The 142910-nt window shown below is 47.3% G+C and overlaps 2 protein-coding genes and 1 long non-coding RNA gene across 7 annotated transcripts; 1 reads left to right on the top strand and 2 right to left on the bottom strand.

Moving 5' to 3' along the window:
• Nucleotides 1-32269: 32269 nt before the first annotated feature.
• Nucleotides 32270-35248, bottom strand: LOC136001341 (uncharacterized). The gene is made up of 3 exons (XR_010607770.1): nt 35114-35248; nt 34652-34782; nt 32270-32337 (listed from the first exon to the last, which is right to left on the bottom strand). It is a non-coding gene; the product is annotated as an uncharacterized LOC136001341 (long non-coding RNA).
• An 18559-nt stretch (nt 35249-53807) lies between these two features.
• On the bottom strand, nt 53808-65668 carry TXNL1 (thioredoxin like 1). 2 transcript variants are annotated; one of them, XM_065656438.1, is made up of 9 exons: nt 65499-65668; nt 63323-63419; nt 62257-62430; nt 60746-60868; nt 60306-60375; nt 59521-59693; nt 59145-59249; nt 55570-55610; nt 53808-54066 (listed from the first exon to the last, which is right to left on the bottom strand). In XM_065656438.1, exons 1-9 carry the CDS (start codon nt 65594-65596, stop codon nt 54063-54065), a joined length of 885 nt encoding a protein of 294 aa, XP_065512510.1. In that variant the 5' UTR covers nt 65597-65668; the 3' UTR covers nt 53808-54062. The 2 variants fall into 2 exon arrangements, with proteins under 2 accessions (XP_065512510.1, XP_065512511.1); XM_065656439.1 differs by lacking the exon at nt 55570-55610.
• Nucleotides 65669-65855: 187 nt separating this feature from the next.
• Nucleotides 65856-138759, top strand: WDR7 (WD repeat domain 7). Of its 4 annotated transcripts, XM_065656120.1 has the most exons (29): nt 65856-65988; nt 74192-74363; nt 75636-75742; nt 76772-76850; nt 77218-77392; nt 77535-77611; nt 79861-79980; nt 80153-80298; nt 80974-81076; nt 82105-82246; nt 82771-83019; nt 84229-84449; nt 85060-85255; nt 86401-86615; nt 88003-88769; nt 89310-89398; nt 92372-92461; nt 93895-94013; nt 94876-94999; nt 99188-99301; nt 112907-113128; nt 119724-119910; nt 123943-124060; nt 124748-124897; nt 125528-125610; nt 128950-129049; nt 135323-135427; nt 137117-137321; nt 137413-137496. In XM_065656120.1, exons 2-28 carry the CDS (start codon nt 74205-74207, stop codon nt 137318-137320), a joined length of 4461 nt encoding a protein of 1486 aa, XP_065512192.1. In that variant the 5' UTR covers nt 65856-65988; nt 74192-74204; the 3' UTR covers nt 137321; nt 137413-137496. The 4 variants fall into 4 exon arrangements, with proteins under 4 accessions (XP_065512192.1, XP_065512194.1, XP_065512195.1 ...); XM_065656119.1 differs by lacking the exon at nt 65856-65988 and adding an exon at nt 66689-66740 and having other exon boundaries at nt 137117-137504; XM_065656122.1 differs by lacking the exon at nt 92372-92461 and having other exon boundaries at nt 137117-137504.
• Nucleotides 138760-142910: the final 4151 nt, after the last annotated feature.

Raw genomic sequence — 142910 nt, 5'->3', positions numbered from 1 at the left:
CCTACGGGGCCAAACTCCGGTGCCAGAGTAAAAGATTTTTAAAGGCCACTTAGCAAGTCCAGCCTGCTCAAGGTGTTTCGTACTGGACAGCTAGAAATGGAGCCTCCAAACCCACACTGATTTTTGGAAATAAGCCTGGTTTTGTTCACTCCTCATTCAATACTTCCAAGTCAAAAGCTGAGTTATTAAAAGATGAATTGCCTTTTGTCTATAAAGGTGAAGAGCGGTAGCAAAGCTTGAAGACACGCTTTGCTTGAGCTGGCCCAGCGGGACCCAGAGGATTCGGCTCCGAGTTTCCGGGGATAAAAGCACATCTCGCTGCTGCTGGGGCAGCCAGGGACGAGAAGCCACTCTCAGGGCATTGTCCTCGTCACCACCAAGTGCCACTGCGCTGCGGAACGAAAAAAGAAATGTACCTAAACACCGGCTTCTTGCAGAAATCGCTATTGCTCAGTGCCTGCACTCTGCACCGCGCCCCAGCTCGCAGCCTCGGTGTAAACCCACAGCTGCTTCGCGGCGTTTAGCAAAACCACAGCTGATTTAACCCCGCGGTGAACCAGACGTGCCTTTGGCACAGCGTCCGCTGGCCATAAGCCCCGCTCAGCTGATCTTCACCTTCTCATGGTGCTTCTCATCCTCCCCGGCTCAGGCCCGGGGCACTTAAGGTGGTGCTGGCGTTACCTTAGGAGAGCTCAGGGAGTTTTTCTCGTTGGATACGGCAATAGGCTACCAAGTCACATCACCAGCCATAAAAAACGGAGGAGTAAATCTCAGCCAAAATAGTCATCTTTTTTCCTTTTTTAATGCTGTTGACATTCCTAACGAAGGACTGAGAAAGCAAATATTTCCACACTCCTACTGAAGGAAGTTCAAAGCAGACAGTGCGGATTTATTTTTCGGCTTCTCCAGGTGTCCCATTTCACCTCTGGGAGGATGGAGCGTGTTTTTGAGACACACGACGAAGGCTGGGCGGCATTATTTGGACAAGGGAGGTGCAAAACGGGTGCATTTTGAAACCCGAAGGCAGTATGTGCACAACTGAACCTCCAGACGTGTATTCCTTGTGCCTTGTTACGGGCAGGCATGACCCCACTGTCGAGGGGAAACCCTCGGAAGGGAGCCAGAATGCTTGAGAGAGTTGGGAAGAGCAGGGACGTGTAAACCCTTCTTGCCCCCCAGAATCCGTCTGATAATTCCGTTTTGCAGCCTGACAGGGGGCGGGAGCGCCCGCGGCAGCTGGATAGCGAGCGGCAGCGCCGGGTGATTAATAACATATTGCCATCTGTAAACAGAACGGAACGTATAGATGGGCTGCAACGTCTAACAATCGCAAATGACATCTGAGTAATGTTGATTTTGTTTAGATGACAACCTCATTATGGTGCATAATTGCGAAGCAATCTCCCAGTAAACACTGGGTTAAAAACTACTGGAAGATTCTTGTTCTTCTCGTTATTAATTAGCATGTGTCCACTCCGCCAGATCCAGAGCCCAAACTTCATTTGTTATGTTCAGCCAAATGCATGAATAGCTTTTGAGTAATTATTTTCCAACATCATCTAATACCTCTCTGCACATCAATTAAAAATCCTCTTAACAAGGAACTGCATTTTGTTTGAGATCAAATGCCTAGTCCAAAGCTGTATCAATCATGTAGAGCTAATTAGAGGGTCTGCTTTATATCATTTGTTTTACTTTATTATTCTATTATACACTTCCTAATGAAACCAATTGAACAATTTTAAAATCTTTGTTCAATTAATTGAAGGCTTAAAGGCCAGCTACCTAGGCAGGCTTTTTCTGCTTTAAAAAGCATGCATGTAAAGAAAAAAAAAAAATCCCGACATGTTTTATGTCTATTGGTTTTATGTGGCAAACGCCCTACAGCTGTTTTTCAAGGTTTATCACTATTTTTACACTGCTCACAACTAGCTCATGGCTCAGCCGTGATGTTAAGTTACTTCACACAGTGAGTTCTAGTGGACTGAATTTTTCACTACGGAGTCAAAATTACAAGCAATGAAATAACATTAAACACCAACTCTCATGCAAAATACCCACAGCATCTCCATTCTCAAGGCGTAGAAATATTTTTGCCACCAAGCGCTATTTTTACCCCTTCCAGGCTAATTTTAAATAGTCAGAACTGCCTAACTCCCCAAATATTTATGTGAGGACTTATCGTACGTCACAAGGCATATCTTAATTAATGTACAATCAGGGTAGTTAATGCTGGTAAAGTAGAACTAATTTTCTCCAGCTAGCTCATCTAAATGGTCCCCTATGCAGCAAAAGTGAATGCATTTCAACTAAATAAAACTGACAAATCAGCAGATGCTTAGGGGCTTACAGCAAATGGACTGTGTTTCCTTTTTCATATGGGTAAGAAGGGTAAAAATAAGAATAACTTTCACATACTGTCAGATTGCTTTGGAGAAATCAAGCAATATTATAGAAGCATTCGAGCAGAGGCGATTCAGATTTAAACCTCTAGAAATCTGGGTTTCAGAGCTGAATTTCTACTTCTTTTTAATATCAAAAAACTCCTTGCATTCCTTAGGGGCTGGATTTGAAGATCTACACCTCTCCCAAAAGCGCCGTGCCTCTCTCTGCGTTTACACCCAGGCAACTTCCATTTCTTGAGCGGGTGAGGAGCTCAGGTGGATCGTACACCGGACAGGATCTGCCGGGCATGGATCTCTGCCCGGTTTGCACCGCGTCTCCCGGGTCAGCTCCAAACAGCAAAAAGCACCTGAGCAGCGTGAGAAACCCGGAGGGAGGGAGAGGGAGAGGAAAATGAAGAGGAAGAAGAATAGGGAGCGTGATGCTCTGGGATGCTGGGAGAACTGGAAGAGACTGAACCAGAAAGAAATCCCAAAAGGGGCGCCAGAAAATGGCGATGAATAGTTATGGATTCCCCGTGAAAAAAAAGTGAATGTGGGCTCAATATTTTATCGTACAAACAGGTTTTGCTTTGTTAAATCTCTAACGGATGTTATGAAACTGCACCAAAGTGCATCCCGGCTCCATGGGCGCTGCAGCTCTCCCAGGGGGAGCGCCGGTGGGTGCAGCTCCCCAGATGTGGCTGCAGCTCCCCAGATGTGGGTGCAGAGCGCAGATGTGGGTGCAGGTCCCCAGATGTGGGTGCAGAGCCCAGGTGTGGGTGCAGACTGCAGATGTGGGTGCAGCTCCCCAGATGTGGCTGCAGCTCCCCAGATGTGGGTGCAGAGCACAGATGTGGGTGCAGCTCCCCAGATGTGGATGCAGCTCCCCAGATGTGGGTGCAGAGCGCAGATGTGGGTGCAGGTCCCCAGATGTGGGTGCAGAGCCCAGATGTGGGTGCAGGTCCCCAGATGTGGGTGCAGAGCGCAGATGTGGGTGCAGGTCCCCAGATGTGGGTGCAGAGCCCAGATGTGGGTGCAGCCTGCAGATGTGGGTGCAGCCTGCAGATGTGGGTGCATCTCCCCAGATGTGGGTGCAGGTCCCCAGATGTGGGTGCATCTCCCCAGATGTGGGTGCTGCCCGCAGATGTGGCTGCAGCTCCCCAGATGTGTGCGCAGCCCCCAGATGTGTGCGCAGCCCCTTGCCACAGGTGCCCACCAGCCTTGGGATGATCTTTGTTGTCCACTCCCCAGCTGCAAAGGTTTCTGGTGTCGAGACATTCGGGAGCTGATCAGATCCCTGTTTTCTGTTCCTCCACAGCCTGTTTTCTGTTCCTCCTCCTTCGTGAGGGGAAGCGGGGGAAGCATCCTTTTCGGATTATCCGAGCATCCTGTTTGGGAAGTTTTTGCCAGAAAGAGCAGCTACATTTCACATCCAGCTAAGAAACAAAACCAGACGCAAAAAAAAAAAAAAATCAACAGGACTTCTGGGTGTCGAAACAGAACAGTCCTCCCTTGTCTTTGGGGCCTCAGTCATTTCTAAGCTCAAGAAGAGTCACAGAAAAAAATTGCCTGTAATTAGTTTGGTACTAAACCGATGTGAGCTGGAGGAAAAGCAGAAAAAAGCTGTTAAGACTGGTTTGAAATTCCGCACCATTTAATTACCTTCTTCGGGTGACAGAAACAGCCCTTGTGACGGTGTAAATCCCTTTCACACGTTGACTCCAGCCAGAGGCACACGGGTTCACATGCCTCTTAAAGTTCATAGAGATTTGGAGTGGTCATTGGAAAGGAAATCTGGCAAGCCCGTCAGCCGGCTCGCTGTCTCCTGTACCTGGAGGTGTGTGACACCGATTCTGCACCAGCTCTGTGCTTGCAAAATAATTTGTGTCACAAGCAGATTGACAGGAGTGACTTAAACACCTATATTTTCACATTTTTTTTCCCAGGAACCCGGAGTCGTGTTCCTGCCTCTTAAAGCAGGGGTGCGGTTTGAACCTGCGACTTCAATTTCCCAGGTGAGCGCCCTGTGGAGAAAGAAGTGCAGCACCTTTTCGGCTGAGCGTTAGGGGAAGCAATCCTCCCAGTTAATTAACGCGAACTCTGGGCCGAGCAGAGAGATGCAGCTTTTCCTCCCCGGCTGCCCGCGCCTGAGCGGTGCCGACCGCCGCTCCCAGCTCGCCGTTCCGCATGCCCTCATACTTCCACGTATGTTTAAAGCTCGCTGCCAACCAACGTGCCATGCGCCTCTGCGCACAGAAGCGTCCCGGCGATTAAAATCCCAAATGAAGGTTACCGCACGTGTGCGCGTGGTTGTCGGCTGCAAGACTTTACAAGCTCCGATGGCCGAGTTCATGCACGATCTGCGCGATGGGTTTGCAAGCGGCTGTGGCAACAAGGAGCTTGCGGGATCAGTGGGTGGGCGAGGAGGGAGCTGCGACGCCTGCGGACACCGACGTGACGGGAACAACTCCCTGGGGAGGGAATCTGGCCTTGTAAACAGAGCAAATGCAGAACGAGTACACGCAGTGACTTAAAAACGGGAGCCTGAAAAAATAGATGCAGCGTGCCTAAGGACCTGGGCTGAAACTCGCCTTCGTCGTGAGGATTGTTGTTCAGCCTGCAGAACATCTAATTCACATTTACGGTCTCAAAATAGGGCTTAAGTAGGACGTAAGTGTTCGTAACCTCGTGCTGGCTGCAGCACGGGGAGGTTTTCAGCTCAAGCGAACGTGGAATCCTTGCCTTGAGGAGACGAGGTGCTGCCGGCGCCGGGGGGCCGGGTTTGGCCGTGCTCACGTTGTTTTTTATGGACGTCAGCTTGCCGTGTCTTTGCAATTACCACGTACAAAGACGAGGCGACGGTTCCCCCTCCGCCCGTGGTCGTGGTTCACGTGGGCCAAGATCTGCTCCGCGGCCAGAACGCGAGAGAACGGCCATCTGGAAATTAATTTTGAACAAAGTGTAAAGAGAGAATATTTTTGTGATCTAATTCTTTAGGTGACATTATTTAATTTATTTACACAAAGGAAGGAATATGGAGCCAGATGCAAAACAGAACTTGAGAGGCAGAGAGCACATTGTTCTGTTCTTCTGTAAAGAGCCAATTATTCTCCTTTAAGTCCTTTAGTTTCAGGGGCTGACTGAGTAGTTTAAGGGATAAAAGTATTAGCCTTTCATCTGCAGGATTCAAGTGCCAGTCCTCAACGGCAGACCAAAGCAAAATGAAGTGGCTTGTCTTATTTTGCTTCTTAATGCATTATTATATAATGACATTATTAAACATTAGTGAATAGAGAATTAAAATTTGCAGCACTGACGGCCGATTAATTTTTTTAAAAGTAAAAAATTTCACTCATCACCAAAAATATAAATTAAATCTTTTAAGGCAACTTTCAAGGAAAGCACAATGGTTGCTATTTTCTGTAACTATAATGCTCCTTTTTATAATATTGTAATCAGGGTGCATTTACTTTTAGCTACGGAATAAAATACAGTTTTCGGTCTTTGAAATACTGGAAAAAGGGAGCGCGAGGAGAAGGAGAAAGGCTCGCTCCATTAGCAGTGGGAATGAAAGGGTCACGAGCATTTACATCTTACGCCTGTTTCTTTCGGGTTTTTCAGCCAGCACAGGGATTTTCAGGCTGATCAGCTCTTTCCAGAAGTTCGTTGTTTGCTGCTCTCACCTTCCTTGCCACCTTCAGCCTGTGTCTGCAACGCCTCTCACAATATTTACCTTCCCCCTGCAAGCATCGCCTGCCTGATCTTTCAATTTATGCTCATTTGAATCAATTTTTGCTTTAAATCCTTGAACCTGGGGGGAAAATGGGACCTTAAACTTGTAGTGCTTAGGTAAATTCCTCTGATTCCCTGAGGCTGCCATAATCCAGCGAGGAATAAAAGCTGTAGCTGTGCTAAGGCGCATTCATAGAAGCAAACAGCATCTATTTGTGCAGGTCAGCAACAGCAAACGGGTATCGCAGGGTCGGGATTCGGGGGGTACGGGAATGAAGAACGGCTGCACAAACCCACACAGAACCCCAGAAACTTCCCAGCGTGCCAGCAGTTTTCTGTCATGTCCTAATAGGTTCATGTGAGTAATTTTGTTTTCACTAATAAGATACAATGAATAATATAATCACATCAGGAAGTTTTAAAATTCTATTAGGAAAAATGAACATTGGAATGACAGGATAGAAATACGAGGTTAAAAAGAAATGCAGGTAAAAAAGAGATATTTTGGGACCTGATTGTATTAGGTATTCCTGCGGCATTAGTCATGGGAATGGGATTAGCGCCCACGCCAGCGCGTTTGATGCACAGCCTGCAGCTATCGGGGGATGGCGGAGCCCTCCATCATCCGCCGTGCTCGCGCGCTGCGCACGCGGCGCGGCTTCCCGGCTCATCTCTGGCGTCCCCAACCACGTCCTCATCGGCCCGCCGTCCGCGCCGCGCCGGGGTGGCCGCGGCAATGCGTTTTCATCAGGGACGGGGCGCGAGGGCCGCAGCGGGCAGAGCTGCCCCGCGGCAGCACCCGCGGTGACGGTGCCGCGGCGTCCCGCTGTCCCTGCCCCGCTCGGACACCGGCGCAGCACACGGCACCGCTGGGAAACTTCGCTCCAAACCCATTCGTTGCATCAGCAGTTCTTTTGGATTAACCCAATATTCGAAAATTTATGTGTAATCGCTATTAGTAGCTAATGTTTGTGAACATGAGCACATGTTTGACCGGTTTATATTTTATGTTTAAGAACGGGAGAGGAAAACAGGCAGATACATCCGTATACGCATAGCCAGAACAAGCTAATTTGTACGTACGTATGTATACAGTTCATTAAAAAAAATAAGCTAATAAAGTCGCTGACACCTCCTGCAAGCAGAAACATCAGTGCAAATTCTCAATTGCTGAACGAAATCCAGTAAAAGCGGCAAATCAGCCTCTGCCCGATTCCGCGTCTTGCCTGCGAAGCACGTTGTTCCCCGTGGCCGGGCAGGCTGCAGGAATCTGTTCTCATCGAGTGGCAGCGACCCAGACCGCTGCGGGCCTCAGAGCGAGTGTCTGACCACGGCCCTGCGTAGAGCTACAGTGCTCTCAATTCAGTTTAACTCAGCTCATCCCGCGGAAAATCAAGCTCTGTCACATTCAGGTCACTTTAATTCCAAATGTGCGTGTTTCCATAATGGCTTATTTTAACTAACTCATTATAAATTCACACCTTTGACTAATTCCCTTTAACTTTCCCAGCTGACCTGATATAGAAAGTTTGAAAATTGTCAGCAAATACAAAAACCTGCCGCTGCCCCCCCGCCTCAGAACTCTCAGTAATAGATTTCTGAAGCAGTGCCCTTGTTTTTTCCACCACGTTTCTGGTCTGTATTCCTCCCGGGAGAGAACCTCAGGCAGATGATGCGGCGTCAGTGTCGGAGTGCTGACTGCACACAAATATAATGATTTTCATCCATCTCGGGAAGCCTCGAACCAGCCGCAGGAACGTCCTGTCCCAGCTGTCCCTGGGACAGGTAGCACGAGATAATTGCCTGGTCCTCTCCAGATGCTGCCCGGCGGTTGCTAATAGAGATGCATGGGGCTCGTGTCACCCTTTCCCCGCGCGGGGACGATCCGTGAGCACCGAGGCGCGCGGTTTGCACGCTGCGGAGCCGCCGGCTCAGCCCGGGACCTGGCGCGTGCTCCTGCTCCGTCGCCGCACGGGGCCGGTCACTTCCAAATTCCTACAAAAACCGGGCTGTCATTCCAACGTTCTGCTTCACTTCCCAGCCAAGTAGTATTGGGAGCTTTTTCCTTTTTGTTGAACCCCGGTGGCGAGACAACGCGAGTGTAATTTTGTTATTAATTACTATTGCATTACTTGGTTTTATTCTTTAGCATCATCGCATCGAAGCATGCAGTGGGTTGCTTTCCCCATTAGAGGTCAGGAGGCAGAGCGGGGTTTATACGCTGCAAGCAGATCGGCCAGACGGGGGACGCTGTAAAATCAGTCATGTTTTTGTCCGTAACAGGGACATCGGCGCGTTGGCTCCGCCGCGCCGCGTGTGACCCCACGGACACGTCCTGGGCTGCACTGCGAACTTCTCGGCCCCTCGCGTTTCCTCGCCTCCCCCTGCAGGTACTCGGCTCCGTCTCGATCCGCTGAACTGCAGGAACCGAAACGCAACCCGCGTCGTTTGCTGTCCAGCTGCAGTCTGTGGAGATAATACCCTGCTGGCTCACCATCGAGGACAAAACCCTTTGCATGTTTATTTTTATATTACAAAAAAAAAAAAGCTCTCGAACTTTTCAATGCTTATTTAGACTGCAAGTTATTAATGTTTGTATATGACCGTTACTCAGTTAAGATCAATCTCGTGTGTTGATAAAGGGCTCAGTTTCTGGGTTTGTTTCGTTGCTGGGGGTTTCGTTTGGTTGGTTTTTCACCAGTGTTTATTAGAAATGGCAATGTAACCTCCCGAAAGCGAGCAGAGCCAACCCAGAGGAGCCCGCAGGTCTCAGCCTTCAACCCACTAGCAGAACCCGGATTTGCTGTGACTTTGTGCAGCAGAGGATTAATGGAATGAATCACCTTACTTCCCCCTAAGATTTGCCTAGGCATGTGATTTGTGTCTGCTAAGCTGGTATAATGATGAACAATCCCTTTTATTAACGTGGGTAAAAATAGAAACTGCAGCAAGACCTTACGTAAACCAGAAGTAACACGTGCCAACTCCTGCCCAAATCCCCCCGGGAGCTGTTTCGGTCTGCGAGACGTTGGCATCGAACAAACAAGCCGACTGTTTTGAGAAAACAGGAGAACACGGTGTGAAGCCACTCTGGGGCTTTCCTTCCCGTGTGTCCCACAAAATAATGCCATATTAATGCCCGGGCCGCGCGTGGGTGTGGGAGCGCTGCGTGCACGTGGGCACCGGCACACGCGCGCTCGCGTGGGCACGCACGTACGCACGCACACGCGTGCTCCGTAACACGAACGTCACGAGTTCACGCCGCGAGTGAAAGAAAACGTGCACTAGTTCGCGCACATTAACACCACGGAGAACACCCGTCCCTGGTGAAATACTTTTTCGAATGCTTTCTTAGTGACCTAAATTAGCCGCTCACGAGCCGTGACTGACTGAACCAGCTTAGAAAAGGTTCCCTTTAAAAAAAAAATCATATTCGAAAACTCGACAGCTTTTCTTTAAGTCTTGCCTGCTCTTAGTAAGTTTAAAGACCAAATTAGCAATGCAATCATGAGAAAAAGAATCGGAGACTTCTCCAAGCTGTCAAGTGCATGTTGCTGGATGATTAATTGGCAAGGCTCCGGCCAAGCCCTGGGTCCTGCTAAAGGCCATGCCCCTTGACTCGCACCTGCCACTGCACGACTGATTGCGGAAAATGGATGTCTTCGCTCTTTTTTCCTTTTTTTTTTTTTTTTTTGGCTGCAGCTGTTAAACTGCTTTAAGGAAATCTTATTTATCTAGAACAGAAACTCGAACTTCTTCTCTAATCTCAGGAGGATGAAATGAATGTAATTCTCTGTCTCAGACTGACTTAGGGAAGCAATATTTTAGGACCTGTAGGAAAGCTGTAATAACTGGACACGGCTTTGCGTCGCTTGTGTGTGAGCTCGGACGTTTCTTTGCTCTCGCGCCTTCTCGTGGGCTCTGCGAGGGGCTGTGACGGGCGGTGGGGGTCTGCCCGCAGGGGCCGGCGCGGCCGCCCGGCTCCCGCTGCACACCTATTGCCTTTCCAGCTGCAGAACAAGGTAACATCAGGATATCGGGTGTGACGCGCAGTGATTCGCTAACGGGGGGAAGACAGCAAACGGGAGGAGCGAGTCCTCCGAGCTGCCCGAGGAAACGCAAGCGATTCCAAAGGCTTTGTTTGGCCGGTAAGGATTTACAGAAGTGTTTGGGGTGCGTGAGGGCTGTGTTGAGACTCGATGTCCTTAATAACAAAAAGAAACTCCTTTTCCCCGTGCTGCTGCTGGCCGGGATCCCGGGCTGTCTCCCACACACGGCAACTCACCCCTGAAATGCCACGTTACCTCCTTTTCTGCTTCAAGTCTGTCCCCAGATCCTGCCATGAGATGTGTAAAAAATGAGCCAAACAAAAGGGAAGAGACCACATGCAAACAAAGCATCCCAAATAATCCTGCCATTTTAGATGAAACAAAGCCAGCTCCTTCTACACACAGCGAGCCAACAAAGCATTAATTTGCCATCATTATCTCCATACCAACTGCCAGGCGAAAGTGAAGAAAGGGATGGAACCTGCTCGGAAACTCGCAGCCCAAGATCCTACGCGCACGACTGCCAGAGAACGAAGGGGCCGTGCCCTCGGGGGCGGCTGTGCCACCCAAGGGTGCTTGTTGGACTAGCGCAGGTACCAAGTCCAATACGTGCCACGACAGTCCCTGTAAGTGCTGCGGTGAATTTCATAACAGGACGGCTATCAAGCTTTAGGTCTTTTTTTTTTTTTCTCTAACGGGAAAGGTTATTCACCATATTTGAGCCATAATCACTTACGGAGCAATACTTTACCATCCGAAAATACTATTCGAAGAACACGGCGTCAGAATCAAAGCAGGCTTAGGGTGATGGCAGTGAAATAAATATGTACAGTGAGCAGAAAACCACAAGTCACTCTGTTCCCCGGTAATATTTTACTGTGTCAGGGACGCCTGACACGTAGATTGGCACAAGGTTTTAGCAGCTGCAAAGGGCCCCGCTTATAAAACAGGCTTTTTACTTCTAGCAAATGTTTTGTAGTATTTCTCGGTTCCCAGGAGACTCAGATACTTCTTGTTTACCCACTGAAACCTTAGATCCTCCCGGAATACCAGGAGTATGGAAGCGGGGACTTTCGGAACAGTGCCCAATATTGCGAGGCTTGCAGGCATGCTGGGGGAGCTGGCAACCCTTCTGCTCTCGAAACAAAGCCTCGGTGGAGCCCATCTGCAGCTCCTGGGCTGGAGACCCCCGGCGACGCGCAGCGGTGGGGAAACGCAGCAACCGCTCCCCGCTTTGTGCGGCTGACCCGAGGAAAACTCCAAAATGCTTTGCGAAGCCCAAGGAGAAAGGTAGGATCCTTGCATCACCCCACACAGAAATTGTCCCTCATGCTTATTTGCCCTTAGGGGGCATTTTCTTAACAAGTGGGGTTTTTTTCCCTCAGAAAATAGCAACTGAATTGCATAACGTAGATGTGAGCATGTGAATGACTAACAGTATAAGTTGACTCCCTTAGGGTCAAAGCATAAATAACTGTCGCTGGAGCTGAAATAGAGATATTAGCTGGCTTCAGAGGCAGCTCTCCCTTTGCGGACAGAGAGTGAGAAGAAAACACGGTGTAAAGGCTGCATAATGCCTTTGCTCAGGCTGAGCTGTGGGTAGCGTCATTTCTGCACGTATCTCAGAAAGTCCTTCCATTCGGAAGCTGCTTTGAGATCTTTGGGGAGGGGTGCCTCTAGAGACGTGTAACAGCGAAGATAACCCCGTGTTCCGTAAACCGTGCGGAGAGGACCTGTAATTGCTGTTAGTGAAGAGCGCATCCTCTTCCTTCCTCGCTCGCGGAGTTACCTTTCAATCCTGCTCATAACACAGTGCAACAAACAGAGAAACAAATAACGGAGAAGTTAACGTTGGTCCTTTAAAAGTCAATTTCTGTGTGCATTTAACCATAAAAGCAACATCTGCTCTGCTAAATACAGGTGTTTTATATCCTTGTCATTAATTGGAGGGGACATTATGTCATCATACATCAACAGTTAAAGTTGGTTGGAGTGCCACTTCTCTCAGGTGCTATCATTAATCAGATCCCTTTCACGTGGGTGCCCGCACTGCCTCTGTTTGTAGCTGCGTTCTACCCTTGGAATATTTTCCTTCTCTCTCTTTTTCCCCTGGCTTTGAACGGACGGCTGGGAGAGCAGGCACAGGCGGTGGCCGCCGCGGTCCTCGGCCAGGCCAGCCCGCAGCCCCGGCGCGCAGGCGCTCTGTGCATCGCCAGCATCCCGCCAGGGACGCGGCAGCGGCTCGTGGTCCGGGAGCTGCGTGTGTGGAAACCAGCCCGTTAGCAAGCCCTAACCGCCAGAGAATTGTGAGTAAAACAAATTGCGTGTGACATAAAAAAGTAAAGCGTTGAATGGATTTTCTTTCCGAGAATTACGCCAAGTCAAGTACCTTATTAAGTTCAAGAGAATTACATTTTACATGCTTCACCAAGAGACACGTACCCTTTAGAAAATAATAATGAACTGCCTTTTTTTTTGCATTCATTTACATACCTTTGATAAATTACTGTAACCAGATTATGGAGATAAAATAACTAGTCTATTAATTACAATGATTATTATTTAATAGAAAATGGGATTCTGGGCAACGTGTATGGTAAAAGAAAGCTTAGCAATGCATTATATGGATGTGGTATTTTATCTTAAAGAGTAAGATAAGTGTCCAGCTCTTTCTGCAATCTAAAGAATATGTTCATTACCTGTGCAAGATTTATAAGTATAATTGAGTGTAATATTTTAAAACTATTTGCCTTATTTCGTCGGACATGGAGGACAAGGCAGAGCTGGTTCTTTAATTAAACTGTGTAAATTCCTTTGCAAAGTTATCTAACAAAGGTTCCATTTGTAAGGAAATGACTTTTTTATTTAAAAAGTTTGCAAGATGATATTATGATAGCCCTGCTTTAACTTAAGCCAGTCTGTGTATGTGCAGTTGTCTACATGTGTCTTTTCATTTTATGTCAATCTTAGGCAGATCCTATTACATCTAATGCATGTGCGTGTATATATACACATATTAAATCCATATATACATATTTCTATGCGTCTATACACACGTGTAGCTGCAAATACAGGTACGACCATGCAATAAGTGACGAGCGCTGTCAGGCGTGGGCCGGGCACCTGCTGTTCTCTGCACACAGATTTTGTATGCAGTTTCTGAAGGCTTTTTTTGTGGTGGTTGTGGTTTTCACAATGAAAACAGCACCAGCACCCCTCTCTGCCTGTGCCACGCCGCAGGGAGGGATGCTCGCCCGGGTCCCAGCCTGTGTTATCATTTGTTACCCCACCTTTGCTGCCGGGAAGGGCTCAGCCTGATGTCCTTCACACAGTTCTTGCGGTGTGTTTTTAGGCAAAGAATAAAAATCACAGACTCCTCGTGACCGATGCCGCTGCAAAAGCGAGCAAACTCCAGCTAGACCACAAAGGAGCTCTGCATTAGTTCGAGAGCATCCCCATGGGACATTGGGAAGGTGTGAGAAAACAACGGAGTCTAAGGCGTTTTTACAATAGACACTGATAAGAAACATGAATACACTAGTCATCATCAGTTCATTTAATTAAATATATTAAAATCAACTATCCCTTCTATCCTGGAAGGCTCTCCCGCTTGTTGAGGTGAATTAGGGACTTGATCTGCTTCTCACTTACCGTGGAGTAAATGAGGAGCGACTCTCCTGAAGTAAGTACAAAGCCGATTAAAAAGAGATGACAACTCGTGCCAAAAGCTTCTGAGCAGCATCTCTCAACAGTTCACATACACCCTCAGCAGGATACTCTTATTGAAATGGACTTTTCCAAAAGCAGGGTTTTTTCGAGGCAGCCCCGTCAGACAGAGCCTTTACCTGCAGCCTGGGAGGCGATGAAAGATGAATGGTGCCATCTGCGCCGCCCGCGCAGCGGTGGCAGGGGAGCCCGAATGCCAAGTGGAGCAAGAGACGTGTCTGGCAGAGTTACTGGTGCACACACTGATCCTCCCGCCGCGGCCCCCGGGACCCCCGAGCCCCCACAGCTGTGGGGGAGCCACCCTGGACAGACAGACAGACCGCTCCGTCCCTGCTCCCAGGCTGGACGGACAGACCGCTCCGTCCCTGCTCCCAGGCTGGACAGACAGACAGACCGCTCCGTCCCTGCTCCCAGGCTGGACGGACAGACCGCTCCGTCCCTGCTCCAGGGTGGGGGACAGACAGACAGACCGCTCCGTCCCTGCTCCAGGGCGGGGGACAGACAGACAGACCGCTCCGTCCCTGCTCCCAGGCTGGATGGACAGACCGCTCCGTCCCTGCTCCCAGGCTGGACAGACAGACAGACCGCTCCGTCCCTGCTCCAGGGTGGGGGACAGACAGACAGACCGCTCCGTCCCTGCTCCCAGGCTGGATGGACAGACCGCTCCGTCCCTGCTCCCAGGCTGGACGGACAGACTGCTCCGTCCCTGCTCCAGGGTGGGGGACAGACAGACAGACCGCTCCGTCCCTGCTCCCAGGCTGGACAGACAGACAGACCGCTCCGTCCCTGCTCCAGGGTGGGGGACAAGACAGACAGACCGCTCCGTCCCTGCTCCAGGGTGGACAGACAGACAGACCGCTCCGTCCCTGCTCCCAGGCTGGATGGACAGACCGCTCCGTCCCTGCTCCCAGGCTGGACAGACAGACAGACCGCTCCGTCCCTGCTCCAGGGTGGGGGACAGACAGACAGACCGCTCCGTCCCTGCTCCAGGGCGGGGGACAGACAGACAGACCGCTCCGTCCCTGCTCCCAGGCTGGACGGACAGACCGCTCCGTCCCTGCTCCCAGGCTGGACAGACAGACAGACCGCTCCGTCCCTGCTCCAGGGTGGGGGACAGACAGACAGACCGCTCCGTCCCTGCTCCCAGGCTGGACAGATAGACAGACTGCTCCGTCCCTGCTCCCAGGCTGGACAGACAGACAGACTGCTCCGTCCCTGATCCAGGGTGGGGGACAGACAGACAGACCGCTCCATCCCTGCTCCCAGGCTGGACGGACAGACAGACAGACCGCTCCGTCCCTGCTCCCAGGGTGGGGGACAGACGGCTCCATTCCTGCTCCCAGGCTGGACGGACAGACCGCTCCGTCCCCGCGCCCAGGCTGGATGGACAGACCGCTCCGTCCCTGCTCCCAGGCTGGATGGACAGACCGCTCTGTCCCTGCTCCCAGGCTGGACGGACAGACCGCTCCGTCCCCGCGCCCAGGCTGGACGGACAGACAGACCGCTCGATGCTTGCTCGCGGGCACTGAGAGCCACCCTTGGCTTTCCCACTTGCCCTGCCCTGCTCCCGCAGGTCTCTCCCGTCTCGCGCCGCCGGAGCTGTTGCCGCCTCTCCCGGAGACAATCTCGGCTCTCACATCTGCTCGCACTCGCAGCATCCATCATCTGCAGCCTCGCTGCCATAACTTCTTTTGGCACACGTCAGGCCACCGTTTATTTCTCCATTTTATTTTTTTAACAGAACACCCCACATGCTGCGATCAGTGCTGCTGATTTATAAACCCCCACAACCTCTGGGCAGCTATTTCTGTGAGCAGGTCAGGAAGCGATGCTGGTGCCGACCCTCCCTCCCCGCAGCCCAACAGGGGCCGCTTTGCCCAGCCCTGCGCTGAGCTGACAGGCAGTTGTTCTTAGCCTAGCTGTCACATCTGGTTTTATTCACACATCTGGCAAAAGGCAGCCATTATATATATTTTCCAGCTCTCCTAAATGTTCCTGCCTTGCATCCAACCGGAGGAAGGGTGAGGTCAGGCGGGAACATCGCTCTCTGACAGCTCCTCGATGGCTCAGAGCGCGGAGGTGCTGCTCACAGGCATGCTCCTCTCCGGGCTGCTCCTATGCTGAAGAAAATAAATCATAATTGCTGCTAATTAACTCTCTGGCCTCTTTGCCTGTGCTTGCACCCCGCAGTCAGAGCCTGGTGATGGTGAGAGCAACGCAAACCTCTCCATCTGTGGGTGGCACACCGAGCCCCCAGCCCCTGCCCCGAGGGGTGCTCGTGGTCCAGGGGTCCCCTAGTCCCCGTCCCCCCCGTCCCCTAGGTCCCTGTCCCCCAGTCCCCATCCTCCCAGTCCCCGTCCCCCCAGCCCCTGCCCCAGGGGGTGCTCGTGGTCTAGGGGTCCCCCGGTCCCTGTCCCCCAGTCCCCATCCTCCCAGTCCCCGTCCCCCCAGCCCCTGCCCCAGGGGGTGCTCATGGTCCAGGGGTCCCCCGGTCCCTGTCCCCCCGGTCCCCGTCCCCCCAGCCCCTGCCCCAGGGGGTGCTCATGGTGCAGGGGTCCCCCAGTCCCTGTCCCCTCAGCCCCTGCCCCGAGGGGTGCTCGTGGTCCAGGGGTCCCCTGGTCCCTGTCCCCCCGGTCCCCATCCCCTCAGCCCCTGCCCCGAGGGGTGCTCGTGGTCCAGGGGTCCCTCGGTCCCTGTCCCCCAGTCCCCATCCTCCCGGTCCCCGTCCCCCCAGCCCCTGCCCCGAGGGGTGCTCGTGGTCCAGGGGTCCCTCGGTCCCTGTCCCTCGGTCCCCGTCCCCCCGGTCCCCGTCCGCCCGGCTGGCAGCCCTGGCTCTCCCATCACAGCACCAGGGCGGCTCAAGACCGGCAGGTTTGCAGAATAACAACAACCACCTGTCAGGTCTTTGCTCCGAAATTTCACGCCGGAGATTTGTTATATTAAAGGACACTGAAATTACTTATGCCAGGTAACTGATTTATAATTAAATGCTATGTACATTATAAAAATTATTAAAATACTCTGACGGCAATGGGGAAACATAAAGGATAACACCAGACAGCCCCATTCCAGAATTACCTTACTAGCAGAGTTTTGCTTTGAGTTGTCATTAACTGGGATAACGTTTTGTTGTGTGTTCTAAACAGACACAGAAATAATGTAAACAGACCAAATAAGCTATGAGTTAGTTTTCAAAATTATTTCCCCTTTCTTATTCATTCCTACGTATGTGAGGAGGCAGTCATGATAAACTCTAAAGCCATATGATAAACAGCAGAATAGTCTCTAAGCCCTCTAGGATTTAATAAGGATGAATTTAATACATTTTATAGGGTCCTGCAATAATTATCCTGAACCCCTATGATACAACTGACACTCACATGGCTCCCAAGTCTTGGACCTGGCCTAGTTTTCTTGCCACTGAACAAATAAGTGTTTTGCAACCCCAGATATTTCTTCAAGGAATTGCTAACCAGCAAGATGCGACAAGAAATACAAAGTAGTGGTGGTTAATAATAAACCAAACAGTGTGGAAAGAACAGATTGCACTCAATATTACCATTTTCCCCTAGATTTGGGGGGTTTGTGGGAGCATTTTGGGGTTTGTTGGTGTGGGTTTTAGCTGATAGTTCCCAGCGGGGACTATAAACTCATGCGTGGAGCTCTTTTCCTCCGTGTCCGTGCACGCATCGGGATGCTCCATCACAAACCAGTCCTGCTCACCCTGCACAGTGCCTGCCCAGGCACCAGCACGTAGAGTCCCGGAAAGATGCTGCTGAGATCCTGAATAAATGTTGCAGAGAGTTTCTCCTTTGGAAAGATGACACTGGGGCAAGCTCCCTTTGGGAGCTGCTGTTGTTCCATGAGAAGGATGTGGTGCAAAAACAGGCACCAGCCGTCATCCTCTGGCTTTAAAAGTAAATAGGCAGGAAATTCTTTACTGCTGTCTCGGTAGGGAAGAGTCAAAATACAGAGTGAAACTGTTGGGAGAGGAGCACGCCTGTGTGTGTCTGTGCGTTAGTTTATATAACACTTTAACTAACAAGCTATGATCTTCTCCAGAACAGTAGATAAAATGGCAAATGAAATATAGGGCAATAATTCTGACACGAAGGCGAAATTGCTGGTTTTAATATATGCCTCTTTGCAAGCAGATAGGCCATAACATGACAATAATGAAATAAAAATGACCTACACTAAAAAAAAATATATATATAAAATCGGGTCATTACCGACGTGTCAGTTCTTCACAAAATAATTGGTAATGACCTTTGATAAAGAAATCACTTTTGTGACGTTGCTGACAGCGCAGAGCGGCTGGCTGTGGATGGGGGACCCGACGGGAAATGAACCAGAAGCGACGCTACAAAGACACACTGACAAGTTTGTACTGCGGGTCTCTAACTTGTTTCCTCTGCCCTGCGTCTCCGGGCGAGGACACGCTGGGCGCAAAGCGCCGGTGTCCCTCGTGCTGCACGTGTGTGATGAGCAGGAGACGAGGATCCCCCCGCGGGTCCATGGCGGCCCCGGCTGCACCCCGAGCTCAGGGGAAAAGGGGCAGGATTGATGGCGAGGGTCCCACCTCCCGCCGCGATCCCCACCCGAGAGGGTTTCCAAAAGGCGAATGTGTCACCAGGCTTAATAACGGCTGCCCGCCAAATGGGAGTGACGAGATCCGCAGATTTCATGGAACACGGTGGAGCAAAAAAACAACAAAAAAAGTCATAATATCCCAAACTACCAAAGCCGCATTCACAGCCACCGCATCTCCGAGCCCTGTGTGGCAAACCTGGCAACACACCCACTCCCCTTCCCTTCTCCCATCCCCGGCAGAAAGAAGAGATCTTCACACTTTTTCTAATACCAGCTGGTTCGTTTACGTTGCAGAAGTTTCAGGAGACGGCTAGTGACAGCGATATCCCAAACACGGGTTCCGCGCGCCGCGGTCGCCGCTGTGTGCGCGCAGCCCGCACATTCTGACATTTGCATAAAAACGCTCCGAACGGCGCCCGGTTCCACAGCAGCTGCGGCAAACCCGCTCGCGGGGCGCCCGCAAACCAGACCGCTCTGCTCCCTCTCCAACCCGCGATTCGGCTGCGTTGCAAAAGGCCGTGGGTTCTTTTCGAGGAGAAGACAGATAAAATCAGCTCGACAGCCTCCTTCCCTTCAGATGAACGTTTTTTTTTCATTTTTAAGGGACGTGTCACAATATTCCTGCTCTTCCCAGAGAATTCGAACAACCGTGATGCGTGCAGAGGTGGCAACGGGGCCCGCGAGGATCTGATTAAAGCAACTGCAACAATACAGCACGCGACACCAACCACACGAGTGCAAGCCTGCTGAACGGGCGGCTGCGACTGCTTTCTAACTGCCCGGCTCTGATATTTTAGAATAAAATCTTTTACCCGGTGAGAAAGAATGAGGAAGGTTTAGCAGAAAAAAAAAATGCGTTGCTAAAAGAATTGTGGGGAAAATAGCGTCTTTCTTTGCAGGGAGGGAAGGGACGACCTGCCTTTTGCCTTTGGCTGCGGAGGAGTCCGGGAGCCGAGCGAGTCTCCCGGTGTCCGAGCCCCCTCCTGCCAGGCAGGGACGAAAAGGTTCTGGGAGAATCAGCTTTGCAGATGTGGGCTCCCCAGCGGTGCTCAGAGATGCTCCCAGCTCTCCGCTTACGTGCTGTCTACAGGTTAAAGAGAGGGAACGCTTAGCCGTTCCCGCAGGGTTTTTCTCTTAACGACCCGTGTTTCCGAGTTTACAAGCTTCACATTCAGACGCATTCCGGAATGCTGCAGTTTGCATGGAAATATAGAAGCTGGTGCAGTTTGTGAGGCGCTGCAGCTGGAGCGGGTCTGAGCACCGAGTCGGCTCCGTGGAGCGGCAGCTGCAGAAACCAGAGCACAGGGGCCCAGAACGAGGAGCTCACGAGCTCTGATCCTCCACTTTAGCACAGCAGCCTCGTTCCCTGAGACGGCGCAGGGGAGGAAGGCTTGTTCGCGTTTCCTTTTCAAAGCGGGGAAAAAGGAAAAAGAAAAACAGGTGCTTTAAAATTTTCAAGGTGCAAACTAAATTACAAGATGCTCAGGAGTGTGCAATAGCATTTCATTGTTTGAGTTTGGAATAAAAGACAGATAATTAGGAAATTGGGAGTCTATTAATTTTCCAAATTTACTCATGCAAGAAGCACTGAGCTATGGTGATATTTGCTTACCTCGTCATTATGCAAAAATATATTAGCTAATTATTTTGACTAATGCAATTAAGATATGCATATTTAGCATAAACTATACAATAGAAACGTTACAGTCAGCAATTGCCGGGTTGCACTCATGGGCAGCAGAGAGGCAAAAGCCTCCGCACAGTCTCTGATGGTAAACCATAATATTGCTCCTATCCTGCCCGAACTGTTATTATTAGTTCTGTTGCAGTAATTAATTTACTTTACAGCATGACTAGGTGCACAGTTAGCAGCGGTATTAATTTTTGTTACGAGCCACCTGAAGATGCCAACTTTGGGGTGGCAGAGACTTTAATTGCCTAAATCAGTGGCAATGCAGTGACTCTCCGGGCTCTAATTAGGACACTCGCTAATTCCTCCCTTGCCTTTCTATTCTGCAGGAGGACACCCCTGTACCAACAGGGGCTGCACCGCTGTGTCCTGGCCGGGGGGGTGGCGCGTGTCCCCCCGTCTTGTCCTTCGGACACGGGATGGGTCCGTTGTTTCGGAGGACGGGGGGAGCAGGAATCCCTTGGTGGCTGCAGGTCCCCGTCCCTCTCCCAGCTCCGCTGACCTGACGCGCAAGTCCGGGGGTTTTTTGGTACCGGGTTAAGCTTGCGTGGTCCAGATGCGATCAGTGAAATTTGGGAATGAGGCTCACCAGTGCTTCCAGTTAAAGGCAGCCGAACGCCCCCAGTGCTGCAGAAGAGCAGCGCTGGCTGGGACAGAGGCCACGGCTGAGCACAACGCTTCTGTTGAACCATGGAATCATGGAGTAGTTTAGGTTGGAAGGGACCCTCAAAGGTTGTCTTCCAAGCCCCTGAATCTCCAAGGGTTTGGGCTCCTTCGCTGGGCTGCAGCTCCAGCCTTGCTCAGCACTGGCTGTGCTGCCAGCGGAGTCATTTTGGCTAATTTTGCGCTAACCATGTGGACTGTCAAATGGCTCCTGCTGTATTTTGTTGCCCTTTCAAATATTTCTCCAAGAGTAGGCTGTACCATCTGCTGGGCAATCTGCCTGTGCGTGCAGCAGCGCTGCACCTCGTGCAGCCAGCGGGATGTGGCGCCCACCTCCCCACGGCACCACCACCTCCCCACGGCACCACCACGGCCCCACGGCACCACCACGGCCCCACGGCACCGCCACCTCCCCACGGCACCACCACGGCCCCACGGCACCACCACGGCCCCACGGCACCGCCACCTCCCCACGGCACCGCCACCTCCCCATGGCACCATCACCTCCCCATGGCACCACCACGGCCCCACGGCACCGCCACCTCCCCACGGCACCGCCACCTCCCCATGGCACCATCACCTCCCCATGGCACCACCACGGCCCCACGGCACCGCCACCTCCCCACGGCACCGCCACCTCCCCATGGCACCATCACCTCCCCATGGCACCACCACGGCCCCACGGCACCACCACCTCCCTACGGCACCACTACCTCCCCACGGCACCACCACGGCCCCACGGCACCACCACCTCCCCACGGCACCGCCACGGCCCCACGGCACCGCCACCTCCCCATGGCACCATCACCTCCCCATGGCACCATCACCTCCCCATGGCACCGCCACCTCCCCATGGCACCATCACCTCCCCATGGCACCACCATGGCCCCATGGCACCACCACCTCCCCACAGGACCACAACCACCCACGGCACCATCACCTCCCCACGGCACCATCACCTCCCCACGGCACTGCCACCTCCCCATGGCACCGCCACCTCCCCACGGCACCACCACAGCCCCACGGCACCACCACCTCCCCAGGGCACCATCACCTCCCCACGGCACCACCACCTCCCCACGGCACCGCCACCTCCCCATGGAAGTGTCACAGCCCCACGGCACCGCCACCTCCCCACGGCACCACCACGGCCCCATGCGGGATGGGCAGAGCGAGGCTGCCTGGCTGAGCGCTGCTCTCCTGGAACCTCATCATCAAGTTTTAAACCTCTCTCCTTTCCTTTTTACCGATTTATTTTTGCACGTTGCACACTCACCGTTACTGCTGACTCCACACACTTCTCCCTGTTCGCAGCACGCTCTGATAGGAGCTGCCAGACAGGTTAGAGAAGGCGGATTATACACTGCTGACGGTGTATATAAATCCTCACCTATATCCTACAACGGAAAGAACAGGACGGTCTTAGGAAAATCACTCAAATAATTCCTTGTGGATCGGTCTACATTTTGTTATCAAAAGCAAAAGGCTCAAAGATCAGAAGAGGAAACCAATAGTATCAACATTCATCTCAAATATCCGCATCAGCTAGGCGTGCAGGATGACAATGCTAAAATAATCACCTTAACCATAACAGATCCTCTCCCTCTGTGGACACACACACACAACTACATAATGCACATATCTGTAGAAATCACGTATGTAATATCCATAACACACACATACCAGGGAGTTAGAAACCACCAAGGAATAACCAATCTAGCAGGTTAAGATTGAGTCCCTTCGCTGAGCTGTTCTCAGGCCTTCTGCCCCTTTATACCCCACAATTTGTTCTTTATTTCTGAGAGACTCAAATGTATCGCGTCAAATGCATTAGATTTAAGCTTATGTTTATTGCCTGATGATTCTGTAAAAACATCCTGTGGGTCTATTTGTTTCTCTTGCGAGCTCTCAGAGTTTTCAAGCCCATGTTACGTGTGACTATTTATCCTGGGAATATGCATCACTGGGCCAAGCTTTGCTGGCCGGGGTCTCAGGAATAAGGGGACGGACTCGCAGACAGGGCTTCTGCCGCAGCAGTGGGGAACTCAGCTCTGAGTTCCGCCTCCCCAATAATGTGTCTTTATTCCTTATTATTTGACGTGTGCTTAATATGTATGGTCTGAACAGCTTTGGGGGCCAGATTATTTCAGCAATTGCTGGTATGCACATCCCATGAGGTTGTCCCGGAGTCCTGCCACACATCCGACCGGGCGATCTGGAAATGTGCCCTGCCCGTGCTCCTCCAAGAGCTCAGTCCTCCCGGAACCCGCAGCGGGGCTGGCTGGGGACTCACACAATGAGAACGCACGCTAAGGGGAGACTGGACTTTTAAAATCACACTGGCATCCAAAAGCCGTTAATCTTCTTAGGTAATGATGAAAAATGCAGCGGAGATGTTGATGTAACTCACCAAGGGGTAAAAAGGAGCTCTAGCGAATGGATGGCTGGAGTAAAACTTCTGCTGTTCTTCTGTTTAGCCCGTTCTCCACTTAATTACCATTCCCAAATATTTTGTAGAACTCACCCCTGTAAACAGTCTGTTCAGTGCCGAAAAGAGAAAAGCGACACACACCAGCCGGCAGAGAATGCCTGTTCCTTTCCTTCTTTCCATTTAACGAGTTCCAGCAGGAGACGGGGGGAGAAGGGAACCTCGGAGCGGGCACAGGTGGGCTGCGCGGAGCCGCGGCGGCTCGGGGTGCTGCGGGGGGCCCTGGGGTGCTCCGGGGGATCCCGGCGCTGCTCCGGCTCCAGCAGCCGCGGCGGCAGGGTTTGGTGCGTGCCCGAAGCCGCGGCCCCTCGGCAGCCCCGCAGTGCCCCCGCTCCCCGGGCTCACGCACCGCGAGTCCCCCTGACGGACGGGCACCGCAAAGAGAACGTGCTCCACTTTCTGCTCTTGGGGACTTTCTGATCTTGTGCTGCTATAGGTTTATGGTCAGTGAATCAGCACTTGATTCTGAGGGTGCAATTAGCAGATCACGGATGCGGTGTATCAAAGTGAGTCGTTAGAGCCAGAGTCGCCCTCCTCTAATGAAATGCTAGCTTTAGTAGTGTCATTATTAAGATCACCATTTCACTATTACAGTAATAACTGTAGATAATTTCACAATATTATCTTTCACAGAATCATCTTCTCTGCATAAATTAAAAGGTTCAAAACATAATTCACAGGGCAAAACCCTCCCAGGAAACCCGTGGGGAAGATCAGAAACAAGCAGCAGAAGCGCTGACTTGCCTTGGTTACCGCAAAGACATGTGGCTTCACGTGCGCGTCCTTCAGGAGGTGGCAGCTCTGCCTAATTGGCCTGTGGGGACAGAGCGGTTCCACGGAACAATAAATTGTGTGTCTGCGTGACCAGAGGTACAGACAGTCCAGCAGAGCTAAAGCGTGGTTACAAACAAAAGCAACGGTTACATGACATCTTTGGATCTATTTTTAATTAGCTACCAATAAAGCTGTGCAGCAATTATTGGTTGCCCTCGGTCCTTGCCATCCATGACGTGTAGCTATTGCGTAATGTTATTTCTCTTGGTGCCGTCCTTATTCCGTCTCTGCCGAGGATCTCAGACACTGCTTGGGATCTCACGTCAACCACGAGCTGGGGGTGTTCCAGCTTTCCTCAGCACCTGCAGGGCGAAAACATGGCAAAACCCAAAAATGTGTTATGCCTTTGCACATGCACAAAAAAAAAAAAAAATTACAAACTTTGCAAACTTTTCTGCTGGAAGCTGAGCTGCCAGCAGACGTGAGGGATGAGGTGGAGCATTCTGCAGCACCCCAGCTCAGCTCATCCCGGAGCAGGCGTCAAACCACGGCAGACAAAACGAGCCTCAGAAGTACTTATTTCTTCTCCCCGGTCAGAAATCAAGCTCGGATGCCCACCGCATTTGTAGATACCGATAACGGGGTGAAATGCTTCCGATCCCGGTTGCCTGAGGGATTAAGCGGGTGACGTGGTAATGGAGTTCTAATGTGCTTCAACAGCGTCTGCGACCAAAGCGGGGCCAGCTGCACCTTTCCTGTGGGTTTGGGCACAAATCTCTACATTTCCGTTAAATATTTTTTATTGCTTGTGTAAAGAAAACACCTTCCATGTCCTCTGCTCTGTGAAATAGTGCAGGGTGCACAGAGGGGAGCTCAGATTCCCGGTTTCTGGAGTTAAACGCACCTGCAGCCCATGTCCATTCCCCAGCAGCCACTGCCGCACTGGCTAAAGTGGGCTTGAACCTGGAAAAAAGTATTGGAAAGATTTATTAGCACAGAAATCGCGTTCTTGCATGGAACAAGGACTTCTTTTGATACCGAATAATGTTTCCATCTAAAACATGGAAATTTAGAAAGCCTTTCGAAATGCATTAGCATTATCCAAATAATAAGTAAATTGAAATGCTAATGGATGAATGTTACTTCCTGAAAAAACGAGCAGCATACAAGGCTGGATCTCCAGCAAACGTAAAACGGGCTTACTCTTTATACTCCTGCAACTTATTCCCTGTAAAAAGTAACTTCAATGTTCTTGGCCTTCAACCTGCAAAAATATGAGCCTGTGCAACAAGGAACAGCGTGTGAAAACGCATAAGGAGCCGTAGGTGCCACATCCTTTACAGCATAGTCTGTCATAGAAGCGAATAATTATGCTACAGACAGATTTAGCTGCACCCATTTTACAAACAGGAAAACTGGAAAGCAGCTACATCTGCTCGGCAGCTGCGTCAGCCTGAGATAGGCACAGAAATCCCACTTTCCACATTTATTTTTAGCCAGATGAGATGGAATCGATATGGAAAGCCCAGTGAAATAAATGTGAAAAAGAAGCCACGGCTCCGATGGTGAGGAATCTACAGTGTACTGTGCTGAAGATCGCCTCTGTGCAATATGAACGATTACGGGTGGCGGGGGAAAATGTTAAGCACTGGAAAAAAAAAACCCACCCTACAGATGTGCCTCACTGGGAAACTAGAAAGGACGCAGCTTCACGTAATGATTATTTTTATTTAGGAAAACATTATACAAGGGACTCTTTCCAAGGAAAGCAATCTGGGTTGCGTCTGGGCTGAGCACACAATGTCATCCCGCCGCAGAAAAAGCAGAGGCCGTAGGGGGTGCGGGAGCAGGGGCGCCGTGCGCGGGGCGCGTGGGGCGGGCTGAGCCGCGGGGGCGCGCGGGACGGGGCTGCTCCGCGTGGGCACGGCAGGGGCCACCCGGGCTGCAGAGGGGACCTGGGGCGAACGACGGAAGGAGCTGGGCTTGTTTAGTCTGGGGGAGAGGTGGGTGACGGAAGACGTGCAAAAACTCCTGGAGTATGTTCCAGACAAAAGGATTTTTTCTGTTCGTCGCCCGCCCATGCTCGAGTGTTGTTTGCACTGATCTCTGCACACTGTTTGTGAGAAGCCTTGAGATGCTCTGAGATATAGGTTCATATCACTGCCAGCCCAAATTAGAGATACTGAACATTAATTAAATGGCTCTAGTATTCACAAAAGCAGCACTGCATTTACCTGGTTTCTTTTCCCTTTTCTTTATCCCCACCACCGAGCAAGGGAGTTGACAGAGCACATTGAGCTGAGGTTCAGCGTGGCACTGCCTAATCCCTCCTTCTGCACTTCTGAAAAACTGCAGGTGAGCAGAAATTCACTCCGTTTCAGACATCCTGAGAAAGGTTGGACCCCAGGACAGTTGCCCCTTGGGGAGGAAAAAGATTTGTGTCCTTGTTGAGCTGAGCAAGCAGCTGGCGTGCGGGAGGATCGGCGCTGCGAGCGCTGCAGCCGCGCAGGGTCGCGGTGCAGCCGGTACCCAGACAAGGACGAGAAAAACAAATCAAAGCACCTCAGAGAATTCACAAAGGAGGGAGGAGAGCCGTGCACGGCTCCTGGCAAAGCTGGAAAATAACCCGCACCGTCAATAGTCCAGCTGAACATTGACAGAGCCAACGGTGCGACTGGGGCCGGCAAACCGCCCGTCGGGGGAAGCGTCACCTGCCTGGGGACGTGGGGACACTCGGTGACAAATGGAGGAACGAGCAAAATCTGCTGTTTGCTGCAAGCAAAGAGTTCACCTAGCTGAAAGGGGGCGGCGAGGAGAGTTTGGGGTTTGAGAGACTACTTTTCGTTAGGGTTTACATTGCAATTTTGCCTAATTAGTCTCCAATAATTAATGCTGTGAGTGTAACAGAGATTTAATCAGACAAAATGCTGGTAAATAAACCCCATGGAAGCCATACATCTTTTGATAGTAATGATTATGTTCTTTTTTATTATTAAAGATCCCATTAGAAAGAATTTATGATTTTTCCCCTTTGTGAGAGAAATAATAAACATTACGTTGGATGCTCTTATTTTTGGTATCGAGCAACAGAGTATACGTAATTAGCCACAGTTAAAAAGAAATTTTGCCTGAATGGCTTTTGGGGAACATTACATCCAAATTACAAGCCTGTAGATTTTTTCATGTGAAAATGCACTATCAATAAATAACTCAAATACGGTTTCTCTGGAAAAAAGAAAAAAAAAAAAGATCCTGAGGACAGCATGCAGGGAAGGGAAATGAGGACCTGAAAACCCAGCGGAGGAGGACTGTGCCAGTGGCTGATAGGACCAGGAGGGCCCTCCTGATCAGTTTTCTGGGGCGTTTCGTGGTTTTCTGGGCATCGCCCCCGGGCGCTGCGGGGCTCTGCAGCGGGACCCGGCCCCACTCTTGCCTCCTGGACACGCTCCAGGACACCGGCTGCTCCCCCACGGGGCCGCTGCTCGGCTGAACCCACAGCGCCATGGAAAAAGTCACATCGGGGAACTCGCCACGGATAAAAACCAAGGAGTGATCCAAAACTCCTGTCCCGTCAGCACTGGGAAACAGGAAGAAGGAACAACTTCATGATAACGATGACCTCTCTGAGAAGCGTTCCCAGGGTGGGGAGGCGACATTCAGCAGAGGACAAAGCCAGCGGCTCTGGGTCTTTCCCGACGCCACCGAACAAGCACTTGCTGGTGGCGCCGAGCAGGGCAGCGCCTGCACCGCTGCTGGGCTGCGTCTCTGGGGGATGCTGGCATGTTCCCTCGTGCCAAAGAGCATCTGTCTCCTCCTTCCGCAGCATCTCACGTCTGGTACCCGGCCCTGGGTCTGCAGCAAATCGGGCAGAGAAGGAAGAGCCAGGACTGCAAAGTCCTGCCGCCTCCACCCGAGACACAGCTCTGTGCTGTCAATGGTTCCGGCTTTGTCCTGACGAAAATCACGGATTTTCACGGGACAGAAGCCGTCTCGCCCCCGCAGGACCGTGCACGTTCGTGCCTCCGCGGGTGCCGTCTCCGCGGATGCACCTGCAAGGGCGTTCACAAGAGGAACTCATTCTGGGACCGTGCACACGCCAGGAAACTGTTTCAGCAAACATTTAACACAAATTTCAGCCGGCACCCGCACTGAAGCCTTTGCTTGTTGAAAGTCGATAAATTCAAACGGCGCTTGCCTCAAGTGAAAAGATCTGAGTTTTATAGTGTAGCATTCGCTGTGGATCTTTAAAACAATGCATGCACAGCTCACGTTTAATGTATGAATCCATTTTTTAATTTCAAAAACACAGGCACTTTTTAAAGAGACGTGCAGCCATGAATTTGGCAGACTGCTTAATTCCATATACAGTAAGGATGTAGCAGGGAGCCTTTTCCATTTTGAACCAAATGGAATTTGTGATTTGCATGCACCTTTTGAGTCAAAATCAAACATTTGCCCTGGATTGGCCCTAGTTTAATTAAAATGATGAGAATGTGTGATATGCTTTTGGTCTAAGGCAAAAAGGATGCACAGCACTGAAATTTGGAACAAACATAAAAAAAATTGAGAAATGCATGGTTGGAAGTGATAAGAAATGCCAAGACTATGTATTACATGGGATCACGGGATGAAAATAGAAAATATCCTAAAAAAATTCTGGCGTACTGTGAAACTGTTGTCGGAAGGTTTGGATAGGATTACATGCTTTGTGGATAATGTCCCTGTAACTGGCGCTGTCGAGGCTTGTAATCTTCCTGTGCTTTCTGCAGAGCTGATGGGGATGCTCGTCGGGGTGAGCACATCTTCCCCTTCGGTTTGCTGTAAGGGAAGGGGATGGTGACTTTATCTGGTGGGTATCTTAACATCTGCATAGATATATTTCTGCATACATATTCATTTCTTTATGTGGTAGGGGACACTTCTCTCATAAAAGTAAGTTCTAGAAAACAATTGCTCGTTTCCAGTAACTGCCAGAAATTCAGGTAACCAAGAGTTCTCTCTCTGTTATTCCTGTCACTTTTGTCTTTGAGCAGTGGAGGATTCAGGAATTTTGGCTATCAATATTTCAAGAGCTTGGTAAACCGGCTTTTGAAAACCTTTAAGCACGAACTTCCCTTTGGCTTTTCAAACAAACCACAGTGTCCAGAAATGAGAAGACAACCAAAAGCAGGGAAGGGAGCTAATGTTTTCGGGCACATTTTCGTGCAGAGACACAACCTGCCCCGTGGGCCCCGAAAGCCAGCACTGTGAAGATACTGCAACGCTGCTACTGGTTTGAAAGGTCATTTTTGTAACCATCACTGAAATTTAGTGTCAGCTGCACACAGCAATTTCATACGATAAAATTCCCTCTCGCATTGATTTTCTTCTATTATGAAGAAACCCACATTGGGTCTCCATCAGCCCATCCCATTTCCTACAGCACCATGAGAGCTGACTTTAGTTTAATTTGTAAACACTTTGATGTCTGTGGACTTGGCTCTTGTACAGTCCTAAACTACCAGCAGGAGGTAATGGTTTCCAGGACTCAACTTTACTTGATTTCCCACTATTCTTCAGGCTCCCTGATTTGCATTCATCTTAAGGGGGAACGATTCATTTTCAAGCTGAATCTTCTTCTGCTCTGGGGCTTGCTGCTATTCCAGGAGTCACGCAAGGCTCTGCTTTTGCCAACCAACCCCTGCATGTGGTTTGAGAAGAACGGGTGGAAATGTGAAGAGAAGGGGCCAAGCAGCAAGATTCCAGACGATTTGGGGATGGGAGAGAAGGAAGGAGAGAGATGTAAAGTGTAACCGCTGGGCTGGGAACCACCTGGAGAAACCGGTGAGGATTTGTCCCACTGTCGTAGAATCATAGGATCATAGAGAGGAAGGTGTAAGAAAACAATCTTTTTCCCTGTATCTGCAGCAAAGTTTCGAGGAGACCAGTTTTCTCACCTCCCCTGTACCATCCCAGGGTCTCAAGTTGAAACTAAGCTGGTCCATCAGGACAGTTTTTCTGCTGGTTTTGGTGTCCAGGAGCCACTGGGCTGCTACCCCAAAAGCCACATAACTTACTGAGCTTAAATCTGAGCAACAGCTAATGAGGTTAAACCCTGTATGAGGATAAAGGCCAGCTCAGCCCTGACTCTTGTCACATACAGCAAAATACCCAGGAACCAGAGGAGCAAGAGAGATGTTCCTGCCCAAGGGCACCTTCAGCCAGCACAGGAGGGAAACGGGGCAAACCAGCTCTGCCGATGATCGCCTTGGACCCAAAACAGTGAGCGCAGTGCCCCGCATCGGGATCAAGCACCTTTTAGAACTCTTCGTGAGTGTATCCAGAAAAACAGCATTGCCACCATCCTGCCATGCAGGGGGCTCGCAGCTTTTAGGGCTGTCCCCAGTGTCCATCCCTTAAGGAGAGGTTGACCAGGCAGCCGAGGATGCCCAGTGAAAAAGCAGAGTTAATGGAGGTCCAGCTTATTGCCAGGGGTCAGATGGAGAGAGAGATGCAGAAACATCCCATCTTTGGGAAAGACGCCTTCTGCAGCCTCCGGGCTACTGACCTGCCCCGAAGGACGGAGCTCTCTGCACAGAGACAGCCCCAGAACTTAACGGGATTTTAGAAGAGACGTCTCGCTCCCCCTACCTCAGACTGCTTTGGTTTGATGCCCAGAACATCTGGTCACCCTATAGCCTTTTTTTTTTAAATCCCATAGCTACATTTTCTCGGCACATCGCCGACTGCCAACAGATGAGCTGCAACTGCTGGCACCCGGGAGCCAGCGAGACACGAAGACGCGCAACCTGTCCCAGCACCCCAGGAAGATGCACAGCGTGTCCCAGCACCCCGGGAAGATGTGGGGTCAGTGACGGGGGGAGCCCACAGCCCACAGCTGGATCAGTCTGGGGCCTCTGGCACCTGTGGCCACCAGAGCCGCCCTGCCCGCAGTCAGATGGCTCAGCACACACTGTGGTAACCTGACTTTTTCTCTCTCTTGTGTATTCCCCTGCAAATTCATTTAAAATGCTGCTATAATGTCAAAAGAGACCCTTAGGATCATCAGATTTCAGAGGTCTAATTTAAAAAAAAAAAAAAAAAAGCCCAAGGACCACAGCGTATCCAGCCAAGCAAAATGTGTCAGAGCTGAGAATAATGATAAATCAGCTTTCTAGCACAGCCCCAGCACCATTTCTGCCAGCTGCTTCAGGGTGTGAGCACTCAGCGAGGAGCACCGCTGGGGGGGCAGTGGGGCTCCCCCATGGGAGCATCCCCACCCCATGGGAGCATCCTCACCCCATGGGAGCATTGCCACCCCATGGGAGCATCGCCACCACAGCCACCCACAGGAGCATCCCCATCCCATGGGAGCATCACCACCCCACAGGAGCATCCCCACCACAGCCACCCACAGGAGCATCCCCACCCCATGGGAGCATCACCACCCCACAGGAGCATCCCCACCCCATGGGAGCATCACCACCCCACAGGAGCATCGCCACCACAGCCACCCACAGGAGCATCCCCACCCCATGGGAGCATCCCCACCCCATGGGAGCATCCCCACCACAGCCACCCACAGGAGCATCCCCACCCCATGGGAGCATCCCCACCGCATGGGAGCATCGCCACCACAGCCACCCACAGGAGCATCCCCACGCCACGGGAGCATCCCCACCACAGCCACCCCACGGGAGCATCGTCACCACAGTCACCCATGGGAGCATCACACGGGAGCATCCCCACCCTGGCATAGTGCGGAGGAGCCCCTGGGGCAAGAACCAGCCGTGCTGTGTGGGAACAGCAGCCGTGGACCCGTGTCCTGCAAAACACCTGCCCCACTGCCAGCCGAGCGCTGCCCCGACGGCCGCACCTCTTCACCGCTCGCTTGTGCTCTGGGTGGATATCGCACGTGGGTTTGGGAGGGAGGAAAAAAGCCGCCCCACGCAGCAGGAGCCCGTGGGCGGTGGGTGTCCCCGAGTGAGGGGCTTTGAGCCCAGGGTCGCATCCTGGGGGTGCGGGACCAGCCCCCCTGGGGCTCACGTGGAACCAAGTGCCACATCCCCGAGCAGCAACAGGAGATGCACAGCTGAGCACAGCGCTGTTTGGGTTTGCAATACGCTAATATCAGTACAAACCATAACATTTACAAAAGTGTAACAAAATAAGCGTTTTTTTCAAGCCTTACCTCAGTCATGACATAAGTATTTCAAGATGTTCACCAAAGTATTACAAATCACAGTGTGGGCCATCAATCTGTCAATGAATAGCACAAGCTTTGGTATTTTCGAGTGATATTTGAAATCCTAACCCCATAAGAAAATTAAGTCAGGCAATAACATCCTGTTTTCCGCAGAGAGCGTTCAGCTTCCCCAGCAGTGGGAAAAGGCTGCCGGAGCTGTACTCTCATTCCTTAGCAAAGCATGTAATGCAAAGCACTGAGCATTAAGCCCTTCTGTTTTACACTGCACGCTGATTTGGAAGCAAATATTTTTCCAACAACATCACCAAATTGAAAGCATTTTTGCAAATCTGAAACCTTCTCACAATGTTGTTTTGGAAAAAAAAATAAAACCTGACTGAGCAAGCGTGGAGCTGTCAGTGACAGAAGCCACTGCTGACAATCTTGCTGGGAAATGGGAACCTGCCATTGGAGCAGCCCCGTCTGTCTCGTCTCATCCCATCCCACCCATGCCATGCCATCCCATCCCATCCATCCTGTCCCATCCCATCCCGTCCTGTCCCATCCCATCCTGTCCTGTCCGTCCCATCTGCCCTGTCCCGTCTGTCTCATCCCGTCCCGTCTGTCCTGTCCCTTCTGTTCCATCCCATCCAGTCCCGTCCTGTCCACCCTCTCCCGTCCCATCCATCCCATCCCACCCCATCCATCCATCCATCTCTCCCGTCCCGTCCATCCTGGGGGAAGCGGCTGCGCTGCCCCCCGTGCCCCTTCCCTGCCCCGAGTCCCGGGGGCCCCCGGCGCGGCTGTTTTGGGGTGACAGCTGGAGGATGTCCCAGCAGGTGGCACTGCACCACCTGCTCTGTCCTTGGTTGGGAACAGGGGGTGCTCAGCAAGCGCCTCTGCCCGTCCTCCCACCGCAGCGATACCACCCGGTACCGCCCCACAGCTTCAGCAGGCTATTGCACCGAACGGGCACAGAGCATTGCAAACGCCAGCGTGACAACCAGACAAAGCCGTCACAGAGTATAGACTAGAGAAACACAACGGTGGGAGGCAAATCCCGCTGTGACGGCGCGATGCCGAGGTGGGGGTCCAGCGCCTGCATGGGTGATGCCCCAAGCAGCCCAGCAGCATCCTCGGGCACCGCAGCACCCCCAAAACAGGCACCACGCTGCGGGGCCCCCCGGCCGGGACGGGTGGCCAAGGGACCCGGCCCTGGGGAGCTCCGCAATGCTGCCGAGATCAACCAGCATCTCTTTGCTGTTTTCTGGGCGTTAATAAAGCCTACGAGACCGCATCCCCGGCACCGGGAGAGATTGTCTTTGGGCAGACAAAGGGAAGGAGAAGCAGAAGGAAATGCAGACAGCAGCGAGCTCTGCCTCACCAAAGCAGCCAGGCAGACTGCTGCCTTTTTTAGCTGCTTTGTGACTGAAGGAACTTCCAAGAAAAGAAAGAAGGAAAAAAGAGGCCAACGTTTTGACTGAGGTTACCAGTGAGCGAAAATAAAGGGCCAAGGATGATCCTTCAAGGGTTTTGCAAGGCTGGGGGGCAGGGTTTAAACCTAAACCTAGATGAACCACGATAAATAATAAAAATTGATTTAAAAATATATATAAAAGTGTAAAATGGCAGGAACGCAGAGCGAGGTCCCCGAAGCAGCGGGAACGGCGCGAGGCCGAGCCCGTGTCCCCAGCTCCTGCCAGGCGGGGTTTGCGAACACGTGGTGGGACGCGGGGATGGGGACATGGGGACGGAGCCAGGGCTGTCCCGGCGCCTCACCTGGGGCTCCGCTCGCCACGGCGCTCAGGGAGGGGGCACCGGCCCGCCGAGACTGCCACGAAATACATGGCAGATGGTTTAAGAAAAAAGCAATTATCAAAGGGGAAGATTTTGGAACATATCCTTTGAAATAAAAATTTGTTTAGCATTTTTAGCAGCTGAAATAATTTTCGGAACATCTGATGAGAGATTTAAGTGCTTCATTTCCTCCTCTCACTCACCAAGCCATCCGTTTGAAGACTGTCTGTGGCACATCTAGTTCTCTGGTTTATTGCTATTGGTATTTTTCATTGGATAATGGTAGAATTAGAGATCAATGGAAGAGAGGTATGAACCACAATATTCCCGTCTGTTTGAATGTGCGGGTGCTTTTGAAATGCTCCGCGGCTTTGCAGAAGACGGAAGAAACGTATTCTGTGATTCTTTAACTACAACTACATGAAAGTATGTCTTATTACATCTTCCCTTTCTTCCTCACTTTTCTCTGCTCTTCTGTTCTTACTTGACATAAAAAAAAAAAAAAAGGAATTAGCCAATTAGCCATCTACCTTCTCCGTTATCCCAGGGAAGTGCTGCCAGATCACTGGAAAAATGAATAAGATCACGTACCTGAAGGTGAGAAAGTGCCCTTCTATCAGAGGCTGCAGACAGCTGCCCAGCGATGCGGTGCCACTTCTCTTTGGGCTCTAGGATGTGATCTTCATTTAAAGGCGAGAGAAGAACAACTGTCCCTTCGTTACCTAAACATTAAGGACAGATCACAGTTAAAAAATGGCAATTTCTTTCTAGCTTGAGTGTGTTAATTTTCAGTTTCCAGCTTCCCAGCCCTTTTCCACGCAGAGCCCCCCGGCGCTGCCTCCTGACCACCCCAACTTAACGGGAATTCACATTAAATTCACCGGCGCTGCTGGCAGCTGCCACGCAAGATGATCGATGGCTGGAGATCAGTGCAATTAGCATTTTTGTGTCCAGAAGATGCTTCTGAAGAAAAGTGAGAATTTGATCCTGGTGCTGGCTAGTTTTGAAGGACTAAGGTAGACAGAAATGGGAGTTTCTGTGTGCTGCACTCACCCAGTGCTGATTTTCACCATTCCCTGAAACTTGGGACTGATTGCTGACGTGTCCAGATGTTTGAAAACTGCTCCAAAATATTCCAGCCTGCACAAGGAATTTTGGTCGTAAAGAGTGAGCTGAAGAGCGGTGTAGGCTCAAATATTACATTTTCCATCAGAGCAGACCCTGAGCCATGAAGAGGTGTCCCAGGCGCAGGCAGGGGTCAACTGCTCTGTTAGAACTTCTGGACTATTGATTATGACGACTATTAGTTGGAGTGCAATTAATATTCATCATGAAATATTCATTAATAAAAAACATGCAGCAATAGTCGGCACTTTTCCCTGAATTCAGATTGAGTCTCTGTGTGAACAGCAGGGTAACCTCCGCCTTGGGATCTCCGGGAAACCTCCGCGGAGGCTTCGCGTTCAATGGGATGAGTCTCGGCAAAGAGGATAACAAGGCCCTGAACGAGATTAACCAAGTTCGCTTCTTCTGGGGCGAATTTGGAGGAGAAACGCGCTCTAATCTCCCTCCGAAGGGGAGATGCGAGGCCTGTAAGTCTGTTACGCCGCGTTGGTTCGGGCTCAGCCGTGAACTTCCCTCCAGCCCTGCAGCTCCATCACGCGCGGTGCCCAGGAAATCACCACCTGAAAAAGGGGTGAGTAAAGGTACAAAACCAACACATTGAACCACCGCTCCATCCCTGGCACGCAGCGCTCGGACATGGTCAGCCGCAAATCCTCCTCTTTCTACGGGAAAAAGAAGGATTGCTAACCTTCCAGCTAAACACAACTAATAAGAGACTCAGAATATCCGTTTTGAATTTTCAGTGCAGTTATATCCAGGTCGAAGAAATTTTTTAAAAATTATTATTTTTGCAGCACAGAGCTGAGTCGAAAAAAATCTCAAACATCAACGGGTAGATCTAAGTACCGTGGAAATTAAAGCACAATGCAAGTGGATCACGAACTCTCAGCTCTTTGTTTTTTTCCAGAAGCACTCTGTGGATCCGGAGGGCTCGGCGAGCCGGTGCGCAGCGTCCCCCAGGGCTGCCTTTGGGGTGCTGCCGGCTGCTGACCCCGCGGGGGGAATCGCCCCGAGAGCTCCTGGCTGCCACTACAGCACATGCGATCGGAATGAGAAAAAACATGAGAAAAACAGTTTTCCTGCGCTGCTGCCGCGTCCCCGGGCGGGTGCAGGTCAGGATGCGGGGGAGCCCGCAGGAAGCCGCTTCCCGATGCCGGGGAAACGTGTGAGAGCGATGAAGCAAGTGCTTTCAGGGGAAAAGGGAGGAAACGCCGCGCCGGAGTCCCAAGGATGATTTTGCAAGAGCTGAAACGCAGCCACGGGGCTCTGGGGCTGCGGGATGCTTGTGGTTCTCCTGCTCGTTTTCCCGGGTGGACGCGGCGCGGGGCGTTGTGAGGGGCGGGGGTCAGGACCGGGATAAACAGGCACATCACAGGAAGGGTGCTGCTGCAAAATTAAAATCCTTTTTTCCGCCCCCGATTTCAGTTAGCTGGGGCGGCACGGAGCGGCCAGCGCAGCAGCCGTGGGTAAGGGACTCGCCAGATGTTGCCCCCAGCGCAGAGCAGAGCCGGGGCCGCACGGCGCTGTCTGTGCCCACCCGCACCCAGGGATCCACCCCGGGGCTGGCACCAGCATCCCTGCCAAAAACCTCATAGAGTCTCGGGGCACCTTCCCAGCGCTGGGACTGCTTTGTTTCGGTCTGCCTAGGACTCTGATGTAGGCAAATCTGTGGTTTCCTAGGGCTGAGATAAAGTAAAATAAACATGATTTAATCAAGGAGACTCAGTCATGAAAGAGGAGTGCGAAGCGGGGTGGTGTTTGGGAGTACACTAAATCTTTATGGATTTTGCTGTGCAGCTACAGGGGGATCAAAACACACAGAGATGTGAATCACTCCAGGGGCACGAGGTTCTCATTTAAAGTTTTCATGCCTGTCGTCTTCCCCTTTTAATTTTTTTTTTCCTGTAATAAAGACTGGAGTGACTGTCTTCATCTACTTCAATCATAGATTTTTCTGATTAGACCCCCAAGGAAAATGAAAAATGCATTGGGCATCTAAGTGTGACTCGTGTTTCCCTAACCAGCGCGCTGCAGATGCGTGTGCTCGGCAGAAACCCTGTAAGAAACCGGGGCGCTCTGGAAACGCCTCTGCCATCTGCCCGGGAGGGTGCCCACCCTTTACAGGGCCTTCCCGGGAAGTTTTGAGGTTCAGAACTTGGCTAATTTTAACCTGACGTTGCCGGCGAGCATCGAGGTGTAGCCGAGGCTCCTTTTCTTCCATCCACCAGTGAACACCACCCAGAGCAGCGTCCCCATGCCCGTGCCCGGCTGCAGGGCATGCAGCGGGTGGCACCTCCTACGTCAGCTTTTCAGGTCTTTTTTAGCCCTTATTACTGACTTCTGCATAATTTCCCTCACTTATTTCTTACCTGTAGCTATCCGGGAGCTATCAGTTTCTCATCCTGGCAACGTAAATGCTGAAGCCTTCGCCCTGGAGCACGGTCCAGGTCGCTGCCGACACAGGGCAGCGCCTCAGAATCACAGAGGCTGCTCAAGCCTCTGTCCTGCTGGAAACGTTTCCAGGCTCGGACTCAATATGGCAGTAAAATATTCAATATAGAACAGTACATATATATATATTCTTTTTGTAAGTAATGCAGTGTAGGTGACACCGACCAGGTACACACCTCTGACTCAAGCAGCGAGGGCTATTAACTGTCTTGTTTTGCGAAGATTTGCTGATTTCTGATATTTTACTTGTCCGCCACACTCAGAGCTTCGAATTAAAATCGAAATAAAAGAGTCTATGAAGAAAATTCATTGAGTTGAGCCAATATCAGCAATTCGGGATAAGTGAGTCCAAGGAGATGAAGCATGTTTAATGTAATTACACATCCACTTCTTGTGATGTACGAGCACACGAAGCATTACTAATCCCCAAACAGATACCTGCAGGGAGGACGATCAGGAACAGCTGTTTGGACAACAAGAAATGAACCACACGAGCTCCTGGTTGTGCCGCCTCTCGGCAGAGCCGCGCGGGAGTCGCAGCTCGTCCGGTGAGCGCGAGATTCACAAGGAATTAAACGGTGCTCTGTACAAAAGTACGTTAGTTTCTTATATAAATTGCACTGCCAACTCATTTATTATTGTAATAACCTTCAGCATTCCCGTTACCGGAGAGGACCTCTCCCGAAGTGAAAGATGACTGCCACGACCCGGCGCGGCGAGCTCGCCGTCACCCTCGCTTTGGCTCCCAACCTCAGACGGCACCGAAGACGACATAAAGCCTTACGTCCAAAGGGTGCTATTGACTGCAAACCAAGGCGTTGTGCGGGTTTACCGTGTGTTTGGGAATTAACAAATAAGAGCGATAATAACGCAAACAGCATCTCTCCTCTTGGCTTACTCCAGAAACCCCCTCCCTGGTGGCTGCGGGGACGGCCAGGCTGCCAGCACCCCCGCTTACACGGACCCCTTTCATTACGGGAACCTACGCGCTCTTTGCCACCACATTACAGTACTTTAACGACCTATACTTTATTTACACCTAGCTTCCAAGTTTATTACACTTAATCCCAAGCACTCTCTCAGCGAGCAGGCTGACTCTGTGATTTGGGGGCACACATGCAGCAGCGCTTGCTCCCCCGTCGCTGCCCGCGCACGCTGCAAGCCGTGGATATAGGTCAGGGAACCATCAGACCGGATAGAAATCAGAATTGAGATTGGTTTTCACGACAGATCTGATCAGTTCAGATAAACCCAAAATCTAGCCACATTTGTATAAACAACTCAGACGTAATTATTTTTAAACTATTGGCCAACGTACACGATGCCATGTGTGTCCTGCTTTCAGGAATTAATGTCTTTTACTCATAAGCCACCTACTGCTGTTTACTTTATTAATGACATTCTGGTCATCTCTCCTGAGGGCAGTAAATGAAAGCTGAATTTGGCTCACTGTCTTCATTTCAATGATTTAGTCTATCAGGCGCTGACTTTTTACAAAGCTGCACTAAACGCGGACAAATATAAAGAGAATTATTGTTTGCTGCTCACGAGCAATCACGTGGCAATAGCCCTGTTTTGCTGCAGAAATGAAGAGGATTTTCCATTGTTCCTTCCCAAAGCAGGGCTGGTGTTCTGCGTGTCTGGTGGCTCTTAGTCACAACCTCCGGTAACCGCCGCGGAGCAGCACTCACCCCACACATTGCACAACACCCAGAACACCCATCGAGACGGCTCGGGAGCCTGGATAGTTTCCCTATGAGCAAAAATGAACGAGTCCTCCTGAAAGAAAACATCTTGACATCAGCTAAACAGGTCACTGCTATCCTAGACGTGATATTACATCGCTTAAATTATACATTTTCTTTGCTCCTTTAGATGTTCGATAACGTGGGGACCACCCAAGTTAATTCAATGCAAATGCAGTTTAACGGATTCCTTGTGTACGTCTTCGAAACGTCCCCAGCTTTTTGCAATCTAAAGAGGAACAGGATTTTATGCTGGCTCGAGACTTTCAAGACAGGGTTGCAACGTGCAGTAAAAACGCGGGTGGGATCCTCTCCGGGCAGCGGTTTGCGCCCACCCCGACGTGCCGCTGCCCGGAGATCCCATCAGATCCACGGCCGAGCAGCCTCTGCCAAACGACAGCTACGGTCCACTTTACACAACCAACTCGACTCACCAGACCAAACGTTCCAGCTCAAATAACGATGCCCATTAAAGAAATGACAACTCCGCCTTTGTAATGTGTAGTGTGCAAAGAAAAGGCATTTGTAGGATGGAAAACTAATTGGTTTAGGAATCAAATTTGAAAAATGCAACATCTTCATACAGCAGTGGGAGTGCAAACACTCCTATTTTAATGAGCTTCCTCTAAAGGAGGCTAATGTGTAATATTTCTCTGTATGAGTTTGCATTAGAAATCTGCTGAGATGGGAATACTCATTACCTGCTGCTATCTGAGCTTTGCACAAAAACATTGGCTTCTCCCGAGTAACCTGACGTGATTATCAACGGCTTGGGGAAGGCATTGTGCAATCGAGGCCTGGAACAACCATCGTGATCTGCAGGTGCACGCTGAAATTCTTGCAAAGATGCAATGATTTCTTAGAAACCGTGCACGCTGAATGTTAAACGGATCTGGGAAACTCTCAGTCCTGATGGCTCAGATCAGCCCCATCTTCTCCACTTGCTTCCTAACGAGCCTCATTTATACTGCTGCAAATACATTTTTCTGGTTATTTCTCTGCAATTCTGCAGTGTGTGCACAGGCTCGTGATCCCCCGTCCGCGGGGTTTCCATGGGGCAGCTGAGACCCAGCTGAGAAACCATCGAGCAAGTTCTGTGCCTAATAGTTCTTTCCAAGCTGATGAATTTTGGAATGCCCTTTCTGAAGGCTGACTTTTGAACAGCAAAATGCACTCACCGGTGCATGCAAATACAACAGTTTCAGACTGAGGACGTCAGCACAGAGTCCTGCTGTAACTGAGACTTCTGTTACATACAGAAAACACTGTACAACAGGAACCTTGAGTATTTCCGCTGGCCACTTAAATGGGAATTTACTGATGAATATTGAAACAATAAACATGAGCTCCTGCTATTCTGAATCCGTGGACCAAAACAGTCTGAAATGAGATGCTTTGCATATATTTATACTCCTTGCTATTTAAGATTAAAATCCCTTCCATAATGATCGTATATGTTTTCCCAAATAAAATTAAAGAACTTTTTCCTCACCTTATCTTCAAAAGCTGTAGCCAGAACTGTTAATGAATATGCTACTATGCTTATTAGAGCTGTTGTTTGTTTGCGTTTAGCTAAAATAAATTTGAAGAAAGGCTTGCCAGATGCTTTTTTAAAAACAGTGGTAGAAAAAAAAACCACTTGAGCATGGGTGTTTTGGAAAGAATTCTGTTTGCATGCCTTCATTTATTTTCGTTTCCAGCTTGCTTTTACAAATGCTGCAAACTGCAAAGCGACCTGACTTTGCCGGGGCTCGCTCTCCAACGAGCCGTGCAGCCTGGGTGCGGAATGCTCGGCTTTCCGTGTCCCCCGAGAGCTGGCGACAGAGCAGAGACAGCGTCGGCATGAGGAAGAATTGAGCTTTTGCACAGCAGAGCCTGCTCCTCACCTGGCTGCGGAGCTGGGAAGCGCTTCTCCAGCAGCCGTGCTGCCAACCCGCAACGACGGCTTGGAAACGACAAGAAACCCTGGGAAATGCTGGCGGGCGAGGGGTGTGATGCCCGGCTGCCAGACCAGTCACCCACCGTCAGTCACGCCTGGCAACCGGGGGCGCCTGCTTGTGCTCCCGGGGCCGGCCCCGGTGCGTGCGCAGCGGTGTGCCAACCCGCCCGCAAACCTGAGCCTGCCGGGCTGGACGTCGGAGTGATTTCTGAGCCGAGAGCTGGGCAGACCCGGGACAGGCTGCCTGGAGAGGGGGCCGATGCCCCCAGCCTGCCCCTGTTTGAGAGGCATTTGGACAACACCCTTAACAACATCCTTTGACTTCTGGTCAGCCCTGAAGTGGTGGGTCAGTCGGACTAGATGATTGCTGTAGGTCCCTTCCAGCTGAAAACGTTCTACTCCGTTCCTTTCTATTCCATTCTGTCCCACGCCATTCCATCCTACCCTATCCCTATTGGCAGCCGTGGCCACAAAAGGCAAGGGAGCGTCGCCAGATGTTTTGGGAAGAGGTGACGGCAGCTGTGATGCCGGCACCGCCGTGTGTTTCAGAGGCTGCTGCTGCTTCCTCTCGTCCCCCGGCCGGGAGACGGGGACGCAGCAGAGCGGGGGCTCCACCGCCCGCCCGCGGTGCCGTCCCCGGGGCGAGCAGCAGCCGGCAGCTGCCGCGGAAAGGTCAGGAGCAGCACCCGACCTGCGCCAGCAGATGCCGGTGGGTCTCTGCGGTGGGACCTACGCGTCCCCGCGGCGATGCCGAGGGGGAACCGAGTGTCAGCTTTCCCGGGCAGACGGGACAACTGGCCTTTTCCTGAGGGGTGTCAGCAAAAGAGATGGGAAACAACAGAGACAGGACAGCCCTGAGCGAGGGCGGCAGTCGATTACGATACTGCCTACAAGATTTATCGAACTGCTAGGTCAGCACATAAATATTTAGAAGAAGAGACTAAATTGAGTTATTATTTGATAGAGAGGGTCATTCTTGGTGCAGGGCAAGCAGCACCATGTGGCAGTTCAGCCGCGTGGGGCAGGACCTGCAAACGTGGGGACTCCCACAGGAAGGCAGCTTTGCAAATGAAAAATATTCAATTTAACAGGAAATAAGAGCTCCAGATCCTGCTGCCAGCCACGACTGCGCAGCCTCACTGAACGCACTGGGGTTGCAAGGGCTAAGGCAGAGCAGAATTTGGCCAGTGGCTGAAACAGATAAGCCATATGTCTGCACACTCCTGAATGTGGAACACAAATAATTACGTGATATTCCTGCTGATAACAAACCAGAAATTACGCATTTTCCACAGTAGTCATGTTTTCAATAAGACAGGTTGCAAGAAAACAGATATTAGGGTGAAGTTCTTGTTTCATGAGGCAAAGGCAAACGAATGGCCATTGCAGCATTCCTTGGCTCTAAGTGCTGCTGCCGGTGGCTGTGGCCGGCCCCGCCGGCTCCCCGGGGGTGGGTGGGCTCCGCAGAGTGCCAGGCTGTGGCGGGGGCACCCAGAGCCCGCACCCAGCCCCTGCGCCCGTCGCTGCACGTCGGCTGTGCACGCAAGGGCCAGGGCATCCTCCGCGCCACGCCGCGCACCGCGGCTCTTTGTGCAGGGCGAGCCGCGCGCCAGCCAGCAGCCGCTCCACGTGTTTACGTTCCTTCTGCTTAATATTGCTGTAATCTTCTCTGGCATCATACGCGAGTAATTTTTCTCCTCCCACTTCACACTTTTGATAAGCCTTCTGGTCCCGCAGCAGATGCATTGTGAATCTTCTCCTTCTAAGTATCTTGCATATGTTTCATTAAAAGTGTTTGTTTCTTTGATCAGCTTGAAGTTCTGATGTGAAAAAAGCCCAACTTTAGGGACTTTGCTTGGCAGCGCCCGGCCCCGAGATCGGTAGCGGTGTATCAGTACAGCAGTCGCTCCGGGTCCCAATGTCACTCATTTACTCTTTGCCAATGGATTTTCCTGCCCCTCTGCCGATGGCTACAACGTGCACTGGCACCCAAAGATAGAAAACGGGCTTTTTATCCGCCACACTGTGCGGTGGCACAGGAAAGAACACGGTGGGAGGTGTCTCTGGGAGCAGCAGCCGTCGGGCCGTGCTTCCCCGCCGTTGCTTAGCGATGGGAGCCGGGCAGGCTGGCACCTCCCGCAGCGGGGACCGCGCACCCCGGCACACGGACAGGGCGGCCGGAGGGGACAGGGCAGGGGTGGGACACCCCGAGCCCCGGGGAGGGACTGCACGGCCCCCGGGGTAAACTGAGGCACTGACAGCACCTGCCATGGGCGCTGTTACCCACACGGGCGGCACGCGGGGGCTGCGGTGCCAGGGACACCCTCTGTCCCCACGCGGGGGCACGGAAATTCACCGCCCCGGTTTCCAACCACACAGGCTTCACCTCCACTCCCCAGCAGGAACCGGGAGTAATAATTGCAATAACAACCGCAACAACAACAATAATAATATTTCCTTGTCTGCTGGCACCTCACTAGCCTAACAAGTGTGGCACGTGCAGGTGCCACAGCTACACCGCTATCAGCCCTAATGTCACGACTTGCCACCTGCCCCACGCAATTTATTTATTGCCATTTGCGTTACCATCCCCTTCACATGGTGCAGACATTAGTCATTTCCAAGATAAACTCACTGCAAAAATCGGTTCTTCCAATTATTGCTAAAAAAGGCGCAATGTAAAGGTAGAAAAGGATGAGCGTGCTTTTCCTGCCTCGCTGGCAGACACCGATATCTCCCCACACTTTCAGCCAGGAGACAAAACGCTTCTGCAAACCTCCCCCCGGGAGCCAGAGGATCCCACGGGTTTCTGCACGGGTACCACCCAGCCGATGCACAGGGAAAACATCCCCATAACGCCCCGGCCCGTGCCGTGGGGAATCCTGCCGAGCCCCGGCGCTCCAGGACCTCACCCCGCTCCACGGCGCAGCAAAGCCCCTGCCCGCGCTAACGGCACCTGCACGTCCGCTTATCCAGCCACTCTCAACACACCTGCCGCTCATCACATACCTAAGCCTGTACTTCTATTCCTGTTGGAAAACATATTTAGTCACAATTCCTACAAACGCGTGGGTGTTGAAAATACCATAGTACCCTGCAAGCCCTAACACACGCGGTACTTTAACTTCCCCCGAATCACGTAAGAGCAGCCGGGGTTATCTACTGCCGCATCCCTTCACCAAAAGAGACCTCGCCCGTTTCGGTGGGTGCTGCGCTGAGCCAGGACCCGCGGCAGCTCTCGGTCTGCGCCCGCCGCGGGCAGCGCGACCACCGGCCCGCCTCCCCCGGGCTCCCGGCCGGCCAGGGGGCAGCTCGCCCTGGCCCGTCCATCGCGCCGCGCTGGCACGGGGAACAGACACCACGGCTGCAGGACCGTCGGGGTGTGACGGGTGCGCGGCTCCAAACTGGTTTCCAGCTGCACCGTGGGCAGGATGGGCAGGGGCTCCGCACCTCCCGCAGGCTCTCCCAGCCAGACGCAGACACGACTCCGGTGGGACACACCGCTGGTCCCGGCTCTGACGCCGCCTCCGGAGCCCGCGCTGCCCCGCGGGGCACCGAGCATGTTCTGCCCCCAGCCGTGTCCCCGCTGCGCCCGTCCCGCAGCTCCGGCAGGTCTGCCCTGTCCCTCGAAACGACCGTTTTCTGATTAGATTGGCTCAGTATTAAAAAAAAAAACAACATGGATACTTACCTCACTTAAAATATTAAGACCCAATGCAATGCTCAAGCTTAAATTTAATTAACCGCAACTATTTGCACAAGTCAACCAACCTATTCCCATCCCTAAATCTGTGACCAAACCCTCCAAAGCGGCGAGGCCCCCATGTGTGCAGCACTTTGCTGGTGTTCAGTGGCCCCTCTCCCTGCACCCGGCGGGTTTCGGGGCGAAAACTCTCCCGTCGCTGTGCCATCTGCACCCAGGAGCGGGCGGTAAACCGGCCGAGGAACGGGCAGGACAGCGCGGTCTGTCACACACCCACTGGCCCAGATAGAGTCCTCCCTGCCAGGGAAAGTCATCGTGCCCCCAACCGTTCCGAAGTTTCGCATTCCATTTTTCTGATGTCTTTCATAAAAAATGATATTTCCTTACCCATCGCAGCAGATATTTTCCCCGGCAGGTATGCTGTCAAACACGTTGCATTCACAACATGACACAAAATCTAAAAATCACAGAGAGACTAATTACTGGAGGAAAATTACACCAAAAGACCAATTTCCCAGTGATGGAGATGACAGCCTGGCCCCCAGCCGCTTCGGGCAGCTCGCCCGCAAGATGCTGCCACCCCCCGCAGCCCCCACGGCTGCGCTGCACCCCGGCACCGTCCCCCCGTGTCCCGGCACCGTCCCCCCATCCCAGCCCCTCACATAGAGTTTTTTCCTTTTCCTCGCATTTTGCCCCCCCGGCCCCAGAGCTGGGGCGCAGAGCGGTGACCCCAGCTCTGCAAACCAGGAGCTCGATGGCCGAGCAAAGCACGAGGATTCAGACGCCCCGGGGGAGACGGGTCCAGCACAGCCTGCATCTAAATCTAAAAATGCTTCAAATTAAAACCTGCCACGCCTCCTTTCTCCCCGCTTCCCATATTTCTTATGAAAAAGTAATATTAACTCTTACGTAGAAACACAATTAATGCTGAAATAGTTACAAATACAGTCAAATAATCCTTCAACTGCAAGACTTTATACAAAAACACCACAGAGATCATTTATAAGAAAGCTGAGGTATGGCTGATGAATGAGTTCATCTTCACCTAGATGATGTATAATAAATGTAATGTATATCATTTATATCTATATAGTTGTAATTTAGTTGGAATCGGAAAATAACGCAACATGAATTCATATGAGGAACAATTTTGTACAGGAAAATTAAAATGGTAGAGCATATTGTTTTATATGAAATATTGAGCTGTGCAATCGTATTTGTTATATGCTTTAAGCAGACTTCAGTAGGGAAAACATATTTGTTCCCTTTGGAGCTTCTTTATAAGTGTATAAAAGCTTTAATTTCATACGGCCATAAACGGGTGGAATTTCACAAAAATACCATCAACATTTTTCTCCCTTTTTCCATCAACATTAAAAAGTGATAAACAGAGGTTCGGCAAGGCACACCAGCTCCAACTTTCTTTCGCATTAAGTTACTCAGAGAGCTACTCTCACTTGTTAATAAAAATTATTAAAAAGTAACCGCAACCCCTGCAAAGAGACAAAGCAAAACCCCCATGAGCAGCCCGAGCGCTGGGAGTTCAGCGGTCACGGAACAAGCACGGACTAGAGGTCAGAGCCCTCGGGGCGCAGCTGGCGAAACGCGCTGCAAGAGAGGGATCTTCCCCGTCTCCCCCAGTTTGGAGCCGGGATCTTCCCCATCTCCCCCAGTTTGGAGCCGGGATCTTCCCCGTCTCCCCCAGTTTGGAGCCGGGATCTTCCCCGCTGCCCTAAGGAACACCATGGGTGTTTGAGCGACCAGCTATGGGAACAACCGAGTCCTGAGGATGGCTTTTGAAAAGCTGGCGCTCAGAGATGCAACAGAACTAGCCCTGCGCAGAGGTACAAAGTCAATACGCAATTCTTGTGTAAAATACGCAGGCTTACTTTCCAGGAATGATGCACGGCCTGAAAATGACGTCTCGATTTCTCCCCATCCTGGAATAGGCTGGAGATGTCTCACTCTTCCAGCTCTCCAGGGCCAGAGCTGCTTTTTCCAGCACTGAAATCCAGAGCCAGGAGGACTTGACAGAGAAAAAAAAAAATTCTTAGATCAAATAAATTTTTATGCAACCTGCACGTCTGCATGCAGTGCATACAGCTGATCCAAAACACGTGCGTGTGCACATAATGCATATAAGAAAGAGGAACTCAAAAAATAATAGTTGCATATTAAAAAAAGACCATTCTTAACAGCGATGAGGTGTGAGAGGCTGCAGCAACGCTGAGCTCAGAAGTGCCCTGACCAAGGTCTAACTCCTCAGAAACATGGGCTAATCAAATTCATGCTTTACATCTCCAAACAGATCTTGCCAGCTCTCAAAATAGACCACAAATTAATCCCACAATTATGAGTCCCCTCTTTTCTTTGATTTAGCACCAACCCCTTCAGGAAAAAATTTCCCCAGGTTAAAGCACTTCAGAAAATATTCCACATATGTGCTCACACATAATTATTCCGTCCTCCCTCCAGTCCCTCGCTCATCCGCCCCGTTCTCCTCACCTCGCCAGGTTTCCGCTGCATCGTCTACTCCTCTTGCTATCTGCCACGTGTAAGAAGTTTCTTCTTGTTCCTTCTCTAGTTGCCACTGCCCACAATTCTGCAAGGAGAGAACACAATCCTTATCATATTGTGATGGTGTAAAGACAATATAACCATGAGTTATTTCCACATGCCCTGTGTAAGTGACATAGTACAATAATAGTCATAATTGTAATATCCTCCAAAGAACAATATTTCTGTTTTGAATAGAGGATGAAAAATTCCCATTAAGAAGTTCTGGAGTGTGCATCAGTTAAACACATAATTATGAGATGGCCTTAAAGGCAAACAACATAAGCAGTGACTTCGCTAAGAAGTCTCCCGTTGGTGTTATCATGTCAAATATAAAATGCTGCCAGTCTAAAGAATAAATCTATCTTAAAGAAAAACGTTGAAAGGCTTGTGCTGAAGACACGACTTCTTCCGAACAAGCAGACCGGTCATTTTTATTTCCTTCCTCCGCAGGAGGGGTTGAGGCAGGCCGGGACACAGCCCCCGAGATGGAGCCGTTCTCCCCCATCCGCAGACGCAGGGCAGGGAACCAGAGACCACGACAGTCACACGTGGGACACTCCACCTCTCCACGAATCCTTCCAGGGCAAGATTGGGTGTTGTACTGAACCAGCAAAACCCAAATACTGAAAATATTTGTGTCACAGAAACTCCCAAATATTTCAGTTTGAGAATATCAACATGACTTTACAGAAATACCCATTATATGTTATTTTAGACAGTAGAAAATGCAGTCTTAAAATCAATTGGAAAGGTAATTTTCCGTGTTGTCTGTGAATCCTTTCGAAATTCTTCCACTGAAAATTTTATGAAAAGTGCAATGTTCCTCTGAACCATTTCAGTTTCATCAAAAGTATATTTTCCAATGAAAAATTGTTCAAATTATTTCTTTTCCACTAGGTTTAACTGCTGCGATTTGCTGGAAAAAGCTCTGGGAATTTCTTGGGGATAATTGTTTTAACCATTCAGCCTCACGGCTCATTATCACAAGTTTTTTATCTAGAGGAAGATCTCTGCTCACATGAAGAGTCACTGAGAACTCTTGGTGCTTTGTGCCTTTGAAAAATCAAACTGTTGGACTGAATTCCTGAACATAGCTTTTTCCCCACCTCTGCCTCCTGTACTGGAAGGAAAATTACGCTAAATGGCATCAGTTGGTAATTTATTGTCCGTGCACGATATCAGAAGTGCTGGTTGAATATCCAAAGTATGACACCAGAAATGGCATCTCTGCTCCGTTCCCCGGCAGCAAGGGACTCGTGCACCCCGACACGTTTGCAGCCTCTCGCCCAGCGAGACGTGGCCTCCGCAGAGCGGCATCGCTGCGCGGCACCGCGGGCGCTGCAGCGCGGGCAGGGCATCGCCAGCACGGCCCTGCCAAAAACACTGCAGAAAGCCTGCTCCTTCAGCTGGGAGATTCACAAGATAGAAGCAGTCACCTGTCTTATTTTTTTTAGGGAAAACTGATGCTTTCAGCTTTTTCAAACCAGCAGCTTTTAAAGACATATTTAATTATAAAACTTTTTTTTTTTCCTAAAAGAAAAAGTCAAAATCCAAATTAAGTGCTGCAGGGTTCACAGAGGAACATTTTGATAGTTTTAAGCTCTTCTCCCTACAGTTTGTTGATTCCCAGGAAATCTGGGCAGGTTTTGCCCTGCTTTGTGCTCACAGCACCGCTGGCACCTGGAAACTGCAGCAGGACCCGGAGCGCGTTCCCTGCCCGGGTTTCACAGAAATTCACGGCTCGGCCCTGCGAAGAGCCCCGCTGTCCCCGTGTCCCCCCGAGCACCCAAAGGCCATGATGCTGCCACGGGCACAGACGTTCCCATGCTGCGTGATTGCACATGGATGCGGAGAACTCCATGACGTGCTGGATTAGGGCTTTTCAAATAACGGTGAAAAACGACAGCACCTGCACGTGCTAATTTCCCTCAAGATGCGGTAGATTAATTTTAGGAAATGAACGTCCAGAATAGCAAACATCAGCCATTTGTGTGACCAGCGCCCTGTGAGCTCTCGCAGTTCCACGTTTGGAACGCAGGGAGCGGCTCGGGTCTGGGGGACACAGGGGGGGAGCCCAAAGCTGCCCCTCGGACTGGGTAAAACTTGGGTCTAGTGGAGCCAAACTGAGCATCTATCCAGGACACCCACAGTTCGGGGCTTGGCAGTAGTATAATATTATTCCTCTGTATTAGTGCACTCCAGTTGCACACCGTGCTGCTCACACCAAAGGGGAAGGATCCGTTAACATGTTTGCTGAGCCCTGTGAACAACCCACGGCTGAGGACAGAGTTCTTGGGGCTAAACGGGACCTGACCCGAGCTTTTCGGCCACGTTACCGATTCCCACCCCAGATACAGCCAACGGGGACGGTACACTATGAATTCACTTTCCTTTCAACACACTGCGGAGAACCGAAGGTGATTCTTATTGCCTAGACAAATTTGATGTTGAACATCATAATTTTTCAATTGAGGCAACTTTTGTGGCACTAGTTGTGCACACATTCGCCTTCACATAAATATATGTACACACACCCCCGCGGTGCTCACATCCAGTGCAAATAATATCCGTAAGTTAATCAGGTACTGATTAAGCAGCAGTCAGATCTCATTGATAAGTGGGTATCGGTGAGAAGAGGGGTACCTGATGGGGACAGAAGCGATGGCTCCTGACGTCACCCCCGTTTCCACTCGAGCAGCGGCTGCAAACACGCGGCAGGACGCACCTGCTGAACGTCAGGGCAAGTTTCTTAAGCTGTCCTAGTGCACACTGCAGGAAGGATTAATTGCGATGCCTCCTGCTGGATTAAAACTCAGGCCTCTACTAAATTAAATACAGCCAAATCCCTCTGCTACTAAACTCGGGTTGTTTTTCTCTGGCCTTTTACATCCTGCAGCACTCTGAAAATCAATGACAAAAGATGGAAAAACCATTTTGGCAAATACCTGGCAGACCACCAATGACAGATTGTGGCAGAAGAACACAAGAGCCGTATTTCCAGCAAGAGACGCCTCCGTGCAAGCAGCGGCCCCGGGCTGCAGCCCTGGACGGCGCTTCGCACCAGCTCATCGCAGCCCCGCAGCATCGCCCACCTGCACGCAACAGGTTTGGGGCTTTTTTTTTAATTTTTAAAGCGTTCACATCCAGCCACAGGAGGTGGTGGGGAAAGGAAACAACAAACTACTGCAAAGCACGACACAAGAAAAAACGAATTGTACAGTAAGTTTTACACTTGCAAGGTTTGGGAACATACACGATTCAGATTACGTATTTTAAGGTAACCCAGTTAACCAAACTTAAATTAATCGCCTAAACCTTTGCAACACTGTGCTTGGGTTTTTTTTCGCCATGTGGCTAACTTGTATCCTTAACCATCAACTGATTCATTTGTTCTTCTCCTCTGCTGACTCCTGTTGCTCAGACCTCCGGCAGCACAGGGCTGCAAGGTCTCAGCAACACCCTCAGACCCGCCCAGCAGCCCCGGAACGAGGCAGGAAACACCCGACCTGCCCACGCCACGCGTCCCCCTCCACGCCAGCCCCGCGATGTGACCCCCACGCAGGACACGCGCCCGCCCGGGCGCCGCCGAGCGCTGCAGCAATTGGGGATTTTTTTTGTCTGTTCGGAACAAAACCAGCCGGTACCGCCGGTACCCCCCGCACCCGCGACACTCACACGCGTGTCCCGCCGTCACCGGCCCCGCCCCCTGCGGAGGCCACGCCCCTGGACACGCCCCCTGCGGAGACCACGCCCCCGCGCCGCGCGCGCTCTGCCGGGCCGGCAGCGCCACCTGCTGGCCCCGAACTGAATAACCCGCTTCTGCGGATTATTTCCAATAAGAAAAATAAAACCAGCCATTCTAAAAAAGCTGCAGCCACTCAAACGTAGAAGAACCACTACCCGCCCAGTCTGAAGACTGTCAAAAATAACCAAGAGGCAGGAGTACAGTTAATGCCAGTCAACACAGCTGTGTAAAAAACACCACCTTATCACACAAGCTAATTTACATGCAAGTTTTTAGCAACATTCCATACTCAGGAAGGTAATTCAGGTATTTATTGCTTCTGTCCTGCTCAGCTTTCTGATAAGAACTGCCATTCTGACATCAAACATGCCAAGTACTTGTAAGAACCAGTGCAGACGCAGCGCTGTATTTGCTCTCTGGCAGTTCTTAGCACAAGTGCAGCAGGTCTCTGCCAACACCAGTTCAATAATCTCAGCACACAAGTAGCACAACTGCTCTTTATCTACCAGCTGAACTGGGGTGTTTGCTGTAAAACACACATGCACCCACAGATCATCAGCAACTTTTCAGCACTTCACTGGAAGCCCAACGGACAAAGCTTTGCTGGACACAGAGCCGGGGGGACATGGGGACAAAGCTGCTCTCCGAGCTGGGCAGAGCTCGCTGACACACCCAACGCAGAAATCATCCTGCACACACACATGCCGCTTACCTCAGCAAGAGTCCTGAGCAATCCCACCGTTTATTTCACCCTCCTATCCCAAGGGAACGCCAGCCCCAGGATGTACAGAAGGCTCTGAAGGGAGCGGGGAATGATTGAGCCCAAGGACAGGGAACTGCACTCGCCTGGAGCCCAGGCTGCTGAGAAACATCAGTTCCACAACCTCAGCATCACCTGAGCACGGCAGCTTTGCGAGTCCCTCTCTTCAGACTCCGGTTCCGTTACCAAACGGACCAAATCCTCAGCGTGACTTTCCCCACGAGACCAAACCCCAAAGCGCAGCAGCGCTCGTGCCACAGAACCCAGCACCACCAGGTACCACCAGCACATCGCAGCTCCAGCTTGGGGAGCCCCAGCTGCTTGTGCACAGCTCTGTCCCATGTGCCATTCAGCAAAACATCTGACAGTCACCTCTAAACATTTATTCGCATCTCTGTACATCGTTATGGAAGGTATGCATCATGCAACCAAAGAAACCACAGCAGAGTCTCAGAAACAATAGAAACTTGACTGATCCTTTACAAAGATGAGAATCACCAGGTTATCAAACCTCTCAGATATAAATATTATGAGGTAAGCAATACTTAAGATGAGGCACTTAAACAATAACCCAAGAGGTAATTAGTATACAAAATTATAAACAGAACAGTTATTCATATTGTCCTCCATTCTATTTAAAAATTATTCTGTATATACAGTGTGTTCCATGCCTTACGCCCCACGAAGGAAGCAGGAAAGATGCGGAGTGCCCATCGCTGCCTTCCACCACAGACAGGTACAGACGAGGATCCCGGGACGCAGGAACAGGAAAGCGCCGTTCACAAAGACTCCTTTTCTAGACAGCCCCCAGTTTTCCGTTTGGAGAAAATATCTGCGCTAACAGAGAGATATTACTTGGTATTAACATACAAATCTGCCAAGCCAGAACAGAACCACCCCACTGTGTTCAAGGAAGGAATGCCAATTAGGACAGGATTTAAGCCTTAGTGGGATTTATGGTAATTAGAAATGTAACAAATTTAACTTTACAAAGAAATTAATTATGCCAATTAAAACACTTAGCAAGTTTTACTGGGAATTTATACAATATTATATGTATACGGTGCTGATCAATGCCCGATTTATTAACATTATTTAGGGCATGCTTCCAAGAACATTTACCAAAGCAGTATAGGAATTCTAATTAAGATGTTTAATATTCGCAAGAAACATTTCCTTATCAAGATCCAGAGAAAAGAAAATAACCCAATAAAAAAAAAAAAGCATTTCTGTTAAGGTGCGGTGCACAAACATCTAAAGCCCCATAGCTGCACAGCTTGCTTGAGTCTGCCCGACAAACAAGGTCGATATTTTCTAATAATATTAAAAAACCAAACACTTTCACAAGACTCAAGAATTCTCGGTGCTGAACAGCTTGTGACCAACCTGTGAGTTCAGGAGAAGTGATTCAAAATGTGCCTCCTCCTCCAGCACCCTTTGAGGTGGGGAAGGAAATGGAAATTTCCAGAGCAGGTGAAGTTTTCCCTGCCTGAGAAGCGTCTGTTTGTGAGAACAACGATCCCAAGCTCACGTGGTCTTACAGCAAAGCAGACGGGATTTTCATATGGCCTCTGAAGGCCACGTTTTACTTACGTTCCACATTTTAAACTCTCTGAACAAATGCAAGCTGCATTATGTCTTCTGTTTCTAAAGACAAGCCAGTCGAGCTCTGAGGTTTAAACAGAACAAAGGAAGAGCCACAGTTACTAGAGTAACAAAATTGAACTTGGCAAAAGTAATGCATTTTATTTACAAATACATGTATGAGGATTACAACAGAAACACGCTAGGGAAACTCTGTCTCAACAAAAGCAATGATTTATTGGTAATGGCATTAAATGAAACAGACTGACAGTCTCTGGTTATGGTCAAGCAATTATCCAGGAGCTGTAGATAAAAGTGGAGATCTCTGATTGCGATAAGGCCTTCCTTCCAGTGTCTTCTGCGTCCTAGTGGCTCTCTCCCTTTTTGCCAACTACCTGATAAGAGAAAAACACAGAAATACTGCTTAACTGAAAAAAGTCCTGCCAAGTATTTTTCAAGGCAAGTCTTGAAAGAAGCAAGTGCAACTGAATTTTCAAGGAAGTGAATGCATTTAAGCATGCGTTACTGTAGCACTTGCAGAAGCTGTGGGTCCCTCTAAAAGGTTAAGAGGGATGCAAGACAAACAAGAAACTTTATGTTTAGCCCTCATATGGACAGCAAAGCATCGGTCTCATCTGGAGACGAGTTAGGAGACAGGAACTGCAACAGAACAGACCATGCTTAAAAATGTTATACACCAAGCATCCAACCTTAATACACTGTATAAAATATTACAGTGGGAAGAGAACCACTGGGTGCTCAAACAGAAGTTAGCAAGGATGCCGAGGGAAAGGAGCAATGTACCTCACTGAGAACACTCCCCTGATAACGGGGTTCAAACCTATCAAGAAATCCTGAGGTCACCTGATTTGCAGCTATTCCTTGTCAGAACAGCGTTCCTCCCCAAGCCCCGAGCTGCTGCGGGTTTAGGTGAGTGGGGGCACTGCCCAGGGCAGCCGGGTGAGACAGCACGGCTGCTGAGAGCACCACAGCATTGAGCCGTTTGTCTGAAAAGACTCAGACAGAATTCTAGTGCTCTTGCAGACCCTTGGAAGAAAAGATCCATTTATAAGCTGAAACAAAATAAAAATAAAGTCTTAAAGTTTAAGACTTCGAAGTGCAGGAGGGACCTTGGGCAAGACACCAATTCCCAGGTACTTTCCGTCTCACTAGAGCAGCACTTGTGGCTCTGACTGGTGCTGTCAGAACGCACAGGAACACAGATTTGAAGATTACACTAATGGAGCAAAGAATTTCCCTTTAGTGCTCGTAATAACACTGAAAACAAAGGGATAAAACCTTCCCTGTATTCTAACCAATTGACTCCTATAGCGAATGTGTTCAGTATTAATCACCTCTGCAGCTAAGTGACAATAAACCACACAAGACTCACACAGTCAGTAGTGATATCAGAAAACCAAACCGTTCTTCCTCATCTTCTCATCCTTCCCCTCACTGCTTTTCTCAAACTTCACCAAATTTTTCACTACGCAGCTGCTTTCGGTCAGCTGAGTTACCACTGTCACACAGTAACTGAGATCTAATCATGACAAGTACTTTTAAAGACTATTTCACCTACAAGGAACCCTTGACCGGGAGGATTTACCAAGCTGTAAATTCAAGCTAATGCTTAAGGTCAGGAAAATTCCAAACCGACAATGTGAGGAAAGAAGAATAAAAATTGGAAGCCCAAACACTTGCATTAAGATCCAATTAATGAAGTTAAAAAAAAATACAGTTAAACTTGTCAAGAAGCAATATTTATTTGTTGTGTGTTTCCAAAGCACCAAACTGTGTTCACACACAGATTAAGCCAAAAAAAAAAAAAAAAAAGAAAAACCACAGTTAAAAGATTAGGTGTTAGCAAGTGTGGAACATCAATGAAAATATTGCTGTACCAGTCTGAGGCAGAAAGGGACAACTGGCCCATGTGTATTATCTGTGAAAATCAATCACATCACTATGGATATTCTGTCATCATAGCTCAAAGAAACCCATTTTCTGACCATCCCACCCCAGCTTCCCAAAAGCAAACGGGACATTTAGACAGAAACCAAGCAGTTGTCACTGTTCCTCTCTCAGCAGACCCATGTTCCTCTGTTCACAGAAACCACGGCCGTCCGGTGTGTCCTACGCGGCCGCCCCAGCCGCCGTGCCCACGCCAAGGCTGGCGGGTTTGGAGCAGGCTGTTCTCCAACCCAAGCACCAGTCCAGAGCCTGACCGCGACAAAAACACAGCCAACCCCAAGCTTCGATACCCAGAGCAGCACTGGAAACACTCCATGACCGAACCTTCTGGAGCAGACGTGGTGGTGTTTAAAATATAAAGAAAGAGCTTGAGCAACTAAGATTGGTGGGATGCTGCTGGAGAGCCCTACCCAGGCCACACGTGTACAAACACTCACCAGCTATTTTTTCAAGTACTGTATGGTTTGCCTTTAAACGTCAAGTTCAAGATAACAGTGGGAAGGAATTTGGTAAGACTGAGAGGTAAAGAGAAGTGTTTAAGGTAAGATTTGGAGCGGGGAGCAGAGGGGAAAGATGAGTTGAGGAGTGAGAAGGCTTTTCCTGATGGCAGGAGGTGCGGAGAAGGAGGCTATCGCATCAGTGCTGGGGTTGTGGAAAGGGTGAGAGAGACGCTAGATGAGCAGAGGGAGCGAGGGAGCACTGCAAGACCACTTCAATCTTAGTATTACTGTTTAATTTCTTCTGCCTTTTTAGTTCTTTAGAAATGGGAAGTTAAGCTGAAAAACAAACAAACAAAATGTTACAAGGAAAAAAAGCAGCAGCATGTAGTGCAAATAAGCAGTTCTGAGTAGAAAGCAAGCCTTCCTTCAGGAGGGGACAAAAAACCATCCCACAACCTGCTGGTGTTCATCTGTGCGCCAGCCTCAAAACTGAGCAGCTGTGGATTTGATTCATTCATCCCAGAAATAAACAAGAACTACATGGGACATCGATGGTTGCAGGCCTTTCCACACACAAAAGCATGGCTCGAGCTCACCACAAGAGTCACAGGAACATAACACTAACTTACTGATCAAGAGTAACACAGCCCCAGAACCTTGACACTGTGAGCTGCCTGCCCAAAGCCCTGAGACCCAGCAGCAAAAGCACATCTCCAACACCAGCTACTACAACCCCAACAGTCTCTACTGGAGGAGTTCGCACGACCAGTTATGCCGTAAGTCAGAGCCTGTGTGGCCAAGAAACAGCAGCACGAACTCTTCTAGTGTTAAAGATATTTTTAAAAACAAACATGCCTTTAAATCAGGCATTTCAGAATATATTAAATATGTATAAGAAGGGAACATTCCTCCTAGCCCTCTGCTGTAGAGGGGCTGTTCACTGAAACAGGGCAAAACCTGGTCTCTCCCCACCCCTGCCTGTGCTCCACTCCCTACACTGCAGGCCGTTCTAAGCAGGAATTCTCTCCTTGGTGTCCCCCTTTTCCACCACTCCAAAGACTTCCCTCCTCCCCAGAGGATAAAAGTTACGTTGTGCAAGAAGCAGGATACACACAACATATTAAAACAAGTTTGAAAGCAGCTTTTGTAACTTTAGTGACTCAACCCAGCACCACCAACTACATGCAAAGAAGTTTTCAGAGTGAGAGCCCTGAATGGCTGGCACAGCCCTGCAGGGACACGACAGAGCCCCCAGCGCTGGAGGGGTCCCAGCTGTGACTGGACTCTGTTTTTTTAATCATATTGCAATACTATTTCTATCGTAATTAGAAGAGAAATATGAACAGTAGAGACAGACCGAGACGAGGGAGTGAGACACATGAAAGCAGTGAGTAGTGTGGGTAACTACTCGAGGAGATGAAAAGAACAATACGGTTTCCCAGTTAATCTACAAACCTAAATATAATTAGTGCCCAACACTATATTAAGGTTTCATAGCTGACAGGATCACTGGAAGAGAGGAAACAGAAGTTAAAATTCCTAAGAGCACTGCAGCTCTGTCAGACTACACATCCCATTTGTTATGATGAAATATTTCAGCAGCCTAATATTAAAGCTACACGTTCAGGAAGCAAACAAGAATTTACATGCAGCATCAACGAGGATCTGAATTGAGACAGGATTAGCCACTTCATAGGTTAATGGCTGGACTCCATGACACTGAAGGCCTTTTCCAAGCCAAATGATTCCGATTCCACAATTCCATAGCCCGGGAAGATCTGTCCCTCTGCTGAGCACCGCTCTGCCCTGCACTTGTTGCAAATAAACTCCCAGTACTTTTGAAAGCAAAACTACTCTGCAGAGCTTACAGAGAACTGAAAGTGAGACAGAGAACAAACCCCAAGTCAGTACCGTCCCGTCCCCCTCACGACACCACCAGGAAGTACTGCAGATGAAGCACGTTAAATGAGTAACTGCACAACTCGTTGCAAAAGAGTTGCATCAAACAAAAAATGTAAGCAGACTGTAAATCAATTAACATATTTCAAGTTCTGGGAGAATTGGAAGCGCTATATTAGGAAGGTCTAAAATTGATATCCAGTTAACTTTAGGACATTAGAACGACTTTTTCAAAGACTTCAAGTGTCATTGAAAAGCAGCAAAACCTGTTAAATGTCTACTTATTAACCTAATTATTACCTGCAAAGATATTAAGTTTTACATGTAGAAGTTAAGATCATGTTTGACGTTAAAAATACCAAGTACATGACAAGTGGGTGAGCGTTAGTGTTTTTAACCTTCTGAAGTTACAAATTCTGTGCTGCTTTCAGTGTTACTGGTCACCTCCACAGGAGTCCGTAGGCATGTGTGACAGCAGTATTTGCCCTTTTAGAAAGGCTACTAAGTTTTAAAGCACTTTACTTTAAAAAGACTTAACTACATTATGAAAAAGTTGTAAGTAGTGTTAAAGTTTCAATCCTTTCGAACCCATTTCACGTTCTCAAAAAAAAAAAATCACCAATTGAGAGTACCTTATTGTTCAGCACTAGTGTGTCTAAAATCATATTGTTACAAGTTGTTTCCTCCATTTCCTCTTTAAAAAGCAGATGTTTAATGTAACAGGCATCTTGTGACCAGATCTCAAGCTTAATGTTGCCCAGAGAATAAAAACCTTCAAAGTAGAAGTCAAGTCAAGCCCAGGGAGCCTGTTTAGTTTGTACATGCAACTGCTTCTCTACTTCCCAAACACCATCAGAGAACAAGTTTCAAAACCAAGGCATAAATCTCACAGCTGTCAAAAAACCCAACATTGTCTATAGCATATACAACTGGGCAGTCCCTCAAGTTTTCACACGTACATTCTTGTCCGTTATTTTGACAAAGCTGATGAACAAAAACTTGTAAGAAAGACCAAAGAACTGTAAGATGAAGCTACACATTTTCTTTTGGATGCCAAAACTACCATAAGTTGTGGAACTGTACTACCAACCAAGCGCATGTGTTCCGTCAACCCATTTTTGAGTAGATTTTAAAACACTCAGAAGTGTTTTGAAGAAAGGACTCACTCGCTTGAAGTCGTTCATATTTGTTGCTTGGACTGGAGTTCCAATAAAGGTGAAGTATGTAATTCTTGTTGTCTCTTCATCACCATGATTGGACTGGACAAACAACTAAAGAAAAACACCCAAACACAAGAGTTAAGGTAAACTGTCCATCCTTGAATTAATACATACAAACATTAGGTGTGCAAGATTTTTGAACTAACCAACGCTTTTTCCAATTATAAAGGTCTCTGTAACCTTTAGGGAAGCTACAGTCCCCTTACTTGAAGCAATGATTATACAGAATGCTAATCTTTTCCTGGTAGTTGGTTAAAAACCCACACGCACAGCTTCCAAAGCCCAGGAAGTTCTCAGCCCTCAGACCAGGAGCGGTACTTACAGTTACACTGTTCACATTCTGGAATTTTACATAGCGCAGCTGGATAATACCGTCTTCTTTGATATCATCTGCTGTCAGCTCCAGGGCTTGAGTCGGCTCACTTCTTTCTGCTTCTTCAAAATCCATAGATCGAGGAAGGTTGATAAAGATTTTTACGTACTTTGGACCTTGCCCTGTGTTAAAATACAGGAGTGGTATTCCAGTGTTTAAATAGATTTTCAAAATGCTGCTTGAGAAGCCCTTGCTCATCACAGTCTCTAGATCCTACTCAAGGAAAGCCTGAGTTTCAACAGCTCCGGTATCTGCCCTGCCAATCCTACAGCACCGCCCTGGACAGTGAAGTACACCCCAAGCTGTACTGCTCACCCATGTGTCACAGAGAATTCCACACAAAAAATCCAATAAAAACTCTAGAAATAATAGTTTTGCTGTCATATGACACCTGAACGTTTTATGTAATTTTATAACATAAACTGACCTACCAGAAAAACAAAGCTATGCCTTTCAGTAGCTCTCACATTAATTCTTAGAGTAAATATAAGTTTCTCTTTGCAGCATACAGAACAACAGTAACTACTTATATTTGTGTTATACAAATACCCACGCAGGAAGTCAGTGAAAAATGAATGATACCATTTGTTACGTAATTCATTTACAATGAACTTAACTGAAGCTACTATGGGATTCTCAGAAGGTTCCAGGGACAGTGTCATTTTTAGAAAATTCAGCTAAACACAGGCAAAGCTTTAGTCTCAAAGATATGATTGAACAGACATTTCACTCACCATTATCTGGCCCCTGAAGTTTCATAGAATAAAGCTTGACAGGTTGACTAAAAGCGACAGTAATAAGCAGCTGTGGAGAAAAGAGTTGCTGTTAAATACTGTCTTCTCCATTCTTAAAACCAAACATAGCACAATAATTAACTAGAAATGAGTTTGAGCTTTGAAATAAAGTACTTACCTCTGCTATATTCCACACGTACACTAGTTTGTCCCTTTAACATATCAGCAAGTGCTACTTGGCTTGGAATTTTTTCCATACATAAAGGGATGTGAAACTGGAAAGGCTACAACCACCTTTGTATACTAATTTCACTTATATCCTACTGTCATCTCCACTCTTTCTTACACTACCATAATTACATAAAGCAGACAAGTTTTTCAAAAAAATGCTTGCAGAACAGACAATCATTGAAAACCTCACTTAAAAATATCTACTGTACCTGCTCATCACAGTCTGATTCCAAGTAGGTAGAGTCTTTACGTAAACAATTATCAAATCCGTGCTCATCACTCTCATTAAGACATTCACAGCCGGCTTTATTGATAAATGGCATTAAATCCATCTGAAAGGAAAGGCAAGAGCATCGCTGAGTGCATGATAAGTGTGCCATCAACTCATCTGGGATTAGTAAGCATCGGAATGAATGAAATTCTTCATTCAACAGATTAAAATAACACGACATACAGAAAATCTCACGGGTTTCTCTCAAAAGATATTACGAACAAAAGCTACGAATGCTGTAGTACTCAGACGTGCCCTGTTCATAACCGAATGACATTTCCCCCCCCCCATTCAAAATCCCCCATCCCTGGGACACACGCTTGCTGTTCTGAGAATAACAACTGGGGCTCAGGGAGGATTTTCAGATGCACTTTAGATAACAAGACCACAGCATTGTTAAGTCACACCACAGCATAGACGAACTGACACCAGGCTGGAGCTGTCATCAACTTCACCAAAAAAACCCAAGACCAAACAGAAATGGGCCTCCCCAAAAATCTACGATATATTGCAGAACCAATTAAAAGATCACCACTACTGTTCCTACTGGCTTTATATGCAAAGCTAGCCTTATGTTACATCTTTCTCAGCACTGTATACCAATTATGAAACCTTCCCCTACTCCTTTCTCCATACACTTTGTTAAAAAACACAAAACAACAGAAAACACAATTCACCACAAACTAGCTTTTTATTGCTCAGCTCTTTACAAAAGAGTCCAACTAAAAGCTTTAACATACACACTCTTTAATGAACGCAGAGTGCTTATCCATGCTCCACACCTCAACCATTTAAAAGGCGGTTTTACTGCAGAGCCAGAATCACCTGTATCCCTTTCCAGATAACCAGAATTTTTTACCTGCAACTGTGGTAAACCAAGTCCAACTGACACACAATGGGCCAGGCTGAAAATCACATATTTCACATGTTAAGGCCTGAAGACAGATTACCAACATCTCGCACCACAATAGTACAAACTCGAGATCAGCGTACAGTCATAGGACAGTCCAAACATTAAAAGCTAAGGGAACAACCAGAGCAACTTTTCAACATTTTTGACAAAGTCTTTTCCCACAGACATTTTTACACTTTAAAAAACATTTTGGGAAGCCAGACTGGGACATCCGAGAAGAGGAAAGAAGCAGAACAGGCAGCTGCAGCCAGAAGTTCATTGTAAAACACGAAATTCATTATTTTAATGACTAACAGCTATGTGTGGAGATTTTTCATAAAACTTTTTACGATTCTGTAACCATACTTACTGAATATGTGCATTTTAATTATTTAATTTTGTCTGAAAAAAGGAAGCCCAGACAAATGATCTTCTTAAAGCCACAGGGAACTTGCAGTTTTGCCTAAAGTAGTATTATTTGACTCACTATGTTTAAAAAGCAAGAGATTTTTTAAACGTTCATGTTATGCAAACAATCAATCTAAAGAGATACATACATATCCTTTTGGAATATCTGTATCTTCATTGTTTCCAGGGTCATTTTCCAGGTGCTGTTTTATTTTTTCTTCTAAACCTACAGCATCTGCTCCTTGGTATTGGTCGATTCGCACTTTGTTTCGGAAAAACAGAAAAGTTGGTGTTGCCGATATATTATTGGTAGCAGCTGTTCCCTGGAATGCAGAAATCGGTTACAAGTGTTACCTAATAGAGTATTACCAACATCAGACAGAAAAAATGAGCTTGCTTACCTAGCTAAGAATGCACGCACCAGATATCAATCAAGCTCCATCACCTCAAACATCGCAGACAATATTTCTTATTTTATAAGGAGCTTCAACTCAGATAACAATTTTAAATTCATTTAATTTCTTCAGATCCTCCCAAATCTTTATGAATTTGGGCATTCTTCGAATGGACTTCCCACTGTCACTGTTATGCACCCATGGTAGTTTTTCCAAAGCTTTCCATAATTTAGTGTCATTTGCAAACATTGTTACCACTTTCATATTCATCTCCATTATAATTTGTAGTAACTCAAGACACTTTCTTTCAACATACCATTGTTGATTTTTGTTAACGACCCTTAAGTCAATCAATAGCTCACCTGCAAGACTGTTGTCTGTTGAAAACAGCTGAGTACCACTTGAGCAGAATCTGCTCCCACTAATCATATCAGTTTATTGCATTCTTCACTTTGCTCAATAATTACACCAATATCTGTTTGGGAAGACTTACTCTTTAATTCATACTGATACTATCGTTTACACTTAGCAGTATTATCTAAATACTACGAGCAGCAGGAACTGCTCAAGTCCAAATGAAGGATGTCACAGTGGTAACTGCGAGAATACTTTTCTAAATCAATGTGGTTTTTGTTCACATCTTGTACATGTCCCCAGTTTGGAGAATTTCACAGTATGGCTATTTGTGATTCACCAAACGTGTCAACAGCCACAGGAGATGACTCTCAGTATACGGGCTGAACACTTTTCCTTCAGTTTCCCATTCACTCCATTGTCTGCTCCTTCCCTTGTAACTGAAAACATGGGTTTGAATACCAACCTGGCACTGATGTACATCTACTTCCAAAAAAGTTGCCTGGGGGTATTTGTTACTCAGCGCATTGAAAGCTGGGGCTATCCTTAAACAGGGGCCACATCTGGGAAAACAAAAAAAAAAAAGCACTTTAAGTTAACTGCAACTTTTCTTGAAAAACATCTGCCCCAAATAGAATTAGCACATTCACGTTCCTACTGATATCCTTGGTACATGGTAAAAATAACCTTCCTACCTGGCTGACAGATGGTGAGCAATCCCGGTGATACAATTAAGAGTGACATTTAGAAACACATCACCAAGCGTTAAGTCCCACTTCCTCAGACAGTTTCAATGTCACATGATTAGCTTCACCTATTAATTAATACTAACTTCATATTTTCCAGCTAATGGGTTTAGCTCCAGCCTCTTCTACCACAAGCCAAAGTCCTGCTAACTGCAGTGACATAAGGGAGGGCAAAGAGTTGCCTGCTTTTCCTGAAACAGCAAAAAAAGCTCTTAGCAGAAAACTAGTACAAGCACTCCACCTACCACCTGTGAGAAAATAATGTCCATGGTAAAATGTCTATGTATGACTTGAAATGTTTAACAGTAATAACGTATCAAATCTTTGCCAGGAATGATAAAATTCTTACTCTGTTAAATCTCACTTACTACAACTGTAACCAGTTAGTATCAGACTTTTATTTGGCCCTGGTAGAACAGACCCAACTTCTGCTGACTTCACTGTGTCAACCTGGCTGAAAATATGTACTTGTTAATTATTATACCTTTGCTGGCACAGATGAAGTGTACAGACACAACCATCCTGCAAAGGACTATTCTCACAACTCGGCTTGTCGTGAAAGAAGCAATTAAAAAACAAAACAGCAAAAAATCCCCGTGGAAACTCCTTCCAATAGCATATAACACAGGCCACATCTAAACCAGAGAGCTCTGGCAATGCCAATGCACCAAGAGGTGCAGCAGCACGGATGAGACCTGCTCCAGCTTTCCTGATACCCCGGGTCTGGATCCGCAGCGGCGCAGCAAGGCTGACTCATAGGGATTTATATCCTGAGCCACCAAGCCATTAATCCAACAGGAACCTAAAACACCGGGTTGTCAGCAGCCAGGACATTTCCTGGGCACACGAGTAGGCAGCACGACGGGGCTCACCAGCACCGCTGCACTGAGGGATGAAAGTCACTGACTCAGAGATAATCCCAAGCCCAGAACTAAGCAGCAGCGACCAGATCTCAGACGTGTATATCGATGCTTTTGTCAGCACCCATTTGGGTGCACAGCTGGCGATTCTTGCAGTCTCTTCTACCGGAATATAACACCTTTCACCAGCTCTTTCAGAACATTAGACCTGAATTCTCTCGAGCTCCATTAGAAATGGAATGGTTCAGCTGTACCTTTAAATAAGGGGTGGAAAGCTAAAGACAAAGAGCACAGGCACTAAAGGTAGCAAGGTGCACTCTGAAGGCCGGGACCCCCCAGCGCTACCACTATTCTCCCCAATTCCGCAGATTACCACGACTAACGGAATTATCAGGCTTCCCTTCGGCCACCAACCCATCCCCGCCACACGCCAGTTGTACTTCACGCCCCTGTCAAGCACGGGCAAAAGAACATCGGTGTGCCCTGGGCAAAAAGGATGAAGAGCTAGGGAGGTCAGGGGAGGCGGAAGCCGTTCTGAGGGGCCAGCAAGCGGGGCCCGGCTGGCGGCAGCGCCCCGGCCTGCGGACGGGCCTCAGGCCGGCGCAGAGCTTGGCGCACCTGCGCAACGGGCCCGGGAAGCCGGTCCAGCTGCAAAACCGCGAACTTAACACCAGAAACAGAAAACATCGTTCTGGCGCTGTGACTAGACTTACACGCTAAGGACAAAGGGTGTCACTAGCGCTAAAAAAACAACAGTTCACAGCTCTCACGCACAGCGGCTGGTCAGTGACAGAAATAATACGGCGTTTTGCCCCCAAATTGCGCGTCCCAACTTTGAAACCTCGCCGAGAAACCGCATAAAAACACCGGACCCCCCCGGCGGCTCCCCGCAGCCCCGGGCCGGGAGCGGCCTCCGGTGCGCCAGGCCCAGCGCCCGCCCCCCGCCGCCGCCGCGGGACCGGGCACAGAGCGGGGCGGCGGCCACCGCGAAGGGACCCGGGAGCCCACACGGAGCCCGCACCCCGGCCTCGCTCACCCCCGCATGGTGAACTTCACCACGGCCAGGCGGGAGCCGGCAGCGCTGAGCTCGGGCTGGAACTCGGTGTCGTTGGCGATCACCTTCACGCCCACCATCCTGGCCGGGCGGCGGTGCCGGCCTCGCTAATGCAGCGTCACGGCGGGAAGCGGCGGCCCGGCATGCACGGCCCGGCATGCACCGCGCGGCGCAGGCGCGCCCGCCCCGCGGGCATCCGGAGGGCGGGGCGGGCCGCCCGGCCGCCGCCATTTTGAGAGCGGGCAGAGAGCGAGGGGGCGGAGCCAGCGCCAGCCCGGGAGCCATTTTAGTCAGGGGCAAGCGCGGCGCGCCGCGCCATCTTGGTGTGGGGCACGTGGCGGCTGAGGGGGGTTCACACGGACAAAAAGCCTGCAGCAAACGCGTTGTTTTTGCTCAAGCAATAAAGTCAGCAACCTACCGCATCTCCTTAGCATGGTCCGCTGACACCGCCCAGAGAGCAAACCCAGCTCAGGTAGGCTGCTGTGCTTTATTTCACGTGAAAGTTGGAAAACACGTAGGGCGGGAATTCCCTCAGAATGTGCGAACTTCAGGGTCGTTCTGATGTTCTCATCAGCTAGTTTCTGTGACACTGTGGGGATGACACTCCTCTTTTGCAGATATAACATGTATCTTTTAGTTTCCTGATACTACAGGTATTTATAAAGCAAAGCGAGCGTGATAACTGGAAAAATTAGGAGCCGTAATTGCTCAGCGGCAGTCAGGGAAAAGTAATGGTAATTAGTGAAATATTTATATTAACAACGTTCCAGATGAACTGAGTAAAACCGGCAATTAACCGCGGCGCTTTCTCTCCCCGTTCTGCAATGTCATTACTGACAACGCACCCGCAGCTCTGCGCAGGCGCAGAACAGCCGTCTCCCTGCCCGGCGCAGCGCCGCTCCCGCCGCGCCGAACCCCTCCGGGAACTGCCGAACCCCTCCGGGAACTGCCGAACCCCTCCGGGAACTGCCGAACCCTTCCGGGAACTGCCGAACCCGAGCTGTTCGCCGCACCCTGGTGCTCCCGCCGCCGCCTCCTCCGGGCTCCGCCGCGCGGTTGCCATGGTGACGCCTCTGCCTGCCGTCAGTCGCGCCGGCCGGGGGCTTTGCGACAGCGGCGGCAGGAGTCGCGGCAGCCGGCGGTGTCAGCTGGTCGCCGCACCGGGCGGGGGCGCGGCAGCGGGCTCCTCCGCACCGGGCCCCTCCGCACCGCCCGGCGGGACAGGTGAGTGCCCGCCGGCTGCCGGCAGCCCGAGCGCAGAGGGTGCCGTCCTTCGTGGGCGGGCGGAGGCCCCCGGTGAGGAGGGACGGCGGCGGGACCGGCGCGTTGTGCGGGGGCCTGGCCGCGGGGCCTGGCCCGGCCTGGCCGCGGGTGACCGGGCCGGTGCCGCTGGCCGAGCAGCGGCGCAGTGCGGGCCCGCAGCCCCGCCAGCAGCCCGGGCCGCCTCCCGGTGCCCGGGACCGGCTCCGTCCCGCGGCCTGTACGGGTCTCGGGCTTCCCGCGGGTTTGAGCCCAGACCGTCCGTGCGTGCCGCAGTGCCCGGGGCCGGTGGGCAGCGGCCCGTCACTAACCTGAGCCCTTTCTCCCTTAGCAGAGGTACTGAAGGGGTGACCCTTCGTACGGGAACAGGACTGTGGAGCGACCCGAATTTCTTTTATTGCCAAATTCTCGTTATGTCAGGGCTTCTCTAATCTGTTTCCTTTTTCTGTGATAGTAGCTGGGGATATGATGTAGAGTTTGCTTGACGACTGCTTTGGATAACCGTCCTTCATGTGATCATGACAGTTTTAAACAGGAAAAACATATGTGGGTTTAATGTGTCATCAAGTTAAGAGCCAGCAAAACCTGCAAATGGCTTTCAAAGGTATCAACTGTAATGAAGGATTTAGAGCCCCAAATTATGATTTCCTCTTCTTTCTTGTTTTGTAACCTTTTTCGTATAGAGGGAATTGTGTTTTTTGGGGAATAACCAATGTTACCTTCATATTGTTAAATCATTTAAAATCAGATGTTTGTAGTTACTTGCTCAGCTGTAGCAAGGGACAAGCAATAATGTGTCATTGGATTGTCCCTGTTGTTACTGCCAGCTGAAAGTTAAGGAAGAACTTGTGTCCTAACTGGTTACTTGTCTGTTTCTGGTTTGGAACACAAGTTTGTGTTTGTTGACTTTCATTTTGATCTTGAGTGCTTTGGGAAGGTTTGGCAGTAATGTTTACAGTCTTTTTATTTAAATTACTATAATACATAACAGCCAGTTCAGGGCAGGGAGCTCTGTGACAAGTACTGGCTCAGGGTGCTGAAACACAGAGGTTCTGTGCTGTAGCACTGCAGGTTGGATGCGGCTGTTACACGTAAATCCATTTAAAGAGATGTAGAGTTGCTGGCTGCACATGTGGAGAAGCTCCTGATTTAGGGGAGAAGCAAAGAAGGCTTCAGGTGATGAGCTTTGAATCAACAAAGAACATGGAGATAGGTGGCACTGGTTTGTTAATCCCTAATCAGCTTAGCGAGAATATTGGGCTGGCTCGTTAGCTGTTGTCACCTGGATTGAAATCACCTGCCCACTTCATGTAAACCTCAGTGTAGCAGAACAGTTCAGACCGAGTGCAAAGCAGCAGGTTAGTTCTCTCCTGCAGAGATGTGTAGTTGTGTTTTAGTGAGTAGGGTTAGCGAGGTCAGTGTGAATATTCCCAGCAGTAACATTAGGGGTGCTGTGTTTGTGGAACTGGGGCCCTGGACAGTCTTTGTGCCTCTTGGGAGTGGGGGGATGCATCAGCTGCCCTGGAGAGCTGTTGGGGTTTAATTTTCTTCTCCCTACCCCATTAATCCCTTTCCTCCATCCCCAAGTGTAAAACAGAAAAAGGTAACTTGTAATTAAATTTAAAATAATCAAATTTTTATAAAATGCATTGGATTATTCAAATGGAAGCCATGATGTAACAGAAATGAGCCTTTACCGTAAATGCATGGTTGTCTTTATGTAAATGGTTTTAGGAGGCGTGTTACAATGCTTAACTAATGTCTTTTTGAATGAGAGATTCCGTATGCGTGAAAAATATTAGGCATAAAAATTGCTGTTCATTTGAAAATACGCAATCCACTTAGGAGGTTTGTCCCAGTGTCATGGATGGCAGCCATCTCTGTACTTACCGGGGGCAAATCTGAATAATAATGTCATTTAAATTCTGCTGAAAATACAGAAAAATGGCATTAACATGTGGTAAACATTGATAGGGAAGGGAATGATTTATTCTTAACCTTTCTGAATTGCTTTGTTTGAACACGAGCACCGTTAGATTTGTTTAAAAGCAGATGTTCATTTGGCAGCGTTTAATGGTTCGTTTTGGAGCTGTTACATACTGAGAGCATATATGATAAAGAAACAGTCAATTCATGGATTTATTTTTTGGCCAGTTCTTCTAGTGTCCACACATATCCTGAGTTGAATTCTTTATATGTGTGTGCTTTAATTGAAGTAAATGTGTTTGGAAAGAGCCCTTCTTGGCTTTTGCTGTGCTCCGTTCAAACAAAGGCCGATGTACCTATCTTTGTACTTTTTCCCCCAAAGGAGGGTTCCTTTCCCCAGCCCTCCCCATGGTGCTGCTGGGTGTCCGTGTGCAGGGCGAGATCACTGCTGGCTTCTTACCCTATGGTAATTCTGTCTGGGTCCTTTTCCGGGCTGTAAAAATCCTTATTCTGGGTGCCAGTTCAGAGTATATAACTTGAGGCTTCCCATCATGACTGAAAGTTGCGGGACAAGCTGAGGAAATTGCCAATAAAATGTTCCTGTTCCACAAGCAGTTTGTGTACAGATGGAGCAAGGCTTGTGGGGTTTGTTTTTCTGGTCCTGCTGTCACTTTGAAAGATAAAAGTATATGCAAAAACCAGACAGACAGGAATGCCAAATGCTTTTTAAAACGCTGGAATTAGTTTGCAGGTGTGAGTCGTGGCAGAAGGTGACAACCCATCTGATAAAGGCTCTGAATCCTGCTGTGGGTGTGTGCAGAATCTTTTTACTTAGCTGTCACGCTGATTTGCTGCCCATTGGATTTCCTTTGTGTGACAGATGAGGCAGAGGACCAGCCGAGTTCCATGGCTGGCACAGAAACAATAGTTACAAAGCTCTCTGGCCGTGAATCTGACTTTTGTCTTTATACCCTGCCTGTCCTACCTGAGTGGCTTGAACAGTGACCCGCTGCTGACTTGACGCTGTCTGTGCCTCTGCCGTGTAACTTCACCAGCAGACTGGGGTTTGAAATTACTGTGTTCTGGTTGTCGTCTGGTTCAGTGAGTTAGCTGTGATTTACCATAGCTTACTAGTCCTGAAAGGGCTCGTTAGTGTTTAGAGGGCTATGGCTTGATAAAGGTGTTTATGTGAGGCTCTGATTCAGTACTCAATATCTTGTACTTGAGAAATCAGTTTAATAGCTTTACTCAAATAGGAATTTATCCCAGATTATGAAATTTGCCTAAATGCCAGCCTTAGTGCAGTTGAGAGTCACTTGGCTATTCTACCAGATTAGCACATTATTCTTAGGTTTTTTGGATCATCTGTTAGTCCAAGGTATCACTTTAAATACAAAGAACATAACTGAGGTGTCTGGCAAAATAGGTGCAGGTATGCCTTTATACAAAAATAAATGTACACATACCCCTGCCTACAAAAACACAAAGTCATTCTTTTATTGTGTGTTTGGGGCAAAGAAACCGGGATTGTGGCACTTGTGGAAATGGTAGAGAAAAATTTGGCAATCTCGGTGAAGACAGAGGGATGTTTAGCACGAAGAACTCAGTTTGACGTCTCCATTTTCCAGTTCCAACTTTCCAGTTCCCTTTTCTGCAAACCCAGTTTTTTCTAGGGAGGTATAAATAACTCAAAGGTGGGGTTTCATTGGTAACGATTGGCTGCCTTTTTGACCGTTTGTCAATGGGACAGTGTCTGTTTGCTACTGTAGTTTGTCATCATTGATGTAAAAAATAAAATATTGATTGTTTACAGACAGTGAGGTTTGGTTTTTGCAGGGGAGGTATTTGGTGTTTGCCGGTGATAGCAAAGGGTTGGTCTTTGTGGACTGAATTCTGCAGCTGTTAAAATGAGCTTGTGGTATTTTCTGAAAATGAAGTTTTTAATGAAGTTGTTGCGGTACCATAATAAAAAACTAGAAGGAAAGAGGTAGTTTTTCTTTTTACTCTCTCTCTCCCAAGGGTTGATATTAAATATTCTAAGAATTCTGCTTCTCTTAGATGCAAGTGTTGAAATGTGAATATCTGTGAGCCTTTAGAAAGTATGTTGCTGTTCATGTTTTCAGTGCTTTCTCTCGTGTTTTTCTGCATGGAAAATATAAAATACATGTATGTGCTAATACTTTAGTATGTTTTAATATCCTGTACGTTCCTTTTGAAAATTCAGTTTAAGTACTGATTTCTAGTGTTGCTGATTTAACTGTTTCTCTAAGCAGTTTGGCAGAGCATTAGGCTGACTGTCCAGGTACAATTTTGTGTCCTGGCAGGGCAGGTTCTGTGTTCGTTGCGAAGTGCAGCCGTGTGCGTGTCCGAACCGCCCGGGTCACCGTAGATACTGAGCTTTGCTCCCTGACCTGGGGCAGGACAGAGGGAAAGGAATGAGAAGAGATGTTTATGTTGCTCATCAGCGTTTTGTTTTATTTCACTACAAAAAACAGGTGGTAAAAGACTTAAATGAGTGCTTTTGTTTGGTTGGTTTGGTGATTTTTTTTGTTGTTGTTTATGATTGCATTTCTTTCTATTACATCTTAACACTTTATTTCTGGTTTTCAGTATATTTTTATGGTTATTTCACTCTAAATCAAGTATTTTTAGATTTGTAGCTCTTGGTAAGGTCACTATATTCTTTAACATTTTTTTAATTATTGTATGGTTCTGTACTGCGGTCATCCAGACAGAACAATTGATCTGCCGTTGCATAATGATGAACGATGAATCATTTCCAGGCGGGTTTTACCCCTGCTCATTCCAGGCTATGCCGCAGTGGGTTAAGTGCTTGATGGCCTTTCTTTTATACTTTTCCATTAAATAACAACTCTGAATAAGTAGTTGTTAATGAAGATAGTCTAATCGGATGCATGAAAAGAGTTGGCATAAAATGGCACTTTGCAGTAAGTGAAATAGCTGGTTTTGTGTTATGGATTTGTGAAGAACCACAGTGCGTCCCCTGCAGTTCAGAGGCCCCGGGAGCTGCTTCATCACTTGCTGTACTTAGTTATTCATTATTCTGCTCCTGCTGCTGTCCCGTCCCCTGTTTTTCCATGTACGTTATGGTGTTGGATTCCCCTGGCTGCACAGGTACTTTGCACTAGGGCTACAGGCAGCGCTTGTCTAAATTAATAAACAACTCCTTTCTTGTACAAATTGCACTGTCACTTTTATATAGATGAAAGACGACATGAATTTACATTGGACTTCGTGTAGTAGAGTAAACTCCAGTGTTTTGCAATAGAAGGTATTTGTGATGCTAAAGCACTTGTTGAAGCGTGGGTGTCCCCGCCGGGGTGACACAAGATGAGAAAAGGTCAAGTTCATGGTTGGTGCCAGCAACATCTGCGGAGCTTCCTCTGTTTGCATCAGATGGGAGTTTGTCACCCAGGGGACACAGCAGCCTGGCTTAGGCTCAGGATCACCTTTATTTTCCTTTGGTCATAATGCGGCATTTTTTTCCCCTCTTCTGTAGTGCTGTAAGATAGGCTTATATATCTCTGAACAAATGCAAATATTGCTGCATCGGTCAAGCAAAAGAAGGATAGGTGTCTATCTGTAGAAAGACAGAACAATATGCATTTAAAAGTATTTCTTTGGTGAATTCTGCTTGTGTTTGTGTTTCTACTCCTTCTCTAAATGAGAAATTCTGTTCTGGTTTGAGCCTGGTAAATTCAGAACATAAACCTCTGCAAGACTGTACGTTGGGCACGTTTATTTATTTCTGTAGCACAACTGTTTCACCCATTCATTTATCACAAATGCTCCAGGCAGTAGCTTTCCAACTCCCAGTTGTGCGGTGGCAGAGCAGAGTGACTGCACAGCTGTTGGAGTGCAGAACAAGAGACCCATGAGAACATGGCAGTTGTTCTGGATGTGTCTTCTGTGCCGGATGCCTACGCATGCCAGTTTTCAGTTGTTTCTGAGAGAGTAATAGGAACTGGAATGGATCTTAGGTATGTCTTGTATAAACTTACCATTGGTACAGTAGAGATATAACTTAAATGTCAGCATTTTTTTAATTAAATGTGGAATACACCTAATACACCGCCCAGCCGCAGAGCGGCTCAGTCCAAGCAAACGCGGACTCAGGGACTGCAGGTTCTCACCGCGTGTAAGCGGTTGGCAACGCGGTGTTGTTATCAAAAACAGCACTTTATTTAGTGCTTAAACCTCCTGCTAACCTGCCCAACTGTTTTTATTACTGCTGCTTGAGTTTCTGTGATGTGTTCCTTCTCTCTGAAGCTGTGAGTCAAACACCTTTGTGTGTTTCACAGTCACCAAGAAAATGTTAGCTTCGTGACAGATAAAAAATTCCACATGTTGTTTATGTCAATATGTTTTAATATATTAAATGTTGGCGTGAAGATAGCGTTGCATGTATTTCTGGTTGGAGAGTGGCCAGAATCCAGGCTGTATGGCAAATGATGCTGATCAAAGCTGCCTTCAGATATTAAATAACCACATGTAGCGGTACCGGAGTTCCTCGGAAGACTTGCGTTGCAGAGGCTGGCTGATCCAGAGTTGCTTTTATGTCAATACAACTTGACTCTTTGGAAAAAAAAATCTTGCCTTCTGTGCTGATTTTAAGGAGGTGGCACTTTGAAAATGTTCACCACCGAGGCCTAGAAACCAGAAATGGAAAGGTTCCAAACTAATGTATATCTTTAAATTAGACTCCTTCTGTTTCTAATGAACTTCTATTTGCGTAGTTAGCCTCTTCAGCAGTGTGTGTGAGGGGGAATGAACTGCAGGAGGATGAATTCGGGAATGGCATTGGCCTTGAAAACGTTTCCCCCCTCTGTTTTCACCTACCGCAGAGCACCAGGTACTCCAGTGTAAATGTGAATTTGAACGAGCTGTGTCAGGGTGACACTGGCGTGACATAACGGTGTTCCGACAAGTGCACAGGCATCTCCAGAAAGCTCCAGAGCTGGTTTTTGAGTCAAGGTTGTTGCATTTGCAATGGGGATGAACTCTACTGTCAGGCATGTAATAGCTGCTGCAGCCTGGGACTTCAGCCATTTCTTACTAACAATTACAAAGAGAGTGATTTTGGGCAGAAGTGCCAGTGCACATAGGGAGATGCGATGTGCTGCCTGTATGTGTAGGGAGATGCCGCTTGGAAAAGCATCTTGTGCAAAATGTGCAGGAAATCAAAATGTGCAGGAAATCAAAATGGTGATGTTGTAATCCTCCCACAGTTGACTGTATTTTTCGAGTGGCTGTTTGAAGGATGTTATTTAATCCATGTCTGGATATGCAGGCGTTCCTGAGGAGTGGTGACTGTCTGCTGTATTTTACGTGAGGAATGGCACGGGTAGTGACTGTGTGTGATGTTTATCAAGTCATCCCAGAGTCTACTGAAGTTTAGTGAGGATTGGGACGTGTTAAGCGCGGGCCCGGCGTCCCTGTGGTGTAACCGGTGCTCATCCGTCCCACAGGCGCGGCGGCGCCATGGCGGGGAACAGCCTGGTGCTGCCCATCGTGCTGTGGGGCCGCCGCGCGCCCACCCACTGCATCTCCTCCCTGCTGCTCATGGACCAGCCGCCCGTCATCGTCACCGGCTGCCACGACGGCCAGATCTGCCTCTGGGACCTCTCGCTGCACCTGGAGGTAAGGCTGGCGTCTCCGTCCTCGTCTGCCTTGGCTTTAAACTGCGGGTGGCTGTTGTGGTTTTTTTCTGCAATATGACGCACTCTGTTCTGGGACTTCTCGCTGCACCTGGAGGTAAGGCTGGCGTCTCCATCCTCCTCGTCTGCCTTGGCTTTAAACTGGTGCGCTGTTATTCTGCGATACCACACGATCCGCTCTGCTGTGCAGCTCTGTCTGCGTCCCGCTCCCTTGTGCTCCCTGCCGTGATACCCACACCGACACTGCTGCCCGCCCTGGAGATGTCACTTCAGAAAGAGACGTTTTTGCTCTTAAACTTCATTGCTGCAGTAATTTAAAGTAATTATTTCTTCTTTTCTGGAGCTGTTCTAAACTAGTTGTAACGTTAAAGTTAAGCTGCTTGATACTGTTTTGTGAAAACAGATTCCCCTGATCAGCAGACTGTACTTGGAGAACTTTTTCAGATTGCTGTTTTATTCAACCTTCTTTCTATTCAACCATGAAGCCTGGAAGAGAAGAAAGGCCAGTAGCAGAGAGAATGGTTGATGATAATCGTTTTACGCCAGCAGCTGCCCTAGAGTTGAAATCTGCAAGCGCCGATTTTGATTGTGATCTTGTAGTTTGCCTTGGTACAAAGACTTTGAACCTCTTGGAACTGAATAGCAAACCAATCCTTTCTTGTCAAATAAATAAATGAAAAGCATGCTTCAGGAAGAGTTTATACTGAATACCTAAAAATCACAGTCTGTGAGTTACCCCCATAAATTGTGTTCATGTCTGGTATATTTAAAAAGAAAGAATATGAGAGTGCAACTGGTTCTTTCTAGAAAGGACAAATAATAAAGGGCAGTTTTCTTTTTTATCTTTAATCTATGCATAGGCTTTATATAAACTTATTTATGAATATATAGGGTTGTGAACTATACTTGATGGGGGGAAACTATTGTTGCAGTAGAACACAATTCTTTCATTCAAGTTGGGCCAAATTCAGCCTATGATTTAAATTACTGATAGCATGAGTTTGCAAAATGCTTTTTTTCCCCACAGATTTACTTTACAGTAATAGGTAGAAACTTTTTTTCATGTACTGCAGCAGCATCCTGTGCAAACTCTTTCAAGATTATATATCTGCTGCTATGCTAAATAAATGTGTGTGTATATATATCAACACATGTATTTATATAGTACCTAAAATGTAAATCTGGACTGTGTATATTCTGGTTAAGTTACAGTGCCTATCTTTTTCTACTTCCCGTTTTATTTCCCTAATTCCAGATTAATCCCAGAGCTCTGTTGTTTGGGCACACCGCCTCAATCACGTGTTTGTCCAAGGCTTCTGCTTTCAGCGACAAGCAGTATATCGTCAGCGCCTCGGAGAGCGGGTGAGTGTCCTGCGGCTTTATTACCGTGCACATCTCTTCAGTAGTGGAAATGGGGGTAGAGGAGAGGTCAGGTTGCTGTATTTGCAGAGGTATTTCTTCCCAGAGCATCAGCCTGCTCTTGAGCGTTGCTTTTCCGTGCATGTATAGAACTTGCTGCTTGGAGAACAGACTTCTCTGCTATGCAAAACAAGCCTATAAAAGGAAAAAAAGTTTGAGTTTGGGTTTTTCTGTTTATTTGCTTTGTTTTTAAAAGGCTGTTTACTGAAGGTCAGACCACCAGGCTAAGGCAAATTTGATCAATTCTGGTTGAGGAAGAAATTTCCTAACCTCTGCCTATATAAATGTACTTGGCCAGGAATATGTCTGTTATGTATCCAGTTAAAATGAAGTTTTTTTTATCTGCAAAAGGTGGGGAACCTTTTAACGTGAGAGTCTAATGTGTCAAAACTTAGAATTTCCACCTCGTGCTGATTTCAGTACTAAGTAATCTTTTCTTTTGGATTTAGAACCAAAATGTGTTTTCACTGTGAAGTTATATATCTGATGTAAAAGGGGGAAAAAGGTGAGAAGCAGCTGACAGAGTCTGTTCTAATTAAATGTTAAGGAAGTTTTACAAGTAACCCTGTAAATGGGGTGAATGGCAGAGGTGACCGTGCTCTGCTCCTGAGCCTGGTCGGGCAGCACCTCCCGACTCGGGGCAGTAGAACTACAGAATGACTTGAAACGCTCGTGAGAGGAGGGAGAAATGCTCGGTTATGTACTTGTGTCTACTTAATATTGATCATTGCTGATGAACCTTGGCATTTCACTTGTTTCCCCTTACCTTTGTGGGGAAGAAGCGGTTGTGTAGGTTCAGATGGAACAGCTGGAAAGTCAAGTTGATTTTGAGTTTCCTTTCCCTAAATACAATTCATATAGTCACTGACAAGTGGTTCAAATAGCAAAGTTTCTCCCAGTGTAAATGATCTGCAAATCCTTGGAAGACTGAAATATTTTCCGTGTAGTTTTAATCTGCCTTCTGTGTTTCAGGGAGATGTGTCTGTGGGACGTGAATGACGGGAGGTGCATAGAGTTCACCAAACTGGCCTGTACCCACACAGGCATACAGGTGAGCGCTTGTGTGTGCTGCAGAGCTCTGTTCCGTACGGCAGTGCAGGGACAACTGCAGATCAGGTACCAAAACAAGGCTGCTCTGTGTCTTTTTAAGCTAAATAGTGACACTATGTGCATACTGAAGTATCTCATGAATAGCATACGCTGTATCATCAGATGCCCCAGAGCTTGAGATACGTGCTGTACTTCAGCATTTGGAAAAATGCATCATAATAAAGGGTAGAAGCTGGCAGGAGAGGAGGAAAGGAGCATGTTTTTGGAGGTGGGAACATGCGGATGATGTTGTTGGGGAAGCGGATTAAAAACCAAGGAATCAATATCTCGTTGAGTATAACTTCTGTATTTTGTTAATATCCGCGTAGTTCTACGAGTTTACAGTTGGGACTCAGCGTGAGGGGAGACTGTTGTGCCACGGGCATTATCCGGAAATTCTGGTTGTGGATGCCACCAGCCTTGAAGTTCTCTACTCTTTATTGTCAAAGATATCTCCCGACTGGATCAGCTCCATGACTATCATTCGATCCAATAGAACACAAGGTAATTATTTTTGTTGCTTCTGTTATGGCTTTGTCTTTGTAAGAGAGACAGTATTTTCCACTTTTCCAAGGACCCGGGGAGGAACTGGAATGTTTCTTCTCGTGTCCTCGTCCTTACCAGCCCAACGTGTGTTTTTCCCCAGAGGACACGGTTGTGGCAGTTTCGGTGACTGGCATCCTCAAAGTGTGGATCATCACCTCAGAAGTTAGTCGCATGCAGGTAAAAGCGTCTGAATTAACGATATTTCTTCTTCTGATAAAAGGAGAACTTTTACTGATGCTGTTTCTTGTTCTTCCAGCTACCTAATGATATTATATTTTTTCCTCTTTGCTATTTGAAAGTCAGCTTCCTTAAATTTGCTTTGCTGGTTCTTCAAGTTACCAACAGAACTCCTAATATTTTTTTCATGTTTGAGAACTTTTTTCAAAATTAAGCATAAGATCATCTCCAGTTTCTACCAATCTATTTTTTTATTTGTACCATGAAATGTTTTGAGTTAATAAACAAATATTCTTGTTAACATAGAAGTATTTTTCTCTTTTCCTACTTTAAAAGTCCTGTTCTTTTGTGAAGTCGTCTTGTGCTACATTTCACAGGAGTTTTGAGTTCCAAAGGGAATTTAGTAACAAAGACTGTTACAGTACTGTTTAACTTTCCAAACTGATAGGGATGCTGTACTGCACACCTAACTTCAGTACAGGCAAAACTTTTATATGCAAGAGCTTGCAGTATAAGAGCTCTTTGGTTGAAAGAGATGATGCTAATAAATACATGTTTACTCTGCATAATAGATAGAAGAAATAAGTCACAGAGTTAAAGCTTGCCCTGTACTGCATAGGAGGTGTCTTTTAATGTGGCGGTGGCATTACAGAAGTGACTCTATCACAATAATCCTTTTGTTCTGCAGCTGTGTTTCTTATGCTCTTAAAGATATCTGTGTATCTGTAGTCTTTTCTTTGAGAAAGATAAAAAGTGATGTGGGGATGCCTGAAGGGCTTGCTGAGCAGAGAATAGAGTTTTTTGGAATATTCCTTATTAGGGCTTATCTACAGTGCTCTGTTATTTGGCAGTTCCTGCCTTCCTGTGCACTAATGAATAAAAGTCTTACAAGAGAGTTGCTGGACGTCTCACAGACCTCTGGCAAGTTAGCTAGTCACAGAAACCTCTTGTAAACGATATACATTACTGTAAATGTTTACTGTGGAAAAATAACCGTATGATATATAAATGAACTATTTTCTTATGAACTTATTTCCAAAACACTTGTAATAATATAAAGCATCACAGTTTGCTTTAGCGTGGAAGGCCAACAGAAAGGATTCCTTGGTTCTGACCCCATCGGGCACAGAAGTGGTATTCACATTTTTTTTGTAGCGTAGTTTCGAACTTGCTGAAAGATGTTTGCTCTCAAAGCCTTTTCTGGAAACCCTGTAGTGCAGCTAGCCGTGTCTTAGCTAACATCACCTTTACCGGTTACGCTGAAAACGCAGCTCTGAGCTGTGGAGAGCGGCTGTTGTGAAACTGAGGAACACAAAGACAGAACTAAACAGGAGCTTATCACAGTTCAGTCTGTTTGGGTTGCGGGGACCCCAGAAAGAAGGAAAGATGAGCTGACTCTGCTTGGTTCCAGGTGACTGTCGGGATGCAAGGTGATCGCTGCTGGTGCCGATGCTAAATAGGCACTGCTAATCCGTCCAGCTGGGGAATTTGTTAGACTTAGATGACAAAGGAGGATGCCACGTGTTCTTGCAGATCTTCTTATGAGGAATAATAGAATAAGAACTGCTACAAGGGTTTGGTTTTTCCTCAGAAGTTGGCCATCTGGTGGCTTACGAAACGGCATAGTCCCTTTTTCATCATGTGGTCTCTGTTATGGCCCTAAGTTCAATTTGAGCAAGAAAAATAATCAGCTGGTATTTCCTTGTGCTCTGATCTCCATCTGCACGTTGGGCTGGCTTTCTGTGCGACTCCGGGTTTCAGGTGCTGGTTGCTGTCTGAGCGCTGGAATGGTTCTGTGCAGGACAGAACGCTTATTCCCCGTCCTGAAGATGAGGAAATAATATTTCAGGAAAATATTATCTTGCTGCAGAGATCTGTAACAGAGCGAGGAGTTGTGATCTGGGTCATCTGAGTCCCTGCTGGTGCCTCGGTTGCCTGGCGAGCCAGCTCTTCCCTGCCTGCCTTGATAAACAAGGTGTTTTTAATGGCACTACACCTTGTACGGAGCCTGCAGCCGGAATCCAGCCTAGCAGAGCTGCTGTTCAGGACATGGTGTACCCATAGAACTGCCAAAATAAAACATGTTTATTCAGTTAGAATTTACAGAAACATTGACAAGCTCATGACTTGAGCAAATTTAAAACCATCAAGAAATGCGTGTTTTGAAGATGAGATTACAGAAGCTAACATACCTCTCTTTAATTTCAGGCTTATAATTCAATGTTGATTTGGTTTGTTGGCTTTTTTAGGATACAACACCAGTATTTGAAGAGGAGTCCAAACCAATCTATTGCCAGAACTGCCAGAGCGTTTCCCTGTGCGCGTTCACGCAGCGCTCGCTGCTCGTAGTGTGCTCCAAGTACTGGCGGGTAAGGCTGAACTTTGCTGCAGAACCTGATTTCGGTACGTGGCCGCTAAGACATCTGGATTGAGAGGCTCCAAGTCCTTTAACGTGACGATATTGACACTGAAATTAGCTGCTCTCTGGGCATTTTGGTGGATAATTGGTTAATGATAGCAGCCTTTTCTGTTTCTTTTCAGGTTTTTGATGCAGGAGATTATTCTCTATTGTGTTCAGTCCCGAGTGAAAACGATCAGACCTGGACTGGTGGCAACTTTGTGTCAGCTGATAAAGTGATTGTATGGACCGAAGATGGACAAAGCTTCATATATAAATTACCAGCCAGGTAGTCAACAATGAAATACTCTGTTTCTTTATTTTCTGGGATAAAGACATGAGCAGCTTTGAAGAAATATTGACTATCTTTGGCTTTTATTTGGTTCCAAAATCCCATGGATGTTGCAGAAACTAGTGTCCCATGAGCGTATTTTCAAGCACATGTCTCCTGAAGGTGCAACGTTGCAGCAGTGCTCAGTAATGTGGATCTCCTCAAGCAGGATTCCTTTGCTGCTTTCTGATATATTTGCTAAGTCTTTTCTGCTTCCTACTGGAGCTGTGATGGGAAGAGATGCACTTTGCTGTTGAACAAATGTCATAAATACAATATAATTTAAATATTTGCATAACCAGGTCCAAATAAGGAAGGAATAAGATTTTGCTATGTGGGGTAGAATGTAAATGCCGGTTGTATTACTGTACCAGAGCACTCTTTCGGCCCATTAAGGGAAGGCACGACCAGCTGAGTTTGTGCATCTAAATGTGAAAAGATAAAATTAATTTGAAGTTAGGTATTGAAGAGGTTAAATAAATGTAGAATGACAAAAGTAAGAAAACTAGACACTGTATTATCAATTGAAAAATGTCATGTTTAAGGGCTTGGGGCTTGGTTTTGTAGTGTAATTTAGTTAGCGATGTACTAATCATACTCCAGTAACACAAGGAATTTTGTTCTTCACCCCAGCTGTCTGCCAGCCAGTGATTCATTTCGCAGAGACGTGGGGAAAGCGGTAGAAAATGTAATTCCGCCTTTATTGTACAGTGTGCTGGACAGAGCAGATAAACAGGTAAAACAAATTTCTTTGGCGTTTCTTTTATGGACTGCATTTCTCTTTCAGAGAGCTGAAACACGCTTACATTGTGACCAGTTATTCTTTTTCAGAGTAGACCTTTAGGATTTCTTCTTTCCCTAGAGAAAGTAGATAGAGGCGATTCCCCCCCTGTTTGGTTTGGTTCTTGTTGGTTTTCAAATAAATGCAGAGATCAGGCTCTGGTCAAGTGAATCTTCAGTTCCCATATCCCGACAGTTTATCATTGATCGGTGCCTGAGAACACAGTTGTGCTGTGCATGGTGATGAGGCAGCAACTGAGCAAGAGCTTTTAGAATCACAACTTGGAATTTGAAAGCTAAAGTCCTGGAAGAGTAAAGAAAATGCAGTTTTGTAAGGCAGAGTCCTCTCTGAGCTATATTTCATTTTTATGTTGTACTGTGACCTGTATCTGCTATAAACTGATATATCTAAGGCTGCTGTATGATATAGCTGGTACTCTTACCTGTACTACTAGGGATAAGTAACAGATTTACAAATGCTGTGATTGCAAGACTACTGTAGGAATCTTTTTTTTTTTTATCCTAAACATTCATTCTGTTGTCAAATTTGGACACTGAAACATATATTGGATTTTTTTCCTTTATGTATGTTAAACCTTTTTTGCTTGGGTTGCAGACCACATTCCTCACTGAGCAGTGTAACTTCAGCTCACCATTGCAGTTAGAATGTTAACAATTTTAGAATATACACACACACATGAAATATTAGAAATATGGATATATTTAGAATAAAACCAAATATACGTAAAAATCTTTGTTTCTCTTCCCTAAACCTGTGACTTCTTTTGTAACTAACCACAGTTTCTTCTGATTCGTATTGTTGTATTTCTTATTTCTGCTGTAAGAAAGATAAAGCGTAAAGTAGGTAGTTTTTGTCCTGCTTTGAAAAGGTACAGTGGATTATGTGGGGAAAGTACATTTTGAGGATAGTACACGGTTTGCATGTGTTCTGAAGTTGTTAATTTACTTTTTTTCTTTTACCAGCTACTAATATGTCCTCCAGTTACTCGATTCTTCCATGGCCATGGGGAGTTCTCCTACAAGCTGTTAATCCAGGGCGACTCTTCGGGCAGACTGTGCATTTGGAGTGTGCCGGAGACTCTGGACCAGCGAGGTAGTGCAAAAGGTACAGCTCGTTAACAGCCTTGTCACCAAGCCTTTTAATGGGCAGCTCTGTTCTTTGTTGTGTTTTGTGGCTGGATCAAGCTCTGCTGCTTTTCCTACAGATCCATGAATCTGAGGGTTTTTTAATTGTTAGCTTCCTGTAAGGGTTATAATAACTTAATGTTTTCCTACATGATCAAAATCTTAATTTGTTCTGAATGTTTTTCAGGTACTAAATTTTAACTGCTTTATTCCAAATACTAGCTGTGGTCATTGCTGTCTGCCTGCAGAACTTCCTCTTGTAGCTTAAATCCTCTACTTTTCCAGCTCTGCCACGTTGTTTCCATGTCACACAGTAAATTAATCTCCAGTATGTACCTTTTACTTTGTTCAAAGTGTTGTGACATGGTGTATTTGACCTTTGAGATCTTCTCAGAAAAGCATTCCTAATTTCTGTTCTTCATATCTTTTATTAGTACTATTTTTTTTAAATTATCCCGTCTCACCCCTTCTTTAATTTTTTTCTTTTTTTTTCTTTTTAAACAGGACTGCCAACAACCACCTCAGTATCCCTCCAGGAAGCTTTTGATAAACTCAGTCCTCGGCCTGCGGGGATTATCGACCAGCTGAGCGTGATCCCGAGCGCGAGCGAGCCGCTGCGGGTGACGGCCAGCGTGTACATTCCTGCACACGGGCGCCTGGTGTGCGGCCGCGAGGACGGCAGCATTGTCATCGTGCCCGCCACGCAGACGGCCATTGTGCAGCTGCTGCAAGGGGAGCACATGCTCAGGAGAGGTGCGTGGGTCCCTTTGGAAAGCACAGCCCGCGCCGGGCGCCGCGTGCACCCCAGTTAGGAACAGCTCACAAAGCGAGAGCATTCGATCACCTTACAGCTAGAAATCATAGAACCATTTTCTTAACATTTCTGATGGTCTGTTGTGTAATGAGAAGCCTAAGGAATAAATGAACTGTGGCCAGTGTGCATCAAATCTGGGCGGGGGCAATCCTGTCCCTGGTGTTCGAGATGGGGCAGCAAAGCCGTGGGGGGACATCTCGTGTCTCTCCCGGAGCTGTTCAGGGCACGGCGGCTGCGCCTGCGGCGGGGAGCTCCAACGGGATTCCTCCTGTGCGCTGGGGAGTGTGCTGGGTGGTACATGGTGGCCTGCTCTTGTGTGTTTTCATCCCAGATAATGTTATTTTCATACTTCTGCGATTGTACTTGTAGAACAAATATTTGGGGTTTGATTTTACAAATGTTGATAAACAGAAATGACATGGAAATATTTTTCTGGAAATATTTTTCTGTAAAAATTCATCTGAGCTTGTCGGTTACATACAAAGCCGTCGGTTGTAGCGTTTCCTTTCTATAACTGATTTACTTTATATAACTTTTTGCCAAGGAAGGCAAAGACCAGATGAGCATTGTGATCCCTTCCAACCTGGTATTCAATGATTCCATTAACTTTATACAAGAATGAGTGTTTGATTTTTATTTTTTTTTCTGAATATGAAGTTAGATTGCCTCAAAGTTGATAGATTTTTCTGCAAATAAGCACTGGTGATTTGTACCCTTGTAAAAATACAGAAGTGCCTCTGTGCTTTCTGTGTAAGGTTTGCTGTGCTCACTAGAAAGTATAGTCACACAGAGGAAAAAAGTTCAATTGCATCGTGCAGTATAGAATACTCAATTCTGGGAATTAATTTACTGGGCCCAAATTTGCTATCTAAGCATCTTCTGTAATAGACAGAAGCTTAGAATGAGAATTATTTAACTAATTTATTTGATCTCAGTGAACAGACTTGCCGTTATTGTTCTCTGTTGACAAAAACTATTTTCCAGTTTAAATTTGATGTGATTACACTATTATACACAACCACCATATGCCTAACAGTCCATGTCCAGAAAAAAACCCCGACTGTTAACTGTTCTGTTGAATTGTATTTTCCTTTCTCTCTCTTCTCTCCTCTTCTCTCCCCACTTTTGCTCCTTACCCAATTTCTCAGGTTGGCCACCTCACCGGACTCTCCGCGGCCATCGAAACAAAATTACATGTTTACTGTATCCTCATCAGGTTTCCTCTCGTTATGATCAAAGGTATTTGATCTCAGGTGGTGTGGATTTCTCAGTCATCATATGGGATATATTTTCTGGCGAGATGAAACATATCTTCTGTGTACATGGTGGAGAAATTACACAGCTGCTAGTCCCACCAGAAAACTGTAGTGTAAGTTTTCCATAATATGTCTGATAACCTGTCTCACGCTTTCCATAACTGGTGCAGCTCCTCAAATCCCTCTTGAGAATGTGAATGTAATGTGAAATACTGAAGATCTAGCACTGACCCAATGTATAACATTTGCAGGCACTTAAGAAGAATTCAGTTGTTCTGTTAATCATGGTTTTGTCCGCATCATGTTTTAGATATGTAAAGGGTTAAAAATAGTGGAAAAACTGGATGTTGAACTGTAGCTAGGCAAGGCAAGGGGGTTAAAGGCACTTCTGTCTTCTGTAACTTGCATGAGTAGGTAGAATTTAGTTCACAAAATAACACTGATTTACTTGGAAACAGTAATTACTCTTTTTTGCCTGACAAAACAGGTTCTAATACCTGTTTGCTCCTTATGATGTGCAAGAGGTTGGATTTGAGAGAATTTCCACAAGTGCAATTCTGTTTCTAGTGAGTTTAGCCATAGACTTATGTACCTGTATTTTATCTATAAATAGGTCATTGATCACCACGCTTGGTCCAGTGAAGAAGAAATTATTATATACAACCTGTCAGCAGTTTGATCAGCAGTATGATTAAGGTTTCTTTTCTTTTTTTTTTTCCTTAGGCAAGAGTCCAGCACTGTATCTGCTCTGTTGCCAGTGATCACTCAGTAGGTCTTCTCAGTTTGCGGGAGAAGAAATGCATCATGCTGGCATCCCGCCACCTTTTCCCCATTCAGGTGATCAAGTGGAGACCTTCTGATGACTACCTGGTGGTGGGATGTTCGGATGGGTCTGTGTACGTCTGGCAAATGGATACTGGTAAGGTTAAGTTCAAAGGCATCGATTAAACAATTTCATATATATATGCGTATTAGGTTATAGTTCTCTCTAAGTTGCATCTGAGAGAAGAGTTAAATTTTTTTTTGTACATTTCTATTTGGAAATTTAGCACTCTGCATTTCCCCAAAATGTGTAGATTATGTAAGCCTTGGTTAAATACAGATTTTAGTATTTGGAATAGCTTGTTTAGTTTTGGACACGTGTAGCTAGCTGTGGCTGTTCCCGCTGCGTGTTCTCCTGGTTATCTGTAGCGAGAGCAGGTAAAACGTTGGCTGCACGTGTGGTGGCCGTGGTTTGTTGGTGCCTGGCCTTCCGTGGCTGCTGTCTCGAGCGCTTGGTGGCAAGTGCAGCACCTCCAATCTGCAAGAGATTCTTCACCTGCAGAGGAAAGAAGGTGTTTGTCTGTTGGGTTTTGCTGTTTGTTTTGGTGCTTTTGTTTTTTCAAGGGACTAATGCTTAGTTTGGAAGAAGCTAAAAATGAGCCTTAACAGAACAGGCAACAAGGTGTTGAATAAAAACAGCTTTGTTGTAGAAAATTTTGTGATATTTGAAAGGGAGAAAGCGAGGGAAAAAATGCATCAAAATATATGCATATGCAATTACCTTATAACTCCTTAACTCACGTAAGAGAGAATAAACCAAAACCAGAAACCTGCAGTAATGTCTGAATATTATTTTCAGCTTACTGTGAAAACTAGATGAGACTTTTTTTTTTAATTGAAGCTCTAGGAAGCAAGGAGGAACCTGAGATCCGTCATGGAAAATTAAATCCACACAGGTAGTTGGTGGGATAAGGAATTCAGAGTGATTGAGAGCAGCCTTCCACTAAAACTGGTGGCCGCTGCAGCCTTCGCTCTGGGCAGGACAGAATCACGCTGTGGGTTTTTTAAACTGGTCTTCATTTTCGTTAATTTGGTTTTTCCTTAAGCACTGTAGCTTAATGGAAGTGTAGGAAAACTCCATCCCTTTAGGAACATTAGTTCTAAAAATAGCTGTTAGCGCAACAGAAACTTTTATGCATTGCATCCTGTGATGTAAATAATTTTTGCCTGTTGTTGTACCTGTGATACTTCGAACATCCTGAATAGTTTGCGCTTAACCTCCTGCTTTCCGCCCCCGCACAGGAGCGCTGGACAGGTGCGTGATGGGGATCACGGCGGTGGAGATCCTGAACGCCTGTGACGAGGCGGTGCCGGCAGCCGTGGACGCGCTGAGCCACCCTGCCGTCAACCTGAAGCAAGCCATGACCCGCCGCAGCCTGGCCGCGCTCAAGAACGTGGCGCACCAGAAGCTGCAGACCCTGGCCACCAACCTGCTTGCCTCCGAGGCCTCCGACAAGGCGAGTTGGCTTTCGGCTTGTCTGGTTTTGGTGCAGCACCTGAAACATTTATTTCCATAAATAATTGCATTAAATATGGGAAGTCTTCATCGTTGTAACTGAAGGGTTCTTATCTGACCAAGCTTTGCCTGGCCTGGCTCAGTCTGAGGAGTTCACTGGCCTTGAAGAAAAACTATCAGCCTTCTTCAATGTCATCGTGCAGTTCCTAACGTAGGCAGTGTTATCCAGAGCTACACAGCAAAAACACATTTCACTTAGTGTTTTCTGTTCCATGCTGTCAGTGGTTGTGATTTTTCTTACTGGAGTCTGATTTTGAAGTTCCTCTTAGCTGTCTACAGCTCTGCTGCGTTCACCATCTTTTTCTGTAGGTTCAGTAAGGACAGAACTTGTGCATCAGATAAACTGACCTCTTTCTAGATGCATAATAATGTATCTTAATGTCAACCAACACAATCACTTCCACCTATCTCTGAACATTGTTCCCTAGTTTATGTTACTGTTCATGATGCCACCTCCCACTTCAGTGGGCGTTCTACTGTGTTTTTTCAGATTCAGTTTATTTCAAATCTGGATTTAGCAGCATTTCATAGAATCTGAGTTATTTGCTCCGTTGTACGTGTTCTGCCAGTCTGTAGTATTGATGAGCAGACAGGGAACCCTATCCATCTGCACGTGATCCGTATTCATCAGAAGCAAATCCCCCTCTTTCATTTTGTTCTGACTTTGAGGAGCGGCGTGAGCATCGATCTGGTTTCCCTCTTCCCCCATGTTGGACATGCGTTATCTGTTCCTGCGCATCTTGCTGAAGGTGGAGCTAGAGCTTGATTTTCTTTTATTTTGGTAATTGTTGCTGTGTGACAGTTTGGAAAAAGTGTTACTGAAATATATGTATAAATGGACATAAATGGAACCAAAGTAACTTAAGTGCTGAAAATTAATTATGGTTTGAGAAATATTTTATAGTTCTGAAGAGCAAATAGAGTACAATATGGCCCGTATCCCAGGCAGAGCTAGTCTAATACAGTGTGCAATCATGAAGGACTGCAGTGTGGAGGGTGTCAGAGCACGCAGGGTAACATTTCCAGCCCCACCGTGCCATTTGTGGCTCCCCGCTCTGTGGACTGGGTGCCCGGGCAGCGGAGCAGCACAGCTCCCATCCCAGGCGCCTCTGGTCACGTCGTTCTTTTTGGCACAGAAATGGCTGATGTGCCTGACATTGTGAAAAGCACTGGAAAGTTCTTCACTGATATTTTATAATGTTTGTCATAACATGTTTTATACTCTTCTAAACTTTGGTTATGCACAGCTTAATTTGTGGATTAACTTTGTGAAGAGCATTAAGAAAGTAATGCAATTGAAATTTCAATTTTTTTCTTTCACTTTCCAGGGGAATTTACCTAAATATTCCCATAACTCCCTGATGGTTCAAGCTATAAAGACCAACCTAACGGACCCAGATATCCACGTGCTGTTCTTTGACGTGGAAGCCCTGATCATCCAGCTGCTGACCGAGGAGGCCTCCAGACCCAACACAGCGCTCACTGCTCCGGAGAGCCTGCAGAAAGCTGCTGGAGCATCCGACAAAGGAGGCTCCTTCCTGACCGGCAAGCGAGCAGCCGTCCTCTTCCAGCAGGTCAAGGAAACCATCAAAGAGAACATAAAAGAGCATCTTCTTGATGATGAAGATGAGGATGAAGAGTCGATAAGACAGAGGAGAGAAGACGGTGACCCAGAATATCGCTCCAGCAAATCTAAACCATTGACTTTATTAGAGTATAACCTGACCATGGATACAGCAAAGCTTTTTATGTCCTGTCTTCATGCGTGGGGCCTCAATTCTGTTCTGGATGAGCTTTGCCTCGATCGCCTCGGGATGCTGAAGCCACACTGCTCAGTGTCCTTCGGGCTCCTGTCCCGGGGAGGCCACATGTCCCTGATGCTCCCGGGCTACAACCAGCCCGTGGCGCAGCCCTCACGTGGGGCCGAGGGGGGACGCAAGATGTCCCTCACGGAGGGGCTGGGCAAGGGGACGTATGGCGTGTCCCGTGCCGTCACCACCCAGCACCTGCTCTCCGTCATCTCGCTGGCCAACACGCTGATGAGCATGACCAACGCCACCTTCATTGGAGACCACATGAAGAAAGGGCCCACCAGGTACTGCAAACGCTCCAACCGGGACAGCTTCCTTTCTGAGCCCATTTCAATACAGCCTTTTCTTTTGTTTAATTTTACTGTGGGGTTTGATGTATTGAATGGCTATGACAACCCAGGGGACCTAGATGGAACTGAGTGTATTTCTCTTCTTAATGTAGTATTTTCTTATGCCAAGGTAACTATATTGCTTCAAATGGAGTTACTTAAGTTACAGTGTCAGTAGAACATGGAGTTGTATTAGCATATGCGCCAGTATGTCTGAGAGGCTATTTTTATTCTCCTTTTTAGTGCTTATTGTTTTCAAAGAGTTTTTATAATGAGGCCAAATTCTAAATAAATCAAAACATACGGATGAACTTTTAATCACCAAAAATAAGCTTACTTAGGAACTGTAAAGATAATATTTTTTTCCCTGTCAAACTGAGTTTTTTATAGGGTTGCTTTTTGAAGTTTGTTTAGTCATAGTATCTCCAGCAAATAATGTGGCTTTTTCTCTTTTTCTCTATCCTCCTCCTTCTATCATGTACCGTTTGTGTTTAGGCCACCTAGGCCAGGCACTCCTGAGATGTCCAGAGCGAAGGCACCTCCTTCCATTTCAAGTCATGCAGCCCAAGGACAAATTAAGCAAGGTAAAAAATCACTTGCTTTGGAACAATTTGATGTCATTTCAGCTCTTAACACTGTAGTTATCACCTTACTATCAAATGATTAAAATATTGCTAGCTTCTATATGGGAAGAAAAAGAATCGTAATATTCTAGGTAAAAATGTTAATGATTAAGGTCTTTTTAGGAATGAATATAAGATGCTGATACTGTCATGAAGTCATTCTCTGACAAATAATTTTTACATATTTTAAGTGCTTCCAAACCTTCTGGTGCTGAGGTGATAGGTAGAGTTTTAAAGTCTGTAACTAAGGGCTGTACACACTAACACAAAAGTGTTCATGCATGTTATAAGCTAAAGCATTAAGGTAAATACATGTAAGTGGTATGTATACGTTTCTCCTCCTTTTTATGAAGGGGGAAGAAATTATTTTAACACGACTCCTGGTGCTGTCATCACATGCAGTAATGCGGGGTGACAGCGGGTGACACTGCAGGATGCTTTAACTGTCTGCGTTGCACCTTTGCTCAGTGCAGCGGCTGAGCAGGAGCTGCAGAACCTCCTGTGGTGTGAGAGGAGTTGTCAGGAGATCAGACCGAGCTTTGGGAAGGAGCTGAGGGGAGATGGTCCCGCTGGGGCTGCGGGACGACGAGCAGGAGGCGCCGTCCTGCTGGTGCTGGGCCGGGGAAAATTGCAATTATATTTTCTTTTTAACTTTTACTTGTTACCTATTAAAACCTTGTCTTTTCAAGCTCTATGAATACAGAGAAACTTGTATTCTGCAAAATGCAATCATTTTACAAATTGCAAGTACTTTGGTCACTCTGGTACTCACCACAATGTGCAATCTTTAAAGATGCATGTTAAAGATACATGTACATTTTTAAATATATGTTTAAACTGTGGAACTGCTGTTGTATTACAGAGCTAGTAAGCACAGCAGGTGACTTATACATCAACCGTGTGATTTGCTTCACTCACGTGCAAAAAAGGGCAAAGTTTATATCTGAGGATTGGGGGTGCTACATGAACAGAGAACCAGCAGGCAGTGACAAAAAGCTTAAAAAAAAAATCAGGACTCTTGTGTCAACATCTGTGGCTGGTTTGGTTTTGTGTGGGTTTTTTTGTTTGTTTCTTTGTTTGTTTTACAGCTATTTACTTTTCCTCCTTGAAAGATAATTATTTGAAAGGTCAGGATTTCTCAGAGATAGTGTCTCTATGGCAAATTCAATGTAAGAAATAACATATTTGTCACAGAGAGGGTCTGTGTTTTATTTTTAAAGATATTGTTCCATTCTGGTTTTTCCTTTCCCAAATGACAACTCTGTAATTTCTCTTTCGCATAGCTTTGCTAATTTGGGGGACAGACATACTTCAGTGACCCAGTAGAAATATATATAACTTCATGAGAGACAGTTGATAAAAATGAAATTCAGTGTGCTGTCAAAAATATATACAAATGCTCTTGTTCCTGATTTGTCCCGTTTGGTACATCCGGTGGCCCGTGGTGCCCACTGTGGGGAAGGTGGGTTCGTTTTGCAGTTGTGCTGCGGGGTCACGGGCTTGCTCGTGTCCCACCTTTACATCCCCTGTGCACCATGGCAGGATCTTGCTACTCATACGTTTCTAGTGCTATTCTTCTTAAAAGTCAATTAGTGAGACAATTAATGCATTTGGGGCCACCCTTGCTGCGGGTCAGTGTGAGCCGTGTGTGTCCCGAATGAGCCCAGCACTGAGCTCTGCGCTGGCCCAGCTGCTGCCACCGCAGCCGTTGTCCCCATTCCTGACCTTGCAGGAGAGCTGAGAACTGCAACAAAACCAGGGGAAAAGAAACTTCAGAGGAAGGCTTCATTTTCGGTACGGAGCGGGTTGTGTTTTTACAAACAGGTTGTTTTCATAAAACAAGCAGCTTTCTGAAATCATGTCCTGAAGCAAGGTTGTGCTGCCCCGAAGGCCATTACCCGCTGTCCCGTGGCCGCACGTGCCATGGGACGCGGTGGGAACAACAGTTGTGATGCAGATGTCCCCCGTGACAAAAGAAGTTCGCTGCATGGAAAGCAAACAGACCATTCCTGAGACAATGCTTCATCGGTTCAGGAGCTCCGGCCCATTGTTGTTCTGCAACGGAATAAAAGAGCGGCATTAATTTGAAGATGCTTGTGCATGACATATGGTAATTTCTCTATAGGAAGGAAGTGACGGATAGTGACCCCTAAATCTCCACGTTGACCTCGGGTTGTAGCATGTGTGTGCCATAAGGTCTGCGCATCTTTTCATGTGATAATATTAAGTCATGAAGCATTAGTGGAAGTATACTGTTTAGAGCTGCTTTTAAATTACATTTGCACCAAGAAATGCTGCAGTCTACGAAATACAGGTCAGGGTTGGTGTTTTGAGCACCGTGCCTGTGGGCTCTCCTGTTTGCTCCTCTGTGCTCCGACACGCTGCGCTCTGCGTGCTTCTGCTTTCAGTTCTTAGTCCTTGCTGTGGTTTAGGTTTAAAATCATTTGGATGGGGACACAAATGAACCTATATTACAACTAGCCATCGGTAATACCTGCTGTAACGTTTTCGAGTGACAGATGGGGCGGCCCAGGTTGCAAAGGGGTTATTTCGGGCGGTTTTAACCACTAGTGCAAATTCCAGATCTGCCTAAAAAAGCATAAGAAGCAGCAGCAAAACTCCTGTTTTAAATTCATGGTCAACTGTGCTGTCAAACCCAATCTAGCTATCTGAAGACACATTTGTAATGGCTTTGTTTCCAGAGATGCGAGTTTCTGTCGGTGTTTCTGTGTTTCTCTGCAGCTGCATGTCCTCCTCTCACTGGCATTGCACTTCTTGTAAAACCTAGAATTTTTTTTTTAAGTTTAATACTATCACAGTTTCCTCCAGCTTTGTTTTTCATTCTTCAGTGATACTAATCTGTTTTTCAGAAGCTGCTCTCCTCACTTTCCTTTTTTTTTTTCTCTCTTTATTTCTTCTTCTTTCCTCTGCAAGTCGCTCCTGCTGTTCCCTCCAGCACTGAAGCTGGGCCCTCTGGTTCTGACACTGCTCCTCCTTTACATACCTGTTTCTTAGTCAATGAAGGTATTCTTTCTTCACTTTTCTATCTATTTGTCTTTTACTTTCAACTAATGTCCCTTATCATTGTTCTGGCTTTAATTTGATGTACGTAGGGTTTTGTTTTGCAAGGAGTTGAGTTTGGAAGCCTTTGCCGCTAGCGCCGGCAGGGTGGGCAGACGCTGTGCCTTGGGCTGGCTGGACATTGGCTTTCGAGGGGTCTGTGGGCTTGGGTTGGGTTTGCTGTTCTCTCTGGACCGGGAGCTCCGGCGGGGTGCGCGGGACAGGAGCTGCCCCGGGCTGTCCCCGTGGACTGTGAAACAAACTCGTTTTCATGCCATCTAAATTCTGGGTTTGGTGCTGATGAAAACTTAGTGTTTATTTCAACCGCTTGGGTCTTCTGTTGGGGATGATTTTTTTTTATTCTAATAAATACTTAACTACATTTTGAAAAATGTCTTTCTGCCCAAAAGATTGGCACAAAAAAAAAAGCCAAACAATCCAACCTCCCTTGTATCCCTGTAGGCAAGCTGCTTTAAATCAGAATTTTTATGCCCTTCCTACTAAGCTGTAAATTCCTGCTTTCATGCATCTCAAGTAGTAGAAACACTGCTCTCTTGACTTGGAAATTCCTCTTTATAATCCATTTTTCTTTAGAGAAAATTGACATAATGATTTCTCGTAGCACCATGAAGAGCTTTATTAGTTAAAATATTTAGATTTTTATGCTCAGTATTGCTGACAATCTAATAATATAGATCTATATGCTCACCTAAAGTATTTCTCTTGTTTCTCAAGTCAGCGTAAAGCAGCATAATACTAAAAGAGTGCTTTTGCATAGCGTACTTTACAAGCGCTTTTGCAAGCTCTGGTGTTTGAGCTTGATACGCTTCTCGTCACTGGTTTGATTGTGTAACGTTGCAGGTTTGTAGCATGAACACGCCTGGAGTAGCAGGGTGAAGGACAGGTTAGATGGGAAGATAGGGATAGACAAGCGTGATTGTACGTATTTGTGTACCTTTAAAACGGGACAGAAAACCCGGTGTGGTAATTCATATGCAAAGTTTTCTGTCATAGAATTATATCACACTTGCATGTAGGACGTTAAATGTCACAATAAGTAACGCTAATTGTGGTTTGAACGGGGCATCTAAATCCTGAGCTCAGAACCACGGCTTAGGCTTTTGAGAAAAAATGGCCATAATAGTTCTAGGGATTTTTTTTTTGTATTTAGTATGTGTGTTGAGTGTGTTCATAAGTCTGCAAGTTTAACACCCGAGCATGTGAACCGGCTCCTGCACCAGTAAAGACGGGGGAGCCCGCGGCAGGATGACCCCGCGGCAGAGGAAACGATTGGGGCGCTCTGCCGCAGAGCTGGTGCGGGTTTTCCCCTCCCCGTTCCTGCCACCCCGCGCTCGCGGCGTTGGCGGCGGCCGTGCTGACGCTGTCCCTTGTCGCAGGCTGGAGCCAGCTGGCCGCCATGCACTGCGTGATGCTGCCCGACCTGCTGGGCCTCGACAAGTTCCGCCCGCCGCTGCTGGAGATGCTGGCGCGCCGCTGGCAGGACCGCTGCCTCGAGGTGACTGCGGGGGCGCGGGGGCTCGCGCTGCGCATGTTTTCCCTTAACCTTAAAAAAAAAAGTCATTATTTTCCAGCACAAGCTCCTGCAGGTTTTATGTCAGATTCAGCAAGTTAATTTTCCAGTTAACCTGTCAAAATGTTGAAAAAGTGATCACATTTAAATACTTTTTTCCCCCCACTTTCTGGACACTGTACGTATTTTCAGAAATTAAATTTAAAACTACAGTGCTTCCATTAAGAATCTTATTAGAATTAAAAAAAACCTTAGCCCCTATTTTTCAAGAGACTGCTGAGTCGCTTTATTTTTTGGAGCATCTATACAGTAGCCAGTAAAATGTTTGTCACCAGGTGTTTGATGAGTGACTGGGGACCGTGGTCTGTGCTGCCCGCTGGCCTGGTCCTCTGCTGGGTGGGGTATATGGTCAGATGGCTTCCCCAGAGGGGACTTGCTCTGAAACTCATTAAAATCTGTGAGCGACTCGAGTCCCGTTCCTGGATATCCTTATGCATCAGGGAAGTGTATTTATATTCCATTTGTCCACAATTTTTTTTTTTTGGTCTTACTATGACCAAATCACTCAGCTTCCTTGCACGTTAAATCTTTTAGACCAAAAATAATGTCTTTATGAATGCGTTTCTATGAACTCAGGTAGAGCAAGTTACTTTGCGGCGTCCCGGGAACCTCCTGTTCTGAGTTATTTAAATTCATGTCCATAGTGGAGAGGGCTGGGAAAAACTGCAGGTCTCCCAAAAGCTTAGTTTGTTTTTCCGTAGCAGTTTTTTCCTCTTGCTGAATGCTCCTGAGAGCACGCTGCTGGCTGGCTGAAAGCTGAGTGTGCGCCGCTCCCGTTGCGTTGCAGGTGAGAGAAGCCGCCCAGGCCTTGCTGCTGGCAGAGCTCAGACGGATCGAGCAGGCGGGGCGCAAAGAAACCATTGACGCGTGGGCTCCTTATTTACCACAGTACATCGACAGTGTTATATCACGTAAGTAATGCTGCGTTAAACCGCAAAATAACTTGGCTACTAGATTTAAAAAAAGAAAATTAAAAAAACCAAGTTGTACGCAAACTAATGAACAGTGCTACAATCTAGGGGGGGAAAAAGTCTAGGCATGTATAGAAAAGTTTCTTGACATTTTCAAAGTTATTTCACGATCATGAAATCACTGAAGTTCACTGATGTTGATTAGGTAAATCAAACACTTGGGTACGTGTTGTTGGGACTGGAGACTCTTGCAAACCGTCCCTGCTGTTGCAGGGCTGGGCTGTAGTTCGGAGTTTTCAGGGAAGAAACCTGCTATGAAAAGGGCTGATAACGTTACAAGGTACTGGTGGTCAAACACTGACGTTCCTTTTCAGATCACGTATAATTAGATTATAGGAATTGTTTTAAAGGATGCTTTGGCACCCCAGGAGTGCAAAAGGCCTCTGCAAGGAGCTGGTGCCGTGTGTGTCCATCAGCATCTGTGCAACACTCGATACAGCTCCTGCCCAGGCTGGTGTTCGCAGCCATCCGTTACCCAGTGCTGAGAGGAGATATTCGTATATTAAATAGCTACTGACCACTAAGCTGTTGTGTTTTTCTCCAAAGTACCTATTTTTGTTTTATTCATTGCTATTAGAGCAGAGGTTGTATGGACTCTAAGAGTGTATTCTTGGAAGATCTGTCAGCATCATGAGATACTCCAGTCAATTATCCAGCTAGAAACTTGCCTTTATAGAATAATGTCCAAAAGCATCTGCCTGATATAACAAAATTCATATTCTCATGAATGAGAACGTTTGTTTCTAAGTCATAGGTGTTCATATTTCTTAAGAACGAGATTCTCTTTCCACCGAAGAATGTAGTTTCTGTTCAGAGAAAGATCTCTATTAAACACCAATTGATTTTTGAGAGATGCGTAATAATCTTATTAAATCTAAATGGAATGTGTAAATTACATGGAACACAGTTATTTAAAGTGATGTTGAGGATTTGTTGGTAAGATGAAGCTCTTGCTAATTACAACCTGTAGCCAGTAGCGTTTGCCTCGTTTGGGGGATGTTGCTGCACGCGTGGATGTGCAGCCTCGCAGTGGATAAGAGGTGCAAGTGTGCTGCGTGTACATGGCAAAGAGCCGTGGTTCATCCTGGCAGATGCTTGTGCCATTTTGGATATTCGGATCATTTCTAATTGATCTTCTGAGGTCAGCTATCCTCAGTTTGTAGAATACAACTAGAGTTGCCCTTTACTCTCAGGAGTAGCTGCTGTGGCAGCTGTTATGATTACTGTTTTTCTCTGGGGTGCCAACGATTGAGCTCGCTGGGTGCGGGGTTGGGGACGTGGCAGCGTTGGTACGGCGTGTGTAAACATGTCCGTGCTGCCCTATAGCCAGCTGGTTGTTCCCAGGAAAGGAGCTTCCTTTTAACATACTTGAAAACAAGTAGCAATTCACAGTAGCTCCAATAACTTGCTGTTTCCGGCACTCCTCATTATTTAAACAATTACTTTCGAAAGTTTTAAAGAAGAACAAGCAGGTTCGTTTTACATGTGCATCAGCTGGAAGCATCGTTTGTTCTGCCCCTTGTGCTTGTGTTGGTGCTCAGCTTAGAGGAATGGCAGGATTTATGTCGCAGCAGTTGAAGGACAAGCCAGAGTATTCTGTATACATTCGCTTCAAGTACACGTACTTTGGCCTTTATGTTAGTCAGTAGCAAATCAAAGCATAGTATTTGTTTTAACACTAAATTAGGATATGCTTCTGTATCAGAACAAGAAAGTTTAAAACGGAGGCAGACAGCACAAGAGAGAACTCAGCTGAGCGTGGCGGAATGAGTGACTTGAATTGGAATGTTCGGTGTTGGGAAAGTGCTGATATCGAAAACCTTTCAAATGGGTCATGACGAGCAAATTGGAGTTAATTTTTTTACATTAACGGTGTTGAAAACTATGTGAATTAAGGTTACAGAGTTTGGTTCTCCTGAATGACAGGGCTGAGGAGGCATTTATTAGTGTTAATTGTCTGTATGAACAGACACAAAGATGCTGACACCCTGAAGAAGAATAATAATTATGATATGAGAAACAAAATAAGGAGCTCCAAATGTGCTGTTGTCAGTAAAGTGTGCATATTAGTTACATTGTAAGATGTATTTTGAAAAGGTTTGGGGAGGAATTGAAGGTGATAAGAATTATTTAGGCTGGCCAAAACGAATGCAATGGACTTCTGAACAGGGTAGTTTTATACCGGAAAAGGAGAAGAAATATCAAAGATAAATATTGCTTTGATTCCTTCATCCTCCACTTCTCTCTGTTTTGCCTCTTGATGTAGGGGCAGAAGTTAATACCAGCATGTTTGCGTGTCCAGCGTATGTTGTTACTCTGCAATAGTTCTCACGTGCATCATGTAGAGTGTTTCTCTTACACATTAACAGGTTTGTTTTAATTAAATGGTAATCAGTAATAGGGGAGCAGAGGTTCTTTTCCCTTTGGTCTCCAGCATACAGGCAGCTCCTGCTTGGACACATTGCCCTGAGCTTCACATCGCCGTGTGCAGGGAGCAATAAATCTCGGGTTTATTTGGGCCCTGCAATCCCAAATTGGTGTGTCAGCCTGTTGACCCCGCATCGTGCGGGAATGGCTGGATAAGTGATGCCGTGAATTAAACCTCGGAGAGATGCTGCAGGTGTTGGTGGTTTTCAGGCTCCCGCAGGGAGGAGAACAGTTAAGCTTCCAAAGCTTCATCTTGTAGCTACCAAGATTATGTCATTCGACTGTAAATATTTGCTCTGGCCTTGTCTGCTCCTCATTTTCACAGCACGCAATTGTTTCTGAAATGCTGCATAGTCCTGGGGCGTTTGCCACGGGGACGTGTTTTCAGGTGGCGTTCAAAAAGGGAAAAATGCTGCTGTCCTTCTCTACCAGCTGAATTTAAAGAGCAAGGACTATCTTCAGCATAAAATGGATTCTGCAAATTAAATTATCTTTTCCAAGGGATTTCTTTGCTGAATATCATGCTTCTATTTAATGTCTTTTACCTTGGTCAGCGTGAATGTTTCCTTAGCACACGGCAGGCGTGGGTTGGGCTGTGTGGTGGGACGTGGCACGCTCGGGGTGCTGGCTCTGGAACGAGGAACAGAGACATTCTGAAATTCAGGACGCTGCTGCAGATAGAAAAATGGCCACTATGGCTTTAATGGAAAGCAAGAGGTTCTCTGGACCCGGCCTTTGTGTGCAGGCTGGGCTGGAGCCGGCAGCGATCGATGGCCGCGGCGTGGGGTGAATTAATGCCGGGCCGGTCCCTGCGGATGTGCCTCGTGCACCCTCCGTGTGCCAGCCATACACACGCACCGCTCTGGCCGCCGTGCTGCCAAAACACTCTTCACTCAGGTAAACGTTCATACCAGATTACCGTTTCTTTTTAAGAGGAAATCTGAAATGCGGCAGCACAGAATTAAAGACATTTAGATAAATATCCTTAAACTGGGTCTCTTTAAACTGCTTCAAGTAGTAATCCATATTATCACTGGAAAGCAAAATAGACATGAAAAGTCTGTCATAACGAATATGCTGGTTTCAGTTTTATGAATGTATTTCTGGTAGGCTTATATTTCTGCTAGAAAGTTTTACTTAAAGCCAGATTAATTGAATAAAACTTAATTAAACTTCCATCAGTTTAAATGGGAGATCTCATTGAATTAAAGGTAGTTTGATTGGACCCCAAAGACTTTGCTGTTTATGTCTGTGGTTGATCATCTTGCTCATGCAAGGTTTGACTTAAAAGAGCAGAAAGGGGTAAGGCAAATAATTCTGTGCTGCAACGTTTCAGTGTATCAAATGATTAATAAGTTTAGCATGCTGCAGTAAATATTAAATTGTAATAATGGTGTAAGTTTCTAATACCAGTGTATCTGGTTGTTAGTGTGTAATATGTGTATCTAATATTTTTAATGCTGTTGGAAGATGTCAGAGAAAGAATAAAACCCAAGAGATATTTACAGTGTGGAAAAGACTTTTAAAGGATAATTTTGTGAGAAGTCTGCATATGGTATGAAGGGAAACAGGAAAACAGTTGCTCTTTGCTTTATCTGTTTTGTGGAGTTAAACTGCATGGTTCAGAATAGCAAAAGATAATTTTTTTTCCTGCTCTAAGGGCGTTGTTTACTGACTGTAGCGGGTGTCTGGTTGTTTCAGCGGGGGTGCCCACGGAGGCCGTGCAGCCCGGCAGCGCCAGCCCGGACACGCTGGGCGCGGAGGCCAAGGCGCAGGAGGAGGAGCACGACCTGGCTGACGATGACATCGCCGCAGGTGAGCGCTGGCACGGGAACACCGGGTTTGGATGGGCTGCGACGACATCGCCGCAGGTGAGCACCGGCATGGGAACACCGGGTTTGGATGGGCCGGGATGACATCGCCGCAGGTGAGCACCGATATGGGAACGTTGGGTTTGGATGGGCTGGGACAACACCGCTGCAGGCAAGCACCAATATGGGAATGTTGGGTTTGGATGGGCCGGGATGACATCGCCGCAGGTGAGCACCGACATGGGAATGTCAGGTTTGGGTGGGCTGGGACGACACTGCTGCAGGCGAGCACCGATGTGGGAATGTCGGGTTTGGATGGGCTGGGACAACATCGCCGCAGGTGAGCACCGACATGGGAACGTCAGGTTTGGGTGGGCTGGGACGACACCACCGCAGGGGAGCACCGATATGGGAATGTCGGATTTGGATGGGCTGGGACAACATCACCGCACGGGAGCGCTGAACATGTCGGTGTGGATGAACATGTGCAGAGGAGAGGGAACGCCTTCTGCCAAATAGTGTGTTTTTCATGAGAAAACGAAATACTGAGGCTGCTTGTGATGAAGCGTGCGCCATGAGAAATGAAGTTATGCAGAAGTAGAAAAGAGCTGTAGACGAAAACTAAATACCTGCTTAACTGTAAGTGCTGTAATATTGTTGCGTTACTTCTGAAGCATTATCTATATTTTAATAAGTGTTTTGAGCTTTTAAGTCTGCCAGCAACCAACAAGTTTAGTGTGTAGTTCTTGGCGAATCGAGACTTTATATGATCCTTTATCTCTTGCGTTCTTTACCTTGGTGGAAGATCTGATGTGAAATGCTGCCATCACTCTGCTTGAACAGAGGTGTTTTCGCCAAGGAAACGCCTCTACTTTGTCACATATAGAATTCAAGTGTATTTAGTTTCTACGATACTCGTACTGTTGCTCTGGTTTATTCTAGACTGGCAGGCAAAGTGAAGAGTTCTGGTCCATCAAGGCGTGTTCTGAAGTGACAAACCATACAAAATAGGCATTTTTAGTTATAAGCACTTATCTTTTGATCTTTTTTTCATGCTTATTTACACAGTGTTATAAGCAAAATATCTATATGCTAAATATCAATATCCTTGGAATTTGAATGACTAGAGTATTTTGGTGTAGCATACTGCAGATTCTAGAGCATGAAAGCTATCTTCTTCTGGACTAGGCTTTGTGTAGCTTTTGGGGAAGTCTGAAAGAAAACTAGTTCTTTCTGCTGATCTGAAGACAGTTTGTACGGCAGTTCTAGATTCAGGTCAAGTCTCTGGATGAAGCTGCCTGAGCCGGAATTGCTGCTGGTAGAATACAAAATAGAAGTTTTGAGACAAATTAAACATAATCCTATTTTAAAAGGATGATGCAGCTTCTTTCTGTAGTGGTCCTACTAAGGGTAATATTTACTGGTTGTCTGCACAGAGTAACGCTGGGGTGCAGTGCTTCAGAGGATGGGTTTCAGGTCAAATGGAGATTCACCAAATGCTTTCATTTATCCAAATATTTCTTTAAACAGATCACTTTCCCATCAGTCCTTTTAGAGATGAAAGCATTTTAGCTTAGCTGGCTGAAGAGCACTGAGGGCTGGAAGATACCTCAGTAATACACCACGGTGCCTCCTCAGCATTGAAAAACACATGTGCAGTGTATCTTCAAATGCACTGAAAATAATGCAAGAGCGGTATTCTCATGGAGTAGCAGTATTTATTGCTGTCCTTAGGGCCTGAAAGGCATCTCCGGGTAACTGAAATAGAGCAAATGTTTTGCTGAAATAATTCACATGTGGAGAACAGCATTTTTTCCTAGCCGGGCATAAAATCTACTGGCTTTAGTGGTCAACATTTTGCGATTCATTGTGATTGGCGTTTCTTTTTCTTTTTTTAATTTTTGTAATTTGTAATCTATTTGTATTTTCAGTGTAATTTTAGGATCCAAGATAGCATCTAAATTTTATTTTAGGGTAGTAAAGCAAGGACACAGCTGAGCACGTAACAGGTGAAGGTGGCAGCACTGCAGCGCGTCGCTATCTCCAACAGATTTATTTACGTACAAAGAAAATGACAGAACAGCACAAATAGACTGGCTTTAAAAGTCCACCGCATTTACTGTGTGGAGGTGGTTTGGAAATGAAGAACTTCAAGAAAGTAATTTTCAGGTTGCAGGAATGTTTGAGCTGTGCAGCGTTACCTTATTAATGGAAATAAACAACGTATCGGAGCACAATATGATATATATATTCTGAGTTTTGTATGAATTGCTCTTGTACCTCATGAACAGAACCTTCTAGCAAGTTGAGAACGATTCTTGGTTGTAACCAATTCGCAGGGTAGCTGCAGATGGGTTTTCTTGCGATTCCTCTTGTATCTCAGTGCACCATCTCTGCTGAGCTGCAGCAGTACCTGCAACGCATTTGCAGACATTTTCAAATTCCAGCATTTTCTCATATTTTGAGCACTTCTTATTTTACCTGCACTGTCTAGACTTTTTGATCCTGGTGGCATCTATTTGAAGTAGTTTTAAATTAGTTCCTAGGTGATATATTATTATTATCCATGTAATTTTTTACTCAAAGGCTTACACTGCAACAGAAAAAAATATTTGAACAAGCTATAAACTGAAAGTTGTGGGCAGTCATCTGTTCAGTCACATACTGTGCTATTTTTGTTGGGCTGCTTTGGAGTAGGTTACACGGAACCCCAGCACCTTCCGCTAACCCTGTCACAGTTTGTGTCCCCAAAGCCCACCAGAGAGAGACCAGAGCAGCTTTTCATTGGTATTTTATCACTTGTCTACCGTATCATGCGCTATTGTGTAAATCACCAGCAAAGGGAGGTTTTATCATCTGAAGCAAACTTCAGCCTTTTCAGATGCTAATTGCAGAAATGGAGAAAATACACACTCAGTCATCTCTGTCACTTGGTCTTTTCTGTTATGATTCAAAGTGGAATGTGAGCTCACAGGCACAGGTTATTTAACATGTAAAAGTTAATTTTTAATGGAGTTTTCGCGTGTACTAACAGGAATTCTGAAGCACATTGAGAAATGTGTCTAATAGATAATTGTATACCAAGATAATTGAGAGGCTAGGTTGCTGCAATTTGTAATTAGCCGTCTACAAGGAAGGACGAAATTATGGGTAAAATGTGGTTTTGTTTGGTGATTGTTTTCAGTGGGTTATGGTGGTGGTGTTTGTTTGGGTGGTGGGGGTTTTTTTTGCTTGGTTTTGTTTTAATTTCCTGTGAACCCAGGGTTTTTCCCCAAGCTGCGGGTATTTGGAAAGCCGCGGGCAGCTGCCACTCTGGCAGCTGTCGCCCCGCGAGGGCCATTGAGCTCAGCTCTCTGGGAGGGGTTCTGGGCCTGACATCTGTCTGAGGGGCATCTGCCAGCACTGGGAGCGTCCCCGGAGCACTGGGCGGACTGGGGGCTGCTGGGGAGCAGAGCGGAGCCGCTGGAGGAGCTGGGCAAGGGCAGCCAAGAGCCTGAGACTTAGCGTTTACGTTGCTTTAGAAATAACTGACACTTCTAGCATGGTCAGAGATTAAAAAAAAAAAAGCAAAGTGCCTTGGGTGAAAAAGCTAGCAAACTTGAACAAAAATTTCAAAACGCTTTACTTAACAAAAGGCAATCTACGTGGGTGTTAAGCTCTGACTCTGCAGCAGTGCGAGCAGCCGTCGTTAACATGTATGCAGCTACAAATGCCTTTGTATTTGAAAACATAACATTTTTCATTTAGTTCTGCATACTTTCCGAGATCTATGTGTATTGGATGATACGCAGCTTAATGCTAAGCTTCGCCTAATGTTCCTCAGTAGTCACCATCTCCCGTGGTCTGTGTAAGGGGGACATCAGTGTGTGCTTTACACATGGGTGCGGAGTGCACAGGGACGTCGGTGTGTGCTTTACACACCGGTGCGGAGTGCACAGGGACGTCGGTGTGTGCTTTACACACCGGTGCGGGGCGCACAGGGACGTCGGTGTGTGCTTTACACACCGGTGCGGGGCGCACAGGGACGTCGGTGTGTGCTTTACACACGGGTGCGGGGCGCACAGGGACGTCGGTGTGTGCTTTACACACCGGTGCGGGGCGCACAGGGACGTCGGTGTGTGCTTTACACACCGGTGCGGGGCGCACAGGGACGTCGGTGTGTGCTTTACACACGGGTGCGGGGCGCACAGGGACGTCGGTGTGTGCTTTACACACCGGTGCGGGGCGCACAGGGACGTCGGTGTGTGCTTTACACACCGGTGCGGGGCGCACAGGGACGTTGGTGTGTGCTTTACACACCGGTGCGGGGCGCACAGGGACGTTGGTGTGTGCTTTACACACCGGTGCGGGGCGCACAGGGACGTCGGTGTGTGCTTTACACATTCTTGTGCGGGGCACACAGGGACGTTGGTGTGTGCTTTACACATTCTTGTGCGGGGCACACAGGGACGTTGGTGTGTGCTTTACACACCGGTGTGGGGCACACAGGGACGTCGGTGTGTGCTTTACACATTCTTGTGCGGGGCACACAGGGACGTTGGTGTGTGCTTTACACACCGGTGCGGGGCGCACAGGGACGTCGGTGTGTGCTTTACACATTCTTGTGCGGTGCACACCCATGTAGGTTGGTGTGTGCTTTACACACTGTTGTAGGGTGCACATGGATGTCGGTGTGTGCTTTACACACCGTTGTAGGGTGCACATGGATGTTGGTGTGTGCTTTACGCACCGATGCAGGGTGCACACCCACGTAGGTCGGCGTGTGCTTTACACGCCGGTGCAGGGTGCACACCCACGTAGGTCGGCTTGTGCTTTACACGGCGGTGCAGGGTGCACACCCACGTAGGTCGGCGTGTGCTTTACACACTGGTGCAGGGTGCACACCCACGTAGGTCGGCGTGTACTTTACACGCCGGTGCAGGGTGCACATGGATGTCGGCGTGTGCTTTACACACTGGTGCAGGGTGCACACCCACGTAGGTCGGCGTGTGCTTTACACACCGATGCAGGGTGCACATGGATGTCGGCGTGTGCTTTACACACTGGTGCAGGGTGCACACCCACGTAGGTCGGCGTGTACTTTACACACCGATGCAGGGTGCACACCCACGTAGGTCGGTGTGTGCTTTACACACTGTTGTGGGGTGCACACCCACGTAGGTCGGCGTGTGCCTTACACACTGTTGTGGGATACAAACCCTCAGGGTCTCTCGCTGAACGCTGCAGTCTGTGGTGGCAGATGTCTGCTTCCAGCGCTGCCCCCTCTCCCTTTGTGCCGCAGCTGCTCTCCAAAGTCCTGTTGACTTGGGAAAAGTGAGTTCTCTTTGTCTTAGAAAACTATTTATACCTTAATTGTGTCCTTCTGCCTGCTCGTCTTCGCTCAGTGATGTTAGGCAGTAACGCTGCAGCGTGATGTTTTCCTGGGCTCTCCACGTGGAGATTACTAATATCTTGTGCTATTTACTATTACACGAAACACTTAATTGATGACCAGTGTATTAGTAAATATAACCTACAAGTTCTTTAATATTTCCTTTAGTGTTGGAAGCAACTTCTGAAATTTGGGAAGGCTTTTTTTGTTTAAGTTTACTGGACGTCTGTAGTTTGAGATCACTGTCTTCTGCTTTATGCGACAAGGAAGCTATTTTCCACCTGTAATCCAGTAACTTCATTGCAGAATATGAATTTACTGCATCGACAGGAGTAATAACAATTGTGAACTGACGGTGTTTATTGCTGAGATATCTAAACGCTGCTGCCCTGAGGTGATAGAAATTCCCCAGGCAGTGAAGCGGTGATGTAAAGCAAAGACCTGAAACCTCTGCCCTTGTTTAATTTACATTTTTAGACTTGCTGGTGAAAAATGACATAGATGTTAAATAAGGTTTAAAACCTCAAGCCGCAATTTAATTTATAATTACATATAGCTTATTAAGAGACCCAAACTGGGCAGACTTTCCTGTGTGGGTACAGAGCATCTCTCAGGACTCGGGGAAGCCACGGGTGCTTTAGGCACTGCAGAAATTGTTGACCAGCCAATTATTTGTGATTAAAAAAACAGCGATACCTTATTGCACTGGAAATGGCTTGTTTCACACTCCAGCTGTAGTTTGGACAGCTGTAACTGTTCAAAAATAAAATATAATGCAAATGTATTGAACTGCATTAAAAGATTGTTGTTCCAATAGCACTACTTATATGCAAAAACTTTAATTTTACCTACTTAGGCAAGAGAGAAGATGATTGAAGTTCATGCACTTAATTCTTTTACCAGTCTGTGCACTTCGATAAATAAATAGATCATCTACGATTCAATAGGCAAATTGCAGCATATAATAGCTATTCAGAGGCAATTAAACTGCCTTTTTCCATGCCGGCATGTGAGCGTGCCCTTTCACAACCTTCAACTTGATTTGTGGCGATCCAAAATTAACTTAAAAGTCTTGTTTGCTGACAGCTTAAAGCTTAATTGACTGAAAGGCAAACAGAGCGTGTTGTGCATTCAGCGCGTGGCCCTTGCCGCAGTGTCCCCGCATCACGGAACCTCCGGGGTCGAGCGTCGCACCTGCCGGCTCGCAGAAAATGGGAATTACGGCTCTTTGGGCCTGCGCTTGGTTAAAATGATCCCCCTGCAAGGTAGAGCCTGCTACAGCTTGAAGAAGATCTGTACGCCTATCAAAGAATATTGGTCTAAAGACTCTCCATGTTGCTAAACAAGCAATGCGTGAATCCTGGGCTGTGTTTCGCAGTGTCAGTGAATTCGTGTCCGTGCTGAGGGGTGCTGGAAGCTTCCCTCTGTCCCTGAACGTCCGCGTGTCCCCGCGGGCAGGTTTGGTGCCTTGGCACCCGAAATACCCCCCAGGGATGGCTGGTACAAACCGCCATAGGAGACGCCTGCGAAGAAATATTCAGCGGGGATTTTCTCTGCTACAGAATGTTCTTGAAGAAGTATTTGATCATTTCAAATAGCATCTTGAAGCAGCAGGAGTGTATTTTAATCTGTCAAAATCGGAAAGATCTTAAAAGCAAAATACCTTATATTGTCAGACACGATACCATAGGTGCCTCAGAAAAATATGATGGCACCTCACGTGTTGTCGCCCGTAAATTCTTGAAGTTTTGTTTGCATGCAGGTCGAATTTTAATATGTAGAAGTTAAAGAACATGGATTCTAATATCGTTCTATTTCTTCTTGATTTCTTGGCAAATCACAGCGATCTAATTTCTTCTGCCTTCCTATTGATTTCCAATAGGAACAACATCTTTTCATAAAGCATCAGAAAAGTTGCCATTAGGTTTCAAAATGGCTATCATGTAAAATAGTTTTACTCTTAACGTTCCTTTCAATAAAATAATAATTGTACGTCAGAATGTGAAGTCCAGATCTGTTCTGGTTTTACTGAAGTCTTACCGATGTCTAGAGAGATCCAAAGCTCAACAATAAATTTCTCTTGTTAACAGCTTATTAAATGCTGTTGAAAATAGTACCTTACATTTGCATTCATCCGGCTTTAGTTTATTAGACACTTCTAGCACGCTTGCTTTTTGACACTTTGAGCACCCCTGAAAAAAGGGATATTTATTGGCGAGAGAAAGCAGGGAAACCTCTCTCCTGTGTTGTTGCTTTACTTGCTTCAGGTATTCGGTAACTGTTAAACGTCTGGAGGTTTTTAGTCCTTACAGACAGTGACTGACACCAGCAGCTTCGGTATCTGCAGTTGTGGAAACGAAATCAGTTTGCTGCTGGTTTCGTCTCGCCTCGTTATAAAGTACTAATTGGCACTCACGTCAATGCTTCCTACTGCAGAAAAGTTGCGGTGAGGCCAGATAGGAATCTGTAGCTGCATGAGAGGAACTAATACGTGTAATCCATGGCTAGGTTTGAGCCGGGCTCTGGGCTGGTGCCGGCGGCCACCGAAGAGCGACGGCTGCTGCTGGTTTAGCGCGGGTCTGGGGCTGAGGACACTTAGCAGTCCGAGCACCACCGGGCCTATTGCTCAGAGCTTCCGACAGGCTGATTTGGTCTCACCTTGAGCAGAACAGCTGGATCGATTTGAGTCGGGCTGGATTTAAACACACCATTGGCTTAAAATAGCACCACCTACACGCAGAAAATCAGCGGCTTAACCCTTCGGGCTGCCGGGAGTCGCTCTGTAGCACTTTGGTTGGAGGCGAACAGGTTCCCGACAGGGTTCGTTAGCCTGAAAATGACTGTTTCTAATTAACAAGTGCGCTGCGGTTTTTCAGCAGTGCGTGTTTCGTAGCATGTGGTGAGGATGATCCGGGGACTTACCTGGGGGTTCCGACCTCCCCGGGCTCGGACCTTTGATTTGAGATAAGGTCTTACAGGAAACCTTTAACGAAGATGAACCTTCTTTTCATTTTCTGTAAATCTTTTTGTGGCTCCAACCATCTATTCTAAAAAGAATATTCTGTGCTTACCTAATAAATGTCATTATTCACCGTGAGAGGTTTCCTAGGTCTCCTGTGTCTGGCCGCTGCTGCAGCCGCGTTCCTGGCATCACACGGGCAATATCTTGTCAAAAAGCAAACCAGCAAATGTCCTGCCTTTAACAGCACACAGCTGTCTGGTTAATAAACTTTGCTGTAAGGTGTCCTATGAAAGATTAGAAAAATAAGCTTCTTTATTTTCAAATACTTTGTTGCGGACACACAAAGAAAATAGCAGGACAGGTATTATCAAAGAAATCAGCTCAGCATGCCAATAGGGAGGAAAAACAAAACAAAGCCCCCAAAAAACAGCTTTTGTTTTTATTCCAGAGCAGTTCTTTTGCTCATCCTTACCTAAATCTGTTTTCAAGTGGTTTTATCAAGTCCTTTTTCGCTATCTAAACACATACATATCTCTCTTTTAAAATGTGTGTACCTTATCAGTGAGAACAATAGACACACACAGGAAATTTTCATAAAATGTATTGGTTCTTGTGTGGCTCCCTTCCCTGTCTAATCGTTCTTTAGCAAATATCTTCAGAAAATACAGAAAGCGATTTAATTTAAAAATACTAATTGCTATGACACTAAAATGCCTGCACTTCTTTTATTGAGTAAATGTTATTCCAACAGCGTGCGTTTCAACTATATCTGGATAAAGCTGCAGTGTAGTTTGGTTTTAGTCTTTTATAGTTCTTGTCTCAATTATAGGAGCAGTAAAAAGATGTATTACAAAATAGATTGTCTTAATGAGCAAGCTAGTTTTTGAAATTTGTCTTGGATTCTCTCTCATGTGGGCTTCCTGGAACAGCCCCATTTGCAGGACTTAGGAAAACAGCAGAAAGGAATGGTAAAAAAAGCTTGATAGCTGTAGAAGAGAAATATTAGGTTTCAGCTGTCACAGGTAGTCCCTCTAACCGCTGTGTCCCCAGATTTGTGCTGTGCTCAGCTGACATATCGTGACTGTCACGCTGCCAGTCAAGCTGCAAAATATTTTCTTTAATGTGGGAGGGGCAAAAAAAATAGTTTCACAAAATACAGGAGCTTCCAGTCTGCGCTCATGTGGATCTTGGATATATTGAAGCCCATGGAATTGTTCTGGTTTGTAAGGGGCAAGGGTCACGGCTTCAGGAATGTGTCAGTTTTCTGTATTTGCAGGTATTATTTCACTATCAATGAAGAAAAGACTGAAAATAGAAATAAGATGCTCCAAAGAAAAAACTTTCTGAACTAAGCTAAACTGTTGAGAAGAGACTGTGTGGAGCCACTGGATATTTATTCAGTGCTATATTGCCAGGAGCTCGCTGGTGAGCCTGTTGGCATCGCTGTGTGTCCCCAGCACCGCCAACGTGTCCCCATCACGTCCCCAGTGTCCCCAGCACCAGCAGCATGTCCCCATCACGTCTCCAGTGTGTCCCCAGCACCGCCAGCACGTCCCCAGCGTGTCCCCATCATGTCCTCAGTGTCCCCAGCCCTTCTCGGCGGTGCCGGAGGAGGGAGCTGCCTCTGCAGCAGTGGCCACACTGCCCAGCAACCAGAAGCCTTTTAGCAGCGTGAGTTTGGTGATGAGTAACCGCAGTTCTCGGAAGGTGAGATAAAACACATCGGGTCCTGCCTTTCTGCTTTTTTCTCCTGGCCACTTTCTGCTGTTATTTCCTCATAATATTTTTCAGTTCTGATTTATCGTGAGCTTTCAGGAGGTGCTGAAATTACTGTAATTATTCTTCTGTATGTAACTTAAAAACTAGAATTGTAGGCAAACGCAGCATGGCTTTGACTGGTTTAAGAATCCTGAACTATTAAAGGTAAAGGTATTTCTCATAGGCATGTTTAGTGTACAGTTTTCTGAAAGGTTTTTGCTATTTCCTCTCTAGGTCACAAGCAAAGCAGCTTTCTGTGAATGTATTTACTGTAGGAAAATAGTACACTTGACATGAAGAAGTATTTTCAATTATTGACAGCCAAGATGGAGCAAGGCTCTCCCCCGTAGTTCTTGTACATTCTTTTACAATATCCCTTCAGTGCAGAGAAACGCCGACAGTTCCCAGTGTGAGCAGTTGCAGAGGTTGTTGCCAGTAAGTTCTGTCTCTGCCAGTGTTGGGGTGTTCGTGTCCTCCCTGGCATCGCCTGGAAGGACTGCGAGGATTTTCTGAATTGAACCGTATATCTTTTTCAGACCTAAAAAAGAGAGAGAGGAAAAGGGATGAAGAATAGGAATCCTTACCCCAGGGAGGCTGCTGCTCTGGGCAGTGCCAGCGCCAAGCAGATCTAACACCCGCGAGCCGTCCGTCTCTGTAAACCGCTCTCAGCCCTCACTCAAATCCATTGATTGCTATTCCAGTTAAACCTGGAGAACTTAATTTGTCTTTTAATCCTTTTATTGTAAGCTAGGATAAAATTAATTTTACCCAAGAACTGTGCAAAGCCAATTAGCGCAATCGTTAGAGTTATTTAGTAAAGTGCTTCAAACTGTTAAATTTTGCCTGACCTCATGGCTGCACTCTGACTGTTTTTTTAAATGAAGTAATCAATACCTCACAGCCTTTTAAACAATTTAAACTTCGGAAAGATTTTACCTTTATTTTAAACACTTCCTAAATACGCTTCCTGCTATCTGTAAGGCTGGCTCCTCTAAGCAGTTGCGGATGTGTAATTCTCACAAATGGAGATATTTTGAAATATTTAACATGGTTGTTAATGTGGCTGGGGACACGCGTGGCCGCCACTGGTTTCTCTTTGGGTATGTGCATCGGGAAGTGTGTTATTTTTACAGCTGAAATGCAGAATGGTTTTTGTCCTTTCACCGGGGCAGCTTCTGTTTTCCGCATAGAGCTATTTGAGGTTATTAATTTTCTTACTGTGATAGGGTGATCAACCGTCCTGTCAAGAAAATGGATCTCTCTGTCACCCTTTAGCATGATTAAATGGAGGCACGTCGCGGTGAGAAAATACCAAATTTTCATGAGACAAATGAAACTGTAGAAAGGACTACTTTTATAGACGTTATTTCATTTTAAGATCTCCCAAATGGCTGTCAGTTTATTTGTAGGAAGTCATTGCAATTAACTGTATGTTTCTGCTAGTAATTAAAAATAAAAGGGATGGGGGGCAAAAATATTTAGAGGTTTTTTTCTCTGTCGTGTGGAGGTTCTGGGAAGGGGTGTTACTGGGGAGAGGGTTGGGGTTTTGGGTTTGGGGTTTTTGTTTGTTGGTTTGGTTTTTTTATAGTTTCTTGGTTTTATTTAGGGGGTTTTTTGAGGTAGAAAATCCTGTGTTACAGCAGTGAGCAGGATAAAGACTGTCACCCACCAGATCGCTCATGAAACCCTCTAAGAATATTTCCCACCGTGTTCTGGTTGGAACTGATTGTTTGGCTCCTGAAGAGTCGTCTCCTCCGCATCCAGGCGCTGGAGCCGGGGTCAGCGGGAGGAGTCGGCTCCGTTTTCCCTCCAGATCCTGTGTTAATTACAGACTTATCGGGCTGTCAGACTAAATGTAGCATCGTGTGCCATGCACCGATGGAGCTCCTGTCCCTCCGTGGGTCGGCACGGGGCTCAGGGATGCCCGCTGGTTCAGTGTTCGCTCTTTACATTGAAACGTGAAAGTTCTGCTGAGCCAGGCCTGTAATTTGAAGGGTGCTCTGAAATCCGTCTTTCGGGATCCAGCGGAGGGCCGACTTCATCTTGCTGGAACCAAACAAAAGGTGGGGTGGTGCAGCACCAGTTTCCGACTGGAAGCAGCCCACGGGTGGGTTCCTGGTCAGCCCACGGGTGGGCTCGTGGCCAGCGCACGGGTGGGTTCCTCAGCCCACGGGTGGGCTCGTGGCCAGCCCACGGGTGGGTTCCTCAGCCCACGGGTGGGCTCGTGGCCAGCCCACGGGTGGGTTCCTCAGCCCACGGGTGGGCTCGTGGCCAGCGCACGGGTGGGTTCCTCAGCCCACGGGTGGGCTCGTGGCCAGCCCACGGGTGGGTTCCTCAGCCCACGGGTGGGCTCGTGGCCAGCCCACGGGTGGGTTCCTCAGCCCACGGGTGGGTTTGTGGCCAGCGCACGGCAGGTCACCACTCGCCACCCATCACGTCCCCCGGCCCTGCCCAGCAGCTGCTCGCAGCCTGGCCAGCGCCTGCTGCGCCGCATTAGAATAGAAATCCATAACCGGGGCTGTGCTCATCCAAGCAGGGGAAGAAACGAAATTAAACGGTATAAAACAATCTTGGATCGGGAGTTGGCACCAATTCATCTTGATCCGAGCTGTCAGGCGGGTTGCGGCTGAGCACCTGGGCTGGCGGTGGTTGGTCCTTGCCTGGTGACAGCGGCGTCCCTTGGTGGGGACACCCCCAGAGGGGTGTGCGGCAGCGGTGTCTCTCAGCGGGGACACCCCGAACGGGGTGCACGGGACCCCCGCGGCCCTGGTGCTCCGTGGGGAAGGCGCAAGGCCCATGCGTGAACGGTAACGAGGAGCCGGTGTCTGTAGATGGCAGGACTGGGCTGAGCCGTTGCTAAACGATTAAAACTGTTACACATTTGGCTTTGTCTGTTACAGCCCATTTTCATCTTTCTTTCTCTTCAGGCAGTTACTATTGATTTTTTTTTTCCTCTCCTTTTTTTTTCCTCCCCTGCCATTGTTCAGCTTGCCGTTGTTTTCCCCTCCCTGAGGCTGCCGCGTCGCTGTCCCCACCACAGCCAGCTTCCCTGGACCAGGAGGGTTTTCTAAGACGGGTTCTGAATTTGGTTCCCTTCCTGGCGGGTACTGTGCCATTCCTACCCAGCCACATCAACGTTCTTAGCAGAGAGAGACGTGCAGTGCCAGAATTTCGTGGATCTTTTACCAAGTGAACAAATAAAAATATTAAATTAGGCATTTTTCTGGCGGCTCTTTTTTCCTGTGATATCTTGACAGTTTTTGGAGGGTGGGTTTCATTGGAGACAGGCCTGGAAATACGTGGTATTTAGACTTTTATCATGTGTTGTAGGTTTTGAAAAGTAAAATGGAATCACCTTCACCAGCTAAAAATCCTGGTAAGGGCAGTAACAGTCCTGAAGACGTGACTTAAGTTAAACGAAAACCTTTTTTGTTTTACTGGGAAACGCAATGTTGTTTGCAATACTAATGAAAAACCCTGCTTTTGCTTTTTCTCACATTTCTTCCTTTGCATTGTAGGTTGTCTGTCCGGCCTCCCCCAAATGAAGAAGATCTCGACGTCGTACGAAGAGCGGCGGAAGCAAGCGACAGCCATCGTCCTGCTGGGGGTGATCGGGGCAGAGTTCGGGGCTGAGATCGAGCCTCCAAAACTCCTCACTCGGCCGCGGAGTTCCAGCCAAATTCCCGAGGGCTTCGGTTTGACCAGCGGTGGATCCAATTACTCCCTGGCAAGGCACACGTGTGAGTAGCCCTGGCGCTCGGGTAGAGGAGGAGAGGATGGGGTGTATCTTCCCTTGACTCTTCTGCACGTTCAGCACGTGGTGGCTCTTGCTCTTGGTGGAGTTGTTCCCGTAGGGCTGGACGCTGCCAAGGTCACGTATTCGCACACAGACCTTTCGGGGTGTGGATCAGGAGACTGAAGAAAACCGTACTGGCGGTGAGGGCACGGGGAAGCGTGCAGGGTGTCTGATGGAAAATCAAAGGCAGATGCATTTAGGTCTCTTCCAACCGAAATGATTCGATTCTATTCTAAATTCAGTTCTTCAAGCAAGAAAAGGCAAAATTCTTAGTGCGTGCTCAAACTTGCGTGTTTTCTTTGGTATGTGTCCTATTATAACTTTCAGACACCACAGTAAAATGGGTACAGTTGTTCTTTGTGTTCCAGTGACACAGAAAATGTCTTTCCCCTTCAGAACAGCTGAACAGTTGGTAAGTGCAGCCTGGCCATAGGATGTAAGCAATGGTGGGAGTCAGCAGCACTTGAATAAGTTACTGGTTATCAAAATGAATTCCTTCATTTACACCGTTAACGCATGCCGAGTTTTTGCTGTATAAATTGTGCGTGTTGTGTTTTACTGTAATTAAGAAAATAATAATCGTGACCCTTTTTGAGAGGGTGGAATTCTCTAGAAATCCATGCGGTGACCTCACCTGACATCCTGCATTAATCTCCGTTGACCTTACAAATAGTTCATGAGATATTTAATTATAAAACGCCACCCGAAGAATTTCTCATTACAGATGCACCACATCACACTTAAACTGCAGCTAATGCTGTGTTTATAAAGTTAATGGGCTGATAAATCTGAATGACTGTTCTGTCCTGAATATGAAAATACTTGATTCTGTTGTTAATGCAGTATATTTTTCAAAGCATCTGCCATCAGTATAGTTATTAATGGTAAGTGTTTTGCCCTTTAACTCAGTCAGTGTCAAATACGACAGCATGTTCATGGCATTGAGTTACTGATATTGTTTTTCAGGCTACATGTACATAACCTCCTCGCAAAGCGCATTTTGGGGTTTCCACGTCGCGCAATCCATGGCAGCAGCTCCAGTTCTGCGGGTTAATAAACAGCCAGCAGTTGGGTTCCTAACACAGGCTCGCGGTGCCATCTGTCACTCTTTGATTATGATGTCCCAAATTCCTAGCGGCTGGCCTTCCTGCCTGTTGGGCAGGAGGGCAAGCAAGGGAAACTCCTGGACGGAAATAAATATACCTGTCTGGGTAATTGCGTGGGGTTGCTGCTGTTCAGATACTTTTCCTATCACTGAGCTGTGTCTGTCAGATGTGCCACCTTTGGGCAGTCTCTGTTCAGCCGCCTCTCTGGAAACCCTTAGCCAAAACAGTTCAGTCATTAGGTTAGCATGAAGAAAATATTTAGTTTCCAAAGGAAATACAGTTTCATTAACATTGGAAATTTGGCACATCCATGTTTGAAGCGGGGATTTGCTGTTAGGAAGTAGCTTTTGCATTAGGTGTGTGTCCACCTTGTCCCCTTGTGTCCCCTCCCAGGGACATGTGGAGCAGAGGACGAGCAAGCGCGATGGGGATCCCTGCTCGGCTCTCCTGTTCTAGCCCGGGACCGTTGCCATGCCAAGTAGATGAGATACTGCACATTTTATTTTCCTCAATTTGGGAGTTTTTGCTTTTTTGTGTTATTTACTGCCTGATCTTCAGGCTTCAGCACTCAGTAGAGTCTCATCACTGCAGCCTGTGAGTACCTTTTCTAAGCAATATATTTTCACAATTTTTGCCCGTGAGAACAATCAGCCCTTGAACAATCCCCCCAGGGCACTGGTGGGTTCCCCAGCACTGGACACGTTTGGGATTGAGCTGGGCAGGGCTGGGCCAGCCTGGCTGGACCAGGCTTGTGCCAAGAAGGGCTGGACCAGAGGATCCTTGTGGTCCCTTAAATCTGGGATTCTGTGATCCTGTTGCTACTGGAGCTGTGTCTGTCTGTTAGAGAGGTTGCACTGTGGCTTTGCAGTCCATTTTTACACATATGCAGGCACACAAAATGTACGCAAGCACAGAATGACTTGGGGTGTAAAGTCAGGTATTTCGTGTCTTCTCTTAAACAGGGGTTTCCAGCATTACAGTATCCCAAATATATTTAATCTGAAAATAGAATTTAACATGGGGTAGACCTGAGATTCTTTGTGAACGTGGGATTTGACTCCATCGGCTGCCTGGAAACCTCTTCTAAGTGTCTTTAGATCTGTTAGTTCAGTGTTGTGACAAGCCCTGCGAGGAGGAGGAGGAGGAAGGTGGCCCCTGCTGGTTGTGCGCACGCATCGGCAGCAATTAGCGCAGACCAGCGAGCGCTCGGGTCGGCGCTTGCAGGAGCAAGAAATGGGCTGAGCAGCTGAGCAGCCGCCCTTCCAAGCACGTTCGGGGAACCGGCTCAGTAACTTCATTTGGACGAAACCAAAAGCACAACGGTGCGACGAAAGCACGTAACTGATTTTACCGTTCCCAACGAGCCTGCGAGCAGAGTGTGCCGTTTGCTGGGCTGGATTTTATATCGCTTGTGCAGAAAGCTGCTCAGGTTTGCATGGATCCCGTGGTGTGGGCGTTACTCCTATTTGGATCTGTGTGTTTCAGTCGGCATGCTGTGAAATTCGGGGCACTAGTTTAGATACATACATCCCTTGTTAACTTCAAATTTCTTTAACGTTATGTTTTGTAAGCATTTGTTTTCATGTCATAACATAAGAGCACATAATCAACTCAAACGTGTGAGACTTGAGTATCATGTCTGAGATCATCTCTGAGATGACGGGTCACAGCTGCTTGGAATAAATTGCTGTGCAGAACAACAGTAAAATGATAGAGCAGGTTAAGTTGTGACTGACTCCTTCAAGTTATTGTGGCGACTTGACTTATTTCATGGATATTGTGCATCTTCTGCTGTCATGTAGGTCACGAGTTGTCCCAACTGCTTGAGAAGATGCGTTACAATTATGGGTAACAGGAGAAAACTCCTAAGATTAGCACAGAGTTTGGGTAGTGCTGTGATGGAAAAAACAGCTAATTCCTATGAAATGATGATCATTTTTATGGAAATAGCTTTCCTTAGAAAACATTATATAATTTAGATTAAAATAAATAGCGTGGTTTAATGGAATTATGCAATTATCAGGACTGAAAATACAAAGTTTAATGCACAGTTATGACCTGAGTCGTATTGGCTTTCTCCTTCATGCTAGATTATAAACAAATTTTGGATTAAAATAATGGTAGTGTATTCTTTCTATAGCACTGTAATATAATTTCAGAGTTGGAGGAAGAAGGCATTTAAGCCAGCATAGTTGGGCGCTCTCCATAAATTGAAACAAGTCTGATCTAAACCTCATTTACTGTCTTGGAACAGAATTGATCTTGCTTTCACATTTGATTCCCCCACTGCAGGTTTGGAGAGGAAGAAAAATGGCATTGTTAGGTGGGTTTAACTAGGCCAGGGTTAGACTGAAAAGGCTGGGAAACCAGCTATTAGAAATATTTTCTTCTTTTTCCTTTGTCTCCCTTCCTAATGAACAATGCAAAATCTTACAGAATTTTATCCGACGTGGAGGCAGTGTTCTTCCGGCCCCCCTGACGGATATTCTTTACTGTTTACTTCATGGAAAAAGCAATATATATTATGGTGTTTAACAGAAATGCTGGGAATTTACTGCACCTAGAATTGATTGTTTTGACCTATTAAACCTCTTGTTAAATTTCCAGAAATTACGTGGATGATGAACACGGAGGGAGTGTTCCCCTTAAGATTAAACTAAATTTCTGAGGTTTCTTACTTTGAATACAACACAATTTCACTACTGTCATGCTCGATAACTGCTTTGCTTCTTAATATACCCTAAGACCATACTTTTGAAAATACATGCGCACCTTTTTCGTGTCAATCCTGAAATTACCTGGGAAGTCGCAGGCATGGCATCTATTGCCAGAACGGTATTTAAACGGCTTGAAGAGACCAGCAGCAAAAGGAAGTTCAGTTAAAAAACTAAGTGTCAGAATTACATTAAAGGCCAAAATGAAAATGAATTCTGTAAAAACATGTAGGAAATTTGACACTGAGTGTGATTGGAAAAAAAAAAATCATTTTATCATTAAGTTTTCAGAACAAATAATGTGACTATTCATTTTTTAATTTAGGCCTAAAAGTATCCCTGGTTTTATACCTGTCTGAAAGATGAGAGAAGATATGTAATAAAAATTCACTGTACTCGAAGTAGAGAGGGCTGAAGGGATATGGATTTTTAACCCAGCTATCCAAATTTATATTTCTGTATTTCTCTTGGCACATCACACAAATATTCATCAAATCAGGAAAATATCACCCAGAAGGGGGGACAATTTGGTTTAATTTCTTGTAGAAAAACACAGTCAGAGGGAGAGAGGGCTGAAAAAATTAGAGCTATCATTCTTCACTTCTTACATAAAATCAGAAAAAGATGCAAAGGAAGTTAAATCATATTCCTGGAGTCCATCATTTTTATTTAGTTGGAACTTGATCTTGTGGCAAATTATGAGAATGGGAGTCAGAGTTATCAGTGTCTTGTTCATGCCTGTGCTATTGATTTTCCTGAGCAAATTATTTAATTTTTTTAAATCTATCGGCAAAACGGGGATAACAATGCTGACTGATGTAATATGGTTAAAGCTCTTGAGATTCAGCAGGGAAAGACATCTTGGAAATCCAGGGGCTACATGCATCGAAAAGAACTGATAAGCTTTAGGATTCATGTCACATCTTCATTAATAAAGATGCCATAAGGAGCAAAGACTCAAACCTCGATGTGTTCAGTACACCCCTGGAAAAGCAGGCAGGTGTTTAACTGCACTGGGTTTGCTGGATATAGAGCTTTTTTATATAGGAATTTCATCTCCTGAGCTACATTTCTGCTGAGTTCCTGCTTGAAGTAGTTCCATCTAGTAAGTCGCATCCTAATTTTTAAAGCAAGGAGCTTTATTCTGTTCTATATAATATTCTGTTATTGAGTTTCTTAATGGCTGCTTTTAGCAGAAGGTACGTGTAAATCAGCAAAACTCCGTTTTCCCTGGGGCAGATTTTTTTGTTTGAAGGGTATGGCGTTATTTGGATTTAGCCGCTGGTTGTAATGATGTGAGGGTGCATAGAGCGGACCCCGGCTGTGCCGGTTCGGTGGCCCCTTGTCCGTGGCGCTGTCCCGGGTCCCTCCAGCGCTGTCTGTGGGCAGCGTGGGCTGGGACCCCCCCAGCAGAGCCGCTCCAGGCTAATTACCTCTTTGCTGCGCTGACTCTAATGTGACATGTTTATTGCCTTAACTAACAACTCATTAGCTTAGTTGATGTTTTCGTCAATATTAATTCGTTCATTTAAGCCAAGTCAAAGCTTAAACAAAGACGTCCAGGCTGAGGAGCGGGCGGCAGAGTGACTTGGGCTCCGCTCATCCTTTCCCTGAGCTGGGTTTGCAGCAGGAGCGGTGCCCGGAGATCCCAGGGAAAAGCGGGCGGATTTCTCTGCCCTCACGTTTGAGTCGGCACGATTTCCAAACAAAATCCTGATATTTGGAACGTGAAATTCACACAAATTAGAGCTTCATGGCCTGGTATCCACTTCAAGAAGAATCTTTCGGTTCTTTTGTTAGACACGCATTGGTTGGTGTGACGGGACTGGAGAAGCATGTCTGTTGTTGGCTTTTCTGAGCACATTGAACCACAGGTGGTTTATTTAATAAACAAAACAAGCAACTCAGAAGCTGGTTCTGAAAGCTGAAGAAAAACCTGTTAATAGGCTATCTTTGCCACGGGAGCAAGCTAAAGGAACATTATGAAGAGGTAACAATTACGTAGAGGTAACGATAAATTATCTGGGAGCGTTGCTTGTTTTAGCCCTCCTTTGCGTCTATAGATATGTAATTACCAAAAAAAAAATAGTCTGCTAAATGAAATTGTTAATCACATTTCTTCAGTGTGTGTGGCACATTTGGAAATGAGCCATTGTTTTGGTGGAGAGTTTTGGTGACTTCAGTGACATTTTCCCCATCTCTCGGTTAAGCAGATCTGGCAGGAACTGCTGCTCGCTGTAGCCGAGATACCGATTAAAAAGCGTGTAATCTCAGAGTGGTTTATTTTAACTGATACTTTCCCAAGTTTAATCTTTTAAGCTTGTTCTTAGAAATTCTTTCAAAATTATTTGGTTTTTTCTGAACATTTCTGCTAATATTACAGATTTTCAGGATTTTCTTAGGAAGTGTCTATTGAAGGGAGGACTTTTTTTTTATTGTTTCTGTATTGATCTATTTTGTCTTTTGCACAATTTGCAGGCAACAGTATTTAGGCATGTAGACTTTGTGTATTTTTCCCAAAACCGCATTTAATACTATTTATTTTGTATTGCAAATACTACGTTTAAGACTCGGGGCAGCCGGCGTTGTCCTGGTGTGTTTGGTTGGGATCCCCGTGCCGCGCAGCACGGTGGTTCCAGCGAGCAGGGGCCGCGGTTGCGGGCGGTGGTTGGGAGCAGAGCCGCGGCGCGGCGTGGCTCTGAGCGGGTTCTCTCCGCAGGCAAGGCGCTGACGTTCCTGCTGCTGCAGCCGCCCAGCCCCAAGCTGCCGGCGCACAGCACCGTGCGCAGGACCGCCATCGACCTCATCGGCCGCGGCTTCACCGTCTGGGAGCCATACATGGACGTGTCGGCCGTGCTCATGGGGCTGCTGGAGCTCTGCGCCGACGCCGAGAAGCAGCTGGCCAAGTAGGTCTCGGGTATCCAGCCCCAAAACAAAAACCCTGCGGGTGCGGGTGGGATCCTGCCCCGGGGGTCGCGGCAGGGGTGGGACGTGGAGTGACTCAGGTTGCCAGTTGGGCGGTTCAACCGTCTAACTTGCTGCTTCCAAGACCCTCTCAGGAAGGGGAGGGTGTGACGGTGACGGTGACACCGCGGCGCTGGCACCTCCTGGCACCGCGTCGCCCCCTCTGCGCCTGGGGTGCGTGGCACTCGGCTTCCCGTTGTATTGCCAGTTATTCCGAGAAAAGAAGCGAGTTCAGTGTTTTTATATGTAAAATACATCCGTAACACAAGCTGAGCTGGGTGAAGATGTCCCTGCTCACGGCAGGGGCTGGGCTGGGTGACCTTCAAAGGCCCTTTCCAACCCGAACCTTTCTGGGATCCCATCATGATTTTTACCCTTTCTCTGTTGTAAAGGTGGTATTTTCCACCAGTGTGTCTGAATACATGGATTTTTTTTTTTTCCCCGTGGTTTTACAAGCCCACCCCGTCAGGATGTGAATTGTTTTGGAAAGCACCCTTTGAAAAGGTGGTTATTTTATCAACAGCATCGCTGTTCGCAGCATCAAGGTAACTTGTAGACTTAGGGATTACTCAGAAATCATAAACTCAATAGACCACAGCCTGTCTCTAGGGTCAGAGAACAACTTATTAAGGTGTCCTAAATCAAGATTTATATGGTATACTGTCTTGTACCTCCGTTCTAACCTCTTTGAAATAAAATCTTCTTTCAATTAGGTGTTCGTAATTGGGGTTGGAGGAAGGAGCAGATTTCGTAAGGAAGTCTGACACTTTGATGTAAAATACACAGAAAAAATGTAATACTTTTTTGTGGGCTTTTTTTTGGTGCACGGAACTCTAAGTGCGTATTTGTTTAGTTTCTTAAAAATTACTATAATTGTACAACTTCTAGTTATATGTCCACAAATATGTAGGCAGATTTTTACACTTCATAGTGCCGTGTGCTATCAATCATGCCAGCAAATTATTATGGCTAAATCAAATCATTATGGCTAAATGCTTAAGTGAGGTCATTAAGATGACTTTGTAATAAAGGTAAAATCCTGTCTCTTAATGCATTTTGTGTTAAGATAATGGGATTCTTGAATATTGTTGTTTGGGATTTTTTTAATGTGTGCAGCTTTGCAGGACATGAGTAGTGTTTTTGTTGAGTATCCATGAGTTTTGATTTGAGGCCTGAATGTATAAATGTCAACTGGGAGCCCCATTCTCACACAACGGTATTTACTTACACCATCAATCTGATTAATGACAACAGGACTATTTGCACAGAAAGGGTTTTGCAATATAGTCCTTATTTTTGTTATTGTTTGTTGTAAAATTGATCATCTCATCTGCAATTTGTTCGAAGTCTCCATCTGAAGAATTTTCATGTATTTAGTTTTTATAAAAAGCAGCAGACGTGACCGATTTGATGTTGCAGTTTTGATTTCCTCAAGATTTAGAGGCTGAATGGTTGCTGGGGCGGGGGGTGTTAATGGGGAAATCTTCGGAAGCTGGATGAACGTTGTTGTTTGTCTGGGCTTCTGTCGGTTCTTGTGGTGCCACAGAAGCAGCCGCGATGTTTTCCTTCCCCGCCGCCGTGGGCTCGCAGGAGCCGCGCGAGTCCCTGCCGTCCCGCGGTGACGTCCCGGCTGTCACAAAGATTAGCGCGGCTCTGTCCGCCACGCGGCTAAACGGACGGATCAGCGTGCAGCCTTGAGGAGCCCAGCGCCATTTCCATCGTGATAAATTGCATAATAAGCGAGAAAGTGTTTGCTTATTAATCCATAACAAGATTTAGATTGAAAGCGGCCTGTTCGGCGCGGACTGCGGCCAGGGGAGCTGCAGCGTGTGCGGGTTCAGCATGTGTCTGCTCCCCACGCCGCCCGTGGGCCCTGCACAAAAACACCTGCCCCCTGCTCCCCTCCTGCTGGGGACGCATTAGGAAAGAGCTTTATGTCAAGCTTCTGCTTTTCTTAACAAAAACAAAACAAAAAAATCGCTGCACATTTATTGACCAAAGAACCAGCCGTGGTTTTCTTTTTTCCCTTCTGAATTAGCTAAATATCTGAGCTGTTTTCCAAAACCGCGGTATTTGTAACTGTTCCACTGCCGCAGTTCGCCCCAGTGCCCGCGGCGCATGTGGCCTGCCGTGCCCAGTGGAACGGCTCCGCTCCGAGGGGTGTTCTGCCATTTAGTGGACTTGGATTTCTTGGCACGGATGGCGATAGGGATCATTGCTGTCTGTTATTTTGCTCATTGAATTACAAGCTATAGTTTGATATAGATTATGATATAATACACCCAAATTAGCAAATTGCATTCTGATTGATCCGTATGTTTATATACGTGTGTGCTGAAACAGGCTAAATCTCTTTAGTTTTGTGTTTAGTGGAAAACTTTACTTTTATATAGGGACATCCCTGGTTGTGATAAATTGTGCTACACGTATAAACAAGTTATATATTAAACTAATCTATATTTAATTGAAAATATTATTCGAATAGTATATCGGTTCTCAAAATCCTCCAGATGCCGGGATTGCTGGCCTGGGGGAAGGCGGGGGTGGGTCTCAGGAAGGGAAAGTGTCCAAAAGAAGAGAAGCTCTCAAATGCTAATGTTGCGAGGTGAATAAGCAGATTAACTCAAGTATTTTTGGAGTTTGGACAAATGAACCGGTGCTTTTCCTGGCCGCTCTGGGTGCTGTGGGTCTGGACCTCACCCGGGCTCTGTGCCGTGACGTGATGGAGACGGTGACGGCGTCTTGTTTGCGGGGTTTGGCGTGCTTGGAGCAAAAGACGTGTTGTGATTGCCACGTCTTTGGGGTTGTTTCAATGTCTCCTTTCCCTCATTTCTTTTCAGAGCAGGTTGTGTCTGACTCTGTTCTCAGAGCAAACGGATCTGATAAACCAGGGTTTACCAATTTATAATAGAAGCACATAGAGATGCCAGAGATAGAAGTGTGGAATGATTCTACTCTTCTCCACGACTGTGCTTTTATTTTGTGAGCCTTGCCTACCGTGGAGCTTGCTTGCAGCCTTCTGGTTTAACGAAGTCTTGCGGAGCCTCCGAGGCTTTTTAGCAAAAAGCTTCACTGTTATTAACACTTCGCGTTCAGACGCACTGGTACTATGACCAGCTCCTTTACAGCTTGCCGGGCCACTGCTTGGTGCGAGTGTGGGCACAGCAGCAGGACTGATCAGACCACGTGTTATAGGAAAAACACTTGAAAATGTTTTAAAGCTGGCGGCCTGGTTTGCAGCCTCTCTTTCCTTGCTGCTGTGGTCATTACTACCTTTTTGTTTCTTGTGTTTATCGTATCATAGCAAATGAAAACATTGCGTATGGAGAATTTAGGTGCCCGTTAGTCCCTTGCTGCTATCCAAAGAATTGTGGTTAAAACTCGGTGTTAGAAATTCTAAAGAGCAGGTGAGTAATGTCGGTGTTTGGACAGCACAGGGTAGGGGCTGTCTGTCGCCTCACGCCGCTGCCGTGGAGTCACGGAGCAAAGCGAATCAAACCGCGTAGATTCAGTGCTGGTGGTTCTTCCAGCAGCTTCTTGCTTTTCTCTCCAGTAACCAGTGCTTAGCTGAATTCGGGAGAATTACTACGAGGAGGGTATTTTTTGCAGCCTGTGCTTAAAATGTTGTAAAAGAAGAAACCGTAAATTCTCGGGAAGACATTCCGCGTTTGCCTCGTCCTCAGTTGGGTTATATGTATTCAGCACATACAGATAATTTGTTAACAAGGCCTTTCTAACACTTTAGACAGATGCGCATACTGTTTTCAATCTTCATGGTTGATTATTCAATTTTGTATTTGATGATAGAACACCCTGACTCCTAATCACCGCTCATTGTTGGAAGTCCATTATATTCTAACTGTTTGAGTGCTCCCGTTGACCTTGAACCGACATTATAAGCTGTTTCTAATCTTTTTCACTCCATATTTCTAATGCTCCTTTTCTCTCTCCCTCTTTGTCCGGCGCCCGTTTAGCATCACAATGGGGCTGCCCCTGAGCCCGGCGGCCGACTCGGCGCGCTCGGCGCGGCACGCGCTGTCGCTCATTGCCACGGCCCGCCCGCCCGCCTTCATCACCACCATCGCCAAGGAGGTGGGTGAGCCTCCGGGACCCGTGTCCTCCTCCCTCCCAGAAAGGGAAGCAGCAAGCGTAACGTTTGTATTCCTGCACGTGGCCAAATCGCCCAGAATTTGTGATGTATTTAGCAGAGTCCCGTGACTTGTGTCTGGCTTAATTGTTGTACGCTGATTATAGAAACTTCCAATAGGGTGTGGAAAATCCTGCTTTTTCTGGGTGATGCAGACAGGACTTCCTTAAATATGAGTTAGAACGGAGTGGGGACAGAGCCCCAGGGGTTGGTGTGGGCTGAGCACAGTCTGGCTGAGCCTGAGCCCGGGTCCAGCCTTGGGCTGAGCCGAAGCGATAGGCTGGGCGATGTTCAGTGCCCAACCAAGAAAAGCCTGTTATGAAGCAGCCATCTAACACCTAAGGAAAGATGTACAAGTATGTGGAAATGATGTAATCAAGACCCAGACATTTCCTTACCTTGGCCTTTAGTTTTGTGAGATTCAGAATGACGTGAAGCAGGTAAGCCCTAGTCTGGAAACTCCACCAAGGGTAACCGTTAGTGGCTCCGCTGATGAGTAACGGGGGAGGGAGAAACAATGCGCAGATCTCCAAGTGAAGCAGAGCATTCTGCACGGTGCAGACCTTCTGACCGTAACCGTGCGCGGTGAGGATGTTGAGCGTCCGCGCCTCCCCTGACCCCGCTGTCCGCAGGTGCACAGACACACAGCCCTGGCCGCCAACACGCAGTCCCAGCAGAACATCCACACCACCACCCTGGCCCGGGCTAAAGGGGAGATCCTCAGAGTCATCGAGATCCTCATCGAGAAGATGCCGACGGACGTCGTGGACCTGCTGGTGGAGGTGAGGCTGTGCTGCCGGCTCTGCTGGGCCTTCGATGTCTTGGCCAGGAGCTGGGTTGGAGAGTTTCCTTTTGTGTGGACCGCAAACCTTTCTGTATGCAGAGGATTTGTTTTATACTGCCCAGCTCATTATTTGAACTTTAAAAGCTTAAATTGCATTAAATTGCGCTGTTGGGGCAAAACCCCAAGTAAGAGAACTTGCTGGAGGTCGGGGGTGCTCGTGGCACTGGGGATCCCGCGCATGGTTTATCCGGCATGTTCGTTGGTGCTGATGGATGCTGTTGAGGAATGGTACAAATGATGTAACAGATTTGTAACGTTGATACTGATGCCCAGAGGCCTTTTTCAAACCAGAGCTACTTACAGACCTCCCTCACTGATGTTTACTGGTGGTTTGTTGGTTTATAGCTGTTTACGGGCACTCTGAATGGCTCCAGTTACTGGTAACATTGCTGGTGTAAACTCTTCTCATATGCAAGACAGTTCTTGTTTGTTTTATCTCAATTATATTTTAAAGTTAGATATCAAAGATGCAGTCAGGCATGGAAATTCTCTATTTTTGCCAGTTAGAACTTTTATTATGAAACGTAAAATACCATATATCAAATGATTTTAACTTTTTGTTTCCAAGGTGATGGACATCATCATGTATTGCCTGGAAGGATCTTTGGTTAAGAAGAAGGGTCTTCAGGAATGCTTTCCAGCCATCTGCAGGTGAGCTCTTCCTCCAGGAATACTGTGAAGAAAATTGCTGGGTCACCAGCAGGATGTATTTCGTTCTTAAGAGTGAAACAATCTTTTAGACGATGCTTTTCCCTTAAAAGTGTAGTGTGCACCGCTGGTCACGTAGAGCTGCCCCGCACACCCCAGCATGTGGAAACGGCTTAGGCAGTGTTTAAAATTCTCCATTTGTGGTGAGAGGCAGCTCAGGAAAGTAACAAATAGGAATTTGCACAGAATCTTAGGGCCGGAGGAGCGCGGTGGCCGCCTCATGCTGGCATTGCCAGTGACTCACGGGGCACCCAAAGGCATGAGTGACCCTTGAGCCACCGTCCCTCACTGACCCGCAGTGGGATTTCAGCATCAGCGGTTGTCTTTGTCTTGGGCTCGTTCTGCCGCCCTCTTAAAATGGGACTTCAAATAGTAAAATGTGATTTACAAAATGAGAACACTTACAGTACCTTTAGACTATGATAAATATCCCAGTTATATTATTAAAGTTGTACAACCAATAAATTATAATAATCATCTGTCGACCATTACCTTTTAATTTAATAAGCTATTAAAATATTGAATAGTTTCAAAAAAAGAAGAATTATCTTGTTGTTGACAGGCAGGCTACTGATAGAGGTAATCTTCCTTCTTCCTGATACTTTAAAAGGCTTACCTTAGAAGATAAATGCAAGGGTAAGTGGGAATTAATGCAAAAATCCCCTTATTCCTGTTGTATTTTTATAGTGATACGTTATCTTAAAATTTTGTTAAATTACTAGTAATATTTCCTATTCTACATAGTTATAGCCATTGTAAAAATGATACAGCACCCCACCGATGTGATCGTTCAGCCCAATGGAAATTTTCATTGGATTTTAGCACATGGTTGAATCTCTGGAGAGATTCCAAGTGGAAGCACTTTGCCATAATCCTGATGTTAATTCTTTTAATACCCCAGCTCTCTTTCTGCTGGGCTGTGCCATGTGCACCCCATTGGGGCACATTCAAGTGTCTGTTTTTCCCATAAGTCTTATTCTTTATTGGAGGATCATCCCGCCTTTCGGTTCTATTTGAGATAACATGTGTTATAAAACTGGCTTTTTACTCAGGAGTAGGCTGGCAGGAAGAGTGAGAGTTTCAGGGATTAGACAAAGCGAGGTTGTACAACCAAATGCTATGGCTTCGTTATTTCTAGGGTTTTGGAGGGTGAAGTTGGAGGGATCAGAGTCCATCAGCTGCAGGAGCTCTTGTGGTAATGCTCGGGGAGCCCAAAGCCTCACTGTGTAGAAAGGAAAGGAAAAATAATTAAATGTGAAATAATACTGAAGCGTGTCAAAATTATAATCCAGAACCCCTCTGGCTATTGCAAGATACTGAAATTTGAAATTAAGATTTAATTAAGCCGTGATGTTAATCAACAGGCTCTTTCTAATGAACATTTAACATAAAGAATGAGGCTAAAGAGCTGACAACTGGATGTCAGTTTAAGGAATAATTTTTTTTTTAGAAAATTAAACTCAAACCCACCTATTTCATTTAAGCTTTTTTCCCCAAACCCTCTATTGTTATGTGGTCTGATGGATCCTTCTTTCCAAAGAACAATCCTCAGTCAGCGCTCTGTTGAAATGGGCATTTCAATGCAGTGAGGAGAGGAGCGAGAGGAATGCTGTTTGCTTACGTACAGCAGGACGTGCTGTTCTCCGTTACTGTGCCATCCACTACTCTCATAGAATTAATGCAGATAGAAAACATTTTCTGTAGAAACTTTGTTATAGTCTGTTTTACTTGTAATGATCAAGCAGTGTGTGGTTTTTTATAAGTTTGTACAAAAATCCTGAGTTTGCTGGTTGTATAAAATAGCCTTAAACGCGGCCCCCTCCCTGTTCCCCTGGGGCACTGCTTTAATTGTGCAGGTGGTTGCAGTTGGACATGAAATGGTGAAAAATGCGAATGCTCCCGTGTTCTAGGCCCATGTACGGCTTTCGACCTGTTTGCCCGCAGTGTTATCCCTCTCCTCTTATTTCTCATGGCTGGCTCCTGCCCCTCCTGTTCCCTCGCTGTTCACCAACACCTTTGGATTTTTTTCAAAGCGCTCCTTTTTCTCTTCTGAATAATAAATGACAAACTGTTATGATAATTATTCAATGATGGATAAATAAGGTGTGTGGCCCCTCTGACCAAAGGCATCTGAAAAGCAGATTGAGGAGCAGGTGCTGGCTGCAGGAGAAGGTAACGGCGATGAGCTGTGGCCTGCAAATGTTCTCCTCGGGGATGGATGGACAGGGATGCAGAAGCGCCTCTGAGCTGCGTGCTCTCGCCCTTTCTCCTGCACAACTACTAGCAATTTTCTTTCTTCTTTTATTTTTCTGTACCATCGTGTTTCACGCTGCTTTTTCTCCTGCCTGCCGTCCTGCGCTGCAGAAACAAGTGGATCTTACCCGTGTGAGAGCAGTTGCTACGGCACGCTGGAAGTCCTGGGGAGCCGGGGATAGATCGTGGCAAGATTTGTTGTTTGAAGCCATAGATACGGTCAGCGACGTATTTTTATAGACTGAGTCTAGAAATCTCTGGCAGATGTTGTTATAGTCACATCTAACTGTAAAATTAAAATTTAATTGGAAATGTGGTCGGCAGTTTTCCCAGGCCTGCTCTTCCCTTTAGAAGAAAGGTGCAATGATATTCCCAAAGCTTTGAATTTGAAATCAGGATTTTGACTCGCCTGCGTTTCAAGGTGTAGAAATTCCTTGAGTTTTGCTATTGTTCGAGTTCAAACTGGTGCCCGAATGTTAAGGACTATCACATGCTTCCCGGTTCCTTTTTGCCTGAAGGATGTTATTAGATAAGGGAGTGCCGGATAAATTTTCGTTTTGTGCCCCCCCGATGCCAAACAACAATGTATGAGTTTGCATATTTTTCCCTGTGCTTTCTCCCTTTCTTTCTCATTTGATTTTCAAGGAAAAGTGCTTTGCAGTCCTTCAGGATGTCAGGATTGTCTCGTTTGACCATTTGCCATCCAGCATTGTTGTGGTGTTCCCCCATACACAGGACAGGCACGGGAACACTCGGGGACCTGGTCATTATCGCATGGTTTATTCCCAAACTCATCCGAAAAGTTCAGCACTGTGTAATAGAAATAAATACATCTGATGTGATTCTGCAGAATGTATCAAACATCAGTTGGCTTTGTTTGCTGGATGCCACATATGAAAACTGGCAGCGGATGGATTTTTAAATCAAACTCTGTTCCAGCGCTAATTACCCGATGGTGTTGCAGATTGATGTTAACGCCCTGCAGGCAGGGCAGCTCTCACCTGTAACTCGTTCTTGTGTCCAACCCAGGTTCTACATGGTCAGCTACTATGAGCGCAGTCACCGGATCGCGGTGGGAGCGCGGCACGGCTCCGTGGCCCTCTACGACATCCGCACCGGCAAGTGCCAGGTAAGCCAGCCGCGCTGCCGAATGTCAGGATAGTGCTGAGCGGGTCCATAGTTTAACGAAGGACTCAACGTACGGAGCCCTCCTGTCCTCATTCTCTGGGGCTGGGTGGGTGCCACGGGTGGATTGGTGATGGACACCTGCAGTTGGGTGAATCCCTGCTCTGAAAGACACAACAAATCTGATTTATAAAAGTTAGGGTTTAGAGCAGTACACTTACCTACTAGAGAAAATCCGCTGAGGGTTTTGGTTTTTTCCTAAAACTCCTCTCTACAAAATGCCACAATGCTTATGTTTGAGGTATTTATGCTTTTCTGACATTAAATAAGATACAAGTTTTCTTACGGGTTACCAGTGACCTAGAAGAGGATATACTTAAGGGTAATGTTGAAATGAGTGCCTGGAGTTAAAAATGTTTACATGACGAAGTATTTGCCTTACCTCTTCAGAAAAGTTCTTTGGTAATGTTCGTTATTATTTCTTGTACTACGTGATCAGCTCCTTGAATTTCAATGGTCTTTATGTAAAGGTTGGATAAAATATCTGTATTTTGAATCCACCTTATTCTTTTGCGTGTGTAGCTGTACGTTTTTGTTGTTTCTAAAAGACGTGACTTTTAGTCCTTAACAAATGTGTGCATTACAAAGCAGGTAGCATTCCTTGCTGCCGGATCCGCAGAGCTTGGCTGGCAGAACCACCCGCTGGGGTGAACACAGCTGGTTCCTTGGCTGTGCCAAAATTCTGGGCTTTCCTTCCCAAATCTGGTACCTGACACCATTGTATGCTATGTTCCGGTGGGTTTTGTTTAGACAGATGTCCTCTGGAAGCAAAAATGGCCAGATTTATTTTATAAATAGCTATATAATGCAGGCAAATAGGAAGTATGGACTGCTCTATCTTGTTTTAGCTTTAGTCACTTGGACCATGGTTTATTAATTAACTATAAAAACTGCTGAAGATCGATATACACTTCAAGGCTCCTGCGGTAACTAGGGCAGGGTCCTTTGCAGGTCTTATTATTATGAATAAGATGTAAAAATGAGGTGCGTCCCAGATACAAGACTATTAGGGGGCAACGCCATCTATTGGATACAGGTTCCTTGTTCCCAATCCGATCTTTTGAGTTATTATATTTCTCACAGCAGCAGATTTCAGGCTGCTCAGAAGATGTGAAATAACTTCAGGATTGTGTAGAAGAAAGCTTTGAAATGGGAAAAAAGCTGAACATTTTTAATGTACTTTTGTTCAAAAGTTAAAGCCTTTCACAATGTTTGTCAAAATACATTAATTGCCCTGGTATGTTTGAATCAAGCGTGAACTAGGACACGGATCTGTCCCCACACCAATATAGTTATGGCTATTGAAGTCACACCGCGCTGGAGACCCCTGAGGAAAATAGCAGAAATCCTCGCTAAAGGAAGAGATTTCTTTTGTTTGTGGTTGCTTTTGATTTGGGGATGTTTGCGTTGAATAATGCATGAAAATCCAATCTGGGAACTTACCCCGGTGCGTAACAGTGTAGTTCTGGTGATGCGGGTAAAGCTTAAAATGTTGGGTTTTCATCTCTCACAGCCATGCTAAAAAATAATCCCCTTTAAATTCAGTTGATGGTGAGATCTGAGTAGTGTGGGGGTTTGTGTTACTGAAATGATGTCACTGATTTAACACAGTTCATAGTTTGCAGGGAAATTTGCAGTAATTATGAGCAGTAGAGCAAACTGCTGGCCTTAAACAGGCGCTCTAGATGTGGTTACTTTATTTTTACACTACAGGTAACACAGGGTGCTAGTGATCTGCTTGAAGAAAAAAGAGGGAGGCGTTTTAACTGGATTGATAAGGAACAAAACCATTTTCTGTGTGGGGTTTTTTTCCTTCCAGCACATTTCTATTTTGTTTTCAAGAAAGGTGGTTGTATGAACGGACCGAAAAATTACATCTAATGATTAATAGAATGATGGATGTCAAGGATCACCTTTCTTAACAAATCATAAATCAACATTTATATATGATAGGTTTTTTCCAGTAAAATTTACAATATTAGTATCACTTATTTAACAAGGTGTCAATTATTAATACTACTGGTAAAATGGTACCTCAGGGCCCAAGTTATCTACGTTTTCAGTATTGTGCTTTTGGCTCGTGTTATTGCTTTGTACGGATGTGCCTGTTAACATGCGATTCTTCCTGATATTTTTAAAAGAGACTTTATTAACTGCAATATGAATATTTACAATTTCTAGACTGTTCTACATTAAATCTTATTTTCAAGCAAATATCTTATGTCAGAGTTTTTGGATTTTTGTTAATTGTTAAAACTTTAAATCGAGCTTAAAATTGCAGCCCTTTTTTATTACATTGTGAGAATTCAAAATACGTTGTGGGGTTTTTTACCTCATATTTAGGGAGAGATTAGGTTCTCTCTCTTTTTCCCTTTTCTATCAAGTCATGTATTCAATATTTTCCGGGCTGCTTTGTTTTTAGCTAATAGGTTACCAGGTGTTTTCAAGTTCTTCACATTCTAATTTCCTATTAATTAGCCGTGTCTTGGAGGAGATTCTGGGGAGGAATGCTCCGGAACGGTTTTGGTTTACACTGACAACGTTCATATTATATTTATGTAAACGTTTCATTAGCATCAAGTTCATATAAAACGTACCTTTCTTTGGGGAGGAATTTATTTGGTTTGGAAAAGCAAATGGTTTTGTTGCAATTTATTCTTTTGTCTGAAGAGAAAATGCAGCAGTTTTAAGCCGGATTCTGAAAATACCTGGTAGTTGGTAGAAATCAGTCTTTAATCTTGCGCATCGGTTCTAGTTTTGCCAGGAAATAGACACTAATTATCATTTTAATCCTCTAGTGTCTTCATGTGCATCTCAGAGGTTGAGACTGAGATCCTGACATGGGCAAAACAACGTACCAGGAATTTGGTGCAGGAAAGGGACCAGGTTTGGTGTTTTGACGATAACTTGCTTGTTCTCGTGACTTCTGACAAATTTCCTCAGGTTGCCATTTCTAGAGAACCTGACGGATGGCTCCAAGGGAAAATGTGTGGCTGAATCACCTCTCCGTTCTTCCCGGGGAGGTGATGTTCAGGTTGCAGATTACTCACGCTACGCTCAAAAATGAAAACCCGGCACAAAATGTTTGCAGCATCATTCTGTGCCTTAGTTCTATTTCAAAAATAAATTATCATAAGAAAAGGGCCGAATAAAGCTAACAACTTGAATAGAAAGGCTGCTCCGCGATTAGCCTAATGTATGTTTTTATGCTTTTTTTTTTTTTTTCTCCTTCATCTGGGTGATCTCATCCCACTTCTATTCTGGAAAACAGAAAGCTGGCTGTATTTAAATAGACAAATATTGCTGGCGGTCTGTCTCGGGTTGCTGCTTGTGTCGTTTTTAGCTGACCTTGCCCTGGTGCAGCTGGAGGACCAAGCGAGCTTCTCCCTCTCGGGTCGCGGGGGTGTATCCGCGTCCCAGCGGGGTTTGCGGTGGCTGCGGGCACGAGGGCCGTGCGGCGGCGCGGAGCCTCGGCCTCTCCCGGCTGGCGTGTGCCGAGCTGCCTTCGCCCCGCGGCAGCTTCCTGGTGTTGCAGAGGTTAAGCTTTATCAGCCGCACAAAAAAAGGTGGAGGTTTCATCAAAAACTTCCATCCTCACAACCTGTCGACCACAATTTGATGATGATTATTGATTATTTCGCAGCCTTTCACTCACTCTGGCACTGCGGCCGGCCTTGATATACAGATAGGGCTGCAGTCCAGCTAAAATAAGACTCCATCTTGATAATGGACTGAGATGAGATACTGTTATTTGATAAAGATAATTGATGTTTCACGGTGAATTGGAAAACAGTTGTGCGTGCGGCAGATCTGTGGCTGCTCCATCTGCAAATGTGGCCTTTGTTGACAAAACACAGCAGAAGCCGTGCACCGCCTGGGCCAGAAACGCCACGCTTGCACTGAAAAGCGCCACCGGTAATTCTGCAGTCACGGTGAAGTTTCTGGAACAGGTACGTAGCTTAGTGTGCTGGTGCACCCTGGAGATCTCATGTCTTCTGCTTGGTGTGCTCTTGGTGCTGTATTTCAGGTGAGCTGGCATCCTAAAATCCTTCTCTCTTTTTAACCGTGGCATTTGAATCAGGCCAAATGCTACTTGAAAAAGTTGAAATTTGTCAAGGGGAAATAAGGCATAGCGTGGGTGTAGATGTTCTTCGTTGTCCTGAGGTTTTAGCTCGTTAATTGAAAGCAGGCTGCGTGCTGGTAGTGTGGCGGAGCCTTTGGTGGCAGCACACGCGCAGCCCCGGGTTGGGATTGACCCGGGTATCTCTCACTCGTTGCAAGTTCTCTTTGCCCAAGTTCTTTCAGTCCTGTTCTCACCTTTGTAACCTGCAGTGAAGCCCTAGGCGGTGGCAGGGCGCGGGGTTATCGGGAGATAAATGTCAAATAATAAAGGCAGTAAAATATTTGTAAGTCTCGATAGGAGCGCATAGGTTACTTTATCAATTTAAAGTATGCGTTTCAGTATGTTTATGAAAATAAAATTGCCACGATGATACTGCGTTTATTTTTTATGTCACCTTTAACCGAATGTTGCAGTTCAATGTGGAGTTTACCAAGCGCTGGGCTCAGAATGAGGTCGTGGCAGGACAGCGAGCTGGCAGGTGCGGCAGCCCAAGGGTCTCCCAGGAGCATCCCCCGCGGAAACGCGGTTGCTGGGCAGGGGCTGCTGCAGCTGCACCCGCTCTCAGCCCCTGCCCCACAACTGAGACTATTGCCAGACCAAGAGTGCACAGATTCGTGCATCCTTGTCAGTGCGTGCTAGCAGAACCGCTTCGGAGCAGAAAAACTGCAAGCAGTAAGTCGAAAGCCATCCCACAGAAAGCAGGTTTTGCCGCGCGTTCTCTGCTGGCTCATTAGTGCCATGGTTCCTTAACGCAGCATTTGGGAGTCCCAGCACCAAATGTCTGGGTGCAAGCAGAGTATTTGGAATGAGCAGCAATAATTTGTTTTTGTTACACTTACCCACTGGCCTTGGAAAAACGAGATGAGCATTGCAAAGCGCATGTTTACGTAGTGCACTAAAAAATAAATCTTGGCTTGAAAGGATTAGCATCAATTAGAGAAGCACTTCCTTTAAATAACAGAGCAGATTAATTCCCTTAAGGATCGTACTTATTAGAACACATTTTCAGTAGTAAAAAGAGCAACAAGTGTGCTAGTACTATTGATTTTCTACCTTTGTATTACCAAAACATATTTTATTGACAAGTATTACTTGCTTGTTAAGTGCTAAAGAGTTTGATGGGTCCAAGCATTGGATCATCTAATTAATTGCCCTTTCAAACTTTCATCCGAAGTTGTGGTGATTACATTACAGGGGCAGGTTGGGGTTCTATTGGATTTCACACGCCTTTTACATTATAAACAAGAAAGGAATATATTAAGGGGTCCTTACTATATACGGCCAACTCTAGCTGCAGTTCCGAGTAGGTCTTCATCTTCTGCTGTCCCGGTGACGGGTGCAGCAGAGCTGCTGGTGTTGTCACAGCCTGGTTTTGCTGAACGGCTGTTGCAGAGCCGTCGTTGGCGCAGCCGAGCCCTGCGGCTCTGAAGCTGGCGCAGCGCTCCCAGCGCAGGGGGAGCTGCTGTTTGCAGAGGAGGACGCGGTGCGTTCGTGCTCCCGGGACGGGGCGCCCGTGCCTGCCCTGCCGCCAGCCCTGGGCAGCGGTGCTGGCCACCCGTGACCTTACACAGTGTCAAACATTGGCTGCAGGTGGGACTCCGGTACTTGGCCTTGGAAAATGCCCGTGAAAGACACGCTTATGTGTATACACCTGACAAACTGCTTTGGTTTAAAAACTGGATTGGGCAGGGATTGTGTTCCTGTGATGATTCAATTCCGTTTTACTGACTAAGCAGCGATTAGAACTCTTAGGATAAATTGTTGTGGTATTTAGCCTCAGCCCCACCTGACCAGACATTTCCATGGTGTTCTCAGGTTTTGGGGTGTCTGGGGGCATTTCTGTGCCCCGAGGAAAGGCTGTTCTCGGTGCTGAGCACGAGGCCCCGTGTGTGCCAGGGCAGGAGTCACAGGTTGTGCCCTCTGCAGCAAGAGGCATCTCCACGTAGGATTTAATTCTTTCCAATGACAGTGCTCTCCCTCAGCCTTCCAAAAAAGGTTTCTAGACGTTCCCGTACTCGTGTGTGTGTGGTTACTCTGCTCAGCACCGTGGCGGTGCTGGGTGGTGACCGCTCTCTGTTCCCGTTCCCTCTCCAGACCATCCATGGGCACAAGGGCCCCATCACAGCCGTGGCGTTCGCCCCCGACGGCCGCTACCTCGCCACCTACTCCAACTCCGACAGCCACCTCTGCTTCTGGCAGGTAAGGCCGCGGCCGTCTGCGCGCAGCCCTAACCAACGCGGGAATTGTTCGGTGACCGCTGTGCACAAGGAAACACTGACAGCGGGGAACCTGAGATACAAACGTGAGGAGTCTGAAACAGTCAGGCCACCACTTTGTGAAGTACCTAGTGGTTTGTTTTCTTAAAAATGTGAGCGATCTTTTTCTTGGCAACCTCACATCAGTACGAATACTCTTTGTCAGTTGTAGGCTGCTGTCTGTATCCTCTAAGCAGGATTATTTTCTTCCTTCAAATGGCTTTAGACTTAAAAATTTGTTATTTGGAAGCAACTGATCTGATCAAGCAATGTGCGCTGTCAAAATCTTTGAGTCTTACAGTGATCAGACCATAGAACAGAATTCAGTTATACCCGTAAGTACCAGATACGCTCTTTAACATGCTTCCCCAGTTTTCTGTGGCATTCAGTAATTCTACAGGTGCCATAAAAAATTAGTAAATTATTACCCATCGCTGTATCGTGCGCTTTCTGAAACGGTAAATGAGAACAGCAAGAATCTTCATCCATCAGCTGTGTTTATTCAATTTAAGTACTCAGGGAGAATCTGGAAAGCAATCAGACCAGATCTTTCAGAATTGGCAGGAAAAACAGTCGGGCATGACTTGTAAATTGTGATCTGCCACGCTCCTCCAGGTGTGTAAGTGTTCACATTAAAGTGGCTTTTACATAAAGAGTTAAATATTCTTACACATTTAGCTTTAAAATGTGACCTCGTGCACTAGTGATTTTTTCCCTTCTGTGTTCTATTTGGCACTATTATTAATGCAGGAAAATCAGTAGCATTAGTCATCTTAAAAGGGTTATTACTCAAGATGATTTAAATTGTGAAAATGTCAGTGGTGCTTGCATGCTCCCCGCTAGAGATGCCGTGATTTACACCCTCTGACACCGCTCTGCTGCCGAGAAGAGCCAGGAAAAAGTAATGGCTTGTACTTTGTCCTGATCAGAATTCAGGACGTGGCATCAGCAATAACGCGCCTGGAACGTCCCCGGATCCACCAAGGTTTCCTGGGGCAGGCTGGGGACGCGGTGCATGCGGTGCAACGGCTTTCGGGAGCGCTGCAGAAAGTGCGGGATTTTGTGTCTCTCGGTGGGTTACATCAGAGAATCTTGGTTTTTAAAACGTGGAGCTACACGAGGTGCATCAGCAGTGCCTGGGCTGCTTTCCGAGGAGCCGGACTCGGGAGATCTCTTCTGAATGGCCCCTTCAGCCACCGAGCAAGAAAAATCTCCTGCTGTTGGGCTTTCCTGTTCATACCTACCACAACTCTTCTTTGTTCTGCGCATCTTCGGCTCTAGCGTTTTTGTGATTTTGATAAATAACAGTCTAGCATAAATACAATCTCGTTAATATTTCACAGTTTTTCCTGAAATTCCGAACGCGTGCGCTTATGCTCGGCGTGCCTTTATAAATTCTGCCGAGCAGCGCGGTAAGAGGAGCCCACGGAGTTTGTCAGGGCTTCCAGTGTGCCCGGTTGCGCATCGTGGCCGTTACCCACCGTCAGACCGTTAAACAGCACGGCTGGCCCAGCTCTAGCAAGCGTTGATTGTCGCAGTTTGGGGCGGCGACGGGATGCAGGGGTTCGGGAGGGGGTCGGGGCGGCGGCTCCTCAGGAGCCCGCGGCGGGGACTGACGGCGCTGTCCCCGCAGATGAACACGTCTCTCCTGGGGAGCATCGGCATGCTCAACTCCGCGCCCCAGCTCCGCTGCATCAAGACCTACCAGGTGCCGCCGGTGCAGCCGGCCTCGCCGGGCTCCCACAACGCGCTGCGGCTGGCGCGGCTCATCTGGACCTCCAACCGCAACGTCATCCTCATGGCGCACGACGGCAAGGAGCACCGCTTCATGGTCTAGGGTAAACCCCTCGCTGTCGCAGCGCCCCTCGCCGTGCCCCGCACGGGATCCCCCGGTGCCCACGCTGACACCGGCGGCTTCCCTTGCGGCAGGAGGACGGGGACGGCGCCGGGGACGGCTCCTGTGCGGCGCGGAGCAGCGGGACCCGTGTCGCCGTGGTGGCATCCTCGGGATCGCACCGGCTGTGCCGCCGGCCGAATCCAGCCCCCCTCACTGGATGTGGGTTCCGCCGCAGCCCTCCTAACCACACATTTCCTTGGGACACTCGCAGAATCTCAGTGTTTACCAAAAAAGCTCGTGTTTACATGTACTTTCTCCCAGTGACCACTGAATGAGGCAGGGAGGCGCGGAGCCCCAGGGTGCGGTGGGGGCTCCGTGCCTGGGGGGGTTTCTCACGCAAAGTCTCAGTTTTTGAGAGAGCGGGAAGTGCTGCTGTGCCCAGTCACTGTTTGCTGTAGTCTGGAAGAAACAGTCCACATGTAAATAACAAAAAAAAAATCTCTTTAAGGTGGAATAGCAAACTTGAAAAAAGGAGTATTTATATATAAGGGTGTTTTTCTTTACCAATGCAGGTATTTATTTAAAAAAAAAAAAAAAAAGACAAAAAGCGTTTTCTTCCTAAAGCCGTTGCCGTTTGTGCCGGGACGTGCGGGGCAGCAAGGCCCTGCCCGCGCGGTGTCACAGCCACGGCCGCGCTGGCATCGCGGGGACCGGGGCGAAGGACGTGGGAGGTGGCACAAACGGCATCGGGGGGAGCAATTCTGGCTGCAAAAATGGGGAGAAAAGCGTAGAAGGTAAGTTATTGGAGTGGATGTGTTGGTACATTTTCTTCAGTGGGAATATTCCTGTGTAACGTTAGCTGTGACTGTGTTTCCCTCTTCTTACATATCTAATTTTGTGAAATATTTAATAGTGTGAAAGTGTGCTGCTTTATGCTCACAGTAAAGAAAAAAATCTATAAAATACTATTTTATTTAAACATATTGATGTATATGTTTGTATAGCTTTTTCTTTGCTGTTTTTGTCTGAAAAGCTCACTGAAGGCGGCTGTCTTTACATAATAGAGTAAAAATGGTACTTATAGAATCTTCCCTTCCCCAAAAAGGAATAAATGAATTTTAAAAATGGCTTCTAAATATAAAAAAATTTGATTTTTTTTTTTTAGGTGGTCTGTGTAATACACTGTACATGAAAGTGAGATTGACAGTCCAGAAGATACATATCTGTTTGCTGTTTAAAAATAATAAAAATATATATATATAAAAAGCAAGAGATTAAGACCGTTAGGAATGTTTAACACAAACTGCCGTAAAGTTTAATCTTTTCTCTGGCGGGAATGTAGTGTATGGTGGAGAACTCTGTAGTAGAATATCAGGGTCTTTTCTAAGTGAACTAATGCAATGTGCATGTACATTGTGTTTATACAGATATATATGTATCCCTGGAGATTAAAAAAAAAAAAAAAAAGAAGAGTTAAGAGACTTTTCATCCGTGGAACGAGATGCTGTGGTGTTCAGTGCAGGTCTCGAGGAGGGGGCTGAGGTACCTGTCACCGTGTCTGCCGGCGTCCCGGGATCCTCCGCGCCAGGTCACGGTACATCTGGTGCGTGTGGTTATTTTCCAAACAGAGCGCAGCCCCGGGGGGACGCGGCCGCTGTCCCCGCCGCGGTTTCCTCCTGCCGCAGCGAGCGAACAGCTGCAATCCCACATGTGCTGCCTGGGGCCGGGGGCGCCGAGCGGGGCCGCGTCCGTTCCCCGCAGCCCTGACGGCAGGTCCTTGGCGGGGGACACTCGTGTGCCGGGGCGTCGCTGCCCCGCCGTGTCCCCGCAGTGTCCCCATGGGGATGCTGTCCCACCGCGCTGGCTGCACCCAGTGGAGCCCAGCCCAGCCGGGGCGGCTCTGCCGAGCCCGGCCCAGCACCGCGGTGCCGCGTTGTCACCCACTGTCAGCTTCAGTGCTCTATCGATCTGCTGGTGCTGCGTTTGGGCTTGTCCTTGTGGACGTGGAGACGTATGTGGCTTCGTTGGCAGTTTACAAGCAAAAGATGACATGATGAGGCACCCGTGTGACAATGTTGTGATGACTGAAGTCCCCACATCAGTGAATGGTTCATGTGTCGGCCTCTCCAGCAGCTTCTTGACGAATCTGCTCCACGTCCTCTCTGTGAATTAAACTGCCCGGTGTAAACATGCTCGTGAGGTAAAACTGAGCTGCACTGAAGAGTGTTGGTGTCGTGGCGTCAGCCCGACCGTGCGTCAGTAATTTCCTGCTGCTGATTTACTGGCCCATAAGCTGAACGGTTCCCACCATTTAAGAAACTTCTTCCTTTTCACTTGGAAATCGGCGCGAATGAGAGCAGAACGAGTCCGCGGGGGAGCCTTCAAGCCCCGAGGGACGGGGTGCATCCCCAGGTTCGAGGTGCGGGGGGTTGCACTGGGGGCAGCGGCGCCGGGCAGGGCGCGGGAGGCACCAACTCGCCTCTGCCTCTGCTGACAGCACAGCCCAGCCTGCAAAATCAATACTCGGGAGCCAGGAGGGAAATATTTCCAACCTCTAACTAGAGAATGTATTTTGACAAGGCCGAGATAATCCAGGCTGCACAGGAGAAAGAGAAAAGACGACTCATTTTTAAAGCTTGACACTTCAAGGTGTTTTTGTGCAATGGCTTAGAGAGAGCATCGATACGTACAAATACCAAAGGTCAAAAAGAAAAGCCAGAAGAATTTCAAAAATTAGATGTGCTGTTTTGCTGTTTACTTCGCAAAATATAAACTGCTTTGATTTGTGCAGAGAGATGGTCAAATGCAGCGAGCTCGGTGTTCACCACCGGCTCTTCGTTTAATAGAAATGAAAATATACTAAAGCCTGGATTATATATTAAGCAATTTACCTATAAAAAGTATGTTGCTATTTCCTGCTATATATCTGCATTCAAGGACATTAATTGCTTTTGATTTGGCATGATTACATTTTGATGCGAAAAGATCAATATTTTTTTCATTTCTGCAGCATCATTTTTTGATAATTGAATATCTGGCTGTGCACTCGAGTACTGTGTGGAATGACCAAAAGCGCTACGGCCCTTGTTCCGCACCGGGCGCCTGCAATCGCCGCTGGCTGCAGCGCACGGGGTGCAGACACCTGCACCTTTGCAATTTAGGGCCTGGGCAGTGGGGCGAGGGGGGAGCTCGGGCGCGATGGAGCTCGGGGTGTGATGGAGAAGCTCGGGATGCAATGGGGGAGCTCAGAGTGCGATGCAGCTTGGGGTGCAATGGGGGAGCTTGGGGTGCGATGGAGCTCGGGGTGCGATGGGGGAGCTCGGGGTGCGATGGGGGAGCTCGGGGTGCGATGCAGCTCGGGGTGCAATGGAGGAGCTCGGGGTGCGATGCAGCTTGGGGTGCAATGGAGGAGCTCGGGGTGCAATGCAGCTCGGGGTGCAATGGAGGAGCTCGGGGTGCGATGCAGCTTGGGGTGCAATGGGGGAGCTCAGGGTGTGATGCAGCTCGGGGTGCAATGCAGCTCGGGGTGCAATGGAGGAGCTCGGGGTGCGATGCAGCTTGGGGTGCAATGGGGGAGCTCAGGGTGTGATGCAGCTCGGGGTGCAATGCAGCTCGGGGTGCAATGGAGGAGCGCGGGGTGCGATGGAGCAGCTCGTCCTCCTTGGCTTCACACCACACTGGCTGGCGCTGGACATAAAACCAGACTTTGGCCAAGAGGTGTAAAACCACATTGAGGGCAGTTTTGCTTGAGGAACCCAATGTAGATTGGTGTGTGCAGCTGGGACGTTGAACTGATTTGTTTAATGCTGATCCCAGTACCAAAAGTGTCACATAAAGCCGAGGAGCATCTGGTGGGCCGGGGGGACGTGACTCTCCGTGGCTGGAGGACAAAGGACAAGCGGGATGTTGGAGACACAGCTGGTGCATGAACAGCAGAAACTGGAGAGGACCAAAAGGTACGTTGTCCTCTGGATGCTGCAGGAAGTTCCACGAGCAACCCGTGTGCAGAAGAACCCCGAGCGGAGTCCGTCTGCTGAACGTCACCCGGGCAGCTGCTGCAGCTCTGCTCCCTTTGCACGGTCCGTGGGGGAACGGGGGTCCTGCTGCTCCCCCGCCGCACCGTCCGGCTCTGCCCACCTTTTAGCAAACACTGAAACTTCAGCAGCGATAACGCTTTTGTCTGAACAGAACAAAAAATACCAGTAAAAAACGTGCGTGAGAGCCTTCAGCGTGATCCACTGACACTTGATGGCAATAGCTGCCTGGAATGCTCTTTGAACAGGAGGGCTCCTGGGGAACTTCCCTCTGGCTCTGATGTCTGAAAATTAAAAATTAATCCTGTATGAAAAATTAAAAGGTGAAACTTTCTGCTGCAGCAGCATAGCTTTTTGAATGTTGATTTTTGTTTTTAAAAATGAAGGCAGAATGACATCTACGGGAAGATCATCGTTGGTTGTTACATTTAGAATATATGATTTTGATTGATTTTTGTAGATTGGAAACCTATTTGCCAAGGACTGGAGTAGCTTAAAATGGGGGGAAGGTTAGATATTTATTTACTGAAGTAACGAGCTTAAAAGAGCCATGTATTCACTCCTGTAGAGCTACTCCAAATTTAGAACACAGCAAAAGAAAACTGCTGGTTTTATCACAAAAAAAGATGGTGGAATTTGCACATCTTGCGAGTTTAAATTTGATTTTAAAAAATCCCCACACCTTTCTGACGTGGAGTGCCTCCTGCCCCTCGCCGTGCAGCGTGTCCCCGCTCGGTGCCACCCGCCCCGCGACCGCTGTCCTGGGAACACCGGTGGCACTGGCCATGGGGAGAAGCTGCCGCGCTTGTTCCCCTGGGATGGATCTTCCTCCGTGGGCAAAGCCAGCGCTGCGGGCAGGTCTGAGTGGTTTTAGCGAGAGTGTTTCTTCTCACCAGACACCCTGGGGCCAAACCCGCGTCCCAGCGCCGTCAGCCGAGCCGTGCCGAGCCGTTTCCCTGTGCTCGGTGAGCCGGGCTTCCAAACGCGAGTCATGTTTTTTTTATGAGAGCGGGCCGCTGGGTCTCTGCAAGCTCTGCCAAAACGCTCGGGCCAGGCAGAGTCATTTCAGCAAATTGTTGTTTTTCTGGAAAATGCAGCCGGGTTATTTGCACAGTCAAGGGGATGCAAAGAGCGTTTGCTGTGGACGCGGAGGCAGAGGCGAGCGCGGAGCGCTGGCGCGGGTGTTTGTGCGGGAGCAGGGCTGATGCTCCGGGCTGGCAGCTCCTCCGTCCCTGCAGCCACGAGCGTTCACCTCAATCTCACCGATCAAAATCTGCGTCTGCCCTGCGGTGAAGGGAACCGTCGGCGTGCCCAGGGACTCAGGCTGGGTTTTCTTTTCCCTCCTGGTGTATTTGTCAAGAATGGGGCCATTTGCTGCACCTGAAGGAAACTCACTTTGGGGTGTGAAGGATGCGCTGTGCCGGGCGCTCCCAGCGGAGGCACAGCAGCCGTGGTGCCCTCGCCCAGGGGCTGCTCAGTGGCCCCGTGGGTGCTGGGGATTGTCCCAGGGGCACTGGGGGGTCCTACACCCCTATCAGTCCTTCCAAACTCTTCCC

Source organism: Caloenas nicobarica, chromosome Z (assembly GCF_036013445.1).
Source record: "Caloenas nicobarica isolate bCalNic1 chromosome Z, bCalNic1.hap1, whole genome shotgun sequence".
Classification (NCBI taxonomy): domain Eukaryota; kingdom Metazoa; phylum Chordata; class Aves; order Columbiformes; family Columbidae; genus Caloenas; species Caloenas nicobarica.
Note: the sequence above shows the minus strand (reverse complement) of the source record. Positions and strands in the feature narration are given on the sequence as shown.

Coding starts and splice junctions, on each gene's coding strand:
- TXNL1 (XM_065656438.1), bottom strand. CDS start 65,596: ATGGTGGGCGTGAAGGTGATCGCCAACGACACCGAGTTCCAGCCCGAG. Junction 63,420..65,498: donor GTGAAGTTCACCATGCGGGG/GTGAGCGAGGCC, acceptor TTGTTTTCCCAG/ATGTGGCCCCTGTTTAAGGA. Junction 59,250..59,520: donor AGAATGTGAACAGTGTAACT/GTAAGTACCGCT, acceptor GTTTTTCTTTAG/TTGTTTGTCCAGTCCAATCA.
- WDR7 (XM_065656119.1), top strand. CDS start 74,205: ATGGCGGGGAACAGCCTGGTGCTGCCCATCGTGCTGTGGGGCCGCCGC. Junction 77,393..77,534: donor TCGATCCAATAGAACACAAG/GTAATTATTTTT, acceptor GTTTTTCCCCAG/AGGACACGGTTGTGGCAGTT. Junction 119,911..123,942: donor GCCGAGAAGCAGCTGGCCAA/GTAGGTCTCGGG, acceptor GCGCCCGTTTAG/CATCACAATGGGGCTGCCCC.